The following is a 144,179-nucleotide window of genomic DNA, read 5'->3' on the forward strand; positions in this document are numbered from 1 at the left end:
ATCTAGTGTCCAAGAAATAAAGGGACAGTATTAAGCAATCCTGAAACAAAGGTCAAAGTTTGTCTTCAGCTGCCCCCTTAAGTTCTGGCAAGTGAAGTAATCTAGTGGGTGTTTTGGTTCAGCCAGTCCTCAGTGGTTTTGTTTCTTATCTTTAAACACACATTTCTTGCAGACGTCTACAACAAAGAGATCTGTGGTTAAAAATATAGCTCCACCCAACTCTGATACCTAGACTTTGTTGTTAGAAATTTCTATAAAGTGTAAAGTTTGTGGCTGCAAGAAGTGTGAGCTATTTTGTAACCAAATAATAAGCAATAACACTTCAATGACAATCACATAAGCAAATGTGTGACACTGACCATGTGGACCCCTTTGTATACTTACTTTTCATTGAAGTACACAGATTAGAACATTCTCAAATCATACTGGATGACATGAATCTTCAGGTTTTGCACAAACTCATTGGAGATTATGCCAAAGCATTTTCTCTACTGGTTCAAAACATTTAGACATCAGATATGATTGAATTATCAGTAAATTGTTTGTATTAATGTGTGCAATAGTGTTGTGTGCGTGAGGATGAGCTGTCTTGTCCCTCTGTATTTTTGTGAGTTGACTGAGCCGGGCAGGAAGGGTCAGGATTAGAGAAACAGGAAGCTGACATAAGGAAGTATTGTGCGTCACACAGATATTCACTGCTTAAAGACATTCCAGCCTCACCTCTGAAATGAAGTTTTTCCACAGTTCTCCAATGAAACTCTTGCTTTTCGCTGGTAAGTCACTTTGATCACCTCCTATGATCTATTCTTCTAATAATTATATGTATATATATATATATAATATTTGTCAGTAGTTATCTCACTTTTTAGTCAAGTTAATACTGTTTTTCAAGATATATTTATTTTTGACAGTAAGTTTCTGTAGCTACATACCTATATAGATACAGTATAGAACAGTATATTGATCATATGTTGACGGCTGTAGTGGCAGTGACAGCATGTCGTCACGCTGTATTGTGTAATTTGTCAAAATGGGGACCTGCTGTTTATTGACAGGTTTGAGATGCAAACTTAAATAAAGTAAAACCGATACATATTTATGTATTAAATGTATTATAGGTTATTTATTTGTTTTTCAGACAATGTCAGCATTAATGTGACAACATACCTAATGTCTTACATTTTTTTTTGACACTGAAATGAAAATTACCCTTGTACTGAGAACACAATCATTCAATCTTTCAGTAAAAATCTGCGTTCATTATACAGGTATTCCTTAAGCTAATATCAGTGTGATTTTATTGTGTTCATTTGTTGTTCAATTGATTACACAGCAGCTCTTGCAGAAACATGATGGTAAAGATATTTTTGTGATCTAGAAGACAGATTTTTTTGAAAAAAATATTCGGTAACACTTTAGAATACGGTTCCTTCGTTAATGAATAACTACACAGGAACAAATGAGTAACACAATATTAACAATCTAGTAACTACTATTAACTAACAAGAAATTCTGATTAACGAATTAGTAAGTAACAGCACACAGATGAAAGTGGTAGTTCAGTATTAACTAATCAATAGCTACTTTTTTTTAAAGGTGCCCTAGAATGTTTTTTTTTATTATTTTATAATGTTTCCTGGGTTACCCTTATAATGTTAGTATGTTTTTTAGATAAAAAATAATCATAATTTAGAAATAAATGGCATTTTTCCTAGCCTGCTTTTAGCCTCTGATTTGAACACTCTGTTTGAAGGGGCGTGTCTGCTGTGGGATTCAGTGTAACCGCGGCCACTGCTGTGATTGGCTGACATGCTTGCATATGAAATAGCAACGCATTACATGTGAAACTCTCTCCCGAATACTTTTACTACTGCTATTATACGTTTTTACTATAACAGCTATCGAGATTAACGAATCGTGAGATGTTTTTAAAGTATTTAGATCTATTCCCATCACATAAAATGTTGCCGTGATGAGCATTGAGCAGATGACAGTGTGTTGATCGCGAGAATGAAGATCTTATCATTGCAAAGCAGTTTCTGCACTCTCTCTGCCTTCACCAATGCAAACACGATGATGTAAATACAGTAAGAGCTTCGTTGTGCAGTAACGTGCGTCATTGATTTCATAACGAGTTTGGCAAGTGTCCAGATAAACTCGCGCTGTGTGGATGGATTGTTCTTTGATCGCTTTCTTGTATATAATGTTCACAATTTAAATATGATTATTTTCATCCTACTAAAAGAAACGATGTGAAGCTGATATTTTAGTCACTGGCTTGACTTACTGATGCATAAACAGTATTGAACGATTTTGAGAGAAAGATTACCTGTCTGAACTTGAACAATTACACATCAGAAAGTGTTGCTTGGTAGCTCGATCCGAGGCCAGCTCTGTATTGGCCCAAGTTGAGGAAACACTCGGTGAAATGTTTGGAAATTTCCAGAGAAAATAAAATTAACCCATTGTTTCTTCAGAGGCTCAGATGAAGGAACTAAAAAATACTTTTGTGTTCATGTGTACATCCACACTGAGCAACTGCCATGCTTCGGCTGCGCAGTTCCGCCTGGCATTGAGGGCTGGCATTATGCAAATATTTGGAGGCGTACATATTAATGATCCCGACTATTGCGTCACAGTCGGTATTGTGAGGAGAACCGACCGTTTTTCAGGGGTGTTTTTCATAAACGTGAATTAAATGAGAACGCGCAAACAGTCCAGTTTGAGATTCACTCTATGTCATGTCCATGCACTGAACTCTTGTTATTTGACTATACCAAGGTAAATTCAATTTTGAATTATAGGTCACCTTTAATGCTTCCCAGAGAACTACTGTAAGAATCATGGTAACTAACTAGTAATGACTCAAGTGTTACTACATACTTCTATAGGAATGACTAATTATTTGGATCCGTATTCTAAAGTGAAGATCACGGTAACTAACTAGTAATTACTCAAGTGTTACTACATACTTCTAAAGGAATTACTAATTCTTTTAAGCTTTTGAGGTTTTTGGTGAAGTTTTAGATAGTAATTCCCATAGAAGTGAGTAGTAACACTTGAGTCATTACTAGTTAGTTACCATGATCTTCACTTTAGAATACGGATCCAAATAATTAGTAATTCCTTTAGAAGTATGTAGTAACACTTGAGTCATTACTAGCTAGTTACCATAATTCTTACATGAAAAGCCAATCCTAAAAGTGTAGAATCTTCTAATCCTTCACAAGATATGTGCACACACGTATATGAGCTAGCTAGGAGACATAAATAAAAACATATTTTAATATGTTAGGTAGGTTAAATAATAAAATCACTGTATATGGTATTTGGATGGCTGATAACTCAATATGTTCCAGCCGTCACCGTGACTCTGGCCAATTTTCTGGCATTCCTCTGGACTGGCATTGAATCACTATGTATACAGGACAAGTAAGGTCCCGACAACTGCATTTAAAAAGCCATTTCTTTAAAATGATTCAGTTGATAAATAGTTCTCTAGGAGAGAGCATAGGCTAATTATTTCCCAAATCATAAGTCTGCTATGCTATTACATATTGATAAACCTTGTGTATTTGTTTACAGTAGCAGTTTTTAATGTTAATGTAGTGCTAGTCATTTGTCCTGCATTAGTTATTGATTAGTTTTGCATGAACTATTAAACTTCTTCAGTAGTTCTCTGAGAAGCATTAAAAAAATAGTAGTTATCAATTAGTTAATGCTGAACTACCACTTTCATCTGTGTGCTGTTACTTACTAATTCGTTAATCAGAATTTCTTGTTAGTTAATAGTAGTTACTAGATTGTTAATATTGTGTTACTCATTTGTTCCTGTGTAGTTATTAATTAACGAAGGAACCGTATTCTAAAGTGTTACCAAATATTCTATTTTAAGAAAGTATCAGACTTGGTGTTTGAAACCAAGGTAAAAAAAAAACACAGGTAGGGAAAACAAGCATTTGTGTAATAGGATGTGTTATGCTAAATTGTATTAACCATGTGACAAATAACATGTCTCAAACATACTCATGAAGGTCTGTAATTCATGTGCATCCATCTTTGAAAATAATTGTATTTCTATTATATATGTATCTATCTATCTATCTATCTATCTATCTATCTATCTATCTATCTATCTATCTATCTATCTATCTATCTATCTATCTATCTATCTATCTATATCTTTTTTCTATAGCTTGGTTTTCAAGTGTGCTGGATCCATGCAGATTTGCTGACATTTGCCAGTCCTGTCACCAGAATGCCACCTGCAAGCCTATTGATTCCAAAAATGCCTGCTACTGCAAACAAGGGTTCACTGGTGATGGAATCCACAATTGCCAAGGTTTGCAATTTATTTTATTAGATTAAAACAAAATGGTAAACTTATTAGTGTAAGAACAACAAAGCAACAAGTTCAAACAGAAAGGACTGTAGTCCGACTGTACTGTATGAGTAGTTTATAAATCTTGTTACAATATGTGGGTCCCGCTTTATATTAGGTGTCTTTAACGACGATGTACTTACATTTAAATTAAGATTTTTTATACGATGCACTTATTGTGTACATCCATGTTTACATTGTACAAAAATAGCCTGCATGTAATTACAGCTGTAATTCATTTCTGTAATAGCATTTATTATTACAGTGTTGACCATTCTCTTGCACTTTTCATTCCATTCTTTTTGCACATTCTCTTGGATAATATTCTGATTGTTCCAATCCAATCTGACTTCTGACCTATAATGCTGCCTGAATCATAATTATACACTATTGGTTTGTTGGCCAGAGGAGAACTGCCTCACCCTGAAACCTAACCAGACCTCCAAACCTGTCCCTAACCTTACTTGTATATTCCACCTCAATAGCATCAAAAGTGGGTAGGCTATCACTTTATTTAACAGTGTCATTGTTACACGTTACAAATAGTTACTATAGTACTAACTATAAATTATGCATAATTACATGCAACTAACTCTACAACAAACGTAATTCTAACCCTATAGTAAATACATGTAGTTAATTAATATTACTCAATACTTAAATGTATAATTACACTGTATCAAAGACACCTTAAAATAGTGGGTTACACTTTTAGTAATATTAACTACATGTACTTACTATAAGGATAGTGTAGGATTAGGATTTGGTTGAGGGTTAATTGCATGTAAGTATGCACAATTTACTGTTATTACTATGGTAAGTACATGTAAGATATGTAACAAGGACACTGTAAAATAAAGTGTTACCAAATAGTGTAACCCAAAAGTGTTGTAAAAAATATTAACAGTACATACCTGTTACAGGTACTATACCCTCCTCGGGGGGACTGTAAGCAGTTTCAAATCTTAGCAGTAATTGAGAGAGAGAGAGACATGAGTTAATGGTTGCTTAAAAGATCCAGTTGATGTCTTTTAATAAACGTTGTACTTCAGAGTCGTTAAGACACTTTGAATCACAGGATTCATAAATACGTTGATTTAAATAATAAATTGACTTTGTTATGACAGAAGCATCTTAAAATAAATGAGAAATTATTTGGACATTAAAATATGTAAGTTTCAGTTTGATGTGAAATTTAATGAATTTAACTAACCTTAGCAGTAAATGAGAGAGAGAGACAAGAGTAAGTGGTTGCTTAAAATATTCTTCTTTCTTTGTCTGAGGATGCGCCACAGTCATCACGGTAACTCTACTCTACTGCCACCCAGAATTCGGAAAATGCAGCTGAACTGTTCGGTGCAAACTCACCCAAACACACCAAAGTAATCCAAACAAAACCCATATATATGTAAACAGAAATAGACATATGTAGGTAAAAAAAAAGGAATATATACATATAATTTTATATTTTTGTGACCCAGCTATACTCTTCCCAACAAAGAAACTAATGCCTCCAAATATTATTTAAATAACCACATTAACTTTTTAGTTCCTTTTGTCTCTCAATAGGCATATATGGGATAATTTAGTGGTGTCAGTTTATGGTGTTTTATGAAGGAGCAGGTAAGTAGAATGAAGGTATGTATGTTGGTGTTGCAGAAGTGTAGTATTGAGAATAGATGCTTACTGGAATGGCTGGTGTCCTATAAAACCCAACAGTGTTAACTGCTGTTGTCTGTAATGATGGCTGGCCTAAATGTGAGTAGGTGAGTCTCTGTGCCGGTTTTCTATCTGTTGTAGGTCTTCTGAGATGTATTGAAGGGGGGTTTTGTGTAGTTGTGTGTGGGTTAGTTAGGACAACAGGAATGCCTCCATCTTCATGGATGCTCTTTGGTATGAATGTCTCCTCATCTACAGGTAAGTATTCTTCATCTGTTCTAGGGGTGTGCGATATTGACAAATTATATCTTGATATTTTCTGGGATTTTATCGTTAACGATGAGACAACAATATTTTGCTGAGTGTGTTACTGTGTTGGTGCTTTGGCAGGTTTAGGACTGTTGTGGACAGCTGGCTCCTAAAAGTGTTTGATATTATTCATATTCTGTTTTTGAAAATATTTTCAATTGAATCGGCGTTTCAATTGATTTTTTACCTTTTATGGGCATTTTTACCTTTATAAATCCATTTTTTAAACCTAATTATATGCATGCATCATCTTTTATGTCAATTTCATAAATTTAATCAAATTCAATAATAATATTAATACACAATAGGACTGTTTCCAATCAAATTAAGTATGAACAAAATTCATCTTTGCAATGGAGAGGAAACACAGTAGCTGCATTTGAAGTGCCATTTAGATGTATTAGATGCAGCTCAGTGGTGACAAATGAATTTAGCAGTTACAGATGCATAAATAATGTTTTGATGTTTTCAACATTAAAACGTTGAGTAATGAATTAAAACATGAAAACTATACTATAATACTTTAAATGTGAAAAACTGTCACTGTTAATGAGTGAGTCATTGAGATTCAACCGATTCATTCAAACGGCCGATTCATTCAGGAATGAAGCATTTGTCCTATAAATTGAATCATTGATTCAACTGATTCGTTCAAAAAGCTGAAACGCCTCTGTGTGTTGCACAGAGACCCAATTACAGTGCTGTGGCTTTGTTTTAAACTATTTCCGTTGGCGAAATAGAGCAAAAACAGGCAATATGGATTCTATCTCCAGGGTGCAGAGTGATTCCCCTTGACTGACGGTCATACTATTTTTTTTTCTTTTTCACTAGACAGTTTGCTGTTTTCACTTTCAATTCTTAACGCTTCTTTCATTCATGCAGCCCATTTATCAGCATATCTTGTCGGAGGCTCATCTGTTTCTTCAGTCCAAACAGTAGATCAACTGGCAAACGAGAAGATCGTCCAAACATTAAGTAGAAGGGTGAGAATCCAGTTGCCTCATGTATTGTGCAGTTATTAGCATGGACAGCACATGCTAGATGTGCTTTCCAGTGCTCCTTTTCCTTCTCTTGGGGTGTTCTCAGCATTTATAAGAGAGTCCTATTGAATCGCTCAGCTGGGTTGCCTTGGGGGTGGAAGGGTGTGGTCCTTGAATGTCCAACTCCAGACAGTCTACTTGAGGCCTTGAACAGTTCATTCTCAAACTCTCTTCCTTGGTCGTGATATAATTTATTTGGATATCCAAAGCATGGATCCACTTCTATTGGTCCAAACCTCTGCCATATCAACTCCACCACCTCTGGATGGAGTCTCCATATCCCGGGCCTCAGCCCCTGCCTCGACAGGATGTCTGCTCCCTGATTCTGAACCCCCGGGACATATATTGCTCTTATAGATAATATTTTCCCTTAGGACCCTAAAATAATCTTATGCGCAAATCTGGATAGAGGGCGCGATCTGAGTCCCCCTTGTCGGTTCAGATAAGCTACCACTGATGTATTGTCCGAACGTATCAAGACGTGGTAACCCTTGATGTCTGGGAGGAAGCTCCTCAGAGCCCTGAACACAGCCAACATCTCTAGGCAATTTATATGCCAAGAATGATGATGGTCCTGCCACAGACCCCTGGCAAAGCGGCCGTCCATGACCATGCCCAAGCCAGTAAGGTAAGCGTCTGTCGAAACGGTTTTCCGGCGACATGACGCCCCTAACACTGGCCCTTGGGACAAGAACCAAGGTTTCTTCCATATTAATAGGGAACAAAGGCATCTGCGCGTAACCTTTATTAAACGGAACGGATTCCCCTTGGGGGAAAACCCCTTGGCTTTGAGCCACCACTGAAGGGGCCTCATGTGAACAAGGCCCAAAGGAATTATGTTGGATGCCGCTGCCATGAGGCCTAGCAGTCTTTGAAATTGCTTTACAATGATGGCCTGGCCTAGCTTTATCCCTGACACCATGGCCAAGATGGATTCAATACGTGCGGGAGACATACGTGCCCGCATCGTAACCGAATTCCATACCACGCCCAGAAGAGTAGTCTTCTGAGCTGGGTCCAACACCTTTTTCTTAGTGTTAAGTCTCAACCCCCGGTTCTGAATGTGGCCAAGGACGACATCTCGATGCCGAACTGCCATTCCTTGAGACTTGGCCAATATGAGCCAGTCGTCGATGTAATTCAGTATACGGATGCCCTGAAGCCTCAGTGGAGCCAGAGCCGCATCCATACACATAGTGAACGTGCGGGGAGAGAGTGCTAGGCCGTACGGAAGAACCCGATATTGGTATGCTTCGCCCCCGAAAGCGAACCTCAGGAACCTCCTGTGACATGGAAGGATAGAGACATGAAAATAAGCATCTTTTAGATATATCGTGACAAACCAGTCCTCGTATCTGATTTGGTTCACGATAATGGGAATAGTAGGCATTTTGAACCTGAATCTCCTCAAAGAATGATTCAAAAGCCTTAGATCTAAAATCGGCCTCAGTCCGCCATCCTTCTTTGGAACTATAAAGTACTGGCTGTAAAACCCGGACTCCCTGTCTGGTAGGGGAACACTTTCTATGGCCCCTTAATTCCAGTAGGGTCTGTACCTCTTGTTCCATAACCCAAGCCTGTTCTGGAACCACTGCAGTTGGTACCACTCCATTTGTATTTGTTCCTACACTACAAATAGGACCTCTTTCCCGAAGCCCTCTTCGCCTGAAGGACGGCCCTCAGGTCACCCTTCTGGTTGGAAGACTTCGGTTGAGAGCGCTTCCTCTGTTGCCAGGCTCCCGCAGGAGGGGCTTTAGAGGCAACGCTCTCTTTTTGCTCTTGCCGATGGGAGGAGCTGGTTGACGGCTGAGGCTGGCCACTTGGACCAGCCCTCCTCGATCCAGATTTAGAGCGGTGAAGGAGATACTGTTGGAACGCCGCTGACTGTTTTTTCCCCTTCCTGAAACCTGTCGAAGGTGATAGCGGAGCGTCCAACGGAAAATATTTGTCTTTCTCTTTATACCGGACAAATTTAGCCACAGATGTCTCTCCGTAGCCACCATAGTTGACATAGAGCGGCCAATGGCACGTGCCGTCTCCTTAGTGGCCCGGAGAGACAAATCTGTGGCTCTTCTCAACTCCGCGAAGTCAGCAGGAGTTGGTCCCTCGCCCTCATTTAGATCTTTAAGAAGATCGGCCTGGTACGCCTGCAAAATTGTCATAGAGTGCAGGCATGCACCAGCCTGACCAGCCGCCATATAAGCCCGGCCAACCAGTGCAGAGGTGTCCCTGCACGGTTTGTTGGGCAGCGCCGGGGCTTTAAGCGAAGATGCCGCATCAAGAGAAAGATAGCTCGCTAAAGCTTCCTCCATCTGCGGCATCTTGCCATAACCCGCCTCTCTCGCACCCACCACATTCGAATAATCAATGTGAATGTGATGAGATACGTAAAGAGTGTGATTTTTCCCAGGATCTAGCTCTTTATGAAGATCTGGGAAAAAAACGGAAAGCCCCGGCGCTGAGGTTGTGAACGGTGCTGCAGGAATCTCTCGTCTAGCTTGCTTTGACGGGGATCATCCTGCTTATTTTGTGGCCAGCTGATATACATATATATATATATATATATAAATTTTTTTTTTTAAGTCTGGCCACATGAGCAGAAACATGAGCCGGCGAGTGTGACTCATGTTGCTCGTTCCCGATGCTGAGCACATCTACTTCATCAGAAACAGATAGCTGCTTGAGCACCGGGCACTCGTCACGGGCAGAAGAAGACGCATCGCGGGCTTCTGCGTCGTGAACGAGTGTCATAGAATCTGCGGATGATGAACGAAAAAGTGCCTCAGCAGTCTCGTTCTCATCCGCGAGATCCTTCTGCGATACCCACGATCTAAGCCGCCGCGCCGCCTCAACGGACGCGGGACCCGAATCGCGGGGAACGCGAGCCTGGCCATCATCAGAAAATAATATAGCCAAGCGGGAGCGCAGCACTCCAATAGGAAGTGCTTCACAGTGTTCACAGGCAGCCCTCCCGAGAGCTGCCTGTGCGTGCTGCGCCCCTAAACAATACACACACAACTGATGCATGTCCCCACCCGTGAGATATCAGGGCAGGGGTGCACACACGTAGTGTATTGTTCACTCGCCATAATATAGAGCTTTGCACAGACAAAACAACACCAAATAAGACAGACAATTTCACAGAGAGCGCTTGCTGAAGAGCGAAAGCTAATGTGTGTGTGTGCCAGCGTCACTTTTATGTGCCGTCACATGTTACGTCATGACGCAACACCAATCAGGATTGGATTAGTTTAATTCATACTTCAGAGGCGCACGCTAAGGGAGCGTCCCCAAAGAGTCGTTTTCAACGATGCAGTGCGAGTTCCCTCGAAAGGGAACTCTGCTACAATAATATGTGAGCAGCCTGTATGTAAAAGTTTGTAGTTTTTATGAAAATGACGTTTATGCGTGATTTGTGAAAAAAAAAACTATACTTCTTTTTTGTTCACAAGACTTCTGAAAACTGAATCATGTAGCCTATGATTTTTGCTTCAAACCTATGTGATAATCATCCTTCCCACTCATTCAGATAAAACAATATATTGCTTTGAAAAATTTGTAAGACATGATTTGTGCAAGAAAGCTGTATGCGAGAAGGGCGTGAATCATCATAAATATTGATGTGTTTCACACCTGGGAAGACAAAGACCCTCCTCTAATGGCGCTATCAGGTGGGACTGTGAGGTGACTTGCACAAAGAATGAAGAGATTAAAATAATGGATCGTATTTGTTTGCATTTATTTACAACACAACATAATCCAAAGATACATAACGAAGGACAAAAAGGCACATTATTGAGCATTACTGACACCTTTGTGCCATTCCTGAAACAGTTCCTTTTCAACATACCTGTCATTGCCAAGTTGTTAGCTGTTTCATGCTGTCAGCATGACTCATCAGTGGCATCTAGTCCCAGTAAAAAAAAAAAAAAAAAAAAAAAACTGTGAACATGCTGATATCAGGAGAAACTAGGCTCCACGACTAGGGGAAGAAAATCTAATTGTGATTTTCTGGTTAATATTTAGATTTAAAATTCACTATATATATATATATATATATATATATATATATATATATATATATATATATATATATATATATATATATATTAGGGGTGTAACGATACACGTATTCACATTGAACCGTTCGGTACGAGGCTTTCGGTTCGGTTTTCGGTATGCATTTTTAAACCGAACCATTGGACCATTTTTTCTGCCGACCAAAATTTCGTTATTTCAAATGTAGGTGCGTCGCGCATGGCAAGCGCGCTCATAATGTAAGAGATGCTGGCGTGACCACAACATTGCCCAACATCAAAAGGCAAATGTAATGTAAGCGGAACGAAACTGAGCTACTCGTTATTGTGTGGTTGATGGACCGTTTATCAGTTTGGACCAATGCAGTGCGAGCCGATCTTAATCAAGCAGCACTGTTACTACACAGCGAAATCCAGTAAAGAAAAAATTTGAATTTGCCACTGAAGTAATAACATCACTGCGAGATCTAGTGAGAAACATTCACATTTCTCCGTTATTAAGGGATCAAACAGGGCTGACGTGGAAACCAGGAAGAAACATTGTGCCATGAATGAACTATTCAGTGTCCACAGATCAGCAACATTCACCATGGATTTACTGTAGTAACACTACTAACTGTAACCATGGAAGTTTGGCAGGAATAGTAGGCTATAATGCTTTCAAGTAACATCACGTTGGTTTTATTTTTACATTATGAATACAATTGCTGCCCTCAAATGTTAATCTGAACTAAAATAAACCTTTGTTTATAACTACTACTTACATTTAATTTTGTCCAAGGCGCTGTTTTGTTTTATATGCTCCAAAGAAAAGTCAAGTATAGCTCCATCATTGCTCAAAGTAAAAAAATATCATACTTTATGGTGTCAGTTTTGATAAAAATATAATAAAAAAAATTAAATCAAGGAAATTTCTCTGCCATTTCTTTCTTTTTGCTGTATCGAAAACGTACCGAACCGTGACACAAGTGTGAATTTTGTGAACCGTTACACCCCAAATATATATATATATATATACGTATATATAAGAACACCAGGTTCCCTTTCGTCCTGGGAACTCCGACGGGTCGTCGGGGAGTTCCCTGACGAATTGGGATCACGCTAGGGAGACCAATTGCCTTCGAGTGAATTAAAACGAGCCAATGAAAATTGGCATGCAAGATTTGCATTCCGCGACCCGCCTACCAACGCGGGTATAAAAGGCGGAAGTAAACATTGCGCAATGCTTTTAGCTTCGGAGCCGTCCGGTTGTGTCCTCTCTGAGTGAGTGAGCTTTAAGAAATGTATTTTTCTTACGACTACGAGTCTGCTGTTTCGGGAGGGGATCTCTCTGTGTTGGTGAGATGGCGTTTCAGCGACCGCGCGGTTTCCTTTCTGCCGGCTTCGTCAATAGACGGTTTCAACGGCAACAACATAAACAAACGTTACTGCGCATGCGCGCTTTTGTGGCCCAAACTTAACTTCCGGTAGAGTCAATAACAACAGAGTTCATCATAGACTTTTTGTGAGAAAAAAGTCAGAATTGTGAGATAAAAAGTTAATTCTGTCTTTTTTTCCTCGCAATTGCGACTTTATTTCTCAGAATTGCAACTTTATTTCTCACAATTCTGACTTCTTATCTCGCAATTGTGAGATAAAAAGTCGCAATTATTATTATTATTTCTTCAGTGGCGGAAACAAGCTTCCATAATTATCTGTTGCTTATCATGAGTTTGTTACCTGTAACGAAGTGAGTGCTACAGATCCTTGAATTCTTGCCTGGCTGCCAAGCCTCTCATCGCACAGCGGTGATCCACGCTCGCCGTCTCCCTTCGTTTTTAGGAAACCGACATTTTTTTTTTTTTGATAAGGTATTTGTCCCAGAGCCTCAGGTTCAGAGGTGTAGTGGTAAAAAAAGAGGTGGGTAAACTATAAATTCTGGTGGACCACGACGTGGTCACCCGGTAAGGTGGGCCACTGCCTACCGGTGTATGTGTATCCTGATGACATTGCTATATAGGGAGGGCTCGACATTAAGCCTTTTCATACGCTTAATCTGTCATTCACTTGTCCGAGTAAAAAAGTTTCTTGTCCGGATTTTTTATTATTATTTTTTTTATTCTGAAACAATATATTCTCATCAGTGTTCAATCACCTTTGATATTTAAATCGGCATATTATAATATCTGCACCTTTAAAGGGCATCCCCTCCCCCAATCTTATTAAATTTATGCTTCATCTTTCATTTTAAATTCCTAAATTTGATCAATAAATTCAATTATTTCGATTAATAAGACACTATAGGGCTGATCAAATTAAATCATTTACACTGAAAAATTCCAATTGCATAAAATAATGTTATGAAATTGATTTAAATTTACAAATAAGAAACGTTGGACAGAATGATCTACTTTTAAACATAACACGAAACCGCCAGTAGGTGGCGGCAGGCGACCGTCTTAATGAGCGAGTCATTGATTCATTCATTCAAACGATTTGTTCAAACGGTTGATTCATTCAAGAATGAGACAGATGTTTACGAATGGGTCATTGAATCTTTGACTCAATCGATTCCTTCAAAATGCTGAATCATTCAGTAATGAAAACAGGTCGAGTGTTCCTGTGAGATGCGCCGTGGTTCTGCTGTGATTTTTGTTTGGAACTATTTTCGCTGCTGAAATAGAACAAAAACAGTCAATATTGCATCTAAAATGTAAGTGACTTAATTTTAACTGTTTATTGAACTGTTGTAGGAAATCAATGTCACATTTTCAATCGTGATGGTGTTCAGGAAAAATAATTGAGGTTGCTTAACATATGTAAAAAATATAAAAACTCAACATTTAGATTTTTTATAGGCAGTATATTGTTAACTGAGTGTGTGTGTGCGCGCTCATTTGTGTAGATTTCTCCTCGAGAGGCTGCGCGAGCGTCAACAGCGCAACCTTACCGTCAGTAAAAGTCAACAACACAGTAATGCAGCGCAATATGAAAGAGTTTGTCTTAGGTTTAACAACCTATGAAACTAGTAATGAACCATATAAAACTAAAACGACATAAGCTTAATTTATAGCTATTTAGAGGAGGATAAACGCAATTTAGAGGTGGATAAACGCACTTTGGAGGTGGGTAAACGCTATTTCCGAATATTGGGAGGTGCGTAAACGGCGTTTACGTGCGTTTAGCCTCCACTACATCCCTGCTCAGGTTGCATCCCACAACACAACAACCTGAGCCCAACTTCAGTCTACTCATCACCTTAATTTTCACTGCGTTTGTAGTCGGCGCCATATTACCAGAGAATGATATTATGATATTACCGGTTAACAAACACAGACCGGAAGTTAACTTCGGGCCAGCGCGTAACCCCGGCAACGCGCGTGCGTTCGATGAAACCGTCTATATGCTGTTAATTCAAAAGCTGTTTTCACAGCTGGTAAACGGTTGAGTGCGCACAGCGGGCTTGCAGTTTCCCCGCTGTGTTGCCGCGTTGGGTCCCTGTGTGCTTCAGCACGATAGAGAGAGTACTTTCTTCCTGAAAGAGCAACACGAGTGAAGATCGCGTCCTTTTCAGGATGACGTTTCACTTGTGTGTTTCTGGATGCGATCGTTTCCTGTCCTTATTTGACGGCCACGTTCATTGTTTCACATGCCTAATCAGTGTGTGAGACTACGTTCGTGGGTGGTTCATGTTCTCTCAGGAGTGCATGACCACGTCGGCACGTTGTTCGTCTCCCCTTTCTCGTAAAGGCTTGAGCCGCTCAGCGTGCCGTGTGCCGTCGAGCGCCGGCTGACAGCACGGGTTGTCACGGCAACCCAGCGCGCGTCATTCGGCGCTCAAGATGCGCGGTCAAGATCAAGACTCGCGTGCCTCTATGAGGTGAGTCCCTTTGCTTATTTCCCGATCTAGTTTCTCTTCTGGTGCACCAGAAGAGGGCTGCTTTGGCGAATAACATTGGTGATCTGAGGGTTTCAGTGAGCACGAACCACTCACTCCTCTAGCGCATCGCAAACATGCTGAGACTGTGTTCGTGGGTGGTTTATGCTTTCTTATGAGAGCATGACCACGTCGGCACGTTGTTCGCCTGCCTGAAGGCTTGAGCGCCCAGCGTGCCGTGTGTCATCGAAGCGATGGCCACGTTCACCATCTTGCATGCCTGGTTGACGGCCACGATCACGGTTTCACATGCCTAATCAGTGTGTTGAGACTGCGTTCGTAGGTGGTTCATGTTCTCTCAGGAGTGCATGACCACGTCGGCACGTTGTTCGTCTCCCCTTTCTCGTAAAGGCTGGAGCCGCTCAGCGTGCCGTGTGCCGTCGAGGCTTTCGGATGGGTTTCTGGTCCTTCTCATGAGGGACCAGACATTTCATTCGGGGCCCCAGGGAGGACAGATGTCGATCGCTACATCGAAGAGAGGGCTGTTATACTCTGAAAATGATGCTGAGTTTCTACTATAATGGTGTGTTCTCATGCTGAAGATTCAGACTTAACAGCCACACTTTCCTGGGCTGTTCTAAAGTGCCTGGATGTGTGTGAAGAATTTTGGCAGTATGGAAGCATTTTGGTGCCAATATGGCAAGCCAAACATGCCTAAATCTGCAGAAGTTTTTCCTCTCTCACTACCACTGCACGTGCGTAGTTTTAACTCGGGGTTGAGCTGTGCTTAGTGACTGACCGTGATTAGTCACAGCGCTGGCCCTCGGTTAGACGATGTCCACACTGGTGGTCCAGAAGCACCTCAAAACCAGCCCGCTCGGAGTTTGTTTTCCCCCAGCAAAGGGAAGGGAAACAACCCTGAGAGGAGCGACCCAGAGTATGTGACGATCTGCTCTTTGGGAGTGCGTGTCATCACCACTCCTTCTCCCGGGGGAGGGCCGGGTGGAGAATTTCGTTTCTGTTCCGCCGCTGGTTATCCTGTAATCAGCGGTACCCAAAGTTTGAGCAGTCCACTTCCTCTGAGTCGTTCACGGGCCCCAGCGCTCAGATGGCAGTGAGGGCTGCGGCCTTGTCACTCTCGTCTCTCGCTGGGTGAGGGGAAACCAGGACTCGATGCCCCCGGGCCTCGTTCCTCGTTTCCCCTCACGGTTGAGACTGGCAGTATAATAAGACCAGTTTCCTCCGTCCGAGAGGGTCAGAATGGCAGTGCGTGCCGCCCCCGAGCTGCACCACTCCCGTTCCCCTCTCCCCAGATTGCAGATAGTCGCTCCGGTCTGCAGCTGGGCCCGGAGGCGCAGAGACCAGGACACGAGGAGTCAGGGCCTCGTTCTTCGTCTCTCCCCTTCCGTTCGCCACCGGGCAGCCCGCAGCAGAAAGCCTACGAGCTCTCTCTGCCGTCTGCCCCACGGTGGACCGCCCAGACCCCGCTTCCAGTGGCTACATTGCCACTGGAGCCGGGTCCCGGCCTTCCACCTCACTGCCCCTCCGCGGGTACGCCGGTGGTTCGGGTGGGCTTATTGGGTCGGTACCTGGAAGCCTGGCTAGCGCTTCCGGGTCCGTCCCGATGGCTCATCCGCACCATTTGCCTCGGCTATGCAATTCAGTTTGCACGCCGGCCTCCTGCGGAAAGAGATCGATGTCCTGCTGGCGAAGGACGCGATCGAGCCGGTCCCTCCTGCCGAGATGAGGTCCGGGTTTTACAGCCCCTACTTCATTGTACCCAAGAAAGGCGGTGGGTTAACGACCAATCCTGGACCTGCGAGTTTTGAATCGGGCCCTGCACAAACTCCCGTTCAAAATGCTCACGCAGAAGCGCATTTTCGAATGCATCCGTCCTCGGGATTGGTTTGCAGCGATCGACCTGAAGGACGCGTACTTTCACGTCTCGATTCTTCCTCGACACAGACCATTTCTACGGTTTGCTTTCGAGGGTCGAGCGTATCAGTACAAAGTCCTACCCTTCGGGCTGGCCCTGTCGCCCCGCGTCTTCACGAAAGTCGCGGAGGCGGCCATTGTTCCCATGAGAGAACAAGGCGTTCGCATTCTCAATTATCTCGACGACTGGCTCATTCTGGCTCACTCGCGAGATGTGTTGTGCGATAACAGGGACATGGTGCTTCGGCACCTCAGCCGGTTGGGGCTTCAGGTCAACTGGGACAAGAGCAAACTCTGCCCCGTGCAGAGGATCTCTTATCTCGGTATAGAACTGGACTCGGTCGACTGGACTGCGCGCCTCACGGAGGAACACGTCCAGTCAGTGCTCACCTGCCTCAGGTCCTTTCGAGGCAGGACAGCGGTTCCACTGAAACGGTTTCAGAGGCTCCTGGGGCATATGGCAGCCGCAGCCGCAGTAACGCCGCTCGGCCTGTTACATATGAGACCGCTTCAGCACTGGCTTCACGATCGAGTCCCGAGGTGGGTGTGGCAGAGCGGCACATTCCGGGTCAAAGTGACCCCGCACTGTCGCCAAACCTTCTCCCCATGGTCGGATCCTGCATTCTTCGGGCTGGAGTGCCCTTAGTCCAGGTTTCCAGGCATGCTGTGGTTTTCACAGATGCCTCTGCCATGAGGTGGGGGGCCACGTACAAAGGGCATGCAGTCTCGGGTCTGTGGACGGGGCCCCAGCTGCATTGGCATATCAACTGGCTAGAGTTGCAAGCAGTACGCTTGGCTTTGTGCCGCCTCAAGGGGCTTCTCAAGGACAAGCACGTACTGGTCCGTACGGACAGCACTGCGACCGTTGCGTACATCAACCGACAAGGTGGTCTACGCTCCCGCCGCATGTCGCGACTCGCCTCCCACCTCCTCCTATGGAGTCAGAAGCATCTGAGACCTCTTCGTGCCACTCTTGTCCCAGGGGAGCTCAACCGTGTCGCAGACAAGCTCACGGCTGCCTCCCCTGCCAGGAGAATGGCGACTCCATCCCCAGGCGGTTCAGCTGATCTAGAGTGTTTTCGGAGTCGCACAGGTGGACCTGTTTGCTTCTCCGGACACGACCCATTGCCAGTGGTTTTACTCCCTGTCAGAGGGAACCCTCGGCACGGACGCCCTGGCTCACAGCTGGCCCCGGGCCTGCGCAAGTATGCGTTTCCCCCAGTGAGCCTTCTTGCACATACCCTGTGCAAGGTCAGGGAGGACGAGGAGCAGGTCCTTCTAGTGGCGCTGTATTGGCCCACCAGGACTTGGTTCACGGAACTCATGCTCCTCACGACAGCCCCTCCTTGGCCGATTCCTCTGAGGAAGGACTTCCTTTCTCAGAGACGGGGCACTCTATGGCACCCGCGTCCAGACCTCTGGAAACTCCATGTCTGGTCCCTGGACGGGACGCGGAGGTTCTAGGTGATCTACCACAGGCAGTGGTAAACACCATCACTTCTGCTAGAGCCCCCTCTACGAGGCGCCTCTATGCGTTGAAGTGGAACCTATTCGTCGAGCTTCCAGAGTCGTACTTTCCTTCCTACAAGATGGGTTGGAGCGAAGGCTGTCTCCCTCCACCCTCAAAGTGTATGTTGCCGCAATAGCCACACATCACGATGTAGTAGAAGGTAAGTCCGTGGGGAAGCACGACCTGATCATCAGATTCCTCAAGGGTGCTAGGAGGTTAAATCCACCTCGTGTTTTGCACTCTGTACCCTCTTGGGACCTAGCTCTGGTACTGAGAGCTCTTCAAAGTCCTCCCTTTGAGCCCTTGCTGACAGTGGAGCTGAATATCCTGTCCATTAAGACAGCGCTCCTGTTGGCATTGGCCTCTTTTAAGAGGGTCGGGGATCTGCAGGCTTTTTCGGTCGACGAATCGTGCCTAGAGTTCGGGTGAGACCCCGGCTCGGATATGTGCCCAAGGTTCCTACCACTCCCTTCGTGGATCAGGTAGTGAACCTGCAAGTGCTGCCCCAGGAGGAGGCAGACCCAGCCCTAGCTTTTCTCTGTCCAGTCCGCGCGCTGCGGGTTTACTTTGACAGAACACAAAGCTTCAGGACCTCAGATCAGCTCTTTGTCTGTTACGGAGGCCAGCAGAAGGGGAAGGCCGTCTCCAAGCAGAGGTTAGCTCACTGGTTAGTGGATGCTATCACCCTAGCGTATGAAGCTATGGGTGAGCCTTGTCCTCCCAGGTTGCGTGCTCACTCTACGAGAGGTGTTGCCGCCTCCTGGGCGTTGGCTCAAGGCGCCTTGCTGACAGACATTTGTAGAGCTGCGGGCTGGGCGACACCGAACACGTTCGCTAGATTCTATAGCCTACGTGTGGAACCTGTTTCCTCCCGAGTACTCGCTACGGCCAGTGGTGCGAGGGAATAGGTTGTGTTGGCTTGCTACGCCACTCAGTGCCTCAGCCGGATACGTGCGTCTTTCGCTCCGTTGGCGCCCTACGTTGGTTAGCCTCGTGAGTTCCTCCATCACCCCTCCGGTGCCAGGCGTGGCGGACCGCCGGCGCCAGGTCTACTACCTCTAGGGAGTTGTTGTGTAGACTGGGTGTTATGTCCAGTGGTCTCTTCGGTGACCCATTATGCCACGTGCAGTCCAGCCGTGTCTTCCCCTTGACAGACTCGTTCTGTTGTCCCTGTTGAGTATGCTCCCACTCCCCTTGGATGGGACTACCTCAGGGACTGCCATATGTTTCACTATCCTTCTGGGCTAGTACATATGTGTATTCCAGGCCTTCTTCAGGCATCTGGCTTCCGCAGCGTTCCCTTCCCCTTTTTTACGGGTTGGGCACGCTTTCCCAGTGTTATCCAATCCACTGTATGGGTCTTGCGGAACAGCAGTGTGACTCCCTTGCTAGCTCCCGTAAATTGTGAAACTGCTTTGGGTAGCTTAGCTGGGCGCTGGAAGGGGCCAGCACCATGGCGTTTTGTTAGGGATCCCAATTCGTCAGGGAACTCCCCGACAACACGTCGGAGTTCCCAGGACGAAAAGGAACGTCTCGGTTACGTATGTAACCCTCGTTCCCTGAGTACAGGGAACGGAGACGTGTCCTCCCTTCGCCATGTTGCTGTACCTTCGCGGAAGACTGGACACCGTTCGGCTCCTCAGCGAAAAGCATTGCGCAATGTTTACTTCCGCCTTTTATACCCGCGTTGGTAGGCGGGTCGCGGAATGCAAATCTTGCATGCCAATTTTCATTGGCTCGTTTTAATTCACTCGAAGGCAATTGGTCTCCCTAGCGTGTTCCCAATTCGTCAGGGAACTCCCGACGACACGTCTCCGTTCCCTGTACTCAGGGAACGAGGGTTGCATACGTAACCGAGACGTTTGTTGTATCTTGTAGGCATATTGTAGGGCTGCATAAAAAAATTATAAAAATAAAAATGATTTTTACTTTACAGAAAACAATTTTTTGGGTGGAAGAAATGCAGGCTACCTATAACTTTAAATCATTAGAAAGGGACACTTCAGTACACTACACTAGAGAAAAATATATAGTTTATCATATGTTACTTCAAATGTTTTCAGACTTTATGAAATGAGATTGGAGTAAAAATATGTAGCCTAATGTTTGGTGCATTTTGCTTTTCAAATGCACAGCGCGAGTACCCAAACTCACAGCATGTGAAGAGACCATTAACTAAAGCGATCAAGCTGCTCCTCACTATAAAACATTATTGTTACCGCATTATAAACATCTACGTTTTAACAGATGTCCACAAACACAGTATTTAACAGTAAATCCGGGTAAACATTAAAATATTCATCATGTTAGTGTAAACACTCATACTAGCCTACTTTTATACCATGCTGTGTTTTATAGAGCATAAAAACATCCTTATGTCGTACATGTATATTTATTTAGCATTTAAAGGTTGCTTACCTTTAAAAAGTAAAAAGCCTTGGATACAGATGCATATGTGGAGATCTGGCCGGAAACTGACCACATATGGACTTGTTATACAATGTATTTTTTTTATATGATGTCATGTATTTTCCTATTGGCTGAAGTTGTAATACTCCCCTCATATTCTTACTATATATTTTATACCCAGGATAAGGGGCTGAGAGCTTATGCCTCCCTAGCGCTGGTTCATTATTCATTCAACTGCTAATTATTAAAAGATCGGAATGAGGCACTTTTGGTTGGAGTCTTAATTTCTAACAAACCTGTTTCGTCGATTTCATACATTTTAGTCTAGCAACAGTTCAACTAGTACAATGTGAAGTTTGTGCAACAATATAACGCTAACTAATATAATGGAGGATACATGTCTTACCATAAAATCTTTCTTATCTTCAAAAATTCTGGGCATGTGAGGTAAATCCAAGGTATACTCAAAGCGTGTCTGCCAAACTCGATGAAAAGTAGAGGAATGATGGAGTTTGATTCTTTCTTTTGAGGTGATGGGGGGCGGGGGGGGGGGGGGGGGGTGTTTACAGGTTCGTGTTCCTTCACGTGGACGATTAGCATTTGAATTGTTATGTACGGGTGGGTGTGGTCACATTAGAGATAATGAGGACGCACTTGAGAAACTGGACCTCTTGTTGGTTTCATACAAATGACTTAAACAAGAAAAAAGATTTATAAAGATATATTGCTTGTGTCTGTGTGACAAGTTTTCGCCGAGTTTTGTTTCAGTTTAAAGACGAGCTCCAGAAAAAAAGTTCACAGAGACGGAAATGCAGAAAGCACACCCTGTTTATTTTCTTTATTTAACAAAAACACAATGTTTTGTTTCGATTGTAATTGCACATACAAAAGTAGACCTTTTACAGTTTTTTTTTTTTTTTCATATTTCTTTTGTCTGTATGACCATAAATGACAGAGTATTTTAAGTCTATTTTGCTACTATGGGAAGAAAATCCAGCAAAATGCGCCGGTGCCTTTGTCGACCCCTAAGGGTTAAATTCAGCAGGTAAGACCAGTTGTTTCTGATGAATGGTCTTTCTCAATGTGCATTTTATGCCACTCATGTAATGATTTCTTGGCTGGGCAATGTAACCCTGTTCTGACTTCACTGTGAGATTTTTTTTTCTTTAAGTTTGAATATGTCTCCAATAGCAGGATCGTCTTTCTGTGCTCTCTGTAACTCACTGTGATGGATTTTTGACAGAAAATAATGGGGAGGAAATTCTGGGCATGTGTTGGTAATGTCAGAGTTTTGAGCTGTAAGCAGAGTAGCTATCCAGGCTACATCTCTTTTCTTTGCTACCTGGCTCCCTTCCCAGGTTGCACAGACTGGGCCACCTCCAGCTCAGAGCAAGGGCACAGTTCTTCCCTGGAGTTGGTAGCAGGACAACTCCTTCCCCCGGTGGAGGGCCGGGGGAGAATCTTTTGTTCTCCTTCCCCCGCTGCTGGCCTCACGGTCGGCAGCACCCTACAACTGTTAAAAAAAGAACTGACTCCCCTTCCTCCGAGCCCCAAGAGGCCGCGGATATCAGTGTGCGACGCTATGTGTCCCCCTCTGTCGCCAGACCCTGACAGAGCAGGCCGCTGCGGAACGCTCGTCCTTCCCTGGCCTCCTCTGCAACACCGGCGAAGGAGGTAGCCTACGTGACAAACTCAAAAAAGGAGAATTAAAAACAAAGGAAATAGAAGGTCAGAAAAGTGTTGCCTGGAATAAGTTTTACAAAGTGGTAAATCAGGATGACACCAGTGCAGGCTATGTAATTTGCAAAACCTGCGAAGCAGTTTATGTTCATGACAGCCACAAGATGGGTACGTCTCATATGGCGCATCACAAGTGTGCTGCTAAACCTCAAACCTCCACGAACACCTTGACAAGTTTCGTCCGTCGAGATCCCAATAGAGTACCACAGGATGTAAAATCAAAGCTGATGGATGCATGTGTGAACCTGTGCTCTCTTTATATGCGCCTGTTCGATATTGTTTCTGGTAAAGGATTCCACCAAGTGGCCCAGACGTTGATTGACATTGGAGCTAAGTTCGGTGCTGTTGACGCTGGACGAGCCTGTTCTGAAGACTCCCGTTAATTTTGAATGCACGGGAAGAGAGCGGAGAGCGCGTCTTTTTCAGGCACAGTGCAGTTCATTTTATACCATCAACAGGCCTAACAATCATACAATAAACTATAGAGCCTCGATATTAAAGAAACGCTGAAGTGAGTCCTAGGCTTTTTCATTGGTGCGCCATCAGCTATGCCTACAAAAGACAGATGAAATCTAATTAATAATTGATCCATGTCGGTATACACAGCCTAATATTTTATAATGAAAAATAGCCTACACAATCAAGATAGACTATTTACTTGTTATTTATTAAATCCAGGAAAGTGATTAATGAAACATGGATTAAAATTAAGATACAATTAATACAAAACAAAATTCTCTTTAAAGAAAGGCTTTGTGCTTTCTGTTTGAGGTCTCTGTGAAAGTTTGAAAGTCTTTTAGTGCCACTTTCAGAGTGGTCGCGTCCGCAATGGAGAACTGTCACGTAACATTGTTGGCGCCCCATACAATAGCAGCATGTTGAAATTATGTGCCAAAATGCGTTTTCTATTAGGCTACAATGAAAATATTGTACAGAAGCCTATCAGATAAGGTCAGGTTTTCCGAAGTGTGTTTAATTTAGGCTATTTATTTATTTTTGTCTCTGCACGCCGATCGGAGACGGAGTTCACTGCTGATATTCTGAGAGCTTTCTAGTCTCGCGGCTGTCATCAGCAGCGCCTTGTATCGCCCAATCAGCGGATGATGGGCGGGTGCAGTTTTGAAAATTGGTCAAAAACATTGGTGCGGATGGATGGCGGACGGATGATGAGTTCCCTTTCGAGAGGTTCCTCCTATTGCGTAATAGCTTTACGCTATGGGAAAACTCCTTTTCTCGAGAAATATTGAAGTCTTTATGTAAAACGCATTGCAGCTGCACAGCATACAGCAATGAGCGAGGCAGCTCGGTCATTGGCTGTGCTGCGGCAACTTGCACGAACCAATGACGGGGCGACTCTGAACCCGCTTCCAATGAGCGTACTTCGCGCCCACGCGCGTCAGAGCCCGCCAAGATGGGCGTGGCCAAGGGCTATATATTTGGGCGCCCCGTCGTCTGAGTTCTTTAGATTTAATCTCCTTCAGCAAAGAACCTTCTCTTCGCTGGATCCTCCGGATTTGTTGGAGTCTTTTCGCCGCCGCCGTCGACAAGCCTACAGCAGGACTGCTTCGAGGACGCCGGCGCCTTCAGCCGCCTTCGATCGCCCTTCTGCTAAGCCATCCGGCGCGCACCATCTATATCCTTTTACAAAGCTATCAGTGTTCGCCCCCGCGACACTTTTTCTAAAAGAGTCAAATTTCCAAGGCGTTGTTTCAAATGCCTTCCTGCGCCTCGTGTCGAGGCCCTCTTCAGGACGGGGATCGTCACATCATCTGCGCCCGCTGCTTGGGACCGGACCACGCAGAGGCTGCCCTTACTCGAGGCGGATGTCCCGAGTGTGACGCCCTGGGCCTCACCGAGCTGCGCGCTCGCTTCGCCGTTTTCACCGCGAAAGAGCCCACCTCTTCCGTGCTGCCATCTCCTCTAGTCGAGCCGCGAAAGAAAAAACGCCGCTCACAGAGGCCGCCGGAGCACGCGGTTTGCAGTGATGTCACGCCGGGCCAATCCCCGCGTGCTTCACCACCACCCGAAGACTCCCCGCCGCCAGTCCAGTTCACACAGGCGGACCAGCACCCCTCCAGCGGAGCGATGGGGCTCGTCTCGTTTGGCGCGTCAGGGGATGACGATGATAAGGATGACAGTTTTTCCTGTGATGCTGCATCCGACGATTGGCCGGGCTCGTCCTTCGACCCCGCGCCATCGACATTAGCGGGCACGAGCGCGGGCTCCAGCATGGACTCTGAGATCGTCCGCATTCTCTCTAAGGCCGTGGAAGACCTCGGGCTCGATTGGTCTTCCCCGGAAGAACCCGCCCGCAGCCGACTGGACGAGTGGTTCCTGCAGGGGCGCCGACAGGCCCCTCGACAAAGACCCTCCCCCTTCTTCCCGGAAGTTCACGACGAACTCACGAAGTCGTGGAAAGCCCCGCACTCCGCTCGCCTGAAGCCTTCTTTTTCTTTGTCGCTCTCCTCTGTGGACGGCGCGAAAGAAAGAGGCTATGAGGGGACTCCGCCCCTCGAGGAAGCTGTGGCCAATCATCTGTGTCCACCCTCCAACGCTGGATGGAAAGCTAAAGGTTCTCATCCCTCGAAGCCTTGCCGATCTACTTCAGCTCTCGCCGGTCGCGCATACGCCGCCGCCGGCCAAGCTGCATCAGCGCTTCACTCTATGGCTGTCCTCCAGGTTTTTCAAGCCAAACTTCTCCGCAGTATGGACTAGTCTGGACCCGATCCTGAGGCATTTAAGGACCTACGCAGCGCCACTGACATAGCGCTGCGAGCTACAAAAGCCACCGCCCAATCCATCGGCCGTGCTATGGCTAACCTGACTGTCCTTGAGCGCCATCTGTGGCTGACGCTAACAGAAATGAAGGATGCAGATAAGGCGTCATTTCTCGACGCGCCTATCTCCCAAAGCGGCCTGTTTGGACCAGCGGTGAAGGAGTTCGCCGAGCGCTTCACCGAAGCCCGTAAGGACTCACAGGCTATGCGTCACTTCCTGCCCAAGCGATCTAGCTCGTCGCAGAGCCGCCAACGGCCGCCTCAGCAGCAGCGAGCTAAGACGGCGCCCCCCGTTTCTCAGCCCAAACCTGAAACGGATTTTCGACGCCGCTCGCGCTCCGCCAACAGGAAACAGCCGCCCGAGCGACGGGGACCTCGGCCCAGGATTGTGCTGAACCCAGAGCCTCGTAAGTCCTCCTAGCTACAGGGAGGAAAAGGGAGAGCGCGTGTCTCGCAAGAGCCGGACCGTTCTCTCCAAAACGTTTAAAGCATTACCCAGTCCCCTCACAGGCGGCTGGAAATGTCTATACAGCAGCCAATGTGCCAGCCACACAGCTCGCCCACCTGCAAACAAACGCCGTTTTTACGGCGACACACAGAAATCACATAAAGAGCTATTTTCTGCCTGTGTCATTAAAGGGTCACGTGTCCACACCAAAGTGCGCATTCCCACATATCAAAACTGTAAACTCAGTGCCAAATGTTTTCCCAGCTCAGGCTGGACGCCCCATAAATGTAGATTGTGTGCCAACTGTTACGTATGCACCACTACACACAAGCACTGTTCCCACAGTTATAAACACTTCCCCAGTAAAAGCGGGAAGTTGTATAAGAGTAGCGCGTGTGCCCGCTGTTATGCACGCACCCCATCTCACAAACACTGTTTATATGGCCAAAAACCTCCCGCCACGAGCGGGAAGTTTTATGAAAGTGGCGCGCGTGCCTACCACAGTCTATGCACCCCCACCCATAAGCACTATACACACAGTGTTAAACATTTCCCCATCTCACTCTGTGAGCATTACAGCGAGCGTGCCTGTAATCTCACACGCACCCCTGCACTCGTCATTCAACAAAGCTGCTCAGCGCGCGCCCGCGCCGCTGACAGCTGTGAACTTGGTATTTACACAGAACGATTCGCTGGCGGGGGCCATACGTCACTGCGACACGCCCCCGGCCAGCATTCAGCCCATATCTGTGCGAGCGAAAGCTTGGGAAAATATCCCCGACATGCCGAAATGGGTTTTGAACATAATAAAACACGGTTACTCGCTCCAATTCGCTCGCAGACCGCCCCGCTTCACAGCAGTGGTAGAGACGAAAGTGAGAAAAGATGTTTCACATGTTCTACGCACCGAGATGCTCAAACTGATAGAGAAAGGCGCTATAGAAACAGTGCCCCCCTCTATGAGCGAGGCAGGTTTTTACAGCCGCTATTTTCTCGTCCCGAAAAAGGATGGCGGTCTCCGCCCCATCCTAGATCTCAGACATCTGAACAAAGCTTTAATGATTCGCTCGTTCAGAATGTTAACAACCAAGCATATCCTCGCGCAAGTTCGCCCGGGGGATTGGTTTCTGTCAGTGGATCTGAAAGACGCTTACTTTCACATTCCAATAGCGCCTCATCACAGGCCATTTCTGAGATTCGCTTTCGAGGGACAGTCATACCAGTACACAGTACTACCATTCGGCCTGTCACTGGCACCCCGTACATTTACGAAATGTATGGATGCAGCACTTTCCCCCCTGAGACAGCGGGGAGTGCGAATACTAAATTATCTCGACGATTGGCTAATACTAGCACAATCAGAGAGCCAGTTAGTGACACACAGGTCTTGGATTATCAGTCATCTAGAGTGCCTAGGTCTAAAAATCAATTTTGCAAAGAGGATGCTATCCCCCAGCCAGAATATTTCTTTTCTGGGAATAGTGCTAGACTCGGTGCAGATGACAGCGCGCCTCTCATCAGAGCGCGCGCTCACTATTCGGCGCCTTGCAACATCGTTCAGAGCGGGTGCGCGCGCCCCCGTCAAGCGATTTCAGAGGATGCTCGGTCTCATGGCCTCAGCATCAGCTGTACTCCAGCTAGGATTGTTGCACATGCGTCCTCTCCAACGCTGGCTCAAGAGCCGTGTCCCCACTCACGCATGGCGCTCGGGCCACTTTTTAATCAGAGCAAATCACGGCTGCATAAAAGCCCTGACGCCCTGGAAAGCTGTCGACTGGTATCAGTCCGGCGTGAGTTTGGGCGTGAACACAAGGAGAAAAATGATCACGACAGATGCCTCCAAAATAGGTTGGGGGGCCCTTTACGAGGGCAGGCCTGTCTCCGGCTTGTGGTCAAACCCGGAGAAGCGCCTACATATAAACTGTCTGGAATTGAAAGCGGTCGCTTTGGCTCTCAGAGCCCTGCTCCCGTACCTGAAGGACGAGCACGTCTTAGTCCGAACGGACAACATGACGGTAGTCTCGCATATAAATCGTCAGGGTGGACTCAGATCGAGCTCCCTACACTCGATGGCCAGGGAGCTCCTACTATGGTCCCAGCGCAACCTGCGCTCGCTGAGAGCGGCGCATGTGCCAGGTGTTCTGAACCAGGGAGTGGACATGCTGTCCAGAGACAAAGTTCTCCCAGGAGAATGGTCTCTCCACCCCCTGACGATTCAGTGGTTATGGCAAACCTTTGGCAGAGCAGAGGTCGACCTCTTTGCCTCCAAGGAAAATGCGCACTGCCCTCTCTTCTTTTCAAAGAGCACAGACGCGCTCGCCCAAGTCTGGCCGAGCCGACCGCTGTATGCCTTCCCTCCGGTCGCGATGCTACCTCAGGTCATCAGTCGGATCAGGGAGGAAAAATGTGCAGTGCTCCTGGTAGCCCCACTCTGGAAGAACCAGACGTGGTTTCCAGAACTGATGCAGATGACGCAATCTGCCCCATGGCCGATTCCACTGAGGCTAGATCTCCTCAGGCAGGCCAACGGGATGATCCTCCATCCCCGCCCCGATCTGTGGGCCCTCCATGCGTGGCCCCTCAACGGATTCCCGGGAACCTCCCCAGTGGAGTGTTGAGAACCATCACTGAGGCGCGAGCGCCCTCTACGAGGCGCTTATATGCCCAGAAATGGAAGGTGTTCAGTGACTGGTGTAAATCCAGGAACCTGAATCCTGAGACATGCGAAGTGCCGAGTGTGCTCGTTTTCTTACAAGAGCTGTTGGAGGCAGGCCGCACCCCCTCCACGCTCAAAGTATATGTGGCTGCCATAGCGGCATCACATGAACCGGTCGAAGGACGCACACTAGGGAAAAACTGCCTAGTTGTTCGTTTCCTGAGGGGCGCCAGGAGGATGAATCCCCCACGCCCCCCCTCGGTGCCGATTTGGGACCTGGCCACGGTCCTGGACGCACTTAAGCGTGCCCCGTTCGAACCCCTCCGAACTGTGCACCTTAAACAGCTCTCGCTCAAAACTGCTCTCTTGCTGGCTCTCGCCTCGGTCAAGAGAGTGGGCGACCTGCACGCGCTGTCATCAAGCGCTAACTGCCTGGAGTTTGGACCTAACGACAGCAGGGTTGTCCTCAGGCCAAAACACGGGTATATTCCTAAGGTGCTCTCTACTCCTTTCAGAGCACAGGTGATATCTTTGGCCGCGCTATCGTCCCCAGCAGACGAAAGTGACGCTAATTTACTCTGCCCGGTCAGGGCACTCAGAGTATATTTGGAACGCTCTGCCCTGTTCAGACAGACAGAGCAGTTGTTCGTATGCTTTGGCGGCCGCACTAAAGGTCTGGCTGTGTCAAAGCAAAGAATATCGCGCTGGATAGTTGATGCTATAGCGCTGGCTTATGAAGCCAAGGGCCTTCAGTGCCCCTTGGGCATCAGAGCTCACTCTACGAGAGGCATGGCCTCCTCGTGGGCGTGGTCGAGTGGGATACCCATTCAAGATATTTGTGCGGCTGCAGGCTGGGCCTCACCGTCCACATTTATCAGGTTTTATAACCTACAGGTCCCCTCATTGCATTCTAACATACTGTCGGTCTAGCTATCATAGGCTGGGGTGTGTACATGCTAAGCATTGTCTCCTCCCTCATAGAATCACATCTTTGAAACTGGTGTGGAGGATTTTTCATACATGACAGTACATGAAAATGTGCTTGTGTGTGTCTCTGGACGCCCATCGGGCCGTTCCACGTTGTCCTTTATAAAACCCGCCTTCGGCTGGCTCGTTGGATAATTACTTCGCTCAAAGGCTCAGGCTCCGGCCTCCGGCTTAATAGAAGCGAAGTCAGCACGCACGGCGTTTTACATGGCGTTCCCATAGCGTAAAGCTATTACGCAATAGGAGGAACCTCTCGAAAGGGAACGACTCGGTTACTAACGTAACCTCGGTTCCCTGAGAGGAGGGAACGAGTATTGCGTAATCTGCCGTGCTTGTGCTTGGTCAGTTTGCTTCAGTCGATTGAACCTAAAGAACTCAGACGACGGGGCGCCCAATATATAGCCCTTGGCCACGCCCATCTTGGCGGGCTCTGACGCGCGTGGGCGCGAAGCACGCTCATTGGAAGCGGGTTCAGAGTCGCCCCGTCATTGGTTCGTGCAAGTTGCCGCAGCACAGCCAATGACCGAGCTGCCTCGCTCATTGCTGTATGCTGTGCAGCTGCAATGCGGTTTACATAAAGACTTCAATATTTCTCGAGAAAAGGAGTTTTCCCATAGCGTAAAGCTATTACGCAATACTCGTTCCCTCCTCTCAGGGAACCGAGGTTACGTTAGTAACCGAGTCGTTTTGTGATGTGGTTGCGGATTAAATAATAGCCCATCCACGCATCTCTATTCTACAGCCCCTACTTCATTGTACCCAAGAAGAGCGGTTGGTTACGACCAATCCTGGACCTGTGCGTCTTGAACCGAACCCTTCACAGGCTTCCATTCAAGATGTTAACAGCCAAACGCATTTTCGAATGCGTTCGTCCGTTGGATTGGTTTGCAGCGATCGACCTGAAGGACGCGTACTTACATGTTTCCATTCTTCCTCGACACAGACCGTTTCTATGGTTTGCTTTTGAGGGGCAGGCATATCAGTATGGTACTCCCATTCGGGTTAGCCCTGTCTCCTTGCGTCTTCAGGAAGGTCGTCGAGGCAGCCCTTGTTCCACTCAGGCAACACAGAGTTTGCATCCTAAACTTTCTCGACGACTGGCTGATTCTAGCACACTCTCGAGAGCAGGTTTGCGAACACAGGGACCTGGTGCTCCGGCACCTCGCCCGTCTGGGCCTTCGGGTCAACTGGGAAAAGAGCAAACTCTCCCCTGTGCAGAGGATCTCTTCTCTCGGTATGGAAATCGACTCGGTCGCCATGTACGCGCAGCTTATGAGGGAGCGTGCGCTTTCACTGCTGAATTGCCTGAGTCAATTTGAGGGCAAGAGTGCGGTCCCCCTGAAGTTATTTCAGAGGCTCCTGGGGCATATGGCATCCGCAGCGGCAGTCACGCCGCTCGGACTGCTTCATATGAGACCGCTTCAGCACTGGTTTCGCGATCGAGTCCCGAGATGGGTATGGCAACAGGGCACGTTCCGGGTGCTAGTCACTCGGGCCTGCCGTCAAACCTTCACCCTGTGGTCTTTCTACGGGCCGGAGTGCCCTTAGACCGGGTTTCCAGGCATGTTGTTGTGTCAACAGATGCCTCCACCACGGGCTGGGGTGCCATGTGCAATGGGCATGCTGCCGCGGGCTTCTGGACAGGACCCCAGTGCCTATGGCATGTCAATTTCTTCCAGTTGCTGGCGATACGTTTAGCTCTGCACCATTTTCGGACGTTGCTGGACGGCAAGCACGTACTGGTCCGTTCAGACAACATGGCGACAGTAGCGTACATCAATCATCAGGGTGGTCTGCGCTCCCGCCATATGTCGCAACTCGCACACCATCTCCTCTTATGGAGTCAGAAGCATCTGAGGTTGCTTCGCGCCATTCACATTCCCGGAAAGCTGAATCGTGCCGCTGGCGAGCTCTCACGACTTTGGCCATATCCCGGGGAATGGAGACTCCATCCCCAGACGGTTCAGCTGATCTGGGAACAGTTCGGCAACGCACTGTTTGCCTCCACAGACACTTCCCATTGCTGCTGGTTTTACTTTACCGAGGGGACCCTCGTCTCGGATGCACTAGCGCACAGCTGGCCACGGGGCCTCCGCAACTATGCATTTCCCCCAGTGAGCCTTCTTGCACAGGTCCTGTGCAATTGTTTGGAATTGCACAGGAATTTTGTTTGGAATTTTTTCCAAACAAAATGATTGCATTTATCTTGCCTAAATGTTTGCGCTCATTGCATCATTGCACAGGTCCTGTGCAAGATCAGGGAGGACGAGGAGCAGGTCCTTTTGATTGCACCTCATTGGCCCCCCCGGACTTGGTTCTCCGAACTGGTGATTCTCTTGGGACCTCGCAGTTGTTTTATCTGCGCTGCATAGAGCTCCCTTCGAGCCATTGCACTCAGTCGAGCTAAAGTACCTCTCCATGAAGACGGCACTCCTGGTTGCTTTGGCCTCTATCAAGAGGGTAGGGGACCTGCAGGCATTTTCGGTTGACGAAGCGTGCCTGGATTTCGGGCCAGCTAACTCTCACGTCATCTTGAGACCCCGGCCTGGATATGTGTCCAAGGTTCCCACCACTCCTTTCAGGGATCAGGTGGTGAACCTGCAAGCGCTGCCCTTGGAGGAGGCAGACCCAGCCTTGGCACTGCTCAGTCCAGTATGCGCCCTTCGTGCTTACGTAGACAGAATGCGGTTTTTCAGGACCTCAGACCAGGTCTTTCTCTGTTATGGTGGGAAGCTGAAGGGAAAGGCTCTCTCCAAGCAAAGGTTGTCTCACTGGATAGTGGACGCCATTGTCTTGTCTTACCAGGCGCAGGGCCTGCCATGCCCCCTAGGGGTGAAGGCACACTCCACTCGGAGCGTGGCTTCCTCCTGGGCGCTAGCGCATGGCGCCTCGCTAACAGACATCTGTAGAGCTGCAAAGCTGCAGGCTGGGTGACACCCAACACATTCGCGAGATTCTACAATCTCCATGTAGAGCCAGTGTCCTCTTGTGTACTCCCTCCCAGTGGCCAGTAAGTAGGACCTGCTCGGTGTCATCGCCTGCTGCGCCATTCCACTCCACGGACTGGATACGTGCGCTATTTACTCAGATGAGTTCTGCATAGACCCTGAGTTCCTCCTGCACTGTTGATGCCGTCACCAGAGTGTATGCCTGGTTGGTCAGCCCTCGTGATTGGCTAGGTGCCTTCATGTTCATGGTTCCCCGCTTGGGCAACCCCAATGTGTGTATTTCCATGGTAAGTCTCCTCCGATCACGTATATTTCCCTCGGCAAGACCTCTCTTGCCATGTCGAGGTTGAAACATTCCACCCTGGGGGCTGGATACCTCTGAGCTCTCCATATGCATCCCATACACGGGTCATATATGTCCCTGCGGGTAGGCGCTGTGTCACATATTCCACCTGGGGGGGATTTTTTTCCAAACAAAATGATTGCATTTATCTTGCCTAAATGTTTGCGCTCATTGCATTTTTACAATGGGGTAATATTGTTGTTAAGAATTTACACAACACAAGGAAGCTTGATTTAAATTGTTTAATTAAATTGAAAAAAGTAGCACAAATAAATACAATAGAATAAAGATACAAATAAAGACAAATAAAGAGAATTTTTTTGAATAGGTCTAACACTAGTATTCATATACAGAAACTGAATAAAGTTATCAAATGGAAAATAAAACTGGGTAGTATTTTAGTCCTGAATAAATTAAATACATAGGCTATTAATCCTGATTCCAAATAACAATTTGGCAGACACATATGGCTGCCGTCACTTTAAGTGCTAGTGCTAGTGTTTTTGAGCTGGATTTTCGATGAATGTGCACATAGAAAATCATCTCAGAGAGCGTGCAAGCACTGATTAGTTTAAAATCGCTTGAATGTTTAAACTGGTAAGACTTAAAAAGACCTGCAAATGGTAAACTTCAGTCACGATGCACTGCTGGCCCGATTGTGCAAGTGAATATTCTGTCATGTCCCGACTCCTAAATGCGAGTGTGTATTATCGCCGCAGCGCTTGATGCTTGCCTTGCACAACACATTTTGAGAGAAGAGATAGAAGACGCAGCATCGCTGAACACTCACGCTGTTTGTTAAATTGCGTCTGGCAGATAGTTGTTAAAAGAATAATTTGATTTTATAATATGTGTGGATTATGATTGCGGGAATTTCCCGCATTATAAATGGGAGACCTGCGGGAATGATTAGAATTATGCGCAATACCCGCAATCCCGCGCCGAAATTCGAGCCCTGTAATATGAGTGACACAACCTGAGGGGATAACATCCTGCGGTCCAACATTTAGTGAGACCTGGAAGTCCAAATCTAGCTCATTTGAAGTTTTCTGGTATTGAATGAGATTGACAAGAGCATTGGGCTAACACCTTCAATATCCATTGCTGTGCTGGCTAGTGAGTCTAGAGTGAACAAGGCTTGAGTTCGACTTTACCCACCTCTTATAATCTCTTGGACAACATTAAACCCAAAGGGCCTTTCTAAGCCATTCGTGCTTAATAGAAAAGGAAAATGATAGTCTAGTGTTCTTATTAAGAGTGATCTCCACCCAACCATGGAAGGGTATTAGGTCATCTCTGACCTCCAGTTCCTGTGGGTCAATACTCTATGTGAGTGGACGAAGCTTTGCGTAAGGTAAGTTAATTTTTTTCCAATTAAAATCTATAATGCTCACCTGGGCTCCTGTGTCTAATAAAACACTGACAGGATAACCATTCATGGTACATTTCTGCAGACACGTTTCCCCTACAAGCTGAGCAACTCTCATTTAGTTGGTTTGGTAAGTAAGGAGAAGTGATGTTGTGGATTTGTTTTGACAAAGTGAAAGTTTCTGCAGGAGCTTGTAAAAATTCATACTGGGACGGTTGCTTTACTTCAATCACTGGCTGTCCCTCTGCAGTGGTCGATCCCCATCGATCAATCTCTTGGCTTCCCAAGGCCGCCAACAGCTGTGTCCCTCTTCACCGCTTATACAACAATGGCTGCAAGTGGTCACATTTTTATCTGTGCATTCGTGGCATTGTGACTGTCGTTGTCTTTGAAGAGGACATCTACTTGAAGAGAATTGTGGTTGGGGTCTTGACCTGTATTGATGTTGTGGTTGATATTGGGTCTGAGACTGCACCTGTGTGTCCGGCTTGTACAGTGGGATGGCAGATGATGGGAACGGTGTCGGATGTTGAAAGTCGAATGTGGGCTGTTGGGCTGGTTGCTGTAATTGCTGATGTCTTTGAAGTTGTGGCTCACTGTACTCGTGTCATGAATTAGGAGGTTTTGGCATTCCAGACTGTTTCAAGGAATTCACTGCAGTAGTTAAAGCTTTGATTTTTACTGCTGAATGGTCTTATCTTTTGTCATCTGCAACTGAACTGTTCAGTGCAAAATCACCTAAACAAAACAAAACCCACATGTAAACAGAAATAGACATATGTAGGTAAAAAAATAGAAATATATACATATAATTTAATATTTTTGTGACCCAACTATATGTAGGGTGGTCACAGTACCTAACATGTATGTATGCATGCATGTATGTATGTATGTATGTATGTTTTATTTGTTTGTTTATCTTTGTTTTTTCATTTATTTATTTGTTTGTTTGTCTGTCTGGTCACACTTTATATAATGCGTCTTTAACTACTATGTACTTACATCAATAATAAATATGATGTAGTTATTGCACTCATATTGCATAGCAAAATACTTTTGCTGCTATTGTGGTTGGATACAGGTAAATTTAATGACATGTTTGGTGGTATGGGTAGGTTTAAGGGTGGGTTAAGGTGTAATGGAAGAGTCAACAGTGATATCATAGATGTAATTATATAAATTAATTACAGCTGTAATTACATGCAGCTAAATGTTTTAAATATAATTATAATGTAAAAACACGTATGTACACAATAAGTGCATTGTATCAAGTAGTAAAGAGTAGTTAAGGATGCCTAATATAAAGTGATTTATTTATTAATGTATGAATGAATGAATGAATGAATGAATGAATGAATGAATGATGTGTGTGTGTGTGTGTGTGTGTGTGTGTGTGTGTGTGTGTGTGTGTGTGTGTGTGTGTGTGTGTGTGTGTGTGTGTGTGTGTGTGTATACTGTATGTATGTATGTATGTTAGCTAAATGGTAGTTAAAAACACCCAATATCTATTGTGACCTTATAAATAGCCTATATCTATGAATTATTTCCATGAATTATCAGAATAAATATTGAAATAAGTCAGATAAACTTTCAACTCTCTGATGTAATAAACAAAACAAAATCCATAATACTGAATCATTACAGATGGTTACGATTTTATTACTGGGTAAGTAGATTTGTATGTGTTTTCTCCATTGAGAAACCGTCAGATGTTGTGGAAACACAACTCTTCAAATGTAATTTTGACAGGAGTGCTGATATTTAGCTGATAAGTAGGTAACACTTTATTTCAATATGACACAGTTATACACATTACTACATGTACTCACTATAGTAATAACAGTAAATTATGCCTAATTGCAAGTAACAAACACTAAACCAAATCTTAACCGTAACCATAACTCTATAGTAAGTACATGTAGTTGATTAATATTACTCAGGAGGACTTAGTTGAATAAGAACAATGTACATAAGTCACCTTAAAAAATAATGTAACCGATAATTATTTTTCAATTAACTTTTCTGTATGTTACATTTCGCTATTGGGTGGCAACAAGTCTTGGATTATGTTATAAATCAGTCATTGAATTATTCAAAAACATGATGCATTCAGGTACGAAACAGCACTACTGTGTATTGTTAAGACACGTTGACCATTTGGACTATTTTTGTTGGCTGAGAAAAAAAATGTCTTCAAAATTGCTAACCTGTCTTCCAAGACAAAATCTAGCAGCTGCCTTTCAAACTTCAAATTCCCAAGTATTCAAACTACATAAGACACTTTCAGAAAAGGCTTTGTGAAGTCAACATTTAAAATGTCCTATCATTATTCCTAATATATTGGAATTTTGAATTCTTTCATTTACTCTCTTTTGAATATTCTCATGTCTTGCTGAAACACTCAGGTAAAACACTTGGTTTATCAGATGCATATAACTGCTGCTTCTTGGTTTAATGAATATGTTTATCTGACCCCTTACAGATGACAATGAGTGTGAGAATGTAACTGGAATATGTGGCCCACATGCCAACTGCACCAACACTATTGGAAATTACTACTGTACCTGCTTGTCTGGATTTAAATCAAACGGAAAGCAGGAATTTCAAACTAATGATGGGACCAACTGCACAGGTATGAAATCTATGAATGGCTCCAAAAGATATTTGGACACTACGTAAAAATGTGTGAATGGTGAGAAGAGTACACAATTGACTTTATAATGAATATGAGCAAGGCTCTTCTTTGAATTGTAGATATTGATGAGTGTGAGGATGATGCTGATAGATGTGGACCCTCTTCTAAATGCCACAACATAAACGGCTCATTCATCTGCTCATGTCTGAGAGGTTATACGTCCCCAGCCGGGCCCTGGTTCAAGCCTAAAACCGGGATGGATTGCACAGGTGAGAAAAGTTACACTCAGCTCTCAGTATAAAGTGAAAAAATCATTTTATTTTCTCCCACATGCTTATTTGTACATTTTGAAATATTTAAAAAACATTTAACTCTGAATAAAATGTAAAAGGTAAACATTTGAATAATATGCATTTTTCATATATATGCATTTGTGTTTCTGTGTTTGTGTCAGACAACCCAGAGAAGCACTGCCATCAAGACCACAAATGTATTAAAGAGGCTGTTAACAACACACTGCAAAAAGTGAGTGACATTATTTACATATTGGTTTCACAAAATAATCCCATATTATAAACCTTATTATTATTATTATTATTATTATTATTATATCGCAATTCGCTAGGGAAATACATTGCAGCTACTTGACTAGCTTTTTGCAATTATACAGCAAATTATAGAGATAAATAATATAAAAAATTGGTTCCCATTTTGTATTAAGTGTCTTTTTCTACTAAATATTAACATTTAAAATAATTATTTGATTTAGTGCACGTATTGTGTATATACTCTACTAATAAAAAGTTTAAGATCAGTAAGAATTTTTAAAATGTTTTTAAAGAAGTCCCTTCTTCTCACTAAGGCTGCATTTATTTGATCCAAAATACAACAAAAACAAGTGTTATTTTGAAATATTACGTCTATGTCATTTTTACCAACTGGCAAGGTATTTTTGTGGATTTTTAAATGTGACATCAGTGTCCAAATATTTTCAAGGTAGTGTAACTGGTTACAAAAATGTATTGAAGATAAAATGGGAACATTAAGAAAACATTTGATTCATTACGTACATGGGCTTCAAAGAAAGTTTTCAAATATAACAATGTAAAGAGAATGTGACGACACTTCTTTCTATCTTCATTTTTAAAGGTGTATGTGTGTAATAGGTCAGTGCTTGTACTCTCAGTGATAACTGGAAATCTTGTGACTGGAATTCAGTCACGTCTCTCTCAGATGGTTATCCTCACACCTTGATGAGAACGTCTCAGGTTACGACTGTAACCATAGTTCCCTGAGAAAGGGAACGAGACGATGCGTCAACGACGCTTTGGGAACGCTCCCAGTGTGAATGCGTCTGAAGCATCTATGTCAACTAGTCCAATGGAAGGAATGAACGTCACGGGCGGGTGACGTCATGACCAGGAAGTGATAAAAGAGCATCCGGTGCAAACCGGCATTAGCTTCAAAAATTGCCGAAGCAAGCCGATCACAGGGATGCAGGAAGTATGGCAGGGTGATGCATCGTCTCGTTCCCTTTCTCAGGGAACTATGGTTACAGTCGTAACCTGAGACGTTCCCTTTCGAGGGAACTTGCGATGCGTCAACGACGCTTTGGGAACGAGAATACCCAAAACGCCAGACTTTCAAATGCCTGAGTGTCAGCCTGTTGTCACACTGCACCAAGCACCTGGGATCCTGGGGCAGCATCCAGGTCCAAGCTGTAAAACCTCACGAATGTGAGCGGTGAGGACCAGCCCGCCGCATCACAAACGTCTTGGAGAGAACTCCAGATAATACGCTTAGAAGCCATACTCCTAGTGGAATGAGCCCTGACCACCAAATGGTTGGCCAGAAGACTCACAAGCAAGAAGAATAGTCTCAACTATCTATTTGCTCAATAGGTCGGATTTTCTCGACAGAGAAGTCCGATGAACATAAGTGTCCAGTGCTCGCGCTGGGCACAAGAGGTTCAGCTTTTCCTGTTCCTAAAAATGGGGGAGGACAGAAACCTGCAGCACAATAGGCCTCGGAATAATGGCAGGCACCTTTGGAACATATCCATGTTTCGGGTAAGATTGCCTTGGCCATCCCCGGTGCACTCAAGGCAGGTGGGGACCAAAAGGGCCTGAAGGTCTGACTCTTATAGGGACGAAATAGCTAGCAGAAAATAGTCTTAAAAGAAAGGAACTTCTCTGAGACCAAATCTAAGGGCTTGAAGGGAGCCCTAGATAGGCCTTCTAGAACTATTGCAAGGTCCCAAGCCAGCACCCTAGTGCAAGTTGCAGGCCTCAGCCTCAAAGTGCCACGAAGGAAACGAGTGATCAGGGGGTCTCGACCCAAAAATGTACTACCCACCAGGGCGTGGAAAGCCGCAATGGCCGCCACGTATACCTTAAGCGTGGAAGGACATAGACCTGATACAAAGCGTTCTTGCAGAAACTCGAATACTGTGTTTACTGAACAGTTAACCGGATCCCACTGACGCTGGTAACACCAAGAAGTGAAAAACTTTCGAAATAGTCAATATAGTTTCCTCGTAGCGGGAGCTCTGGAGCTTAGAATGGTCTCAACATCCTCGGTTGAGAGACCACTCTCTATGAGTTGGGCCCCCTCAGAGGCCAAACCCACAGTTTCCAAATCCCCTGCCGGGGGTGCAATATTGCATCCCCTGCCTGAGACAGAAGGTCTCTCCTGATCGGGACCTCCAAGGGAGGTCCGTCGAGGAGAAAAATTAGGTCCGCAAACCAAATTCAGCTCGGCCAGTGTGGTGCTACTAAATAGGCTTATTCCATCCTGGCGGATTCACTCCAGAACAGGGGGAAATGCGTACAGACGTAGCCTCGGCCACGTCTGCACCACAGCATCCAGCCCCGAGGGGACTGGTTGAGTGAGGGATAACCAGAGTGGACAGTGCGTCATATGCTGAGACGAGAACAAATCCACTTCTGCCTGGTCGTAAAACTCCCATATTTGCTCCACCGCCTCGGGGTGGAGTCCCCTGGCCTCAGCCCCTGCCTCGACAGGGTGTCTGCTCCAATATTCTGGCCCCCCTGGAATATACACTGCCCTCAGACAGCGTAATTTCCTGAGGGACCAAAATAAGAGGCCACCAACGTGTTGTCTGTGGGTCAAGAACCAGAGTTTCCTCCATATAACCAAGGCACGGGGATACTGCCGCGTGATCTTGATCGTACGGAGTGGGTTTCCCCTCAGGGAGAACCCTCTGGTCCTGAGCCACCACTGTAAAGGTCTCACGTACAGCAGGTCAAAGGGTATCACATTGGACGCTGCTGCCCTGAGGCCTAACAGTCACTGTTCCAGAACAACACATGATGGCCCCTCAGGTCTGGGAGGAGATGTCTCAACGCATTGAAGACGACCATCATCTCTAGGCAATTCATGTGCCAAGAGAGATGATGACTCCTCCACAAGCCCTGAGCTGAGCGGCCTTCCAATACCGCTCCCCAGCCGGTGAGGGAAGCATCTGTCGAGATCACAACTCGATGGCAAAGAGCTCCCAACACCGGACCCTGGGTTAAGAACCAGTGTTTCCTCCATATAACCAAGGCGCGGAGACACCGCCGCGTGATCTTGATCATACGAAGTGGGTTTCCCCTCGGGGAGGACCCTCTGGTCCTGAGCCACCACTGTAAAGGTCTCATGTACAGCAGGCCAAAAGGTATCCTGTTGGACGCTGCTGCCACAAGACCCAACAGTCTCTCGAACTGTTTTACAGTGCGTGACTGGCCTAGCCTCAGCTCTTTTGTGGCTGTTAGGATAGCAGCTACACGAACGGGCGACAGAGTGGCCCGCATCGTCATTGAATCCCATACCACACCAAGGAAAGTGGTTCTCTGTACTGGAGAAAGCACACTCTTCTTGGCATTGAGCCTCAACCCCAACATCTGCATGCGAGAACGACACCTCGGTGCCGAACCGCTAACTGTTCTGATTCCGCTAGAATCAGCCAGTCATCTATGCAATTCAGAATGCGTATGCACTGCAGCCTGGCGGGGCCAGAGTTGCGTCTACACACTTCGTGAATGTACGGGGTGATAGAGCTAGACCGAAAGGAAGTGCCTGATACTGGTGTTCTTTGCTCCAAAGAAAACCTCAGGAACCTCCTGTGCTGAGGGAGGATGGAGATATGGAAGTATGCGTCTTTTAGATCTATCGTGACAAACCAGTCCTCGGATCTGATTTGAGTCACGATCTGTTTGAGTGTCAGCATCTTGGACTTGAGTTCCAGCACCAAACACTCCAACAGACGAATCTAGTATGTGACGCAGCTCTCCATCCTTTTTTGGAACAATGAGATAACGACTGTGAAGACCCGACACAATGTCGGGTGAGTACACCTGCTCTATAGCTTTCTTTGCTAACAGGGCCTTTACCTCTTGCTCCATTACCAGAGCCTGCTCGGAATGCACTAACGTGAGCAACACCCCGTTGTAGCCTGGAGGACGAGAACCGAATCTGCCTCTTACTACTAACTGCAGGACCCATAAAGATATATTTGGCAGTAGCTTCTGCGCTGCCAGAAAATCTACCAAGGGAACCAGCCCCTCGAGGCTGGCCTCTGGTGTAATAAAGACAGCCAGTCTTCTGGGACCTGATCCATGGAAAGGGCACCGTATAATGAGGTGTACACCATTCCACCCTGGTTGGGGCTGCTCTCACCAGTCTGACGCCGGTGGCGCCAGACCTTTTCTTTTGAGCCGCAGCCTTCTCAGCGTGAAGAACGGTCCTCGGATCCGGCTTCTGCTTTGAAGGCTTTGGCTGCTGTGTTGTGTATGAGAAACTAGACGGCTGGAGCTGCTCACGCCCAGCAGCCCCAGGGGGTTGGACATAGCGAGGGAGAGATTATCTTGTATCTTTCTCCATGATTCCCATCAAATTGAGCCAGAGGTGTCTCTTAGTGACCACAAGGGCTGCCATCCCTGAGAGATAAATCTGTGGCCCGACGGAGTTCTCAAACCCCATCGGGCCAAACTCCCTCACTTCTGTCCAAATACCGCAGCAGGTCAGCCTGATATGCTTGTAGCACTGCTATAGTGTACAAGCAGGCTCATGCTAGACCCACTGCCATATATGCTTTTCCCACTAGATTGAAAAATAGTTTTCTTTAATGGTTTAGTGAGAGAAGCCGACGCCTTCAGGGACGATACTGAACCGGGAGACAGATAGCTTGCAAGCGTCTGTTCTACCCGGGGTATTGCCCCATAGCCATACTCTCTTAACCCCCAAATATCTGAATATACATGAATGTGGGGGCTAAAAGACAAGATGAGTAAGGCTTTTTCCATGATCTAGACAGCTCGCTGTGCAGATCGGGAAAAATGGAAGGCCCCGTGATGGAGGTGGAAAAATAGAGGGAAGGAAACTCGTTTAACCCTCTGGGGACCAGAGTGTTTTTGGGGCCCTTTGGATGTTTTGACATGCACTGACATTTGTGCTTTTTTCAGTTATTTATAAACATGTTAATGGCAAAGGTGTAAATTCACTCTATATATCACAAACGGGGCTACCATAATATGTGAGCAACATGTATGTACATATTTGTTTTTTTTAAGAGAATAATGTTTATGCGTGGTTATTGAAAAAAATAAAAATGAAAGTTGCTGAAATAAAACCACAAAACACATACTAAATATGTGTCCACAAGACTTTTGACTAATGGATGTTGTCGCTTCGAGTTCTGGCTTCAAAATGATGTGAAAATCATCCTGCCTGATCGTTCACATAACACAATAACATTCATTTATACTTTGTATGACAGTTTTTTGGTCAGAAGAGGTTTATGCGTGGGAGTGGTAATGGCCTATCAATATTAATGAGCTTCAGACCAGGGGTGTGACAGACACTCTCCCAATGGCTAATGGCCCATCAAGTGAGGCAGCCTGAACAAAGAATGAGAGGAGATTCAAAGGTTTTCAATCTGTTTTATTGTAATTCCTCTATGTGGAGAAACTAAATGTTCTAAATTTGCTCTAAGCAAATCAAATGTGAGTAAAATAAATAATCAGTCGGCTATAAACAAAGCAATTGTGAGCGATAAATAAACAAAACTAAAGGCAGGTATCTCACAGTAAATGCATATACCCCATTGATGCGGGCTCTAAGCAAATCAAATGTGAGTAAAATAAACAAAACTAAAGACAGGTATATCACAGTAAATGCTTATGCCCCATTGATGCGGGCTCTAAGCAAATCAAATGTGAGTAAAATAAACAAAACTAAAGACAGGTATCTCACAGTAAATGCTTATGCCCCATTGATGCGGGCTCTAAGCAAATCAAATGTGAGTAAAATAACAAAAGTAAAGGCAGATCGCTATCCTCGCAGACCACGCCTGTCATTACTTACTTACTTGTCATTTTCAATTGTTCTCAAAACTGAACGACACTGGTTGCGTGCCCTCCTCCCAGTGTGAGTTGCAGGTGAAGGTGAGAGTGATGCTACCACATTCCTATAAAAATAATAATATTAATAAAGGTTTAACAAAGTACTATGCCAGCACATGCATAACTGATGGACAATCAGCATGTTCATAAAATAACAAAAAATAAGCTTTTATATTAACATTACCAATCACTAATTGTAATATTAGCATGCATAACAACAACACAATTTTTGCACAGCCACACAGGCACATATGCATATTGTATCGTCACTAAGTAGGCCTATATAAACAAAATTGAACTAACATCTGTAAAATAGTGGGTATATGTACTTACTCTTTCTGATTTCCGTCTGTGTTGCTGCGTGCCCTCCTAGTGCGAGTTCCAGTTGATGGTGAGAGTGAGCAAGCTACATTCCTTTCAAAAAAAGTTGAAAACTTATTATCATAATTTACAGAGTAGGCCTACTATTCCAGCACATGCATAACTGATAGGCATTAGCATGCTGATAAATAAAACATATGTAACATTATCAACCAACCTCCAAATATAAATAAATATATTATCACTAAGTAGCCTATATAAACAAAATTGAACTAACATCTGTAAAATAGTGGGTAAATATCTACTTACTCTTTCTGATTTTCGACTGTGTTGCGCGCCCTCCGAGTGGCAGGTGAAGGTAGTGATGCTGCAACTACATTCCTTTAAAAAAAGTTGAAAACTATTATTACATAAATATTTCAAAGTATAGTACCATTGGCCTATAGTATGAATAACTGATGTGAAAAATGGTAGACGCATGCTGTATATGCGTGTCAATGTGCCATTACCGGAGATAGCACTAACATTAAACATTAACACATTTGCGCACTTCATCAACCGGGCATATTTACACATTTCAGCACATTTACAACAGATATTTGCGAGGCAATGCAAGCACACGCTTAGTTGATGATAATGAGGCAGCATAAACACTATAGCCTAGTCAAAATATAATCTAAACATAGATAATATTTTTTAAATATCATTTTACATATCATACAGCATTTAGCCTATAGGCTAGACAATTTAAATGTAAGTAAAACCTGCCTATTAAGATATATTTTAAATTTCAATACTCTGAATAGGCTACTGGATGGCAAGTCTGGAAATAGTCCAACCAGTAAAATATGTACATGTTTATATAAAATAGCTTGTCAACTAATGTAAGTTCAACTAAAAGACTTACTCATCCGAAATTGTATCCATGGCTGGATCAAGTCGCTCTTCAAAATACAAACGCTCATCGTCGGAGTCCCGCTCTTCTTCTGAGGAAAATGTGAACTCTTCGTCACTGTCCAGGACGAGCTGAAGAGCTTCCGCGCCGGTGTATCGTGTCATCTTCCAAATGCGCAGGAAAGTGAGTGAATCTTATTATGAAACTTGCTGCCTTTAAGGCATTTGCCTGGGGGCGTTTATCTATTTTGCATATGGCCTCAACACATTATCTTATGAATAGCGCGCTCTGCGAGTGGGTGTGAACAAATTAACGATAATGAGCTGAGACCGGAGAAACTGTACTTCTCTTTAGTTTTATACAGTTTACATTGCAGGAGAATATTTGTTTTAAATGTGAATTGTTTTATTTAAAAGTAGAAATTTAAAGCGTTCTTTAGAGGTATGTTTCATGTTTGTGTGATAAGTATTGGCTGAGTTTCCATTAATTTTCCAGACATGTTTCAGAAAGATTTTTGCAGAGACAGAGTGAGCTGAAAGCGCACCCTGTTTATTTTATTTATTTAAAATAAAACACACGGTTTTGATGTTAATGTGAGTGTACACAAAAAAAGAAGACCCTCTATAGTTTATAATCATGTATTGATTTTATTTATATGACCATAAATGACGGAGTATTTTAAGTCTATGTTGCTGCTATGTGAAAAAAAAACAGCAAAACGCGCGGGCGCGTTTCTGGTCCCCAGAGGGTTAATTTATTTTATTTTTAGGACGAGTGCCCCCTTATTTCTGCTGGCCATTAAATATTTAATTTATCTACAGCCTTAGTAAACACCTCCACCAGCTTATTATTTTTTATATATATATTTTTATATATATTCACTTTATTTTATATATAATATACACTCACCGGCCACTTTATTAGGTACAACTGTCCAACTGCTCGTTAACACTTAATTTCTAAGCAGCCAATCACATGGCGGCAACTCAGTGCATTTAGGCATGTAGACATGGTCAAGACAATCTCCTGCAGTTCAAACCGAGCATCAGTATGGGGAAGAAAGGTGATTTGAGTGACTTTGAACGTGGCATGATTGTTGGTGCCAGAAGGGCTGGTCTGAGTATTTCAGAAACTGCTAATCTACTGGGATTTTCACGCACAACCATCTCTAGGGTTTACAGAGAATGGTCCGAAAAAGAAAAAACATCCAGTGAGCGGCAGTTCTGTGGGCGGAAATGCCTTGTTGATGCCAGAGGTCAGAGGAGAATGGCCAGACTGGTTCGAGCTGATAGAAGGGCAACAGTGACTGAAATAACCACTCGTTACAACCGAGGTATGCAGCAAAGCATTTGTGAAGCCACAACACGCACAACCTTGAGGCGGATGGGCTACAACAGCAGAAGACTCCACCGGGTACCACTCATCTCCTCTACAAATAGGAAAAAGAGGCTACAATTTGCAAGAGCTCACCAAAATTGAACAGTTGAAGACTGGAAAAATGTTGCCTGGTCTGATGAGTCTCGATTTCTGTTGAGACATTCAGATGTTAGAGTCAGAATTTGGCGTAAACAGAATGAGAACATGGAACCATCATGCCTTGTTACCACTGTGCAGGCTGGTGGTGGTGGTGTAATGGTGTGGGGGATGTTTTCCTGGCACACTTTAGGCCCCTTAGTGCCAATTGGGCATCGTTTAAATGCCACGGCCTACCTGAGCATTGTTTCTGACCATGTCCATCCCTTTATGGCCACCATGTACCCATCCTCTGATGGCTACTTCCACCATGTCACAAAGCTCTAATCATTTCAAATTGGTTTCTTGAACATGACAATGAGTTCACTGTACTAAAATGGCCTCCACAGTCACCAGATCTCAACCCAATAGAGCATCTTTGGGATGTGGTGGAACGGGAGATTCGCATCATGGATGTGCAGCCGACAAATCTGCGGCAACTTTGTGATGCCATCATGTCAATATGGACCAAACTCCCTGAGGAATGCTTCCAGCACCTTGTTGAATCTATGCCACGAAGAATTGAGGCAGTTCTGAAGGCAAAAGGGGGTCCAACCCGTTACTAGCATGGGGTACCTAATAAAGTGGCCGGTGAGTGTATAAACTATAATATATATATAGGCTATATATATTTCTTATACGCTGGGGAAAGAGATGGCAAATCCACTTCCCCCATGATTGTGTCACTTTCAATGCCCAGCACATCTACCTCCTCGGAGGTAGAGCACTGAAGCATTGATTTCTCTCCCCGGGCTTCCAAAACCGCAGCGCGGGCTTCCGTGACCGCAGCGCGGGCTTCCGAGACCGGCGAGAGAGCACTGGATCCCTCGTGGAAAGGGAGGAGATAAGATCCGCGGACCCGTCTCCAACCCCGTAAAGAGATCCTATTCGCGATCCACAGGAATGCATTCTCCGCGCTGCCTCGGCAAACGCGGGTCCTGTCACCCTGAGAATCGCGAGCTCGGCCACTTTCCTCGAAAAGTGACAGATGGGAGCGGAGCATGCGAATCGAAAGCTTCTCACAATGTTGGCAATCAGCCCTCGGAGGCTGATATCGCATGCTCTACTCCCAAACACATCACACAAAGCTTGTGTGTGTCCCTACTCGTTAAATAGCGCGAGCAGGGAGAACACAGAGTTTGTGCAATTGTTTAGTTTCCATAGTTTAAATATACATATATCAGACAGACAACAGTAAATATAACAGACAGTTTGACACAGATCGCTTGCTGAGGCAACAGAAGCTAATGCCGGTTTGCACCGGATGCTCTTTTATCACTTCCTGGTCATGACGTCACCCGCCCGTGACGTTCATTCCTTCCATTGGACTAGTTGACATAGATGCTTCAGACGCATTCACGCTGGGAGCGTTCCCAAAGCGTCGTTGACGCATCGCGAGTTCCCTCGAAAGGGAACAGCTCTTGCTCAGGAAACAGCTGTTCTGGAGGTTTTGTCATGACATTTTTGTCATATAGCAATCAGGATGGACAGATATTTTAGGAAATGTCATCAATATTTCAGGAATGGGGTGAGACAGGAACATTTTATTTTATTTTATTGTTAGTAAAAAGGGCAAATACATTTTTACATTGTGCTTCACATTCAAGAAATGTATGAAAATATTCAAACTAACAACTATAATACTCTAAGACATTGTAATACTAACAATATTATAAATTATAGTATAATACTATAATGCTAAGCTATTTTTTGTATATTTTTTTACAGTTTTTTTCAATTGCTTACACACTAAAATTAAAACTTTCCCACTATTAGCAAAACCTTACACTCAAGGAGCAAAACACCAGCCTAGATTTGCACAATTGTAAGCACGTTGTCAGCTTCACCCTTTTTGCAAAACATTACACACAGTAATTTGTAAAACTCTACACACATTTTCACACCTTAGACACAGATAAGGATTGTGGGGTTACTTCCTTGTCATTACAAAGCCCCGGTTTGCCATTGACCACACTAATGAATGAATTGGATATGCACATCCACCAGGTGTGGAAGCACACATGTGCTAATTTGAAAACGCAGCACTCAGGTGTGCTATAAAAGGCAGCAGGTTCACCTGTCTTCAACAAAAATGGAAGGAGCTAGAAGAAGATGAAGAAGAAGAAGAAGAAGAAGAAGAGTGAGAATAAGAGGGGGAGCTCAAAGAGGAGGTGAAGGAGGTAGAGGAAGAGGAGAAGGAGGTAGAGGAAGAGGTGAAGGAGGTAGAGGAGGAGGAGAAGGAGGTAGAGGAAGAGGTGAAGGAGGTAGAGGAGGAGGCCCAGGTAGAGGAAGAGGAGAAGAAGGAGATAGAGGAAGAGGAGAAGGAGATAGAGGAAGAGCCCTAGGTAGAGGAAGAGGTAGAGAAGGACTTGAAGAGTTGATAGAACCGGAACAAAGAAGACGAGGACCAAATTTGACTCAAGAAATACGTGCAACACTTATTGACCATGTTATCAACAATGGACTGACACTGATGGAAGCTGGACAAAGAGATCAACCAAATCTCTGGTTGATACTGTAACTGAATAGTTACAGTATTCTTGTTGCTTTTACAGTAGTTTTTATCAAACTGTATGTAGTCAAACTGTTGTACTTCATGCAGTAATTTTTATTTGTCTACAGATTTTATTTTTTTCATTGATTTCTTTGTTGGTTGATTACTGTAACTGATTATGGTAAGAAATACTGTAAATAAATACTTGAAATATGAGTCTGCAGAAATCAGTGTTGTGCAGTGCTTGGCAAGTTTATAGTAGGCCTGTTTGTGTACATTCTCCCTATATCTCAAACTAATCATGAAGAATGTTGTGGGTTTGTCACTATTTTTTTTTTTTTTCATCTAAATAATCTCTTACATAACAATGTCTGGCCAAAAATCTAGCACATGCTATTTCCTAAAAATAGTTTTTTTACAAATGTGTTTTTTATTTATCACAGCCGTGTGAAACTGGCTGCAATATTGTCTGATCATTGAGGACTGTGTTGGTTAAATGAAAACTAATAGCATTTTCACAAATATGTGTATATCTTTTGACTAAAGTGTGTATGTTTTGACAGAAGTGTGTCATTTTGCAAACAATCTAGGAATTATGCAAATTGAGTGTGGTGTTTGGATAATTGTGATTATATTTTGAAAAAAAGAACCCGGTTTTCAAAATTGCGTGTAAACAATTGAAAAAAACTGTAATATATTAGCTTAGTTCCCTTTCAATATGGTTCACTCGCATTGTGTCAGTAACTGACGCTTATGTGGAAAACAAATTTTTTCTCCGAATCCTGAAGCCTAATTGGTTCACGTACAACTGCAATTGGCATATCAGCCTGGCAAAAATAGACGGGGCTGACTGTCTATTTAAGCTGTGCTGATTGCCATTTGTGTCAGAATTTTTCTCCTTCAAGCACGAAGATCATATCAAGAAGAAGATAGAAGATCAAGAAGATGATAGCCTTTCTGCTCTCCATTGAAACAAGCCTAATCCAGCGGATTAACAGCAATTTAGTGACTGCAGCTGACTCAGCGCTTCTCCCCTGCAGCTGTCCGGTGACTCATTAAGAGCAAATTCCACTTAAAAGAGCTAATTTTAAGCAACGTTTGTTGCAAAATGTCACGCCATTAGTGTGGCTCATGCAGGGCTACAGAATCCAGTTGGGATGTTGTCCACCCAGGTGTTATCTACGGAAGTGGGCCCCGAGTAGGCTCGGGTGATGGAACAGGATGTTCAGTCTCTTTTGGCGAAGGGGGCCATATAATGTATTCCTCCTTCAGAGAGAAATGCCAGGTTCTACAGCCGGTATTTCATTCTTAAAAAAAAAAAAAGATGGAGGGTTGCATCCCATTATAAATCTACATCACTTGACCCATTCTCTGAGGAGATTCCAGTTCAAGATGCTGACGATTCCTCTTATCGTGACTCAAATCAAGTCAGAGGACTGGTATGTCATGATCGATCTAAAAGACGATCTAAAGACGATCTACTTCCATATTTCCATCCTTCCACAACACAGGAAGTTCCTGACGTTCACTTTTGGGGACGGAGCGCACCAATATCGGGTTTTTCAATTTGGCCTACTGTTATCCCCTCACACTTTCACAAAATGTATGAATGCAACTCTGCCTCCTCTAAGACTCAAAGGCATCCTTATTCTTAATTACATGGATTACTTGTTAATATTAGTCCAGTCACAGGAGATGGTGGCTCGGCATTGAGATGTCGTGCTTGACCACATAAAGTGCTTGGGGTTAAGACTCATCTCCAAGAAGAATATGCTTTCTCCATTTCAGAGAATTACTTTTCTAGGAGTTGTATGGGACTCGGTCACGATGCATGCACGATTGTCTCCTGCACACTTAGTGTCAATTCTGGCAGCAGTAACTACAATCAAGCTAGGCCAGCTCATCACTGTGAAAAAGTTTCAGAGACTGTTGGGGCTTATGGCAGCTGCATCCAACATCATACATTTTGGCCTGCTGTGTACATGATACCCTTGCAGTAGTGGCTCGGGACAAGGGGTTTTTCCCAGAGGGGCAACCTGTTTCGCACGATCAAGGTTACATGTAGATGCCTTTGTTCCTTGGTCATGTGGAAGAAATCTTGGTTCCTTTTCCAAATCCCAGTGTTGGGAGCATCCTGTCATCGCAAGACTGTGTCGAAAGATGCATCCCTCACAGGGTGGGGAGCGGTCATGGAAGGCTGCTTGACCCAGGGTCTCCTGGGATATAAACTGCCTAGAGATGTTAGCTGTATTGCTAGCCCTAAGGCATTTCCTCCCAGACCTCAGAGGCCACCATTTCCTAGTTCGAACAGAAAATATGTTGGTGGTCTTGTATATAAATCATCAGGGTGATCTGAGGTTGCTGTGGTTCCAGGGCAAACTGCCTTCCACATGCCGTTAAGTGGGGGACCACTGGGAAAGCACCACTTGGTAACTTGTTTCCTTCATGGCACCTTGAGGATGAGGCCCGCAGCTCAGGTTAGAGTCCCGGCTTGAGACCTAGCAGTAACATTAGAAGGGTTGTCTCTGGCATCCTTCGAGCCCTTGGACTCTGCATCACATAAATGCATCGCTTTAAAGATGGCAATTCTGCTGGCGATCACATCACTCAAGAGAGTAGGAGATTGCCTCTTCTAGTGAAAGCACATTCCACACAAAGTATAGCATCCTCCAAAGCGTTACTGTCGGGGGTATCCTTTCAGGAAGTTTGTGATGCAGCGGGGTGGTCCTCCCCACACACATTTATTACAGTCTTTGTAATGTGTTTGTCACGAACAACCAGTCATCAGCGCCAGATCTAGTCTCTCCACCCACTCGTTCCTCATCCCCGGAGTTTTGATTCTGTACACCTGTCTGCATCAGCTGTCGGCGATCTGCAATCAAGTTCACTCACCTTTATAATCGCCGTCAGTTTTCTCTGTCCTTTGTCTGGTCTCGTCTGCAAAACCCTAGACGTCCTGACTCTCGTCATATTGAGATTCTTCAGTATACGAATCTGATCCTGCAAATTCACCCGCTCTGCTGAGAGTTCTGTTCTTCATCTGAGCCGTCCATCTGTATCCGGGTTCTCCGCCTTCTGATCTCGTCCAGTTTCCCACGCCTGCTTCTGAAAGAGACTTGTATCATTCTGACTCTTCCGTGCACCGTTTATGACGGATTTAAAGAAGGATTACTCACCTGCTGTTTCTGTTTCTGTGTGAAATAAATTCCTTTGTTTCACTTACCTGTTGGCATTCTTCTCATCTGTGACAGTGTTTTAGCATTTATAATGTGTTTAGAATTTGGTTTTAGAATTGCCTTTACAGGAACTTTAAATACTGATGCAATGCTCGTTCCCGTTATCTCAGGCAACCAAGGCTACGTTAATAACTGAAACATTTTATATCTTAGTATTTTCTTGTTAGTTTTAATATTTCCATACATTTCCTGAATGTGAAATATGAAGCATGATGTAAAAATTTGTTTGCCCTTTTTACTAAAACAAAATAAAAATAATAATCTCTTAATGTTCCTGTGTGTCCTCTCACACCATTCCTGAAATATTGATGACATTTCCTAAATTACTCTGTCCATCCTGAATGCTATATGACAAACATCTCTGTTAAACAGAGCTGCTGTTTAGGTCCTTGCAGCATTCAGTCTATAATCACAATGTAAGTGTGAGAAAATGGCGTCCTCTTCTGGCAAAGTTGCAGATCTGTCCCAAGAAAATTATAATCCCATTTCAACACCCTTTAAACTGATTCCATTTGCTTATTATCTGGTTGGTACTAGCCTTGTTAGAAGTGTTTTAACTTTATAAAATACAAAGGACTAATCATGCTATAAACACATATGTCTGAGGAAGTTTATACATGTGCGGAAATGTTTGAATGTGCTTGCTGATTAAGGCCTCTGATATAAGCATGTTAGAACACCTGTGTGTTGTCTGATTTATGATCTATGTATGATCATGTATGATAATGTATGATCTTTAATAATATTGTATATTTGAGTGAATATTAAATCTCTTTTCCTCTCTCTCTGGGTTGTAGATGATTAATCTGTCAACTCCAGAGCGTATGAAAGAGATAAGACATCAAACATCAGCTGAACTCTTTCCTGTTCTCCTCATATCATACATCGAGGCCATGGCCAGCCATAAACTAGGCGCTGGAGATGAGTCTGAACATCCTGAGGAACACATCAATGAAACAATCACGGTAATTTATGTACCATTCCACATACAGGACATGATGTAAGACAGAAACACACCAGTCAGTTTAAATAAGCCTGAATGGTTTACACCTTAGAATCGAAAGCTTAACCCCCAAAAACCTAAAAGAAACTATAAATGAGGCCTATAGAGAGAAATGTAACTTTCATACGGGTTACATAAGCAGAGAGTATTTCTTTATGCTTTGAATTGGTTAGACATTTCAAGCTTTATATAGATACATTTCTCATGTCTGTGAGGCAAGTAGCCTATAAGATTAGTTTCGATTCATTTTTTAGATTTGCTCCAACTCTTTGTTTTCTTTATTTTACAAAAAGCACAACATTTTCTTGCAGTTGTGAGTTTAAAGGTTGTATCAGCGATTTCAGGCCCAAACATAAATGATCACATTCATCTAATCTTTCCAAACAATCCGCTAGCTGCCCGCCCCATAAGCAGGCTGTCAAAAAAACACGTCTCTGTAGGCAGCCTAGGCTCTGAGATCTGCACACAAAAACAAATGGGTACAACCACCACTCAGAACCAAAATAAACAGTGTTCCAACCAATCACCGACAGGGGCGGGTTTTGTTTGTTTTTGCGCTCGTGCACTGCGCCTGCACGCGAAGTCAGAGCTGAAGAAGAAGCCAGCGCGTCTATCAACGGACCAGATACAGTAAACATGGAAGAGGCAATCCCCAAGAAGAGAAGGAGGATTAGGGCGAGGGAAAACCGTCGTTATTCGTTAAAGAAACGAATAATAATTGGGAAGGCTTTTGAACGGTGGAGAGAGCTTAAAGATTTGAACAATTTTAAATCGGACGCTGAGGTTTCTTCTGGACAGGTGAGTAGCTTCTAGTGCTGACTTTTTCAGATGTGAACTGTGTGTGAAAATATCCTTCTTTAAAAAATATGAGTGAAGCTCGACTAAACTTGGATAGCTCTAGCGAATATCAGATTGTAGGGATTTAGTGTGTGAGTTACGTTTGTTATATGTGTCTACTTTGATATGTCTAGCCAACACATTGTACTATTAGCAATAACACTAGCCATACGTTCAGGACTGATGTCACGGGTGACAAAGACGCTTAGCGAGCGGAACCCTCTTGATGAGTCACGAGTTTCCCGAGGGAACGATTTGTGTGTGACACATCCCACTCCGGTTCCGGGGCCGTTTCTCAATATGCGTTCTTGTCTGTTTTTTGTTTTGTTTTGTTTTTTATTTATTTTTATTTATTTTTTATTATGCTTACAAACAAACAAAGATGACAATCATAGCATACAATTATGTTACAAAATTGCAAACATATCTGTACAAAATATGACAACAATATGTACAGAGTCATCTTAACACAAGTGTGTAACTATCTAAAACAAAAAAACAACAACAAAAAATAAATAAAAAAATAAAAATAAATAAAATGAGGGTCAAGAGGGCAAGATATTCTATACAAAATTTAGAGTAGGTCTAACCAAATTAAAGTCATTACAAAATAAAAGTGTTTTTATTGCTTTCTTATTTACTGAGGATGAGATGGTGTTAAGGTACATTTCAAATTCTTTCAAAAAAACTATAAAAATTGGTTTGTTGTCGGAGAATTTACATTTATGGATATAGAATTTCCCAATAAAATAAATTAAATTGGTTACAAAGCAGGCTTTTTTTTTAACGGGATCAGAGTCAAAGTATCCAAAAATAATGTCTTTAAAGGTTACTGATATATCTTGCTGGATATTATCTTTAATAAACTTGCCAATACTTTCCCATAGTTGTTTAGTATAGAAACATGACCAAAATAAATGATAAACAGTTTCTGTATGAACTTGGCAAAATGAGCATCTTGTATCAATATTACTTTTATATTTAATCATGAAATATTTAGCAGGGTAAAATGTATTTAATATTTTGAAGGATACTTCTTTTACTTTATTTGTTAAAAAATATTTTTGTGGTAAGGACCAAATCTTTTCCCAATTTAAATTTTTAAATAATCTACTCCAGTATGAAATTACAGGAGAAACAGAAACTATATCTACAAGAAAGAGGGATCTAACTTTATTATTTCTATCTTTTTTTCCTGAAAAACATATTTTACCAATTGGAGTTTTATCTGGCTCAGGAAGAGTACTAATTATTGTAGGAGAGTAAGGACAATTTTTAAAGAGGATACAGATCCCTGTTGGTATAGCTCCCATAACTATAGCAAATTCTTTGGGAGTAACTGGTATATTGTATTCTGAAAGAAACTCTGTGTATGTCATTAAGAAACCTTGTTTGTTAAAAAGCTGACGGACTAAAAATAAACCATTAATAAACCAATTATTATAAAATAAAGATCTATTTTTATATAAAATATATTGATTATTCCAAATAAGAAAATTATGTGGGGAAAAATTGTGTTTATATATTAAAGCCCATGCTAAAAGTACCTGTTGATGGAAATTTGAAAGTTTGATAGGAATTTTTGATATGTTGTAATTGCACATCAATAAAAATCTCAACCCCCCAATATATGAAAACACTTGTTGTGGGAAGATATTCCAGATGGAGTCTTGATTTTTCAAATACCGATTAAGCCAATTTATTTTGAAAGTATAATTTAAAGAGTTAAAATCAATCAAATTTAATCCACCTTTGTTATAATAGTTTAGAATCACCGATTTCTTCATATAGTGGATTTTATTTTTCCAGACGAAATCAGTCAGAACTCTATCAATCACTTTAGCTGTGGTCTTATCAACATACAGAGATTGGGCAGCATAAGAGAGACGTGAAAGCCCCTCAGCCTTGGTGAGCAAAATTCTTCCTTTAATAGACAGATCTCTTTGAAGCCAGCAGTTCAGTTTTTTCTTTGTTTTATCAATAATCGGAGTAAAATTTGTTGCACATCTATTTTTATCTTTAGTTATTTCTATACCAAGATATTTAACAGAGCTTTTAACAGCTATGCCGTTTATTGCGGAAACACTACAATTTTTTATGGGAAATAATTCACATTTATCTGTATTCAGACTTAGACCGGAGGCTTTAGAAAATGACTCAAGGATATTTAGGGCTATAGGGATTTGAGAAGAATCTTCTAAAAACAGCGCTGTTTCATCAGCTAACTGACTAATGATTAAATTTGTAGTTCCAACAGTTATGCCTTTTAGATATCTCCTTCTGATATGCAAATTAAGAAATTGTACTGCAATTAAAAATAAATAAGGAGACACTGGACATCCCTGTCGAACACCACGATCAAGGAAAAATCTGGGAGAAGTACCGCTTTTTAGTTTAATAGAACTATTTCCATTTATATACAACATTTTCACCATCTTACAAAATGAGTCACCAAATCCTATTTTTTTAAGTGCTTGAAATAGAAAATTGTGTTCTAAAGTATCAAACGCTTTGTAATAGTCTAAGAAAAGAATGAACCTATCGTTATTAATTATATCAGAGTAATCTAAAATATAATATTACAATATTAATATAACAATATTAACCTTATGTTGTTAGATATGTGTCTATTTTGCATAAAGCCAGATTGTGTTTCATCAATAATTGAATGTAATACTCCTTTTAATCTTTTGGCTAATACTAAAGCAATTATTTTATAATCATTGTTTAATAATGTAATTGGACGCCAATTATCTATGAAAGTAATATTTTTATTTGATTTGGGAATTAAAGTGATCAACCCTTGGCACAAAGTAGGAGGGAGAGACGAATTGTTTATGCTTTCCTTAAAGACATTTAATAAAAAAGGAGCTATATTTTCACTGAATACATGATAGAATTCTGACGTTAGACCGTCTGTACCAGGGGATTTATTTGTTTTTAGAGATTTAATTGCTTCCTCTATTTCTTTTAAGGTAATGGGGGAGTCACAAAAGGTTTGATCAGCGTTACCTAATTGATTAACAGAAGATAAGGACTCAAAAAAGATATGAGCATGTTGTTTGCTAAATTTAGATGTGTATAACTCACGATAAAATTTGGCACAAAAATTTGCAATAGCTTTTTGGTCTTCACAAAGATTTCCATCAATCATAAGCTTTCCAATCTGATTTTTTTCCATTTGTTGTCTTTCCAATCTAAAGAAATAAGAAGAATTCTGCTCACCTTCCTCTATCCATTTTTTCCGTGATCTAACAAATGCCCCTTCGGCTTTTTGTTTATAAACCTCATCCAACGCTTTTTGAAGATGAGTAAGCTCAACCTTTTCAGCATCAGATAGAACCATTTTAGATAGAAAATTTGAAATTTTACATATTATATTACTCTCATCATTGTTTTTCTTTTTAGCTAAGTTACTACCAAAATTACGTATGAATTTACCAATTTCATATTTCACTAGTTCCCAGTTATTGCAAAAATTATTTTCCTTATTTGCTTTTTCCTAATAGCTAGTGATTATGTAATTAATTTGATCTTTTACTTCTTTGAATTTAAGCAGTGAATTGTTCAACTTCCAAAAGGAGGTAAATCTTTGTAAATTAGCAGTATCTGAAAGAGGAATGAGTATGGATATGCATTGGTGATCAGAGAGAGGCGATGGAGTAATATTAGAGGATACATGATTTAAACCTCTAGAGGTAAGCCACATATCAATACGAGACTGGTTCGATAGAGAATTATTGCTCCAAGTAAATGTTTTTTGAGAAGGATGTGTTTCTCTCCAACTGTCGAGTAAAGAAAATCGTTGCATAAACCTCTTTAAGTATAAATTTGAGTTATCAGGTGACTTTGGAGGCCATCTGTCTAAGATGTTATCCAAAACCACATTAAAATCCCCTCCAAAAACTAAAAAAGAATTTGAGTATTTAGTAAGCAATTTTAACACATGTTCTTCCACTTGATCAAAAAGTTTTTCGTTGCTTTTATGTTGATTAAAACCGTAAACATTGACAATAATACCTATTACATTTGAAATATCCAAAACAAGGCAAATATAGCGACCACCTGGATCACATACAGAACATAATATCTTCCCATTAAATCGTTTTTTAAGAATACAAACACCAGCTGAGTTACTTGTTCCATGAGCCATCCATAAATCAGATCCCCACTGAGATTTCCAGAAAACAAAATCCTCTTTAGTTGAATGGCATTCTTGCAAAAAACAAAAGTCAGATTTAAACTGTTTAAGAAATAGAAAAATCGCTTTCCTTTTTGTAATGTTTCTTAACCCTCTAGTATTAAAAGAAACTATAGAAAGAGACATAAATAAGAAAAAAAAGATATAAGCTATAGCCTATTAAATGCTATAGATGTAGATTGAACTGGTCTCTGAAAGTGTGAAATATACAAACAAAGCAGTGATGAGAACAGCAAACTCTATACTAGTACAAATATATAGTGCAAATCAGAATTTAGAATTCAATCTTCATAGAACATGAATAATCTTAACTCGTATAGTACAAATCTTATTTCTTCAGCGCAGATGCTATAATACTAGAACTAGATTAGCTTCCTTATTTGTTTTCATCCATGAGTATCAAGATTAAGAAAACAAATTCCTGAGATTATGCCTTCAATCCAAAAGAAAACATCAAAAAAGTTGAATTAGCATTAAATGAACATAACTAGGCCTCATATGGCCTCATTAGGTCAACATATGATGTTCTCCCATCACCGCAGAACCTAAACCTCTGGGTAGGAGAGGATCCCTCTTGTCCTTTGTGTTCATCACCTGCCACATTAAGGCACATTTTGACAGGATGTAAGGTGGCTCTTAGCCAAGGTCGGTTTACTTGGCGCCATGACCAAGTACTGCGATGTTTGGCTTTAGCATTAGAAGGCAAGCGTAACATGACCAATAAGTTGCCACCTGTTCTAGCAAAACATTACACGCAGAAGACAATATTCCTCCGCCCAGGCGAGCAACCACCAAGAAAAGGTGTTAACACCAATTCTCGCCCAGGACAACTGGAAGCTGCTAGGGACTGGAAGATGCTGGCTGATCTTGACCAACGGCTTATTTTTCCACCTGAGATTGCCACCACTAACCTACGACCAGATATTGTTTTGTGGTCTGGATCAGCACGCATTGTTCAACTGATAGAGTTAACAGTGCCATGGGAGGATGCGGTAGATGAGGCATATGAGAGGAAGAAACTGCGGTATGCTCATCTGGCCACTGAAGCAGAACAGCGAGGATGGAGAGTCCAGGTTTATCCAGTGGAAGTGGGTTGTCGAGGTTTTGTGGCACACTCTACAACCCGGTTCCTCAGAGACGTCGGATTCAGTGGCCAAGAGTTGCGTCGCACAGTAAAGAACTTATCTGAAGCAGCAGAAAGGAGCAGCAACTGGCTGTGGTTGAGACGGAAAGATTCTAGCTGGCTGTGTACAGGCCGCCACGCTACGGTTTCGTAGAGTTCTTGAAAACTTGAAGAGTCTGTTGGTTTGTTTGTATACGTTCCTGTGGATATTGCGTGAATGACGGGTGGTTGGGTAGATATTGTGTTTTGCGGTAGGTGGTATGCCATACGGAACCGTTGTCCACTGAAACTGCATATTAACGCACCAGTGGGGCTCGACAGCCTTAGTCAACGGGTTGGCGCGTATGGTTGGGTCGCGGAGATAGTGATATTGTGGTTAGGTCTCAGCAGCAGGAGGGATGTAGAGGTCAGTAAGCTGGGCTGAGTTGAGTGGGGGACGGAGGGGGGTGACTCTGGGACGCCAGAGTCACTGTCGAGCCCTCTTGAGGTGTCGTGGGCTAGTCGACGAAACACTGAGGACGGAAGGTGCCCACTTGAAGACCCTAGAGATGTCCCCTACTCTGTTCAATCCAGACGGTTGTCGTGCTGGTCCTGTAGTTGCAGCCGTCGCGTGCGCTAACGCGCCAAGTACACTGCTGCCGTTAACGCCGGACAGAAGGGGAGTCACACTACCTTATGGAAAGAAGCGTAAATGGATGGAGAAGCATAGTTTACTGTAAAGCTACGTCTTAGTTTTGCTTATCTTGGCGAAAGCCGAGTACAAATCAGCATGAAGTTTTAACATCTACTCTCGTGTAATGGAAATCATGAAGATCTGGATACATCCAGTGACTGCGGTGAATAGTGCTGCTGGCAACCAGGGAAAGACCTTGTGACAGCCTGGAGAGACAGCTGACAGGAGGAAAGAGACCCCAATGGGGCTGGTAAGGGTTAGCTACCCTTGTCGGCAGTATCCAGCTCCGTGTTTACAGGATGCTGGAGACACCCGCCCAAGGCTTCTGAGAAATTAAAGAGAAAAATACCCCTAGAGTCTGCGAGAGCGGGGGCGGAAGATGACTCAATGTTGGACAACATGGTTAACGACTTAGGAATGGAAACGGATATGAGTATGGAGAGTAAGACTAGTTCAAGATCTGCAGTAAGTAAAGTCATTGAACTCCAAGTTTGTGTCTGTGGCTGGAGCAAGGTGACAACGGTCAGGGGTTTGAAGGTTCATCAAGGGAAAATGAAATGCTTGAGGGAGAAGGGACAAGGGCCTCGCATTGATCAGTACTTCTTACGAAGTCAGTCAAGTCAGTCGAATGAAATCCAGCGACAGGAAGCAAACCACAGCTCGCAGGATATCAGCACCCCTGTCATTGACGAAAGGAGGGCTTGCACAGTTAGTGATGAACATATTCATACTTGTGAACCCGGTCAGGCTAACCAGCATAAGAGAGAAAAGAACCTCAACGGGCATAGGCCTGGAGTTAGATGGCCAAGAGCTTGTGAGAAAACTGCATGGGACACGGTAAACACAGATCTATGCTTTGCATTGGAAAGATTAACTGGTACAGTTGAAAAGAAGCTGGATAAATTTGGGGACATCATTTACGCATATGGAAGTGAGAGGTTTGGTGTGGAAAAAAGGAAGGAAAAAGTACAAACTACTCCTGGAATGTCTAGACGGCAGCAGAAAATTGAAGGGTTAGTTAGAGAAAGGAGACAGCTGAGGAAGCAATGGAAAAGAGCCGAACAAAGTCAGAAGGAGGGACTCAATCTCTTACAAAGGGCCATAAAAGATAAGCTGGCAACATTACGCAGAGCTGAGCGCCTACGGAAACGCTACAAAAAGAAGGAACGTGCGAGGGCTAATTTCTATAAAGACCCATTCAAATTCGTAAAGAAGTTATTCACCAGTGAGAAGAATGGCACTTTAAAAACATCTAGGATTGAGCTAGAGAGATATTTGGAGGACACGCATACAGATGCAAAAAGGCATGAGCCTATGTCAATTCCATCAGACATACCACCTATCAACCCACCAGAATACCAAATGGAGGTCTGTGCACCTAAGTGGAAAGAGGTAGAGCAGGCTGTGAGAAAGGCAAGGGCTTCATCATCTCCAGGGCCTAATGGAGTTCCGTACAGAGTGTACAAGAGTGCTTCAGGAGTTCTGCGAATTCTGTGGAAATTGATAAAAGTGGCATGGGAAAAACAGGTTGTACCTAGAGCATGGCGCAGAGCAGGTGGAGTCTTTATACCTAAAGAAAAAGATGCTACAAGCATCAGTCAGTTTCGTCCTATTTCACTATTAAACGTTGAGGGTAAGATTTTCTTCAGCATTATTGCCCAGAGATTGTCCACCTACCTGTTAAAGAATGGCTTCATTGACACCTCAGTTCAAAAAGCGGGTATTCCAGGGTTCTCAGGATGCTTAGAACACATCAATGTTATCTGGCAACGAATTCAGTCAGCTAAAAAGGAGAGGAAGGAGCTCCATGTGACATTCCTGGATTTGGCTAATGCATATGGTTCAGTGCCACATGAGCTTCTTTGGGCAGCATTTGATTTTTTCAGAGTACCAATGTCAATAACAAATTTAGTGAAAGCCTATTTTGGAGATTTGCAATTCAGTTTCTCAACTCCAAAATTCAGCACTGCATGGCAATGCCTAGAGGTTGGAATAATGGCAGGATGCACCATTTCTCCACTGGCTTTTACCATGGCGATGGAAGTAATCATGAGGGCATCAAGATGGGTAGTAGGAGGAGAGCGCTTGGCTTCTGGGATGCGACTACCACCAATCAGAGCATACATGGATGACATGACAACCATGACTACAACAGTAGCCTGCACTAATCGGTTATTGGGGAAGTTAACAGATAATATTGAATGGGCACGAATGAAATTTAAGCCCTCTAAATCAAGGAGCATCTCGATAGTTAAAGGAAAGGTAGTAGATAAAACATTCTTCATTAATGGTGAGGCAATACCAACAGTTTCTGAGAAGCCAGTAAAGAGTCTTGGGAGATGGTACGATGGGGATCTAAAGGACACAGTTCGGGTGGGAGAAGTTAGACGACAAGCAGTGGAAGGGTTGAAGAGCATAAACAGCTGTGCTCTACCTGGTAAACTAAAACTCTGGTGCTTTCAGTTTGGTCTACTGCCGAGGTTGCTGTGGCCACTGACCGTGTACGAGGTTTCTTTGACAACAGTGGAGAAGCTGGAAGCGTTGGTAAGTTCATACATCAGGAAATGGTTGGGAGTTCCACGCTGCCTCAGCAGAGTAGGACTTTATAGTAAAGGAATATTGCAGCTGCCAGTCTCTGCTTTAACCGAGGAGTTCAAGTGTGCCAAGGTCAGGCTGGAAATGACCTTAGTAGAGTCACGCGACAAATGTGTAAGGGAGGCAGCCCCTGTGTTAAAAACTGGTAGAAAGTGGTCAGCAAAGAAATCTGTAGTAGAGGCAAAGGCTGCCCTTCAAATTAGGGATATTGTGGGACAGGTACAGCATGGAAGAGGGGGTTTTGGGCTCAGTTTAGCTCCTCCTAAATGGCACAAGGCAGGCCCAGCTCAAAGGAGGAAGCTGGTAGTCAACGAGGTGCGACAGCAGGAGGAGAGGATGAGGTGTATAAAGGCCATTTCACAGGCCAAGCAGGGAGAGTGGACGAGATGGGAGAGTGTGGAACAACGTAAGATGGGCTGGCAAGACCTTTGGTTAATGGAAGAGAGTAGGATCAGTTTCCTTATTAGGTCAACATATGATGTTCTCCCATCACCGCAGAACCTAAACCTCTGGGTAGGAGAGGATCCCTCTTGTCCTTTGTGTTCATCACCTGCCACATTAAGGCACATTTTGACAGGATGTAAGGTGGCTCTTAGCCAAGGTCGGTTTACTTGGCGCCATGACCAAGTACTGCGATGTTTGGCTTTAGCATTAGAAGGCAAGCGTAACATGACCAATAAGTTGCCACCTGTTCTAGCAAAACATTACACGCAGAAGACAATATTCCTCCGCCCAGGCGAGCAACCACCAAGAAAAGGTGTTAACACCAATTCTCGCCCAGGACAACTGGAAGCTGCTAGGGACTGGAAGATGCTGGCTGATCTTGACCAACGGCTTATTTTTCCACCTGAGATTGCCACCACTAACCTACGACCAGATATTGTTTTGTGGTCTGGATCAGCACGCATTGTTCAACTGATAGAGTTAACAGTGCCATGGGAGGATGCGGTAGATGAGGCATATGAGAGGAAGAAACTGCGGTATGCTCATCTGGCCACTGAAGCAGAACAGCGAGGATGGAGAGTCCAGGTTTATCCAGTGGAAGTGGGTTGTCGAGGTTTTGTGGCACACTCTACAACCCGGTTCCTCAGAGACGTCGGATTCAGTGGCCAAGAGTTGCGTCGCACAGTAAAGAACTTATCTGAAGCAGCAGAAAGGAGCAGCAACTGGCTGTGGTTGAGACGGAAAGATTCTAGCTGGCTGTGTACAGGCCGCCACGCTACGGTTTCGTAGAGTTCTTGAAAACTTGAAGAGTCTGTTGGTTTGTTTGTATACGTTCCTGTGGATATTGCGTGAATGACGGGTGGTTGGGTGGATATTGTGTTTTGCGGTAGGTGGTATGCCATACGGAACCGTTGTCCACTGAAACTGCATATTAACGCACCAGTGGGGCTCGACAGCCTTAGTCAACGGGTTGGCGCGTATGGTTGGGTCGCGGAGATTGTGATATTGTGGTTAGGTCTCAGCAGCAGGAGGGATGTAGAGGTCAGTAAGCTGGGCTGAGTTGAGTGGGGGACGGAGGGGGGTGACTCTGGGACGCCAGAGTCACTGTCGAGCCCTCTTGAGGTGTCGTGGGCTAGTCGACGAAACACTGAGGACGGAAGGTGCCCACTTGAAGACCCTAGAGATGTCCCCTACTCTGTTCAATCCAGACGGTTGTCGTGCTGGTCCTGTAGTTGCAGCCGTCGCGTGCGCTAACGCGCCAAGTACACTGCTGCCGTTAACGCCGGACAGAAGGGGAGTCACACTACCTTATGGAAAGAAGCGTAAATGGATGGAGAAGCATAGTTTACTGTAAAGCTACGTCTTAGTTTTGCTTATCTTGGCGAAAGCCGAGTACAAATCAGCATGAAGTTTTAACATCTACTCTCGTGTAATGGAAATCAAAAAAAAAAAAAAAAAAAAAAAAAAAAATTTTTTTATAAATTAACTTAAAGTGCAAGTGATTTTATATTCGTTAAAAGTACAAATTGGTCTAAACTATTATTTTTTCTTCTTCTTTCTTTTTTGTATAAATAAAGTAATACAACTTAAGGCAGGCAACAATCTCGAGATTCAACAGACTTTCGTTAGCCCTCAGCAGACATGGGGACTTGTGACTTGGTGACTTGGACTCGAGTCGACTCGAGTCGCTATTTTTATGACTTGTGACTTGACTTGACATAAAATGAAATACTTGAGACTTGACTCGGACTTGGAAGTTAAAGACTCGGGACTTGACTTGACTTGAGACACGATGACTTGAATGACTTGAGTGTTAATCACATCATGTTTTCAGTTTGAATATAAAATATATAATTTTTTTTTTTTTTTTAAGTTGATCACGACACTATCATCAGTCATACCCTCTCGTACCTTACGCACACCATGCACGCCCACTTAGATCAGATATCACATCAAAATGTCGGCCGGAGGGCTACCGAGGGTCATTGCTTTCGGCTTCAAGAATTATTCACACGATGGCAAAAGACGAACAGCGCTTTGCAAGACATACAACGTTAACATTGCGGACAGCCAGACGACAACCTCCAATTTCGTCCGTCATTTGAAGAGCCATTCTGCCCAGTAAGTGCTTGTCAATTTGTTAATGTTAGTTGGTAGTTAGCTAATGTAATAGCTAAAGTAGCCATTAACCCTTTCACAAGTAAGTTTAAACTATTCTAACTGATCCCCCAGCGTGAGTTTTTCTAGGCGACCGTTATTTAGAACCTGTCACTCACTTTAATGTTTCATGGTGACGCGTCATTGCTTGTCATGTGACACAGCGCAACCACAACACAGCGCTGAATGAATGATCTGCTTTTATGTCATTTTTCCTGTTTTATTCAAAATGTTCACAAATGTATTAGTTATAACATGCAACACTGATATTCCAATTGTCAAATATGTGCAAGTGGATGTGTTTTGTTGTTTAAACACCTTTATAATGATCGCGTTAGTTGAGCTGTATGTGCGAATGGGCGGTGCCATGTTAACGTTAGTTTAACACGTCAATTTCTCAACTTCTCACGAAATACATGAAAGTAAGTGACCGGTGAACTGGGAGAAGAATAGGGTAAAATGTAAAGCTACTTACACAATGTGTATCTGATATGAATAAAACGTGCGTCTTATTATAATGGAAAGGATTATTATTGACGCTTCCATAGACATCAGTGTATATTTTACAAACTACAAATATATTTTTTTGCTAGTAGTTATGTGTATTTAAATGTCTGAAACCTAAAATAAAAATGATGTGGTTGAAAACACTGAACAGTTGTGATATATGACAGCACTGAGAGCGTATGTCTCTGGCTCAGGGCCAGCCAACGCGTTTGAATTCATTGATAAATAACTTTCACGAAGCAGAATAGTGGGTCATATGTCTAATGCTTTTTGAAAACTTAAAGGGGTCATATAATGCCATTTTTGTACAAGCTAATATGATTCTTTAGGGTCTAAATTAAAAGTTTGTAATATACTTTAATTAAAAATTCTCATTAGTATTGTAAGAAAACACTTATTTTACTTGGTCAAAAACAGCTCTGTTTTCAGCACGCCGTTTCAGTGTATATGACTTTAAATGATCATGAGCTTCGCTCACCCCGCCTCTCTGTTCTGTGCGTACACCGTTTGTAACACAATAACACAATAACCATAACGCGTTGTTCAGTATAAACGTGGGATTATGAATTATATTGAGAACGTCATACATAGAAAACATGCCATAATGTACCCTGAGTGTAAACCTTAGACGCATTCATTGTGAAGCGTGCAGCTAGCGATTTGCAAAGATTAATATATTAATATAAAGTTTAATAAAACGTTACACTCACTTCCGTTCTTCTGGAGATTCAGCAGGAACACGAATATCTGGTACCGATCTTTTTTCATGAGCAGCTTCTTAGCAAATCCAGCTTTATACTCACCCTCGTTTATAAAGCAGTCTGGTGTGTGAAATGATTCGGCAAACATGAGAGCATTGACGTTGCTCGTGGGGAATATTCCCTTCGAAAACAAACACAGCCATTGCGTCTTCAGCGGTTCGGATTTAGGAACATTAAAATGACTGCTGTGTTCGTTATTACACCCAAGAACAGAACACCACAATCGCTTAGACGCCATTCTGCTCATAGACAGTGCTCCAGCATATCAACAATGACCGCGCCGCGCAGACTATGATTGACAGCTCTCACGAGCGAGGGCGGGTCTGTGTTGAAACGCGGCTGTCATTCAACAATCGTGGGAGGGGCGTGCGAGCTTGTGACGTCACAGGCTCGAACGGCTCGATTTGAGGCAGGGGAAAACATATAAGGAGGTTAAAGCAAAACCACTGGATGGATTTTTATCATTATATGATGGTTGTGTACAGGCACTGCCAACACACATTTCAGTACAATCAACTTGTAAAAGTGCATGTACCATTATATGACTCCTTTAAGGCTTTCTTCTTCATAAAAGAAGTCGGACATCACATTTTTGTATACATTTTTATTTCTTTAAATTAGTAAGCTACAGGACACCATCTTTCAAAACATGACCTGCGCGAAAGAGAAAAGTGAATGAATGCGTCATTGTTCCCAAATGCACTTACGAATGCGCCTCTGTTCATTTCAAACCAAACTGATGCCCATAGATCAAATTCTGCAGGTAAAATTACAATAATAAGGTGACTTGACTTGGACTTGACTTGACCTACTACAAGACTTGACTTGACTTGACTTGACATAGCCTGTGACTTGACTTGACTTGACTTGCCCAGGAAAAAAATACTTGGGACTTACTTGAGACTTGAAGGTTAAGACTTGAGACTTACTTGAGACTTGCACATGTGTGACTTGGTCCCATCTCTGGCCCTCAGGATCAATGCAAATTAGAAAAAGGCTTCAACCATGTCAGCAACTTAAAGATTCAGGCTGGAGGGAGTATTTCGACTCCTTCTACAAATGCCCTACCTCCAATAAAGTAAGCACGTTTGTTATTTTGTCTTGCTTTTTCCACTACCGGCCAAAGTTTGTTCCTCCTCTCTTTATCTGCAGGAGATAGGTCCTCAGATATTTTCAGGCCATTTTCCCTGAGAAAGGCAGACTCCTTCGCTGCACGCCACACAGCGTCGCGAAAGAAACGCGAGGCAAATTGACAAATGATTCCTCTGGTCTTATTCGGTTCTTTGCGACCAAGCCGGTGCACAGTATCAATAGCGTTCGGAAGTTTATCTTTGTCTTCTGGCATGAGTTGCTGACACAGCTGGATGATCCGTTGCCTAACATCTTCTCTCTCCTTCTCAGGGACTCCGTGGATTCTTAAATTCCAGCGTCACGAATAACTTTACAGGTGTGCTAGTGTCACAGGTCGGGGGGGCCAAACCAGACTGCACCCACCCCTCAAACCCAGGACCACTCTGAGGAGCGTACCAGAGACCAGACAGACAAGTAGAATTAAAAATGAACAATCTTTATTGTATAATAAAAAGGAAATTAAAAGTCTTGACGTGAGTTTGTGTCTCTGTCCAGGAAGGGGGAAACCGCTTTGGACCCTGGGAGGTGAGGGATTCGTCTGCCGTTCCAGCAGCAGGTAAGTGTCGGGGTAAGTAGAACTTCTTAACCACGATGCAGACGGACAGATACCCGGGCAGGGCAGGACCGGGACTGCGGACTAGGAGACTCTTCCACCGGACAGGTGAGTAGCAGGTAAGTATACCTCTCAAGAAGGCGAGCAGGCGGAGGGGCCTCACTGGGAGACAGGTGGGTAGATAGGTCGGTGTGTTCCTAGACCGTCGGTCGTTCCGAATATGCTCAGCACAGAAGAATCATCCAGTTGAACAGACAGAGCAAATTATACAGGTGCAGGCCCACTCCACTGCAGAATCGAGCTTACGGCTGGACTGTGTGGCTCCAAGCGGACAGCGCTGGGACAAGGGTGAATCCTTCCTTCAGACGGGCAGCGCCCAAGAAGACAGCGGCAGACGAATCATCTAGTTAAACGGACAGAGCAATTTATACAGGTGCAGGCACGCTCCTCTGCAGAATGGAGAATCGGGCTTACGGCTGGACTGTGTGGCTCCAAGCGGACAGCGCTGGGACAGGGGTGGATCCTTCCTTCAGACGGGCAGCGCCCAAGAAGACAGCAGCAGACGAATCATCTAGTTAAACGGACAGAGCAATTTATACAGGTGCAGGCACGCTCCTCTGCAGAATGGAGAATCGGGCTTACGGCTGGACTGTGTGGCTCCAAGCGGACAGCGCTGGGACAAGGGTGGATCCCTCCTTCAGACGGGCAGCGCCCAAGAAGACAGCAGCCGACAATTCGTCTAGTTAAACAGGCAGAGCAATTTATACAAGGCAAACACACTCCTCTTCGGTATCAGAACGAGAACTTATAGCCTGAGCGGGACATGCACGTCTAGCACTGAGGCTTTGTTCAGCAAACACTGGGCGGAATCATGCACTGGGGAATACTGGCAGTTAAATATACATATCCACCCACACACTGCAACCTCACGTCAAGTCCAATACTGTGTGACACTTCAATTCAGGCACTGCATATCCACTCTCACTCTCAGTGCAATAAGGCCAGCACTCACCCAATAGTCAATCCTTCCACTGTTATGTTGAATCAGCACTCAGACGATAAAGAGATGCAGATGACTTCTCACAGCATGGAGAACAGCGTCTTCAATACTCTCTCACTCTCAGACGGAGATACCAGGATTTCAATGATGACTCAGTCCACACTCTTAAGTGGCAGTTACACTCAATTCAATTCAATTCAATTCAAATTTATTTGTATAGCGCTTTTCACAATACATATTGTTTCAAAGCAGCTTTACAGAAAGTGCATTTCAGAAATGTACATAGAATAATATAGTTAGTTAATCATCATGTATTAATTTAGGGCATAACATATCGCCGGCGTTGAGTCGTCTCTTCACAGGCGTCGAGTCGTCTCTTCATAGGCGTCGAGTCGTCTCATCGCAGGTGTTGGAGCGTCTGAAGTCTCCGTGAGAGGCTGGATACAGACTGGAGCTGACGAACGCTATTTACCTCGGGACTAGCGTCCCGAGATAACAGCAGAAAAGCAGATGGGAAATAATTAGCGTAGCTGCTGTTCATAATATTAATGCAGTCGATCTGATTCAACAGTGGTATAAAAGGTAAGCATTATGTGAATGCTTGGCTGAAGAGATGCGTCTTTAATCTAGTTTTGAACTGGGAGAGCGAGTCTGAGCCACGAACAGTATCAGGAAGGCTATTCCAGAGTTTAGGAGCTAAATGTGAGAACGCCCTCCCTCCTTTAGTTGACTTAGATATCCTAGGAATGACCAGAAGCCTCGAATTTCGGGATCTTAAAGAACGCGATGGATTGTAGGGCGATAGAAGGTCCATTAAATACACAGGAGCTAAACCATTTAGGGCTTTATAGGTCAGTAGTAGTACTTTGTAATTGATACGGAACTTGATAGGTAACCAGTGCAGAGATGATAGAATCGGTGTTATATGATCATATTTTCTTGACCTAGTAAGAACTCTAGCGGCTGCATTTTGGACTAACTGTAGCTTGTTTATTGAAGATGCAGGACAACCAGCTAATAAAGCATTACAATAATCTAGTCTCGAGGTCATGAATGCATGAACTAACTTTTCTGCATCAGAAACAGATAGCATGTTACGTAATTTAGCAATGTTTCTAAGGTGGAAAAAGGCTGTTCTTGTAACATACGAAATATGATTTTCGAAAGACAAGTTGCGGTCTAGTATAACACCCAGGTCTTTTACTGTAGTCGATAAGGTAACAGGACATCCTTCTATATTAAAGTTGTATTGTAAGAGATTTTGTGGGTAGTTTTTTGGACCAATAAGTAATACCTCAGTTTTATCTGGATTTAGTAGCAGGAAATTACACGTCATCCAGCATTTTATATCTTTAAGACATTCTGTCAATTTAGATAAGTTAGTGTATTCATCTGGTCGTGATGAAATATATAATTGAGTGTCATCAGCATAGCAGTGGAAATTAATTCCATGTTTTCTTATAATATTACCAAGTGGCAGCATATATATTGAGAATAGCAGAGGGCCTAACACCGATCCTTGCGGCACTCCATAGTCTACTGACGTTATCTTCGATTTTTCCCCATTTAAACAGACAAAATGGTAACGGTCCGATAAGTACGATCTGAACCAGCTTAATGCCTGTCCCTGAACACCAGTGTAGTTTTGTAGTCGATCCAGGAGTATTTTATGATCTATAGTGTCGAACGCAGCGCTAAGATCGAGTAGAACTAGTATTGAGATACAGCCTTGGTCAGAAGCTAAAAGTAAATCATTTGTAATTTTAACTAGCGCAGTTTCTGTGCTATGATGCGGTCTGAATCCTGACTGAAATTTTTCATATATCTCATTTTCTTGCAAGAAAGAACACAATTGAGCGGACACAATTTTTTCTAGTATTTTAGACATAAATGGAAGATTTGAAATGGGTCTGTAATTTGCTAAGTTATTTTGATCTAATTGCGGTTTCTTAATAAGAGGTTTTATTACTGCCAGCTTGAATATTTTTGGAACATGACCTAAAAATAAAGACGAGTTAATAATATTAAGAAGAGGCTCTTCCACTACAGGTAACACTTCTTTCAGAAGTTTAGTGGGTATTGGATCTAATAAACATGTTGTTGGTTTAGATGCAATGATAAGTTTATTTAGCTCTTCCTGTCCTACAGTTGTAAAGCGGTGTAGTTGTTCTTGAGGGACGATAATTGAGGCTGAATCACAAGACACCATAGAGGATTGTACATTTACAATTGTATTTCGGATGCTTTCTATTTTCTCATTGAAGTAATTCATAAAATCATTACAACTATACTGTAACGGAATATTTTGCTCTGGCGATGTCTGTTTGTTTGTTAGTCTAGCCACGGTGTTAAATAAAAACCTTGGATTATTTTGGTTATTTTCTATTAGTTTGCGGAGATGCTCTGCCCTGGCTGCTTTTAGAGCCTTTTTATAACGTGACACACTGTCTTTCCACGCGATTCTGTCGTGATCAACGCACTTCACAATTCTTTGTTCAACTCAGAAGATAAAGATATCAGAATTTCAATGGTGACTCAGTTCACACTCCTATGTGACAGTTACACTCGTGATCAATACACTTCACAATTCTTTGTTCAACTCAGTGCAGGACATGCATTCACACAGATTCGATGTTTTATTACTTAACTTCCTCTCAGGAATGATGGCGTTCTCCAGTCTTGACTGTATCTCCCCACTTCTCCAACTTTCCATCCAGTTCACGTTTCCAGCGTGTATTCACACAAATCACCGTTGCACCCTTCAGCCAGCCAAATCCTCACAGCCCTCTCCAAAGATCCCAGCGAATTCAGCCACAGTCAAAGAAACTAATTCTCCCGGGGGAGTACCACACCCAATTCCCTCTTCCCTTTCCTTTTAAATGTTTCCTCCAGCCCCGAAGCCCTATCGCTGATCCTCAGTTCAATCGTCAGCACCTGTTACCACTTGCCTCATCAGCTGCCGCTGTCATGGCAACTGACAACAAGTGAACCAGCCCGGTGTGCCGGCAAAATCGTCCCGGGGGGAAACACACTCCTAGCGGAAATTGGTTCCGCTAGACTTGTCACCTTGTGACATACCCCCCCACCAACCCGTTCTAGTCCCTAGAACGGGGCTCGGCAACCCAGTCTCCATACCGCACTGGGGGCTGGCCTCGATTCCCCCGCTGGGACCGTCTCGGCGGTGAGGCAGGGTCCACCTGGTGCGGCTCTGCGCCCAGTCCCCTTGGGACCACCGCCCAACCTAGCAGCAAGGGCATCGGTGGCGTTTCAACCGGGGGATTGCTGTCTGTTGGTTTCGGATAATTTGGACATGGACGGATCAAGTTTCGATGTAGCACTCACTCTGGGCCAGCTCTCCCTTCTGGGCGGATAGCGTATACCGGTTGATCTGGGTGCGGCTGTCGTTGAACCACGTATGGTTGGGACTCCCATCGATCGCTCAGTTTTCCCTTCCCTTGACGACGATTGTCCCGTACCAGCACTCTTTCTCCCGGTAGTAACGGTGCCTCCCGAGCTGTTCGATCATACAGCCTCTTATTCTTCACTGCTGCTTGATTTATCCGGTCCGAGACCTGTTCGTAAGCATTGTGAAGGCGCTGGTGATGCCTTGCCACCCACTCTGTCAGGCTGCCCCCCCCCTCCGCTGGAGCAGCTCCTAACAGCAGATCGGTAGGCAGTCTCACGTGTCTCCCGAACATCAGGTAGGTCGGGGCATACCCGGTGGTGCTATGCACGCTGTTATTGTACGCCTGGACCAGCATCGGAAGTTTGTCCGCCCAGTGGCCTTGCTGCTCTCCTTCCAGGGTCCCCAAGAGACTTAGCAGTGTCTGATTCATCCTTTCGCACCCCCCATTCCCTTGAGGGTGATATGGGGTGGTGTGGGTCTTCTTACACCCGTACAAGCGACACAGTTCGTGGATCACCCGATACTCGAAGTTGGGCCCTTGATCAGCGTGGAGTATTTCGGGACACCCGAACGGCTGAATAACATACCTCCACAAGGCATTGGCGGTGGTAGTGGCAGTCTGATCCAGGGTTGGAATGGCCCAGGCGTATTTCGTGAACAAGTCAGTTACTACAAGGATGTTCTGTATCCGATCCATCGGTCGTCCCAGCGTCAAGTAGTCCATGGCTACGATGTGCAGTGGGGCCTTAGCCCGAATCGGCACCAATGGGGCTCGTACCTCCTTCCTTGGCTTGAATAGCATGCAGCGTGGGCACCCCTGAAGGTAAGTCCTCGTGGTCCCCTCCATCCCAGGCCAGTAGAAGTACCGCCGTAGCAGAGACAATGTCCTTTCTTGCCCTTGATGTCCCAGTTTGGAATGATATGCTTGTAACAGGGAATGACAATGCCATTCGGGGACTACTACCTGGCAGACCTCCTCGCCCCGAGCCGGATCCTGGAGGGACCTACAAATCACCTCTTCCTTCAGGAAGAGCCTCTCTTTCTGTCCCAGCAGCCCCCTCACCACCCGTGTCTGGTTCCGGCGTTCCTCTCCTTCGGGCCAAGCTCCTTCACTCAGCCAAGTTCGTACCAGCCTCAAGTCTTCGTCCTCCTCCTGCCACATCCTCCAACGCTGTGGGTCCCATCCCCAATTTGCAGGGGGTTCGACCTGTGGTTGGCCTGGTGCCTCCACAATGCCCACCATCAGTCCTTCCTCACGTCCCATGTTCAGCGCTGATGTTTGACCCACAGATCGCGCTTCAGGAAGTCTGGACAGTACATCAGCGTTGGTGTGCTCTTTTCCTGGCCGATACTGCAGCTGGTAGTCGTAATTGGCCAACTGTGCCACCCACCTCTGCTCAACCGCCCCCAGCTTGGCGGTCTGTAGATGTACCAGGGGGTTATTGTCAGTCACAACGAGCACCTTCGCTCCCCACAGATAGTCCTTGAACTTCTCGCTCAGCGCCCACTTCATCGCCAGCAACTCAAGCTTAAAGGAACTGTAGTTTGCATCGTTTTTCTCAGCCGGATGTAAGCTTAGACTGGCATACGCGATGACTCTCTCGTTGCCCTGCTGCTTCTGGGCCAGTACAGCTCCCAGACCCAGGTTGCTGGCATCGGTGTATAGGATGAAGGGTTGAGTGAAGTCGGCATAGGCTAGAATTGGGGCTTGCAGTAGTTCTTGCTTGAGCCGCTGGAAGGCAGCTTCGCAGGCTGGATCCCACTGGATTGAAGGAGATCCCCGGCCCCGGGACCGTCCAGTGCCCCCTAACAGCTGGTTTATGGGCTTGGCGATGTGGGAGAAGCCTTTTATGAACCGCCTGTAGTATCCTACAAAGCCCAGGAAGGATCTGACCTGGCGTACGGTCTTGGGCGCGGCCCACTCCTGGACAGCCGATACCTTCTCTGGGTCCACCGAAATCCCTGCAGCGCTCACTATGTGGCCCAGGAATTTCACCTCCTTCCTGAAGAGCTGGCACTTATCTGGCTGAAGCTTCAGCCCGTACTTCTCCAGAGAGCGAAAGACCTGTTCCAAGTGCCGAAGGTGGGACTCGAAATCTGGGGAGTAGACAATCACGTCATCCAGGTATACTAAAGTGGACTCCATCAGCTGGCCGCCCAAGCAACGCTGCATCAACCGTTGGAAGGTGGCTGGGGCGTTGCACAGGCCGAACGGCATCCGGTCCCACTCATAGAGCCCAAAGGGGGTAGTGAACGCTGTCTTCTCCCTGTCCCGCTCATCTACCTCCACCTGCCAATACCCACTGGCCAGATCAAGAGTGGAATACCAGGCCACTTGTGTCAAGCTCGTGAGGGAGTCCTCCACTCGGGGCAACGGGAAAGCATCTCTTTTAGTCACCAGATTTAACTTCCGGTAGTCCACACAGAACCGCCAGGAGCCGGTCTTCTTCCATACTAAGACAATGGGTGCGGCCCAGGGACTATTGCTCTCCCGGATGATTCCCTTATCCAGCATCCCCCGCAGGAGGGTGCGGACCTCGGAGTACAAGGTAGGGGGTACAGGCCGGTAGCGCTCTCTACTGGGTGCGGCATCTCCAGTGGGGATCTGATGTTTAACTGCATCCGTGCGACCATAGTCCTCGTCGTGGGTGGAAAACAAGTGCTGCCATCTCAACAGAAAGCCTTGAGAAAGTCCCCACAGTGACTCTCCCTCAAGATGGGCCGGGACTCCCTCCCCGGTCTCCTCCACGTACTGGTCTGTCTGTGCCAGAGCCACCTCCACTACTGTCGGACTCACCCGGCTGAATTTGACTTCTCCTGGTTCTCGAACTTGCTGTAACTTCACCGAGGTATATCGGGCTAAACGTTGGTTACGGTATAAGTGGACAGGGAAGGAGTTCGTGTTCCTGACTTTTACGAAGACCCGGCTTCTCCGTGCGGACGCCAATCCTCGGGCGACCTCCACCTTGGAACAATCTGAATGGGGTTCCACCAAGACCCACTCCTCTGAGCGATAGAGTCGGGAAGGCAGCCTGGCCCAGACCACGGCCTCACTCCGAGCTGGAATTTCCAGAGCATAGCGACAAGCCACCCTCCCGGTGCTCTCTCGATTCCCCTGTGACTCAGCCAGGCAGACCCGACGACAATCGGCCTCCACACGACTCCATTCTCGGCCCTCCGAGGTTGATACTGCTCGACTTGGTCCATTCCGGAATATCTCCTCCCAGCACTCCGAAACGACATTCATGCCCAACAGTGCGCGGTGCGACCCCAGGCATGTATCCCGCACAATCACCACTCCCTTCTGAGGCACAACGATCCCATGTATCTCCAAGTCGGTTACTAGGTATCCCACGTACGGGATGTCGAGGCCGTTGGCTCCCCGCAAGGTGAGCCATGGGGCTTCTGTCATGGGCCGGCCTTGGGCACCAAACAATTCCCGAGACAAACTTTCTGAGAAGAGTGTGACTTGTGACCCGGTGTCCAGGAGGCATTGTACTTTCTGGCCATTTACCTGGACCATCACCACGGGGCAACGCCCCACCAGACTCTCTTGGGAAGTCCCAGACGAACATGGGTCTAACGAGGAGGTCCCGACCACTTGACCCACAGTGGCCGGTGACACTAAAAACCCCCTTGTGAGGCACGGCGAGAGTGGCACTGGCGAAGGTAGTGTCCTGGCTCTCCGCAACCATTGCAGATGGGGCGACCCTGCTCATCCCACTGGAATCGGGACCCGGCAGGTCGGGGTGGACGGTGTGCTGGAGGTCGATTCCCCTCCGAATAGGCTCGCTCCCTCGGCAAAGACAAGGAATGGAGGTGTTCTCGGCGAAGCTCTTCCATAAAGGATTTGGTCAGTGAGGACATTTGATCACGAACATCCTCTCTTCAGTTCTTCACGGAAGGCCTGCTTCCAATCAGACATGGCGGGGGACGGAGGTCTACCAGCAGCATTCGTGGCCATGCAGTGGGGAGGAACTACACTCTCGGCATGATCTTGCTCAAGTGCTAAGGCTTCCCTCCGTAGGTCTTCGAAAGTGAGGTCTGGCTCTCGTCGGAACTGTATCCGTAAACTTTGGCGCACGGGACCCTCCAGCAATCCCAGTAAGAACTGATCTCGCAGCAGGACCTCCTCACCTCCCAGGCCATGATCCTGTCTCTTCTTCAACCGGGAGAACTGCTCCCTCAGCTGTAGTGCAAATGCCCGGATATTTTGTCGCGGTCCCTGCTTACAATTAAAAAACTGTGTTCGCAGTACAGCAACCGGGGTGGTGTCTCCATATTGCTCCGTAAGGAAATCAAAGATGGCCCGAACCGTGGTTCTCGTTGCTTCCGGCGCTGCTTGGACTTCTCTTCTCGCTTCTCCCTCCAGTGAATTTAAAACAAACTGCACTCCTTGGGGGGCACTTAAACCTTGGAGTCCCACCAGGTATTCAACCTGGGTCTTCCATGCTGACAAACCCACTTCCGATCCTGGGCCTCCATACTTCTGGGCCCATGGGGCTCCCGTTTAAAATTGGCATAACTGGCTGCCGCACCACAGGTGCTTCTTCGTCCGCCATCTAGATCTCTGGCCGCTCAACTCAAAGTGGTATCCTGCCGACTTACGCCAAATCTGTCACAGGTCGGGGGGGCCAAACCAGACTGCACCCACCCCTCAAACCCAGGACCACTCTGAGGAGCGTACCAGAGACCAGACAGACAAGTAGAATTAAAAATGAACAATCTTTATTGTATAATAAAAAGGAAATTAAAAGTCTTGACGTGAGTTTGTGTCTCTGTCCAGGAAGGGGGAAACCGCTTTGGACCCTGGGAGGCGAGGGATTCGTCTGCCGTTCCAGCAGCAGGTAAGTGTCAGGGTAAGTAGAACTTCTTAACCACGATGCAGACGGACAGATACCCGGGCAGGGCAGGACCGGGACTGAGGACTAGGAGACTCTTCCACCGGACAGGTGAGTAGCAGGTAAGTATACCTCTCAAGAAGGCGAGCAGGCAGAGGGGCCTCACTGGGAGACAGGTGGGTAGATAGGTCGGTGTGTTCCTAGACCGTCGGTCGTTCCTAATATGCTCAGCACAGAAGAATCATCCAGTTGAACAGACAGAGCAAATTATACAGGTGCAGGCCCACTCCACTGCAGAATCGAGCTTACGGCTGGACTGTGTGGCTCCAAGCGGACAGCGCTGGGACAAGGGTGAATCCTTCCTTCAGACTGGCAGCGCCCAAGAAGACAGCGGCAGACGAATCATCTAGTTAAACAGACAGAGCAATTTATACAGGTGCAGGCACACTCTGCAGAATCGGGCTTACGGCTGGACTGTGTGGCTCCAAGCGGACAGCGCTGGGACAAGGGTGGATCCTTCCTTCAGACGGGCAGCGCCCAAGAAGACAGCAGCAGACGAATCATCTAGTTAAACGGACAGAGCAATTTATACAGGTGCAGGCACGCTCCTCTGCAGAATGGAGAATCGGGCTTACGGCTGGACTGTGTGGCTCCAAGCGGACAGCGCTGGGACAGGGGTGGATCCTTCCTTCAGACGGGCAGCGCCCAAGAAGACAGCAGCAGACGAATCATCTAGTTAAACGGACAGAGCGATTTATACAGGTGCAGGCACGCTCCTCTGCAGAATGGAGAATCGGGCTTACGGCTGGACTGTGTGGCTCCAAGCGGACAGCGCTGGGACAAGGGTGGATCCTTCCTTCAGACGGGCAGCGCCCAAGAAGACAGCAGCCGACAATTCGTCTAGTTAAACAGGCAGAGCAATTTATACAAGGCAAACACACTCCTCTTCGGTATCAGAATGAGAACTTATAGCCCGAGCGGGACATGCACGTCTAGCACTGAGGCTTTGTTCAGCAAACACTGGGCGGAATCATGCACTGGGGAATACTGGCAGTTAAATATACATATCCACCCACACACTGCAACCTCATGTCAAGTCCAATACTGTGTGACACTTCAATTCAGGCACTGCATATCCACTCTCACTCTCAGTGCAATAAGGCCAGCACTCACCCAATAGTCAATCCTTCCACTGTTATGTTGAATCAGCACTCAGACGATAAAGAGATGCAGATGACTTCTCACAGCATGGAGAACAGCGTCTTCAATACTCTCTCACTCTCAGACGGAGATACCAGGATTTCAATGATGACTCAGTCCACACTCTTAAGTGGCAGTTACACTCGTGATCAACGCACTTCACAATTCTTTGTTCAACTCAGAAGATGAAGATATCAGAATTTCAATGGTGACTCAGTTCACACTCCTATGTGACAGTTACACTCGTGATCAATACACTTCACAATTCTTTGTTCAACTCAGTGCAGGACATGCATTCACACAGATTCGATGTTTTATTACTTAACTTCCTCTCAGGAATGATGGCGTTCTCCAGTCTTGACTGTATCTCCCCACTTCTCCAACTTTCCATCCAGTTCACGTTTCCAGCGTGTATTCACACAAATCACCGTTGCACCCTTCAGCCAGCCAAATCCTCACAGCCCTCTCCAAAGATCCCAGCGAATTCAGCCACAGTCAAAGAAACTAATTCTCCCGGGGGAGTACCACACCCAATTCCCTCTTCCCTTTCCTTTTAAATGTTTCCTCCAGCCCCGAAGCCCTATCGCTGATCCTCAGTTCAATCGTCAGCACCTGTTACCACTTGCCTCATCAGCTGCCGCTGTCATGGCAACTGACAACAAGTGAACCAGCCCGGTGTGCCGGCAAAATCGTCCCGGGGGGAAACACACTCCTAGCGGAAATTGGTTCCGCTAGACTTGTCACCTTGTGACACTAGTCTTCTTTCTTGCTCATTAGTAGCCTGATCCACTTTGCCCACCTTGGCCTCCACCACTCCATATTTGAGTTTCAGACTGTTCACTTCTTCGCTCATAAATTCGATGGCTTCCTTGACACTAGTGATTTGCTTGGTGTTTTCGTTTATCACCTCTTTCATATTAGTAATGGCACGTGTATTTTCTCCTATCAATTTTTCCAGGGAGTCAGACCGGCTGTTTATCAATTGCGAGAGTGCTCCGAGTTGAGAGAGGACATCAGCAATGTCAGAACGCTCCGTCTTCCGTTGTTTGGCTGCAGGGGATTTGCAAGGCGTATCTAAAAGTGCAGGAAATTCCTCCTCGCACAACATGAAATCGTCAGAAACTGCATCCAGGTCTGTCTTGACATAGTCATGCATATTCACTGCACCAGGAACACTGGAAACGTGCTGCGTTTCACTATTGTTAGCAGTAGCAGGATTAGCATTCTTCTGCGAAACATTCGACTTGTTTTTTCTTTTTTCGGACTTGCCCATACTTTCTAGTGGTAACAAATACCAACTAATAGGTGTATAGTGAAGGGAAAATAATAACCTCTTTTTCTGACTGCACTAAAAGTCACTAAAACTATTTGAGTTTGCAGAGCACATCAACTTACGTCTTCCTAGAGCGCCATCTTGAACCGCCCCCCGTTCTTGTCTGTACTTGTGTTCTTGTGGACTTGTGAAACGTCATCAGTCACTGCCCAAGTACTGTTCCAATTCAAAGTTCACATCTAGCCAAGTCCAGTTCAAATCCCCGGATGTGTTCTTGATCCGCCCCGTTTACCGAGGATGCATCGAGAGGTGACTTGTGCGGACTTGAGACAGCCAGGTTTCCCAGAATGCATCTCGCACCAACCAGCAAGCGTCAATAGCAGAGGAGAAAACCCGCGCAATATCAAAATACTACTGTTATTGTGTCATGAAATGTAATTTTAAGAGTGTTTCAGGCGAGAATGTGGTTGTTTAAAGCTCAAATCTGTGGTTTATTTATAAAGATAGCGCCTATTTTAAAAATGTATCTGACGTTTTCGGAGTTGTGACATCCAGGCGTTCACCGCGGGTGTTCAACGCTCATCAACCCCGACTGGAACAGCTTTTCCTCGGCTAGTGCTTGACGTTTGCCGCTGGCTCTGATGTCTCTAGTCTAGTGGATAAACTTGACGTATAATTCGTCTTGTGTATAAGTCGATCTTTGGTCTCATTAAACTATTGTTTGTTCCATGGCAAAAAATCGCAGAAATGACAAAGTGAAGTTTCACCATGGCAAAGTGAAGTTTCATAACTTTATATATTTAGGCTATTTAACTTTAACTTTGTAGCCTATTAGAGAGCTTACTTATGTTTGAATTGTTTGCCTTATTTATCATTGTAGATATTATTGATCATTAAAACTGACATTTAACAAAAAGAGACAGGATTGTGTAATTTTATTTTATATACTTTAAAATATATATATATATTTTTATATTTATTTTAACATTCTCTTCACTATACAATAAAATAAAATGACACAACCCTGTCTCAGTTTGTTAAATGTCAATAAAAATCAATAATGTTTCATATTTTTAAAATGAAAACAAAAAGATCATGTTCATGTTGTTATAAATATATGCAGTGAAGATAATGTACGCATTTGAACCACATGGCCATTAGGCTACTATGTTTAAGATTTTTAAATGAAAAGAGGCAGAGTGGTGTTTTATAACATATTTTGTTTTATTGTTGACGAAAAGAGGCAGAGTTGTAGCATATTTCATTTTATTGTTGCCTAAAATATACATAAAGAGATAACCGGAGTAGCCAGAGCGTGCTGAGTGACGCGATCAAGAACGCATGTTCCATTTGCAGAATAACCGGACTCGCGTCCTCTCGTCCTCGGGAGTTCGTTCTCCTGAGTCGAACTTGGCAAGTCCGAACTACCAAGGACGCAAGTCCGAAGTTTCCGTACTTGGTATTGAGAAACGGCCTGGGTGTGGCAGAAACATTGTCCGCTAATGCACTGCAGGTGCGAGAGAGAGAGGAGCGGCGTTCACACAGGCTTCCTGCTTCACAAGCCAAAGATAAAAGGGCTATTCAGAGAGGTTTCGGGGTTCTGGTTTTCTCGGAGCAGTTTTGGGCACAAGCTTGCTCGGGGAAGTTGTCTGGGTGTGGAAGCCGCCCAATGAAGTCTGTTGGATCAGAGTTCGTCTGTGGGAATCTGCTGGACTGATTTATCGATTGAATCTGCGCTGTGAAGGGAGAAAGAAAGATAAGTGAATTGATTTCATCTTACGAACATTTGAAAAGCTCGAAGAGGATGCAGTGAATGTAAATCTGACTGTTGGGGAAGCTATGTGTTTCGGAGTGTGCTGAGGAGGATTAAATATCCCCCACGGGAGTGTAACGAATGCCTTCCTACTTACCATCTGAGTCTGGAAGTATGCAGCATCGCTGGTGAAGTAAGCTTTTGAATCATTGTCCCACTACTGTGCACTGACGAAAGTATCCTGTACTGAGAAGAATCCTTACCTTCCTACTTACCGTCTGAGTCTGGAAGTATGCAGCATCGCTGGTGAAGTAAGCTTTTAAACCACTGTCCCACTACTGTGCACTGACGAAAATATCCTGTACTGAGAAGAATCCTTACCTTCCTACTTACCGTCTGAGTCTGGAAGTATGCAGCATCGCTGGTGAAGTAAGCTTTTAAACCACTGTCTCACTACTGTGCACTAACGAATGTATCCTATACTGAGAAGAATCCTTACCTTCCTACTTACCGTCTGAGTCCGGAAGTATGCAGCATCGCTGGTGAAGTAAGCTATTGAATCATTGTCCCACTACTGTGCACTGACGAAAGTATTCTATACTGGGAAGAATCCTTACCTTCCTACCTACCGTCTGAGTCTGGAAATACGCAGCATCGCTGGTGAAGTAAGCTTTTAAACCACTGTCTCACTACTGTGCACCGACCAAAGTATTCTGTACTGCGAAGCATCCTTACCTTCTACTTACCGTCTGGGTCTGGAAATACGCAACATTGCTGGTGAAGTAAGCCCTTGAATCATTGTCCCACTACTGTGTACTGACGAAAGTATCCTGTACTGAGAAGAATCCTTACCTTCCTACTTACCGTCCGAGTCCAAAGTGAGCCGTATCATTGGTGAAGTCGCCGTCTGGGCAAACTGGACGTTCGATCAGGACCTACCCGTAGCTGAAGAAGACCCAGAGGACACTGAAGTCTATCACGTTTGTGCTCATTGATATATTGTGTTCAATAAAGATTGTTATTCCTTTGAACTTATCTCTGGTCTGCTTTGTCCATCTGTTGCGGACCCGTGGTGTCGGCTCCTCACGGTGGTGTCTAAGTCAGGGGTGGCTGGTCATTCGAGTCCGCCCCGGCCCGCACCAGTGACACTAACGTTAGCCGAATAATAATATTAAGCTGTTATAATATTATTCCAGATAGCTGTTTGTTACCATGAGTTTTCCCCATGACGTTAGATCTGTAGCTATATGACTGATTCTGGTACGTTTTATCATACTGCTGCTTCCAGTGAAGCACCAGCAAAACTAGCTGTGTGATATGACTTAGCTGGGAGAAAAGCTGGAAGCTAGATATGTAATTTATAACATAATGTTCATGCATACAAAGTAAAAATACAATACTGCATTAGCCTATTTTAGAATACACAATGTTGAAAGTGCAAGTAACAGATATTATATTTACTTGGTTATAAAATTATGTTAGAAAAACAACTATAATGACTTACCCAGCAGAATAAGCCATCATTGAGGTAGAACGTCAATCTGAATATCGTTTGTTTGTCGCTTTAAGAAATGCGCGTGCATGATCTTTTTTTTTTTCATGATGCATGAAACGGGAGGGAGGGGCGAGCTAACTTGGTTTGTTTGGGATCTCGCTTCAAACACAAACAGAAGTGACGTCACCCACAATCGCAGATACAACCTTTAAGTAGACCCTTTACAGTTTCTTATGATGTCTATTAATGATACTCTTATCTAAATGACCAAAAATGGCAGAGTATTTTAAGTTGTTTCTGCTGTTGTCAGGAAAAAATGCAAGGGATCGCGCCGGCGCCTCCATGTCTTGCAGTAAGCGCGCTATACTTTAGCATCCACACTCCGCACAAACACTTGAATATCGCCTCATAATAGGTTAATGTTAAAGCGAGCAGCAATGTAAAGTTCCTACTTACATGTTTTAAATGGATGATCTGCAAATTTTTGGATTTCCTCTGATAAACTGTAATTACCAAAAAGAACCGCAGTTAATGATTTGTCCCTCATGGACTGCCTGACTTCACCACAAGTTTTTTTTTTCCTGCGACTAACTGATATTTTGGTTGACTAAGCCTCTTCTAGTCGACTATTAGGGGGAAGCTATAAGAAACAGTGAGTTTGGCCCCTGAGGGGGGTCAAACCTTAAACTATGGTCTCTCAGCTGAGGTTGCTGAGACCATCCTAAACTCCCTCCACGAGGAAACTTTACACCTTAAATTGGGGGGTCATATAACCTTTATTCAACCAAGAAAAAACTCTTGAGATGCATATAAAATTACAAGAGGGTCCTGCAGGACAAGACAGGCAGCACACTTGGTTAAACATGAAAAAAGATTAAACATGAAAACAAATACATTAATTACATATGGAAAAAAAGTGTATACAATATCAGTTAAAACAATAACAATTAGGTAAATCCGTAACCAAATCATTTAAAATACTCTTAAATTAATTTGGAGACCAACTCTTTAAAACATAATTTATCTTGTAACTGATTCCAATCAGACAGAGCAGCATAACCAAACACCCTTTTACCCATATTTGTATGGACTATTGGGATGTTTAAAAAATAATATTCTTGTGAACGATGACCATACATGTTTACACCTTTTTGAATGGTATACTGCTGTAAACAAGAGGAAAGCAAACCCAGGAAAGTTGTATATAAAGATTTACCAGTGCTTGAGTCTATAGATTGACAGTGCGGGCAATCAAACCCAAGAGTACAGTAAACAATGATGGGTAAGGGCTTTTGAATTGGTAATAAATCTTAAAGCTCCATGAACTGAATCCAATGCCTTTAAACAATGCTTGGGTGCCTGCAGATAGATAATATCAAAATAATCCAACACAGACAAGAAAGTAGCAGCTACCAGTCTCCTCCACTTGTCTTCACTTTGGTGCAGATAATATTAGTTGGACTTTGCCATGTAAGACTTCCAGCCTGGGATTTGGTAGTGGTTCTGGAAGGTTTGTCTCTGGCACCCTTCAAGCCCCTGGACTCAATTTCAGAGAAGTTACTAACATTAAAGATGGCTTTTATGTTGGTTATTGCGTCCCTAAAGAGGATAGGAGACTTGCAAGCCCTGTCATTTGCTCCTTCTGCCTGTTACAGTCGTAACCTGAGACGTTCTGTGTTTTCTGTATTTTTCCCATAGAATTTGGTTTTTAGTGTGAATAACTTAGTCGAGAAGGATGAGAAGGTGGAATGGGACAAGATAAATGAGGATTTGAGGAAGTATTACATCACCACACTACTTCACACAGCAGAGATGGAAACACTGGCCCTGTCTGCTGGATACAAACACACTATGCAGATGCAGGTGGATGCCGGTGAAGTAGGTGAGATTTTTGTGGGCTAAAATATAACCAAACACTCGCTAAGAAGAATCTGTAAAAACTGGGCCCAATGTTCATATTAGGGAATTTTCCATTTAGATTTTTCGCAGGTATTTAACCGTTTAAATCATGCTGTCAATGTCGACATCTATCAAACATTATTAACAAGAACTGCTCCAGACCAAAGACACTTTTTAATATTATAAATGCTACTTTAAATCCATCGGCCGTACTCTCTCCGGGGGTTGCATCCCCGTCATGTGATGAGTTTTTATCTTTCTTTGAAAACAAAATAAGAGATCTTAGACAGAGTATAATTTGTACATCCTCTACAATTTCTCTTAATCCTAATAACCATCTTTTAAATGAAACTGACGCTGTGTCATTTAATGAGTTTAACTCAGTTACTGAGGCGGAATTGTTAGAAATAGCTAAGCAGCTCAAGCCTTCTGGCTCACCACTGGATAGTCTTCCTCCTTTTTTATTCAGACAACTTATTGCTGATATGGCTCCATATCTTCTGATTATAATAAATCGCAGTCTAGAATCTGGCATTATGCCTGACTGCTTAAAGCATGCAGTGATCCGTCCAATGATTAAAAAATCGAACCTGGATTCATCTGTTTTGACAAATTTTAGGCCAATTTCTAATTTGCCATTTGTTTCTAAATTTTTTGAAAAAATTATTCTATTACAGTTACAGAGTTATTTAGCTGAGAACTCATTATTTGAAATATTTCAGTCTGGCTTTCGAAAATGTCACTCCACAGAGACCGCATTGGTCAGAGTTTTTAATGATATTTTAATTACTTGCGACTCTGGTGATTTCACAGTACTTGTTCTTCTCGATTTAACAGCAGCGTTTGATACAATTGATCATACTATCCTAACTGACCGTCTAAGGCACTATGTTGGTATAGGAGGTACAGCTTTGAAATGGTTAATATCATTTCTAACAAATAGGAGTTTCTCAGTTAAGATAGGAGAACGTTACTCGAGTACAGCACACCTACACTATGGAGTTCCGCAGGGCTCTATTTTAGCTCCATTATTATTTTCTTTATATATGCTTCCTCTTGGGTCCATTTTTAAAAAACACGGTCTGTCATTTCACTGCTACGCAGACGACACACAGGTCTATTTGCCCGTGAAACGAGATTTTTTAACCCTAACGTCTCTTACAGCATGCCTAGAGGAGGTAAAGGCATGGCTTTCTTTAAATTTTTTAATTTTTAATGAAAAGAAAACTGAAATCATTATGTTTAGCCCATCTGAGCAATCAAAATCTGTAAACCTAAATCTGGGTGAGATGTCCGTGTACTTGAGACCGTGGGTGAAAGATTTGGGTTTTGTTTTAGACGATAATCTAAAATTTGATCGTCAAATAAACTCCGTGGTAAAATCATGTTTTTATCAGCTACGTCTGCTCGTTAAAGCAAAACCGTTTCTCTCATTTAAAGATCTTGAGAAATTAATTCATGTATTTATTTCGTCGAGATTGGACTATTGTAACTCGTTATATCTGGGAATTAGTCAGCAAACACTATCTCGTTTACAATATGTCCAAAATGCTACGGCCCGTTTTCTGTGCGGAAAAAAAAAGAGAGAGCATATTACACCGATTCTAAGATCATTGCATTGGTTACCGGTGTGTTACAGAGTAGAATTTAAAGTATTACTTTTAGTTTATAAATCTTTAAATGGATTAGCACCAACGTACCTAGTAGAATTATTAATAGAACAAAAGCCTGCAAGGTCTCTACGCTCTTCAAATCTGGCCTTACTGTCTACCCCAAAATCGCGCCTAAAGCGCAGAGGAGATCGAGCGTTTTCCATCGCTGCACCTAGACTTTGGAATACTCTCCCAATTAGCTTAAGACAGGCTCCATCTCTTACTATTTTTAAATCCAAACTTAAAACCTATTTATTTTCAAAAGCTTTTGATTAAAGACTGTGTTTTGTATGTGTTTGCATGTTGCTTGAATATGGGGTTCCTTATTGATTTGTGAGTCTATGTGGAAAGCACATTGGTCAACAGCTGTTGTTTTTAATAGTGCTATACAAATAAATTGTCATTGTCATTGTCATTGTCATGCTTTCATTGTGTTGTATTTAACACACTTAAAAATAAAGGTCCCAACAGTTTTGTGTTAGTTAGTTAGTTAGTTAGTTAGTTAGTTTGTTTGTTTGTTTGTTTTTTGCAGCACTGCAATATAAGAACTATGTTGGGTCTCCCAAAGACACTTTACACTAAAATAACATTTTGTTAAATAGAAAGGATCCGTAGATGGTTAAAGGCTCTCATTGAACCATAGACAGCAATAACCTTTATTTGTACGAGTGTATGGTTTAAAAGAAATGTCTAAAAACTTAATGGATAATGTACTGGCATAAAATTACCAGTACATTCTCCATTTTCCACATTTTTTTATTTCTTACAGTGCATTATTCATATACTGTAAATCTTAAACTTTCTGACAGAACAATTATAGGATACACTATTAAAAAATGAACTGAAAATGTAAAAAAAACATCCTAATTAGTTAACCTAAATAGTTTGCGTCTAGAAATAAAAAGTATGAAAATCTTTAGAAAATACAGATTGAATACTTCATTCAACAATAAAATCAAAGTACATTATTGTAAACATTTGTATAGTTTTATTGTTATTTTCTTGTGATTTTTTAATATTAATGTTTAACCTTTTGATGAAGGTTCTAATCGTTGTGTTGAATGATTTCTAGAAATGAAACTATACACATTTGAACCCCACCAAGCACATAAGCATCCAGTTTCAACCAACATCAAAGGAAACTCCATTTCACTGACCCCTAAGAATGCCAAAAACAAAAGCAATAATGGTTTGTAATAATGTTATTTCTTAACTTCATAGCAAATTGAATACAAAATGCACCAAATGATTCAAATGTCTTCCATCTGTCTCTGCTGTAGGAAGCACCTCCATTGTATTTCTAATCTATAACAGTATTGGGGATCTTTTAAAGCCAACTGATGACCCTGGTGTGGCCGATTACTCTCGCTATGCAGCAGCGGGTGAAATTACAGTTAATTCGCCAGTAATAGCAGCAGCCATCAGCAATCCAAAGACATTTACACTGAACAACGTGACCTTCACTCTCAAACACACACAGGTGCAGTGTAACTGATTGATTAATTAACTTGAAATAGTTGTTGCTTTGACTGTCATTTTAATATGCATTGAACAACTTTTGCTTCTTTTATAAAGGAGATAGATCCTGCCCATGATGAGACTAAGTGTGCCTTCTGGGAGTATTCCCAGAGCATGATGGGACACTGGAGTTTGGTTGGCTGTACACGCACTAGTGTGAATTCCACTCATACATCGTGTTCCTGTGATCACCTGACACACTTTGCTATTCTCATGTCCTCTGCTCATGCCAATGTAAGTGAACTACTGCTGTCCCCTACTGGTCTCCTCACAAAATACGGTGGCCCAACAAACATTTATTGTTATTTCTACCTGAACGTTTTAAACAATTTTACATTACCATTCAAAGGTTTGGGGTCAGTACGATATATATATATATATATATATATATATATATATATGGTTGTTGTTGAGAAATTACTACTTTTATTCAGTGAAGATGCAATAAATTGATTAAAAGTAACAGTAAAACTGCCACAAAACTGTTTTCGACATTGAACATATTAAGAAATGTTTCTTGAGCACTAAGTCAGACTTTTGAATGGTAGTACTGTATATATATATACACACATTATGTTTATGATTGATTAAGTCATATTAAATTGTAATTAACCTGACAAAAAAATGTTTTACTGTGTAATACGTTATATTTCTTCTAAATTCATAGAAAAAAAAAATGTCTTAGACTGATGTTATCTTTAAAGTACACTTTTAAAGTTACAGTGAAGTTACCTTAATCATTAGAAATACGGAATATAGTTGATATGTTTGTTCAGTGCATTATATCTTATTAGTGGTGATTGCTGTCATAAACCTCACTATTATGCTCCCTCATACATGTTAGGAATTTGAACACACTCCTAACCCTAAATATTTAACATCAGCATGTAATGCATCACATATTGTTTGTGCTACAATGATTTATGATACATTTAATTATGTGGTTTGTTGAGAATAGCTGGCAGATATTACAACTTGTATGCAGGAACCTAAACTATATCAAGGAATTTAAAATATCATAGTCATTTAGGGCATCAAAACAGCAACGCAACAATGTGCGGTAACACTTTATTTTACAGTGTCCTTGTTACATATGTACTTACCATAGTAATAACAGTAAATTATGCATAATTACATGCAACTAACCCTCAAACAAATCCTAATCCAACCCTAACCCTATAATAAGTACATGTAGTTGCTTAATATTACTCAGTACTTAAATATATAATTACACTGTAACAATGACACCTTAAAATAAAGTGTAACCCGATGTGCTATAAAACCCCAGAATACATTAGCAACATGGCACAGGTGAGTGTCACTCACCTTTTCTTCAATGTATACTATTATTACATTGTGAAAAAACTGACTCAATTTGTCAACATGGTACAATTAGAGCAGAATTCACAATTTGGTTGTAAACAATTCTAAATGCCTTTTCCTGCTGTGTTTTATGTAGTTGCTTGCGCATTATAATGTTCTGACGAGGATAACGCAGCTGGGAATGGTGATCTCCATAATATGCCTGTCCCTGTGTATCTTCACATTCTGGTACTTCCGAGACATTCAGAACACCAGAACCACGATCCACAAGAACCTGTGCTGCAGCCTTTTCATGGCCCAGTTCATCTTCCTCATCGGGATTAACAAGATTGCACACAAGGTTCTCTCCTCAGACTTTTTGAATGTGTCAGATGGCAACATAAACCCTTTACAAAAGTAGTCTATTAAGTAATGTAGTGCAATGTAATGTTGATTCATGTTTGTTCACTTTGTGTTTCAGTGGTTCTGTTCTCTTATCGCTGGCCTGCTGCACTATTTCTTCTTGTCTGCATTTGCCTGGATGTGTATAGAGGGGATCCATTTGTATCTCATTGTTGTTGGTGTCATCTACAACAAAGGTTTCCTCCACCGGAACTTCTACATATTTGGCTATGGGAGCCCCGCAGTGGTCGTCACAATTTCTGCAACACTTGGCTATAAATATTATGGCACCAGTACTGTGTAAGTTATTAGAATTTAAATTTAGTGGAATTTGCAAAAGAAAGTATGACTATTACTATGAGCAATCCACCTTATTTTTAACGTAAGAGTGATCCACCTTATTTTGATCCACCAATAATATTTTGAATGTGCAAGGCTTCCGTTGTCTTCGGTTATTTTAGCTGTACAAATATTGTATATTATGCTGCTTGATATTAGAAAGTGGTATTTGCTTTCATATTATATTATTTACTATAATAAAAAAAACAGGTTTGTAGCTCAAATAGTTACCATTTATTGAACTTTATTCTTCTAGTTATTTAATGTATAGCAGCTAACAAATCGTAATTCTCATACATTCACAAATTTAAAAAATAGCTTAAATCTACGTTGCTAAATAAGGTGGATTGCACCACTCACATTTACTTCAAACAATGTAAATCGAGTTTTACAATAATTGTAATTATTATTTCATGTTATTAATCTTATTAAGGTGTTGGCTGAGCACTGAAAATAACTTCATCTGGAGTTTCATAGGACCAGCTTGTCTGATAATTCTGGTGAGCATCTCTTCTTGTGTTAGTGTAACATCCAGTAACAACACTGTAATATAGACTGTCTATAACCCATGAACACTAATCTGGACTCATGTACACTCAGCAACAAATCTCAGTTACGCTAATACAACCCTTTTCATTAAAACTATGCTGTTTTTCTAATAAATCTAAATAAATTGTAAATCTAAATAAAATAATAGCCAAAATGTGATTTCATTAGTGCTATCAATAAATGTATAAAAAAAAAAAAAAAAAAAAAAACTTATTTAAATGATAACATGATATGCTGTTTAATTAATCAAATGAATTACTGCATGTAGTTCATACTGTACTTTCTTGTTGAATAAATATTACATCGAAGCCATTTATTCCCTCCCAGGTTAATCTGCTGGCATTTGCTGTGATCATCTTTAAGGTTTATCGTCACACTGCAGTAAAGATACCTGAAATCAGTCACTATGAAAATATCAGGTAAAGAAATTGTTCATAATTTTTACATAGGGGCTGATCACATCTCCTCTTCTGTATGACTCTTTGTGTTTCCAAGTAACTTTTTTAAAAGTTAAATTTTATTTTATTCATGTCAGGGTAGCTAAATACTAAAGTTACTAATCAAACAGCAGCAGAGGTGTAGTGGTAAAAAAAGAGGTGGGTAAACTATAAATTCTGGTGGACCACGACGTGGTCACCCGGTAAGGTGGGCCACTGCCTACCTGATGACATTGCTAACATTGCTCGACATTAAAGGAGAACTCCGGCGCAAAATGAACCTTTGGTCTACACATTGTTACCTAGTCAACCGTTATCTGAGATTTGTTTTCATGATTATCGAATGTAAATAGTTTTATCTCTACAAACAGTTTAGCCTATAAAGCTAGTATAACGCTAGTATATTGGGCATAGTGTAATGACAAATAAAAATCGCTTGTTAATACCAGTAACAAGGCTCAAAATAGCCCCACACTAGCACGGTAGCATAATGAGGGTCCCTACCTTCAAACCGAAGCATTGAGAACTTTGTCAGTGTCCAGACAGTTTAATAAGAAGATATTTTAAACATACAGTCAACTTCGCGTATACAGGCAGAAGCCATCTTTGAAATACAGTCTTTACCAGTCGATCTACGAACGCCGATCCAAGCCTGCTGTTCGCGCTCACCTTATCACAACTCATAGCTCGTTCACATTCTCACCAGCGCACTTGGATCGGCGTTCGTAGATCGACTGGTAAAGACTGTATTTCAAAGATGGCTTCTGCCTGTATACGCGAAGTTGACTGTATGTTTAAAATATCTTCTTATTAAACTGTCTGGACACTGACAAAGTTCTCAATGCCTCGGTTTGAAGGTAGGGACCCTCATTATGCTACCGTGCTAGTGTGGGGCTATTTTGAGCCTTGTTAGTGGTATTAACAAGCGATTTTTATTTGTCATTACACTATGCCCAATATACTAGCGTTATACTAGCTTTATAGGCTAAACTGTTTGTAGAGATAAAACTATTTACATTCGATAATCATGAAAACAAATCTCAGATAACGGTTGACTAGGTAACAATGTGTAATTAGACCAAAGGTTCATTTTGCGCCGGAGTTCTCCTTTAAGCCTTTTCACTTGTCGTTCGGACAAGTAAATCTGTCATTCACTTGTCTGAGTAAAAAAATTGCTCGTCCGGATTTTGTTTTTTTGGTGTGTGTGTTAATTTATTCTGAAACAATATTCTCATTTATTCTGATTATTCTCATCAGTGTTCAATCAGCTTTGATATTTAAATCGGCATATTGTAATATCTGCACCTTTAAAGGGCATCCCCTCCCCCAATATTATTAAATGTATGCTTCATCTTTCATTTTAAATTCATAAATTTGGTCAATAAATTCAATTATTTAGAATAATAAGACACTATAGGGCTGTTACCCTAGGGGCTGATCAAATAAAAATAATTTACACTGAAAAATTAAAATTGTGTAAAATAATGTTATGAAATTTATTTCAAATTTACATTTAAGAAACATTGGAAAGAATGATACTACTTTTAAACATATCACTAAACCGCCAGTAGGTGGCGGCAGGCGACCGTCTTAATGAGTGAGTCATTGATTAATTCATTCAAACAAACAAACGAATCGTTCAAACGGCTGATTCATTCAAGAATGAGACAGATGTTTATGAATGAATGGGTCATTGAATCTTTGACTCAATCGATTCGTTCAAAATGCTGAATCATTCAGTAATGAAAACAGGTTGAGTGTTCCTGTGAGATGCGCCGTGGTTCTGCTGTAATTTTTGTTTGGAACTATTTTCGCTGCTGAAACAGAACAAAAACAGCCAATATTGCATCTAAAATGTAAGTGACTTAATTTTAACTGTTTATTGAACTGTTGTAGGAAATGTCACATTTTCAATCGTGATGGTGTTCAGGAAAAATAATTGAGGTTGCTTAACATAATAATGTTAAAAATATAAAAACTCCACATTTAGATTTTTTTATAGGCAGTATGTTGTTAACTGGTTAACAGTGTGTGTGTGTGCGCTCATTTGTGTAGATTTCTCCTCGAGAGGCTGCGCGAGCGTCAACAGCGCAACCTTACCGTCCGTCAGTAAAAGTCAACAACACTGACAGTAATGCAGCGCAATATGAAAGAGTTCGTCTTAGTTTTAACAATATGAAACTAATAATGAACAATATGAAACTAAAACGACATAAGCTTAATTTAAAATGTCTTAGGAACTACGGGCTATTTAGAGGTGGATAAACGCACTTTGGAGGTGGGTAAACGCTATTTCCGAATATTGGGAGGTGCGTAAGCGGCGTTTACGTGCGTTTAGCCTCCACTACATCCCTGAACAGCAGCCTGAAAGCTATTACAAACATATTTTTTAACTTTTGCTATTCAATAATTTTTCCACAGGTCTTGTGCAAGAGGAGCTATTGCTCTTCTTTTTGTTCTGGGAGTTACCTGGACATTTGGTGTCATGCACATCTTATATGAGACCACCCTCACAGCGTATCTCTTTACCTTCGCCAATGTGTTCCAAGGGATGTTCATTTTCATTTTCCTTTGCGTTCTATCCAGAAGGGTAAGGTGCAGACTATTCTACAATTCCCTTTAGATGGAACTCAGCACTGCGTCATGAATTTGATGCTATGAGAATGCCCCTGAATGAACAAGTGCGTAAAGCACGTGTGGAATTGTCAGTTTCATTGACCAGTTGAGGTTAGCTGACATAGTGTAAGCATGTCATAAAGACCATAAATAGGCACCTGAAATAAAGATCATCAGCTTCTTTGCTTTATGAAACCAGGGTTATGTTTGAGAGACCCTCTGCGAGTCATAAGGGTTATGCGCAAATGCTTTGTACCCTTTCTCTTTGGAAGACCCAGGCATTGCCTAAGGTCCAAGTCTTATGGCATGTTGCCGTCGCAAGATTATTGCCAATCAGATGCCTCTCTCAAAGGCTGGAGTGCAGTCTTGGGTGGCCGTCCAGCTCGCAGTCTCTGGGAAGGCCATCATCTCATATGGCACATACATTGTCTGGAGATGAGAGCTGTATTTCAAGCATGGAAATACCGAGGGGCTACCATGTGTTAGTCCAGGTGGACAACACATCAGCAGTCTCCTATATAATCACAAGGGCGGGCTGCGTTTGGGCCCTTGTTCATGTTGATGCAGCAGATCTTGCTCTGGGCTGAGAACAAACTGCTCTCACTGGGGGTAGTTTATATTCCAGGGCATCTCCTATGTAATCACAAGGGTGGGCTGTGTTTGGGCCCCTGTTCATGATTATGAAAAAACTGCTCTCAACGGGGTCAGTTTATATTCCAGGGCATTCAACTTGGGAGAAGACATCCTGTCCATGCAGGTGTTGAGGCCCTGGGAATGGAGACTTCACCCGGAGGTGGTGAAGTTAATTTGGCAGAGGTACATCAGAGCGGAAGTGGACCTGTTTAGCTCAGCAGAGTCAACCCACTGTCCCCCTCTGGTTTGCCATCATACCTCCAGCTCCGTTACAGCTGGATGCCATGGTGCAGACATGGCCAAGGCTGTGTCTGTATGCATTTCCCCCAGATCACTCTGCTCCCGGGACTTCTAGGCGAGGGTTCGGCAGAACGGAGTTCGCCTGTTGCTAGTGGCTCTGTTCTGGCCACCCCAAGTCTAGTGTTTGGACATAATATCTCTTTGGAAGGCTCTCCACTGGAGATTCCGAACAGGAGGGACCTTTAGTCTTAGGCTCAGGATTCTCCACCCCTGACCCAAGATTTGGAAGCTGTGGTTTGGCCCCAAAGGGTGCCAACTCGTAGATTCCAGTCTCTCAACTGAGGTTGTCATGCAATTTATTTTGCCTATGTCGTGCATGGAATGGCTTTACCTCTAGGCATCAAGGCCCACTCAACCAGGAGTCTGGTCTCTTCTAAAGCATTATCTTAAGGGCCGTACACACCGGGACGAATTATTTGCCAGCGTTTTTCAACGCGTTTTTTGTGTTCACACCCAAGCGATTTTCGCTGACGATGAGCCGAGTGAACATGCAAATTCATTCCCTGACATTAGATGGCGCTTAATGTAAAACATAAATAGTCCTATTTTGTAGTCGCTGACGCGTTTGTCATAAAGTTCTTTATGTTCCGACACCAACGAGACCAGCAGCTCTACATTCATCTTGCCTTGCATCTTCCTCGTCTTATTTCTTCCCGGCAGTAGACGCTATCTGGCGTATATCTTCTTCGCCGTTACGTATGTGTGCTCGACAAGACCGTTTTGTGTTTGAGCGCTCCCAAGTTGTGTTTTACTGTAACTTCAGAAGCTCCAGACACGTGAGCAAAAGCGCCAATCTCATTGGTGGGATAGTTTTTGACGTGGCGCGTCAAAGCAAAAAAACGAACCTGAGTTTTTTTTATTTTTTTTATTAGGCTTTTACGCATGGCGTTTTTCGCGTCGGTGTGCACACTCATATTCGTCCCGCGAAATTCGTCCCGGTGTGAACAGGCCTTAAGGGTGCGACTTTACAAGATGTTTGTGCTGTGGTAGGCTGGTCCTCTCAGCACACATTCATTAGGTTTTACTGTTTGGATTCATGGCTCTCAAGTCCTTTTGGGTTAATCCTCTTAGTGGACCACAGGGTGTGTGTCTAGCTTTACTTCACAACCTTGCTGGTCAGGTATTTTTCAGTATGGCAATGTGGGTATTAACATTCCCATACCGTCAACATCAGCATTGAATTCCCTTTGAAAGTGAACGTCTCTGGTTATGAGACGTTCCATGAGAAAGGAATGAGACACTGCGTCACTTTGCCATGCTTAATGCATGCCTGAGCGTCTTCCTTCAGATAATTAGAATTTGATGAATTTTATTTTAAGTGCCTATTTATAGTCTTGATGATGCGATTACACTGTCACCTGACCTTCCCTTTGGTCAATGAAATTGCTGTGTTTCCACACATGCTTTAGACACCAGCTCACACAGGACGTTTCCATAGCGTCAACATCATAATGCAGTGTCTTATCTCCCTTATCAGGGAACTGGGTTACCTATGTAACCAGAGATCTACTTTTTTTTTTCTTATTCAGTATTAATGTTTACCATTTTACACCTTTAAATGCAAATGTTTTCTCTTTTATCGTCAGATTCAAGAGGAGTACTACAGATTATTCAAGAATATTCCATGTTGTTTTGAGTGTCTGCGATAAACTTTATCAAGAGAGATTAACTTCAGTGCCAGTTTGCAAATGCTTTTAAATCTAAGCACTATAAAGATGTACTTATGAAAATGTGTGCGAATGTTCCAATATATTTATTTTTTGAGAGAAAAGTATTAAAATGTTATAAAAACTAAAATGTTACTGAATGCTATGATGTAGAAGTTTTATAACCAATTACATTCAGCAGCTATAAGTTTTACAGTCAATAGCAAAATATTTCTTTCTTTCTGACAACTAATTGTCTAAGATGATTTTCTATGTACCGCATTATGGACTAATAAAAACATTTATCTCCTTTGATGTGTTCATGTCGAACCAAGTGCAGAGTTAATAAATCTGAAACTATATTTAATATACAGTAATGTCAAACAAAGCTGGAACAAGTAGGCAGGCCCTTCTGGGTATAGAACTGGGGCAAAACACAGAAGAGGACTAGAAGCAACACAGGAACTAGAGCAAAGGGCACAATCCACTCCTGGCATAATAATGCACAAAACAATCTAATGGATAGGATAAAACACAATAAATGGAGGGGGAAAACTATGAGAAACAGGTGCTGGCAATTAACAGAGCGTGAACTAGACAAGGGTTGAATGAGGGTGCATGGAAAAAGGAAACATGGGGGCGGGAATTAGGGGAGCACATGTCAGACACAAAAAAAGTCTGCATTCGAAAGCTTAGGCAGCTGGCTTTTTGCCTCACTGCCCTATCGGGCAATGACTGCAGGCAGTGTTTGTCCATGAAACTGATTTTGGACAGACTTCTGAAGAAGCATAATGGCTTAAACATCTACAAGAAAATAGAGGGAGGATTGGTGATAACTAAGTGGATATTTAATTACTATAGTACAATTGTTTTTGCTATACATTAAAAGTGGAAAAAGTTGGTCAAAATGTACAAACAAACAGATGTAATTTTTACACAGAATCGACACAGTCACAGAATCGAAGGCACAGGATAGTGGGAGATAGGCAGCGGAGCGAAGGATATATCTATACTGCCTTCAAAAATCGATCACATGAAGGTATCTCAGTAGACAGGATGTGACACAATCATTGGATTGGGAAATGCCTTTTTACCTTTCTACTTCCATACTTAAATATTTCAGCTTTCAGACACAGCCAAAGACAGAGCCATGTGCACAAAATTTACAGAAACAAGAAAAATACAATAAGTAGAGAGCAGCCAGAACAGAATCCTTAAATGATCCCAGAAATTGCATTATTCTATTAATTAAGAATGCTACATATTTAAATTGACCTCAGATATTTAGAAAATTATGGCAGAATTTACTATCATGGACATAAATATATATATTAAAATGTGTTTATTAGTTGTGTCTGAAGGTGAACAAAAGTCTTAGAGATTTGGAATGGCATGATAAATGGTTAAACTAATGACTTAAGAATTTCTGTCACAGGCAATCAAGGAATATTTTTACAAAAAGATTTTAGAATGGGAAATGACCCCTAATCACGATAATTGTATTTATGTGTGTTTATTTATATTTAAATAAAAATATTTGTGGCAGCTCATCAAGGGAGGCACAGCGAAAATCTGAGAAGGACAATTTAATGTTAATAAAATTGCCAGTTATTAATTGCATGTCTCAGAATAGATATTTCTTGTTTGTAATTTTTAACCACCGAGCTCTTCCCCGAATGTCCCGAATCTGCCGATGTAATTACAAATGTTTTTGGAAAACTCTGCTAAGGTGAGTCGGAGGGGATAGAGAAGGGGAGGGGGAGGCAAATCCATAGCCGGAGACTTGTGCCTCTGTTCGTAAAAAAAAAACAAAGGTAACACTTTACTTGAAGGGGTGTGCATAAGACTGACATGACACTTTCATAATCATGACATGACACATGTCATGAATATGAAGGAGGTTTTATGCATGTTTATGACAACTATGATTAAGTGTCATTCACTCATATGACATTTTTAATGCAAATATGACATTGTTTGAGATGTATTTGTTATGACAACTTGACATATACTTGACCAATGAACTTGTTATGAACTTGACCAATACATCATAACTTGTCAGTGTCTTGGTAATGACAATTTGACATTACCAAGACAACATAAATTGTCATAAATATGCCTATAACATGACATAGCAGATTAATTATCAAACTTAAGAAACCACTTAGCTTTATGGGTAAGCATTACATTAAACTGTCATGTGGTTGGTTTTGACATTGGCTGTCATGAGCCCATTACTGTGTCGTGAATATTTTTCTTGACCTCAACTACAGTGGTACAAATTGAATTTGTCATTAAAATGTTATAATGGCCTCATGGCAGCCAATGTCAAAACAACCACCTGACAGTTGAATGTAATGTAACAAGGGCACTAAAGACCGCTAACTTTAGTTAACGCTAACGTCAGTTGCTTACCTCTTGAAGTCAGGTTGAAGTCAGTGAGGTTTACACGCACAGCGTTACTAGCCTACGTCCGTTACACCAGCCTCCCTTGGAATATCAACCAATCAACGAAGAGATGTAAATTACATTATATTAGTTTGAACTTCTACCGCTGATATTACCAAACTTCTGTAATGTCTTAAGAAAGACAAACAAAGGAGCTCTTCATTGAAAGCTTTAATGCAGAACGCAGAACAACCATAACAATAGGCATAGCAGCCTACGCAGAAATTATATTTTCTCACAGCACTTCCTAATCTCCCTGCATTAACCCCGTAAATGCTGGTGCTATAGAAAACATCAAGTCACAACTATTACAAACAGACTGCTGTGCATTCGAACAACCGCTACAAAATAAAAATGAAGGCCCCACACCTAAGATATAGACTATAGGCTATACAGAAATCAGCTTTACTAAATGGCCAAACATGCTCTTTTAACACAGACATTTAAAGGACAGAATGATGGATTTTTGCTTCAAGTGATAGGCTAGGTGAGGGAAATTATATTTAAATTATATTTATATTTAAATTTAAATAAATTTAATTTTTATGAGTAATTTTATTTGAATACTGTCAAAAAAGTCAGGCCAAAAAAAAAAAAACCTTGGGAGGGGATCCACCTACTAAAATTTTGTAGTGTGATCTTGTTATTTGTTTAACCAGGTCACATGCTCTCCTAATGGGTTATGATGACACTGTCTGTGATCACACTGACCTGTCTCACACCTTTGTCCCCTAGTTCTGTTTACTCAAACTATTTCTACAACACAAACCAGTGTGTTTCATTCTCATAGACTATATACATTTACAGAATAATTTTCCATTACATAACATTTTTCATTAAATTACATAAGGTTATATATAGCAATGGACTTAACATACATATGTGCATACTGCCAATGTGATGAAAAATTTCTACTTTTTATGTTGCAAAATATTCTTGCAATACTCATACAATTACACAACATACTCATGCAATTACACAAAATCCTTGGTGACCAAGCATAAGACGTAACATATATATTTTAAATGTTGTATTCTTTAAACTTTTAGCAAAAAAAAAGTATAAATATATATATATATATATATATATATATATACCTGTTGCACCAGAACAAATGTGGTGCCACAAGTCAAGTCAAGTCACCTTTATTTATATAGCTCTTTTTACAATTAGGATTGTTTCAAAGCAGCTTTACATTGATAATAGGAAGTTAATACAACAAAGATTGTTTCGGCTGTACAGCAGCTCTAGAAGAAAGTCATTGTCTAACTTAAGTAAGTTTTTGATTGATTCATTTCCGTTGTAAATCATTAGTTATTAATTAGGGGCCGCTTACACTACACCGTTTTTAAGTACGTTCTTAGCCGTTCATTTACACGACAACAGCTTTTGGTGGCCTGAGAACGCGAACTTTGGAGTAGATAGTCTAAGTGCAAGTATTTGAAAATAAGTTTTGAAAGCGATACCGTTATCATCTCCATGTAAACTTCAAAAACGTTAATCTGTGTAAACGGTGACAGCATTCATTATGCGTATTACGTGTTTAGTCTATAGGCATGCACGTTTGAATGCTTATGTGCACGGGCATGAGGTTTTTCTTTACAAAGTGAGATTGCCAATTACTTGTCTGGCATGCATAATACAGCGTTTTTAGTCGTTTAGTTATTTTGATAATGTTTTCATCTGTACAGAGGTTGACACGGTCTCTGTTGACACTTCAGGGCTGCGTTGTGGTCGTGTCTAGGCGCAGGTCCTTCATCAGATCTGGATACGGCCCGGATACAGCTGACAATGGTAAACCTCTGGATAAACAGAGAGACTAATATGTGGCATAGATGCCATGATTCTTATGATGTAACGAGTACATCGGGTGTTATGGGAAGTGTTCCCGGTTCCAGCTGACCTAATTTATGCAGCCTAATAATCATTTTACATGATTTGAATAGAAATTGATAATGTGCTATGAGTATGCCAGGTTAAAGGGATGTGTTTTAGTCTAGATTTAAACTGACAGAGTGTGCCTGCTTTACGAACAGTTCTAGGAAGACTGTTTCAGAGTTTAGGTGCTAAATAGGAAATCTATTTACCGCCAGCAGATGATTACAATATTCTAAGACTGTATTATCAATACCACAGGGTCACTTTACCTCACTAACTGCATCAGATAAGAGAGTAGGAGGGAGACAGAGCTCCCTATAAAAGATGGTGTCCAAGAGACTGATACCACATCTGGACTAAATCATGTGGCGGTTGTGTCTCTGTCTCCTGGTAGCCCTGGCTGGTGAGTACAAATAAAAAAAAAAAAAAAAACTGTTAAGCCAGATGCAACTGCATGCAGAGTGTGGTAATGATAATTTATGTTTAAATATTATTTAGAAATGAATATTTTCCCATTAAACTTGTACTTTAATGCTTAAAGGAGAATAATAAAGTTTTTCTTTCCCCTCCATTAGCCAGCGAGACTGACAATTATGGTATGTAAACAAAATAATGTACAAAAACCTATGCTTGCCTCTTTATTCTAAGATATACTATAATATGATTTTTATTATTATACATGATGTATATGTCTATAAATAATTTATAAATAATAAATATTTTAAAAACTAGTTATTTAGGACTCTGATACATACTGTTTCATTATTTCTCAATGGCCGACATTTTAGAGCCTTTCTTGAACTCTAAAAAAACGTACGAGTATAAATATGAGGGATTGGTACGAGTGGGACAGGAAATGCCAGACCTGATTGAGTCAGCGCTGAAGCTGAGGTGCACTTTTAAAATCATTGGTGAATCGCCACAAACCTTTGTCCTTCAGGTACTAACACTTTTGCTCCAATTCCATCACATTTTAATATTTTTCAATTATTCTAAACTAAAATGTATGATATACTATTTATTCTTGAGTCAGTGGATATTAAGAATAATTAAATAATGTCTAATCATTCTATAAAATGTGCTTTTCCTTTAAAGATTTCAAATGTAGACTTTGAAGACTTTAATGGCATCCCTGGGAAAAGTGTATTTAGCCCTTCCGAAAAGCTCACTAAGCGTCTATCTGCCGAGTTCAGCCAGCCAATCGTTTTTGAATTCTCCAAGGGACAAATTACTGACATTCGGACAGCACCTGGGGTCTCAAACGCAGTTGTAAATATTGTGAGGGGGATCCTTGGATTTTTACAAGTCACAGTCAAAACAACACAAAGTTTTTACGAACTGGTGGAGGTACAGTATGAAATCTACATGTTAATAGAACAAAACAGCCATTAATAAGAGAATGACCTCATGGAAAATACAAAATGTATTTTTGTATGTCTTTAGTTGGGAATTCATGGTGTATGTCAGAGCAGTTACATTGTTGAAGAAGACTCCAATGCCAAAGAGTTGATAGTGACCCAAATGGTTGATATCAAAAACTGTCAACAGCCAGCTGCTTTGTACAGCGGTATGGCTCACGCCCCTGAAGACAAACTTAGCAAACAGGTGTGTGTTTCATTTAATTTCAGTTAAAATCTTGAAAATTAAAAATCTGAAAGTTCAACCTTGAACTGATCTGAATGCTGTTTGAACTTACAGAGGGGTGAGAGTGCTGTTTCCACAGTGAAACACACCTACACAGTGAAGTCCACAGCAGATGGCGGTCTGATCACTAAAGCATCCTCTCAGGAGCGCCAATATTTCTCTCCGTTCAATGTAAAGGGAGGAAACTCTCGAATGTTGGCATTGTAAGTGCTTTATATAGTCATCAGCTAACAAATTGTTGCAAGACTGCTGATTGTGCATGACATTTGTTGCGTTCCCTTCTGCAGACGGAACATTGAGCTTCTCAAAGTTTCAGACACAGCTGACAAAATAGTGACTGGACAGGTGCAAAGCAGAGGCAACCTAATGTACAAGACAGATAAGGACCTTAAACCAATTCCTGTTGTGATGATCAACCTGAACGACCCAGTGCCAAAGGCAAACCTCCAAGATTATACACATAAATATTCAACCATACACGTGTAGATTAACTCGTGAACATTTTTAATTGTTCTGTACTCCACAGATTTTAGATTTAATTAAGCGCTTAGCTCAGGCTAACATATATCACGTGGACAGCGCTAGCAGCACGGATATTCTGGATCTAATCCAATTGCTACGAGTGGCAACACATGAAAATCTAGAGCAGTTATGGAAGCAGGTCTCAGGAAATGATGAGCACAGGTATTTTCTGTACACTTCTCTAAATACTATATGATCCAAGAACTTCTTCCACTGACTCTTATTTTTTGGTCTTCAGGAGGTGGTTCCTGGACTTGGTTGTGGAGGTAACAGATGAGAGGATCCTCAAATTCCTTGAGACCAGATTCAAAGTAGGAGACATTACAGCGAATGAGGCAGGACAGGCACTTGTAGTGGCATTTAACCACTTGTCTGCTGAGCCTGTGCCAGTGGCATTAGCTCAGGTGAGTCAGTGACCTAGTGAAATATTTGTTATAATCATTAATGGCATTTTACTGTCCTTCTGATACTGTGTTCTGCTTTCCAGGAGTTCTTGACAATTCCTTTCAGTAAATCCCCAACTCTCCTGTGGAACACTGTGGTTTTGGCATATGGATCACTTTTATACAGATACTGTGTGTATACTGATCCCTGCCCTGTCACTGTGGTGCAGGTATATTTGGTCTCCCACTTCTATATGCTGGTTGATTCGTACCAATATCATATTTTATAATCTGCTAGTATTATGTATTTCTTATTTCTTATAAAACTTATTTCTCTGATATTTACCTTTTTCTTGTCCTTTGTTGTCCAGCCATTACTGGATATGGCTGCAAGTAGTCTTAGTAAAAACTCTGAGGAGGACATGGTCCTTGCACTAAAGGCCTTAGCAAATGCAGCTCATCCCTCCAGCATCAAGACTCTACTAAAGTTCCTTCCAGGCTACTCACCTGCAGCTGAAAAGCTTCCAACCAGAGTACAGGGTGCTGCAGTCCAGGCATTCAGACTGCTTGCATACAGAGACCCCCACAGTGTAAGTACTCAAATCAAGTCACTTTTATTTATATAGCGATTTTAGATTGTTTCACAGCAGCTTTACATGTATAAACATGGAAATAATGATTCAATGATGCGAACAAAGTTTGATTCTGCCTAAAGCAGCTCTAAAAAGAAAATAGTGTCATTGTTCAGTTGCGGTCAGCATAGTGTTGATTCAGTTTCGTTCAATAACTGTGTAAAGATCATTAAATATTATATTAGTTCAATTCAGTTATAAAGCAACTCTGTAGAAAACAGTAATGACTGTAGAACACAGTTCAGTTCTTATTCCAATAGTCTCAGTACAATCAAATAAATAATATTAAGTGTCCCCAACTAAGCAAGCCAAAAGGAGACAGTGGCAAGGAAAGTGGCAAAGATAAATGTATTTAAAATGGTAAAATGGTAAATGGACTGCATTTATATAGCGCTTTCACAGACCCAATGGCCACCAAAGCGCTTTACATATTGCCTCGCATTCACCCATTCACTCACTCATTCATACACCGACGGCGGTGTCAGCCATGCCGTCGGTGTATGACGTCGGTCATATTTAACAGGAAAAAAACCTGAAATATCACATTGATAACAGTATTCAGACACTTGAAATTTAGCTCAGGTGCATCACATGTATCTGGACCATTTCTACACTTTGATTGGAGTCCACCTGTGACATTTTGTTAGACATGATTTGGAAAGGCACACACCTATATGTATACGGTCTAACAGCTGATGCATATCAGAGCAAAAACCAAGCCATGAAGCTCAGAGACAGGATTGTGTCAAGGCACTGATCTGAAATTTCTGAAAATGTTGGGCATCAAAGGTTCCCAAGAGCACAGTGGCCTCCATAATTCTTAAATCCAGGCTAAGACAACCGGAACTCTTCCTAAAGATGGCCGTCTGGCCAAACTGACAATCGGGGTAGAAGGGTTAGGTAAGAGAGGTGACTAAGAACCCAGTAGTCACTCAAGTTGAGCTCCAGAGATCATGTTTCACGTTTCAGCCCGAAGCCGTTATCATTTTCACATTCATTTTCATGCATTTGCGCCCATTTGTGCACCCATAGGTGTGCTGGTCTGAAAATGAGGTGTGTTAAGCCGCATTGTTGGCACGTTGCTATTTTGAGGCAACTGAAATAGACTGCGCCACTAACCAACAAAAACCTGGTCTAAAGGGCTTTTAAAGGAAACGGGAGATGAGACTCTGGTTGGTTTATTTCACGTTATGCCCATTACACATTAAGAGAATTGGGACAACCCTTTTAGACCATGCGCCGTGCGCTGACCATTTTTCCCGTCGTTAAACAAGCAAAAGTGGATTCGGACATGCCTAGAGTGCACTTGCGCCGTACGCTTTAGACCATGCCCTTAGATCGTAAAAATAGGGCCCTCAGACTGAGAAACACCTTTCTACGGTTTAATGAATATCAGTTCCAAGCAAAATGTCTGGATGAAACCAGGCACCACTCATCAGCTATGCAATACCATTCCACAGGTGATGCATAGTGGTGGTAGCATCATGCTGTGGGTGTGTTTCTCAGCGGCAGGGACTGCTCACTGGTCAAGGTAAAAGAAAAGCTGAATGCAGAGAAATACTGACATGAGCTATTAATTGTCTCCACCTTCATTAAAGCCCCAGTTCCAGCTGAAGAAAAGCAGCCCCAAAGCATGATGCTGCCACCACCATGCTTCACCTTGGGCATGGTGTTCTTTTCAACATAGGCTCATTGGAAAAACGAACCTGTGGCAACATTTCTGCAAATTGCAAAATATGTACCAATACATCCATATCACTGAAGTTTCCAATATAAATGAACACTAGAGGCAGTAAAACAGCAAATACTTACGTACACCAAACGGAATCACGTTCATCTGTTTCAGATAAAACTGAACATGCTTTTAGCGCCACTCACACTGGGCATTTCACTTTGAAACTGTCACGAAAATTGCACAGTGCATATCATTTTGCAAAATGTTGCCACAGGTACATTTTTTCAATGAGCCTGGGGTGGTTCTTTTGCTGATGTTTTGTTTTCACGGCAAAAATACCTTTTACAATTTTGGCAATATAGTTCAATCTTGGTCTCAGCTGACCATAACACATTTTTCCAGATGGTTTCGGGAGATTGGATATATATATATTTGCAAAGTTTAGCTGGGTTTTTGGCTTGAGTCTTGCCACCCTTCTCTATAGCCCAGACAGATGGAGAATGTGGGAGACAGTTGTCACATGTAGTTGATCATAATTGCCAGAAAGAGCTGCTTCTCGTTTCAGTAATTATTTATATCATCTCTTTTAGCTCATTGAAATGTCTAGCCACTGATTTATGTGTTATGAGGGTGGAAGGTGAACCCAAGCGCAGACAGGATGCAGTGACACAAAGTTTATTATAAACAGAAAACAAAACCCACGAGGGGGCAAAACATGAACAGTAAACGTAATGACAAAACTAGGACTGATGAACAACTAGACTAGAACAAACGGTAAACAAAGAATAGGACTTTCTCTCAGGACAAAACAGTAGGCAAATACTCACAGGGTGTAACTATGCTCAACAGATATACTCACAGAGAATCACACCACATCAAACAATGAACCGGCACAGGACAGCAAATACACAGGGATTAAAAAGGGAACACTAATGACGAGGACAGGTGAAACTGACTAGACAATAATCACAAGACGAGGATAACAAGGGGGCGGGGTAACGTAACGAGACACCACAAGCACATGGCCAATGGCCAAACAATTGGCCATGCGCTTGTACACAAAACATGGTTCTGTCATGATCCTGCCACAAGACTAGGAATAATCAATAACATGATGGCAGAATCATGACATTATGTTCATTAATCTGTGATTTAAATTGTTGTGATTATTTTCCAATATATATCTTTTGGCAAGGACACTTTAGCAAATTGATAACATTGCGAGTAGTACATGTGATATAAGCATTCATTTTAAAGCATTTTTTGTCATTGGACATATAGATTTATTAAATTGTATTAAATTCTGGCATGCGGCACAACTTCTGCACAGGAAACAGCCTTGTATAAAAGCAAAAAAAAATTCTAACAACATCTGAATTTGTCAACATATCTGATAGATTAGATGATCTCTTAAAGGTAGATAATAGGCGATATTGAAATGTATCATTTAATTATTCATAAGATGATAACAATTTAAAGACTTTTTATATTCACTTTAACTAGTAGTTGCTCAGCCACTGCGCAGAGGGGGGCGCTGTTACATATCTTCTGAAATAGTACAGCATCTCTGGATCCAAAAACAAAATAAGAACTAAGTCTGAGTAAATCAGAAGGATCAGATAGAAGTTGTTTATGCACAAGTAAGCTAACGTGATAACCAAACATTCAACAGCATATAAATCAAAACTGCCAAACGTTACCAAGAAAAAATTTTGATCCCACAAAGAGGCATACGACTGTGCAAGCTTTGAGGGTGTTGATGGACTCAATCTATTTGCATTACGTGCAATGTACACGGACCCTCGTGTATGCGTAAAATCACGAGCACATAGGTCTCCACTAGCAAGGACCCCTTTCAGCAGATGCAGACCATCTCTCTACTTTTTGTATGTTTTCAGGTACAGGATATTGTCTTGAACCTATTTGTACAAAAGACTCTTCCTTCTGAAATCCGCATGCTGGCCTGCATGGTGCTTCTAGAGACCAAGCCCTCCATAGCTCTGATCTCAGTAATAACTGAGGTCCTCTTGGAGGAGATTGACCTGCAGGTTGCCAGCTTCTCTTACTCTCTGCTCAAAGGAATTGCCAAGTCCCGCACCCCTGATAATCAAAATCTGTAAGTATGATAAATTGTCTAATGTGTTATCCTCATCTCCTTTCAGAGCATCTGAATTGTCCTCATTCCTTTGCTTCTTCTAAACAGATCTACTGCCTGTAACATTGCCATGAAGATTCTTACCCGCAAACTTGGCCACCTGAGTTATCGCTACAGCAAGAGCATGCATTTTGACTGGTTCCATGGTGGGTTTACACCTCTTCCCCCAAAGTTTCACAGACAAGGCTTAACCCTAGCAATATGTTAGTGCCATTGTTTTGTCTCAAGATGCACACTAGTAATGTTTTTTTTCTAAGGCACGTTTATAAAAGTTACTTAAATGTCCTAATTTAATTAAGGCCTAAACCTGGCTTAATCTAAGTCCTGTCTGTGAAACCAGGCCTTTAATTGATAGCTTTGTAGTACAGCCTTTTGTGGTGCTGGGGATGGTCTGATGCTGTTTCTTGTCCCCTCAGATGACTTTTTATTTGGGACATCCACTGATGTTTATATGCTGAAAAACGAAAGTCTCATACCCTCAAAACTTATGCTAAAGGGGAAAATTCATTTCATTGGGAGAATCATGCAACTTCTTGAGGTAATCAAACCAAATCTATAATATTTAGTGTAATTTGATGTATACCATGTCTTTATACATGTATGTAATATTTCATATGTTTTCAGCTTGGTGTCCACACAGATGGAATCAAAGAGCTGTTTGCAGGAAAAATCCCTCAACTCACAGATTTTGCCTCTATGATGAAAATTGTGAGCATCTTCGGTCTCAGGATTTATTAAATGTACAACTTATGTCAAGCATTATGTTAATGGTTATGCTCTGATCATTTAAAGCTCACTGACTGGCAGAACCTACCGAAAGACAGACCTCTACTGACGGCATATGTACGCTTGTTTGGACAGGAGGCCTTTTTAATGGATGTAAGCAGAGAATCCATTCAGAGCATCATAAAGGTATTTCACCATCTGCATTTTGTAACAGAAGATAGGACCTATTTTTCTTGGTGATTCTTAATTTGTGTAAATATAATCAAAACATGAAGCATTCTTTTCTGCTCCTCAGTCACTTAGTCCTTCTGCAGGGAAGGAGAGTAAAGTTTGGGAAAAGATTCAGGATGTTCAAAGAGGGACTTCCTGGCACTGGACCAAGCCTCACCTTGTGTATGAAGCTCGATTCATACAGCCAACTTGTCTGGGTCTCCCAGTTGAAATCAGCAAATATTATTCCATAGTAAATGCTTTTACAATGAAAGGTGATTCTTTTCTTTCTTTTTTATCTTTCTTTACTTATTTGCCATTTATTGTAAATTTTCCATTAGACTTCTGTTAATACTGGAAAATATGGAGCTAAATACAAAATATTAACATATTCTATGTCTACAGCTAAAGCTGAAATTAATCCTCCTCCCAAGGAACATCTGGGTGAGCTGCTAAGCTCAGACATTTCCCTGCAGACAGATGGCTTTGCTGGGTAATGATAAAATGTTTTCAGCTGTGATTCTTTAAAGGTGCACTCAGTAGTTCTGGGTTTATGTTAGGTAGGCTGATGTGACAGTCATCTTAAACTTGGACACTGACACCCAGTGGTGTGGATGTAGCAACATCAAGCAATAGCTCCCTTTTGATGGAACTCAACGCTGTGTAAGTTGTTGATGCTATGGAGACGAGTCCTCACGGAACCTGGTGTAACTTCACACCAATACCTTTGGTCGACGCAGTGTGATGACGTCGCACGGAGCGCCCGAGTGTATAAATAGGGTCCCTGTAAACACGTAATTAACTTAATTGTCTTCAGGAAACCACTTGTATGAGTGCTGTGGAAAACAAAGAGCAATTTGTGTCTGGAAAAAAAGAAAAGAAAGAGAAAGAAATGGCAAGACCAAAGCAGACAATTCAAAATGTATGTTTTATAACGCCTGGTGATGGACACAATATGTGTGTTGTTTGTCTGGGAGCGGAGCACACGCACGTTCAGTACTCGAGGGTGCAGGATGTGTTCAATGTGACCAGTTTCCTGTAAGAAAGCTTCGCTTCCATTTTTGCTGTCTTTGCGAGCGATGGTAGTCAAGTCTCTGTAGGCAAGGCAAGGCAAGTTTATTTATATGGCACATTTCATACACAATGGTAATTCAAAGTGCTTTACATAGAAGAAATTAAAATAATCAAAACAAATAAGAATAATTAAAACAGTTTAGAATAAAAAATAAAATAAAGTACAGTAAAAACAGTCGGACGAACAGTGGCACAGTGCTCATTCAGTAAATGCATAGCTAAACAGATGTGTTTTGAGTCTGGATTTGAATGTCACTACTGTAGGAGCACATCTGATCTCCTCTGGAAGCTGGTTCCAGCTGCGGCTGGCATAATAGCTAAAAGCAGACTCACCATGCTTAGAGTGAACCCTTGGTATTTCTAACTGATATGATCCTAATGATCTGAGTGATCTGTTAGGTTTATATTCAGTGAGCATCTGCAATGTATTGAGGTCCTAGCCCATTGAATGATTTATATAACAGTAATAATACTTTAAAATCAATCCTAAATGTAACTGGGAGCCAGTGTAGAGACCTGAGGACTGGTGTGATATGTTCATATTTTCTGGTCCTGCTCAGAATCCTGGCAGCAGCGTTCTGTATGAGCTGCAACTGTCTTATGGTCTTTTTAGGAAGGCCAGTGAGGAGTCCATTACAATAATCCACCCTGCTGGTGATAAAAGCATGCACAAGTTTCTCTAAGTCTTGATTGGAAACAAAGCATCTAATTCTTGCAATATTTTTCAGATGATAGTATGCTGATTTAGTTATTGCTTTGACATGACTACTGAAACTAAGGTCTGACTCTAGAGACACACCAAGATTCCTGACTTGAGTTTTAGTTGTTAGACCCCTAGCGTCAAGGTATGCATTCACCTTGAGAACTTCATCTTTGTTTCCAAATGCAATGACTTCAGTTTTGTCTTTGTTTAACTGAAGAAAGTTTTGGCACATCCAACTGTTTACTTCATCAATGCATTGGCACAGGGAGTCAATGGGGCTGTAGTCGTTAGGCGATAGGGCTAAGTAGAGCTGTGTGTCGTCTGCATAGCTGTGGTAAGCAATATGGTTCTTTCTCATTATTTGGCTCATTAGGAGCATATACAGGTTGAAAAGGAGTGGTGCAAGAATTGAGCCTTGAGGGACTCCGCATGTCATGGATGTCCACTCAGACTTATGGTCTCCTATACTCACATAATAACCTCTCCCTTTTAAGTATGACTTGAACCATTTTAGGACTATCTCAGAAAGCCCCACCCAGTTTACCAGCCTGTCAAGAAGTATGTCGTGATCGACAGTGTCAAATGCAGCACTGAGGTCGAGTAGTACCAGTACTGATAATTTGCCTGAATCAGTATTTAAGCGAATATCATTTATTATCTTTATGAGCGCTGTCTCTGTGCTGTGATGCGATCGGAAACCAGATTGAAAATTGTCAAAGTATCCATTCAAGCTTAAGATTTTGTTCAGCTGATTGAAGACAACTTTTTCAATGATCTTGCCTATGAAAGGAAGATTTGAGATCGGTTTATAGTTGCTTAAGATGGTCTTATCCAGATTGCTCTTCTTCAGGAGGGGCTTGACAACTGCAGTTTTCAGGGAGTTTGGAAAACTCCCAGAGAGAAGTGAGGCATTTACCACTACTAGGAGATCTGCTTCTAAGCTGTTTAACACACTTTTGAAAAAAGATGTGGGAAGTGCGTCAAGGGCGCAGGTGGATGTTTTAAGGTGCTGTATGGTTTCTTCCAAAATTTTGCCTTCAATTTCTTAGAAAACAGACATAGTAACTACTTTCTCCGGTTGTGGTCTGATCTGTCTGACCTCAGCGCAACTCAAGGATGTGCTGATCACCTTTCTGATATTATTTATTTTCTCAGAGAAGAAAGAAGCAAACTCACTGCACTTGCTCTCTGAGAGCATTTCACTGGGAATCTGGCTCGGGGGGTTTGTCAGTCTCTCTACAGTGGCAAAAAGAGTGTGTGTGTTGTTTAAGTTGCTGTTTATAATATTCGAGAAGAAAGTCTGTCTAGCTTTGCCTAGTTCCATATTAAAAGCATGGATGCTGTCTTTGTAGATGTTATAATGGACTACAAGTTTTGTCTTCCGCCACATGTGCTCTGCTAATCTGCATGGTCTTTTCATATTTTGCACAGCTGTTGAGTTTCTCCAAGGTGCTTTTTGTCTACCACTATTCTTCCTGACTTTCACAGGAGCAATATCATCAATTGCAATTTTAACTTTTGAGTTAAAAGAATCAAGGAGAAAATCAACAGAGTCAGCAGATATGCTTGGTTTTAAAGATATAGCCTTCATAAATAGCACACTAGTGTTCTCATTTAAGCATCTCTTCTTGACAGACACATATCTAGCTTCAATGGCAGGAGAGATCAATATATCAAAGAAAATACAGAAATGATCAGACAGTGCTACATCCTTAATAACAATCAATGAGATATTTAGACCCTTACTGATAAGTAAATCTAGAGTGTGTCCACGATTGTGTGTGGGACCATGTACATGCTCAGTCAGATCAAAAGTTTTTAAAACAGTTTTGATTTCTTTAGCCATATTGTTTTCTGCATTATCTATGTGAATGTTAAAATCTCCAGCAATGGCAAAACAGTCAAACTCTGAGGAAATTGTTGATAGCAGTTCTGTAAAGTCCTCATCGAAGGCTGGAGAGTATTTTGAAAGCCTGCAAATAATGATAAGTAAAATATGTGGAGCACCTTTTAACACAATACCCAGATATTCAAAAGACGGGTAATTCCCAAATGATGTTTGCCTACATTCATAGACATCTTTTACCCGCTCTGCAGACACTCATCTCTTACCCGCTCTGCAGACACTCATAAAAGTAAAGTTAGGAGGAGCTGTTTCATTGAGGACTGTTGCACTGCAGCTGTCTTCTAGCCCAGTTTAATTTAGAAACATAAAGTCCAGGTTGTATGTGGTTATTAAGTCGTTGACTAGAAGTGATTTATTTTTAAGTGAACGGATGTTTAAAAGTGCTAACTTAACAGTCTTACTTTTTGTCCCCACAGCAATCTTAGTTTGGCGTGTAATAGGCACCAGATTGCTGTACGGCTTTTGAAGGCCTTAGATTTTCTGTCATGTAATTGAACAGCAATAGAGAAAGATTCAGGCACACTGGGGTCCCGCTTGTTTTTTAAACATTTAAGAAAGTTACTGTTATCATAGCGGGGACCCGATACATATCATTGAGAGCTGGTATCAGTTGTTTTTGGTTCACCTTGAGCCGATGGAGGAGGGTGTGAGCCCTGGCGCTGTGGCAGAGGCCGAAGAGCTCTCACAGGAGGAGGGGGAGGGGAGCTGGGCCCGCAGGCTTTAGTGGTTGTGGGGCCTGTCGTTTTTTTGGTTGACATCTGGGGGCTTGCAGCAAAAGAGTGGGATAGTTTGGTTCCAGCATACAGCAGTTTTTCCATTTTCTCTAGGAAGCACAGAAGTGGGGATGCTGCAGAGAGGGATAACGTGTCTTGGGAGAGGGGCTGTTGCTCTGGTGTTATCGGAGGCTGTAATATGCTGTCCTGGTTTCCCTCGCTGTTTTCCAGAAATTCGTCCTTGGGAGCTGAATCTTGTAGGAGTTCTAATATGTCCCGGTCTGTCTTTGGTGAGCTCTGTGGGCAGGGCTCTGCTGAGATTGTGTCCGTGAGCAGAAGTTGTTGTGGCTGCATGGTGTTATCATTGTCCTTGTGTGATATGTCAACCGCATGTCCATTCAGGTGCTGAAGTGAAGTCCTGTGGTCATTCATACTGTGTCCAGGTGTGTGTGTGCCATTCAGGTTAAGTGGATTGGCACACACTGCAGAAGGATGATTGAGGGAGAAGTAGATATTGTCCTTTAGCACTCTTGAACCAAGTTTGTTTGGGTGGAGCCCATCCTGTTGAAACAGTTCTCTCTGACTCCAGAAAAGATTGAAGTTGTCAATGAAGTTCACTCCTTTTATATTGCAGGTTTTTTGCAGCCATGTGTTAAGCCCAAGCAACTGTGAAAACCTGTTTGTTCCTCTTGCTGGGAGTGGTCCACTGATGAATGTCTGAACTTTCAGTCTTTTAAGTGTTTCAAAAAGTTCATTGAAATCCTTCTTAAGGAGTTCTGACTGTTCTTTATGAATATCATTCTTCCCCACATGAATGATGAGTCGATTTGCAGTCTTATGTTTTATCAGAATGTTCTGAAGTTCCATATTCACATCAGAAGTCATTGCTTGTGGAAGGCAGCATGTAGTTGTATCCCTGCTAATAATGTTTCTGAGTATGGAGTCACCCACTATCAGAGTCCTGTGCTCGGCTGCGCTCTGAACTGAGTGCCGCTGTCTGTTCGACCTTGAGCGCCAGTTAGCAGTGTTAGCTACTGGCTGATTCAGTCTGTGTTCAATCACATTCATCACATTCAGGGATTCCTCATTCATTAATACTTCAAATCTGTTCTCTCCCTGTTTGTGCCATCGATTTGTAAGTCGATCGGCTTGTTTCTCTACACTCAGTATGGCCTGTATTGGAGCACTGGATTCATGGGACTCACCGGCTGTATGCTGAGGGTGTCCATGACGAAGCTCTGTTCTGTGTTCCGTCTGGTTAGGTGGTCCCACAAGTAACTTTGTTTCAAGAACTGCAATCCTTTGTAAAAGTCTCTGGCAGTTAGTGCAGCAAGTAGATTCCAGAAGAGGCATTTTCTCTTATCCTTTTGAATGTAGGCAGTTGTGTTTTCCCTTCCCCGGAATGTAAGCTTAGGCTGGTCAGAGAAAATAATTCTGCTTTTCTGTAGTAATCAAGCGTTTGAGCACTGTGCTGATTTGCTGAAGTTAAAATTAGGTGATAAAAGGAGATAAAATATAAAATATAAAAGCGAAAGAGCGAAAGAGTGATAAAAAATATAAAAGCAATACAGCAAAGCGCGGAGCAGTAAGCAAGAGCGTCCGAACAGTAGCTGAGCAGGAAGGAACTGTACATCATGGTTCCGGCCCCACGTCTGCTGAGGCAGCTTGGTAGCCGTGATCATGGGAATCACAGATTGAGCTAGTGAAGGAGCTTGAAGGGGTTTCCCTCTTGCTCCGTGGCTCTAATGGCTGATCTGGAATCCCGCTCTGTGGCTTCTTCCGGATTGGTTGAGAGCATGCTCGCCTCTAGTTAAGAGAAACTAGATATGGAGGCAGATATCTTATCTACATCTCCTCATATCCTAGCTCCGCATATGATGAGCTTATGGAGTTTATGACTTTAGCTACCACCAGATTAAGGCTAGACTGGTCAGGTTTAAACAGAAAATCACTATTGGTCGTCTAGATGAGCGATTCCTGTCAGGTCAGCTCTGGTGAGCCTTCCCTTTCTCCCGGATCTTCACACTGAGGTGTCAGGTGTTAAAATTTTGTAATTTGCAGTTGGCCTTGCATGTGGCATCCGCAGCCGCAGCCGCAGCAACGCCGCTGGGATTGCTTCATATGAGACCGCTTCAGATCTGGCTTCGCGATCGAGTCCCGAGGTGGGCATGGCAACAAGGCACGTTCCGAGTACCAGTAACTCCGTCAGACCTTCACCCCGTGTACGAACCTCAGCTTTCTACGGGCCGGGGTGCCCTTAGAACGAGTTTCCAGGCATGTTGTTGTCTCAACAAATGACTCCACCACTCCGCAAGTATGCGTTTCCCCCAGTGAGCCTTCTTGCACAGACCCTGTGCAAGATCAGGGAGGAAGAGGAGGAGGTCATATTGGTTGCACCTCATTGGCCCAGCCGGACCTGGTTCTCCGAACTTGTACTCCTCGTGACAGCACCTCCCTGGCCAATTTCTCTGAGGAAGGACCCTTTCTCAGTGACGGGGCGCCCTATGGCACCCTCGTCCGAATCTTTGGAACTTCCACGTGTGGCTCCTGGACGTGACGAGGCAGGTTTGAGTACCATACCACCAGCGGTGGCTACCATCGCTTCTGCTAGAGCATCGTCCACGAGACATGCCTACGCGTTGGAGTGGAACTTCTTCGTCAACTGGTGCTCTTCTCACTGAGAAGACCCCAAAAAATGCCTGATCAGTGTCGTGCCTGATCAGTGTCGACGCAGTCGAGGGAAAGTCCGTGGGAAAGCACGGCCTGATCATCAGGTTCCTGAGAGGAGCGAGGAGTCCTCATCGCCCTCCTCTCGTTCCCTCTTGGGACCTCTCAGTGGTTTTAACTACCCTGCAGAGAGCTCCCCCTGAGCCTCTGCAATCAGTAGAGCTTAAGTTCCTGTCAGTTAAGACAGCGCTCCTGGTTGCATTGGCCTCCATTAAGAGGGTAGGGGACCTGCACGCATTTTCCATTGACGAAGCATGCCTGGAATTCGGGCCAGCCTATTCTCACGTGTTCCTGAGACCCCGGCCTGGATATGTGCCCAAGGTTCCCACCACTCCCTTTCGAGATCAGGTGGTGAACCGGCAAGTGCTGCCCCTGGAGGAGGCAGACCCAGCCTTGGCACTGCTCTGTCCAGTACGCGCCCTCCGTGCTTACGTAGACAGAACGAAGTGTTTCAGGACCTCTGACCAGCTCTTTGTCTGCTATGCAGGGAAGCTGAAGGGAAACGCTCTCTCCAAGCAGAGGTTGTCTCACTGGTTAGAGGACACCATTGCTTGGCATACCAGCAGCAAGGTCGACTCCTTGTGTGAAGGCCCACTTCTCTCGGAGTGTGGCTTTCTCTTGGGCTCTAGCGCATGGCGTCTTGCTAACATACTTCTGCAGCGCTGCCGGCTGGGCGACACCCAACACATTCGCCAGATTCTACTATCTCCGAGTGGAGCCAGTGTCCTCTCATGCACTCGCTTCAACCAGCCGGTACTAGGATCTGCTCAGGTGTCTTCGCTTGCTTGCCATTCCACTCCACGGACTGGATACGTGCGATATTCTCCTCAGATGAGCTTTCCCGACAAGCCCTGAGTTCCTCCAGCACTGTTGATGTCAAACGCCAGAGTTATGCCACCGGCAGCTTTCGTGTTGGCCATTTGCCGCCATGTGCATGGTTCCCAATCTGGGCGACCCCCACATGTGTATTTCCACTGTAAGCCTCTCTGAGCATGTGTCTTTCCCTTGACAAGCCATGTTGCCACCCCTGGGATTGAAACATTCCACCCTGCGGACTGGATACACCAGTGTTTTCCATATGCAGCCCCCCCCCCCCCCGGGTCATATGTATATTCTGTAAGTCCCCCCCAACCCCCCCCCCCACCCCCTTTCGGGCAGGCAACAATTGAATATTTCCACTGAGATATGATTCCCAGTGTACCTTGGTATTCCTGTGTTAAGTTGGAGTCCTTCGTCCGTGCTAGTCTCACGACAGTCTCGTAGTGACTACGAAAGGGAACGTCTCGGTTATGGATGTAACCCTCATTCCCTGAGTAGGGAACGGACACGTTACGTCTCCCTGCCACTTTCGCTGTACCGTTGGAACAGCCTGATTTCAGTCTCTGCTCCTCAGCAAGTAACATAACTGCATGTTGCCAGCGTTCTTCCTTATATACCTACGAGGTGGGGCAGTGTCACGCTATGCAAAATCCGCAGACCCATGGCATTTCTTTGCCATTGGTTCATTTTTTAATACTCGAAGTTGATGGGCTTTCTAAGCGAAACCCCATTTCGTCGTCACGACGTAACGTCTCCGTTCCCTACTCGGGGAACGAGTGTTACATCCGTAACCGAGACGTTTCTGTGTCAGTGTGCATGAAACGTTCCCAAAGTGCTCTTCATTTCTTTGAGTAAAAATGTTTTAAAGAGGGAAAGGTTACTGACTGCACCTTTATGTCTGTGCTCACCTGGATCACATAACATGTTAAAGAAACAGTTCATCTAATTTTTCTTTCTTTTGTAAAATAATATCCTAGCCACTATGTAAAGAATATTCTAGCCCCTCTTTTCTGTTGTTAAATTCACATGAGGGTGACTAAATAATGACATAATTTTTTTTTTTGGGTGAATTATTTCTTTATTTTTCATTGTTTCTCTGCTTAAAGTTGACTTTCCTCCTGTCTACAGAGTGACAAAGGATAATTTTGTCTTCCATGGAATCAACACAGATCTTTTCCAGTGTGGTGTTGAGTTGAAGAGTAAGATAATAACTAACCTGCCATGGGCATTTGACTTGAAAATAAACGTGAAAGAGCAAAAGTATGAAATGAACTTGACTCCGAAGAAAACAGTCACTGAGTTATTTTCAGTCAAGTATGTTTTCCAACATTTCTACCGCACCATTGTTATATGCAATAAAGTGCCACCAAATATCCTAATGATTTCTTACTCTTCATCAAACAGTTCTAATGTGTTTGCTGTTTTGAGAAACATTGAAGATCCATCCTTGTCCAAAATTACTCCCATGATGCCTGAGACAGAGAACTCCCGGCAGGGTTTGCCACTGGCCAGAAGAATTTTACCCACTTCAAGGGATGAACAGGTATAGCAGCCCTCTAGAACTAGATTAACACTAAACACTAAAAAAAAACGATGTTTAGCAAATCCTGCGGTCTAAACAAATGTCTTTTTCTATGGTCGACTGAGGACTCTGCGATGAAATTCAGGCAATGTGCTGAGGCCAAGATTTATGGAACTGCGATCTGTATGGAGGCAGAAGCCAAACGATCACATTACCTTCATGAATATCCTTTATATTACTTCCTGGGACATACCCGCTTTTCATATCAACTAGAACCAGGTACCAGAACCTTGCATTAATTATTGATATAATGCAAAAATAATATTTAAGGACTCCATTAAATAGCTTGTTGTTTTTTCCAAAGCAAAGGGTGCAAAACCCATTGAAAAAATTCAGATTCAGGTCACTGCGGGCAGAAAACACCCTCCAGGAGTCAGTGAAATGATGGATCTCAGCCGCAGAGTATTCGAGGTACTCTTTATCAGTTATAGTGGCTGAATCATTCCCAGTAGTGAACTGAGAATAAATGTGCGGCCATTTTGTTTTACATGTTCCCTCTATGTAGAACACAAAAGATGAGAACACCTCCTGTGGAGAACACAATCTATCCAGTTCCTTCCCTGCATATCAGGTGCAATAGAAACATCTGAAATCATTGAATCAAACTAAGATATTTATAAAGGGAGGACTTAATCTTCCTTAATCCTTTAAAATTTCAATTATGTATTATGTTGTGTATACTTGGACAGATGAAGACTAGCTTACAACTGTACACACTGTAAATGTGCTGCATGATATACAGTGTGTGGTATATAAAGTTTTCATTCAGTCCACCCAGAGATTTATATAGCAAAATTGCTGGTAAATGTATTTAAATTTGAGTGATTCCAAAGAATCCAGATGTACTCCTTATTTGTAGTAAAAAAATAAATAAATAAATAAAAAGAGCAGCGGTGATATATTTGTGCAAAAGTAATCTAACATGACTGTAAGAACATGATTAATGTTAACACTTTAATATTCTAACTATATCTAGAGAGTACCTATCTAGGGATTGCTTAGTCAACTAATTTAAGCTCTGCCATTTTCTTCATGCTGTAGGCTCTTGATTCCACTCCAGAGCCTGTAGTCACAGTAAAAGCACTTGGTCTAAGTCCGCCAGCAAAACCGCTGGGCTATGAAGGTGTAGCCTTTTATGTGCCAACAGCCCAAAGAGACGATCTTGAAGTGATAGTCTCTGAAGTTGGTGAACAAGCAAACTGGAAAATATGTGCCAATGCAAACGTAGATAAGAGTCATTCATCAGTAAAGGTAAAGTACTTTTTTATTGTGCAACTTATTCTTATTGGTTTCCATATTGCCTCACTGATTTTTGTCCTGTGTTTTTAGGCCCATCTCAAATGGGGTGCAGAGTGTCAGACATATGATGTATCTATGAGGGTGTCCTCAGCGTGCCAGCCAGAGTCTAAACCTTCCATATACACCAAGATTAACTGGGGAGCTCTGCCCTCAGTGTTCACAATAATTGGTCAAAGGTAAATGTCCTGAAATACCAATGCACAGCTTGAGATTACTATATATAATAAGATTTCAAATCTCATGCCTTTAATATGTTATTTTTCTATTTTCAAATGAATTTCCCTCAGAATTCAAGAGTATGTGCCTGGCATATCTTATATTATGGGTTTCTACCAGAAATATGAGACAAATCCAGAACGCCAGGCAGCTGTCACTGTTGTAGCACTCTCGCCAGAGACCTTTGATTTGAGAGTGAAAATTCCAGAGGTTGTTGTCATATGAAAACATTCCATATGTTCTCATATGTCTTTTCAATTTAAAATACGTCTTATTGCCTTTCTGCTTCTGTAGGCTGAAACAAATATTATTGCTTTGTCCTCTCTAGCGAACTTACAAAAAGGCACTTCCCTCACCAATCGAACTTATGGGGTTTGAAGCTGTGAACCTCACCATGTCAACCTAACAGGTTAATTTATACACTACAGATCAGAAAATCTGTTCTTGTGTATTTGTGTAAATTCAGCATCTTAATCTTTTTCACTTAACAGGCTGATGTCGAAGAGCACTTCTGGGATACCACAATCACAACATGGAAAATGGACATTTGATTTCTGGCTGATTTGGATATTCAAATATATATGCTAAAATCAATACTTTCGAATTATGCAACAATAAATACAGCATGCATTAAGAGTTCATCTGTGACATTAATTCGTTATCTTCTGAATGATCATTATATTCTAGCCTAGAGTGGGTTATATTTACCTGTAGAGCATCAGCGACCTCTCCTCCCAGGTTCCAGGGACATCTTGGCTAAAGGATGAAGAGTATGCTTGTGATTAGGTCAAGGATGGGATTAAAAACCTATAAAACTTTATGTGCTGTATGTTTTACATGCGTGTACATGCAAATGTATAGTGGCAGTCTCTTTGCTAGTTACATTTACACATGGAAGTGTGCTATTGCTGTTTAGCAGGCAACTGTTGATATTGATGATAATGATATTAATGCAAAAAAACTGTATTAGTTAGCTAGTCACTATTTCAATTAAAGTGCAATTAACATGCTTGTGCAAATTCTACATTTTACATTTTACTTAATCTTTTGTTAAGATTTAAGTTGGTGTCAGCTTAAGTTCTACCTAACTCTTCTCTGATATGCACCAATTAGCCACAACATTAAAACCACTGACGGGTGAAGTGAATAATATTGATTATATCATTACAATGGTCCCTGTCAATGGGTGGGATATATTAGGGCAGTGGTTCGCAACTTTTGTCCTGGGGATCACCGCTCTGCATATTTTTGTCTCCCTTAGGGCAAGCTCAAACTATGGGACTGTAAGACTGAATTGCTGTGGTGCTCACACTACACAACAAGGTTTCTTGCCATCTGTCGTTGTCTTGTCATAGCATACTACACAACACAACGCTGACGAGGTGCACAAACAAGACATTTGGTCAAGAGCCAGTCCCAACCAACAGCGAAAAAACATTTTCTCATATAAATTCACAAGAGAAATTCACGCAAGTGATTACAAGATTTTTTCTATTTATTCCATATGCACTGTGATTGGCTGGATTAGTTCCACCTTGTCGTTACACTACAAGATCATGTGGAAATACAGGTTTGAAAATATCACAGAATCTCTGACTGCTCCTGACAGTCTCAGATCACCTTGCTGACCTGCTCATACTTAACGAGCACCGATTTGGCTGCGAAACGGGGGTTTTGTCACAGACCTTGGAAATTTGTCTGCGACATCAAAACCAAGCCAAATGTTGTGTGGTGTGAGCTTGCCTTTATCTGAAACCCTCTGTTCAGTTAATGGAGTTATTTTGTGATGAACTGATGATCTGAATCAGGTGTGTTAAATAAAGAAGACATACAAAATGTGTAGAGCCGGGTGTCCCCAGGGCCATTGTTGGGAACCACTGTATGGGGGTAGCAAGTGAACAGTTTTGGAACCAGAAAAAATTGGCAAGCAAAAAGATCTGAGTTACTTTGACAAGAGCCAAATAGTGATGGCTAGACCAATCCTTCTCTACCTGTCTTGGGGAACCACTGCACATTTTCGATGTCTCCCTCAACTAGCACACCAAATTCAACTCACCAGGTAATTAGTCGAGACTACAAGATTTGAACTGGATACGATGTACGATGAGTGAGACATACGGAATGTGCAGTGGTGGGGGTGGGTTTTAGAAGCACTGGGCTAGACGAGTGGGTCAAGGCTTCTACAAAAGGCCAAGTCTTGTGGGGCGTTCACGGTGGGCAGTCTTTAATTCCTACCAAAAGTGGTGCAAGTAAGAACAACGGGTAAACCAGTGTCAGGGTCATGGGCGCCCAAGGCTCATTGATGCATGTGGGGAGCGAAGGTTAGCCCGTCTAGCTCACATTTCTGAGAAACTTAAAAGGGTCATCAAATGCAAAATTCACTTTTATATGGCGTTTGCATGTAAATGTGTCTTTGCAGTGTGTGGACACAACCACCATACAATGAAAAACGTCTCGGTTACGGATGTAACCCTCGTTCCCTGAGTAGGGAACGGAGACGTTCCGTCGGATGACGACGAATGGGGGTTTCGCTTAGAAGCCTATCAACTTCAAGTAATACAAAACGAGCCAATGACAAAGAAATGCCATGGGTCTGCGGAATTTGCATAGCGTAACTCCGCCTCACCTCGTGGGTATTTAAGGAGAACGCTGGCAGCAATTCAGACATGTTTCTTCGCTGAGTTTCGGGGCTGGAGAGGGCTGGGGTGCCTTCCTGCGGCTTCCTCCACGGCCGGGCTCGGGTGAAGGCTGTTGCTTGGGCCGGGCGGGAGGGGCGGGAGCCGCAGGAGGGTGCCCTCGGCGGCGAACAGACTAGGGCGCCTGCCCGGTCGACTGGGTGGAGGCAGCAGCGGGTCGCCGGGGCAGGATATGCTTAATGGCCTCAGTCTGTTTCTGAGCAGTCGAGAACTGTTGGGCGAATCCTCAACTGCGCCACCGAAGAGGCCGTCCTGGGACATGGGGGTGTCGAGCAGCCGGGACTGCTCGGCATCCTTCATATCAGCCAGGTTCAGCCACAGATGTCTCTCCTGGACCACAGCTGTGGACATCACCAAACCCAGGGAGCGTGCGGTCACCTTCGTCGCCCGGAGAGCGAGGTCGGTGGCGGCGCGCAGCTCATCAAAGAGCCCTGGGTCTGTCCTACCCTCGTGCATGTCCCTGAGCATCTGGGCCTGGTAGACCTGCAGAGTGGCCATGGCATGCAGAGAAGCAGCCGCCTGTTCCGCCGCTCTGTAGGACTTCGCCACAAGTGTAGACGAAAACCTACAGGCTTTGGATGGGTGCTTAGGCTCGCCACGAGAAGAAGCACTCTGAGGACACAGTTGCATCGCAACAGAGCGTTCAATCGAGGGTACCCACGGGCAGCTGCTCTATCAAGGGGAGGAAAGGCGGATGAAATCAGCGAGCGGTCAAGAGAAGACATGGGAGTCTTCCAGAACTTCGAGATTTCATCATGCACGTCCGGGAAGAAAGGTATTGGGGCAGGCTGCGGACGGGAACCAGCAGCTGCACCCAAAAACCAATCGTCCAGCCGCGAGCGCTCGGGACAGGGTGGAGGAGTCCACTCTAACCCGATGCACGCGGGCGCCCCGGGAAAGCATGGCCGCCATCTCCGGATCAGACTGAGTCACAGCCGTATTCACACCCGAAGGCGGCAGCTGTGACGAGTCGTCACTTCCAGAAGACTCAGACCCACCTTGTGATGCCGCGATCGACATAGCATCTTCCTCTGGAGCGCCAAAGGAAACCCGCGGGGCACCCGAAGATGGTCCCGCGGCAATCCTCTGAGCACTCGCGGGTTGCAACACTGGAGAAGGTGCTGTGGGGCACGGACAGATAGTCGGCGCTTTGTTCCACACAGTCACCCTCAGATCGGCCTGGCCACCAGCCGAAGTAGAGCCCCTCGTGGAGGCGCTAGATCGGGGTGTGGATGAGGGGGCTCTCTCTCTTGCGAGGTCACTGAGTCTTGATCTAAGTGTTGCGATGGTCATGTTCCCACAGAGAGAACATGAGTCATCCACGAGCGCTGCTCTAGCGTGATCAATGCCCAAACACACTAGACAGCGCTCGTGCCCATCAGAGTCAGATACAAACCGACCGCAACCAGAAGTGCACGGGCGAGGCATCTTTATAAAGACGTGCCGCGTGCAAGCTCTTTTTAGAAAAAAAGGAAAACTCAATTGTTGAAGCGCCCGCGGAGAAACACACCAACTGGCAAACCACGCACAGATTAGCAGGAAGTGTGTCCTCACCGGGAGATCGCTGTCACACCAACACTGGAGAGTTCGCTCTTTTCGTAAAAGCTGACGAAATCAGAGAAGGCTACAGGAACGAAGGGTAAACTTGGTTCCTCAGCGAAAAAATGTCTGAATTGCTGCCAGCGTTCTCCTTAAATACCCACAAGGTGATGCGGAGTTAACCTATGCAAATTCCGCAGACCCATGGTATTTCTTTGCCATTGGCTCGTTTTGTATTACTTGAAGTTGATAGGCTTCTAAGCGAAACTCCCATTCGTCGTCATCCGACGGAACTCGGAGTGACAACGAAAGGGAACATCCATTCACTCCTTTTTTTTAATCCTCAAAAGCCTAAACACTCTCAATAATCAAGCCGTTTGGATTTTCTGAGCAATATGATGTCATATTGCTCATGCTCCGCTCACGACCACTGACGGACTATCCAGCATTTGCATATTTCCGCCCTTAGCCATTTGTATACTGTCTGCCAAGGCAGGTTGTCAAGGCAGCCCTTTACGTGTCTTGTGTCAACACGCCCCACGAAGGAGAGGGGTGGGTGAGCAGTTGCTCATTATCATTTAAAGTGACATGCACTGAAACGGGTCGGTGTGAATAGAGCTGTTTTTGAGGAGGTAAATAGGGTGTTGCTTTACACAACCATTTAGGAATTTTACCCAAAGTATGTTACAAACTTTACATGAAGACCCTAAAGTCTCATACCAAAAAAGCATGCCAACTTGTGGAAAATGGGCATCCGATGACCCCTTTAAGGCTGCCCATGATAAAAAGATGCCAGAACATACAGTGCATCACAGTTTGCTGTGAATGAGGCTGCTTAGCTTAGATCGGTCAGAGTGCCCATGATGACCCCAGTCCACCGCCGAAAGCACCTACAATGATCAAAAGATGTTCAGGAATGGTTTGAGGAACATGATCCAAAATTTATGTTGAGGATCATGTTCCCCAAATTCCCCAGATCTCAATCTGATTGAGCATCTATGGGATGTACTGGACCAATAAATCCGTTCCATAAATGATAAAAATAACAATTCATTACATTTATATAGTGCTTGATCTGCACTCAGGACCCGTTCAGAGATCTTGTGGAGTCCATCCCTCGAGGCATCAGAGCTGTTTTGGCAGCAAAAGGAGGACCAACATGATATTAGGCAAGTGTCTTTAATGTTGTAGCTTTTCGGTGTAGACCACAATAATGCATAGTACAGATACATTTTACATGTCCAACAGAGTAGCCCTTCCTGTGTGTCTTTGCGTATGTGCACAATAATCTTTAGTTTAGTCATATATGAGATGTAAAATTCCTATTCAAAGGAATAATCCTGCCTTCACGTGCTATCGGAATAAGCGTAAATATGAGTTTCCTTGTTAAAAATTGGACATGAACGCCCCCCTCAAGTCGTATTTACCACTGGGAAGCTCTGGGATAATTTTAATACCCAGGTTCCTAAGATGGGTGGGCCACAAACTTTAAACATGGTGGAACTTTAAACATATTTTGGCTTTAATAAGATCTTCCAAATAAGCAAGAATATACCTGGTGTCCTCCACTGTTCCTGTTCTTTCCAACAACAAAGCACTTGAATGCGATGAGTATGTAATCACTTTAGAGGTAGGAAGTAGGACATTTTCGATAGCATGTGAAGGCAGCATTATTCATTTTGTCACACTTTACTCACTCTCATAATATTTCAACCTCTAGGACTTCTATAAACATTAAGAGAAATGTTTGGAGAATGTTCACACCAGTCAGATCGGTGGTGTATTGGACGAAGAGCTGTTGGCTTGTAGGGTTTCACGTTTGAGTCTGAATCATGAGTCCAGTTGAGTCCAGTCAGAAAACACTTGACCAAAGTGACTTTCGGAGAAATATTGATATATGTTTACTTCAAATTTCTATAGAGATGAGTAATATTTATTCCATTTTATCTAATATTTGATCTCATATAATTCATTCATACTGGAAGGTAGAGGGACCCCTCGCACAGAAATTCCACAAGTGATTATTATTATCATTATTAATGCTCAAAACAGAACACAAACAATAACAAATAACAATGAGGAACAGAAAATAATAGAAAAGAAAAAATGGAAAAGGGGATTAAAAGAAATATTGACAAGTTATGAAATTTTCATATCACTGAAAAAAGGAAAAGAATTACAAACAGAATTACAATACAATTTAATCGAAGTGAAGTATTTTTCAAATTCTTTCATATTTTTTTTTTTTTTTTAAGTATTTAGTATTTAACATTTAAAGGTCCCATGACATGAAATTTTCACTTTCTGAGTTTTTTTTTTAACATTAATATGAGTTCCCCTAGCCTGTATATGGTCCCCCAGTGGCTAGAAATTTCAATCAGTGTAAACCGAACTTTGGCTATCTTTCTCTGCCTTTGAGAAAATGAAAGCTCAGACGGGCTGATCTTGAATCTCCTCCGTATGATGTCATACGGAGGAAAGGTAACCTCCCCTTTCTCTGCTTTGCCCGCCCAGAGAATTTGGCTCGCCCATGAGAAAATGAGCTAGGAAGTACGAACGCACGAGCGCGATTTGAGTTTTTCCTCGAGAGATATCATGGCTTGCAAACGAGCAAAGCATGGCAGTTGATCAGTGTTCGGATATGTACAAATGAACACAAAAGTATTTTTTAGTTCCTTCATCCGAGCCTCTGAAGAAACAATGGGTTCATTTTATTTTCTCTGGAAATGCGCCGACACAACTTCCCAAAGTTTTGTATGGTCCAAACATTTTACCGACGACTGTTTCCTCAACTTGGACCAATACAGAGCTGGCCTCGATGAACGTCTGAAAATAAATCGATCGAGCTACCAAGCAACAATTTCTGATGTGTAGCCTAATTGTTCAAGTTCAGACAGGTAATCTTTCTCTCAAAATCGTTCAATACTGTTTATGCATCAAGTCAAGCCAGTGACTAAAATATCAACTTCACATCGTTTCTTTTAGTAGGATGAAAATAATCTTATTTAAAGAACAAATTATATACAGAAAGCGATCAAAGAACAATCTTTCCACACAGCGCGAGTTTATCTGGACAACTCGTTATGAAATCAATGATGCACGTTACACTGCACAATGAAGCTCTTACTGTAAGTACATCATCGTGTTTGCATTGGTGAAAGCATTAGAGAGAGTGCAGAAACTGCGTTGCAATGATAAGATCTTCATTCTCGCGATCAACAGACTGTCATCTGCTTGCTCAATGCTCATCACTGCAACATTTTATGTGATGGGAATAGATCTAAATACTTTAAAAACTTATTACGATTCGTTAATCTCGATAGCTGTAATAGTAAAAACGTATAATAGCTGTAGTAAAAGTATTCGAGAGAGTGAGACATGTAATACGTAGCTATTTCATAAAGGGTCACGTGTCCACACCAAAGTGCGCATTCCCACATATCAAAACTGTCAAAGCAGTGCCAAATGCTTTCCCAGCTCAGGCTGGACGCCCCATAAATGTAGATTGTGTGCCAACTGTCACGTATGCACCACTACACATAAGCACTGTTCCCACAGTTATAAACACTTCCCCAGTAAAAGCGGGAAGTTCTATAAGAGTAGCGCGTGTGCCCGCTGTTATGCACGCACCCCAACTCACAAACACTGTTTATATGGCCAAAAACCTCCCGCCACAAGCGGGAAGTTTTATGAAAGTGGCGCGCATGCCTACCACAGTCTATGCACCCCCACCCATAAGCACTGTCCATACAGTGTTAAACATTTCCCCATCTCACACTGTGAGCATTACGGCAAGCGTGCTTGTAATCTCACACGCACCCCTGCACTCGGCATTCAACAAAGCTGCTCAGCGCGCGCCCGCGCCTCTGAGGGCTGTAAGCTCGGTATTAGCACAGGGCGATTTGCTGGCGGGAGCCATACGTCACCACGACACGCCCCCAGCCAGCATTCAGCCCATATCTGTGAGAGCGAAAGCTTGGGAAAATATCCCCGGCATGCCGAAATGGGTTTTGAACATAATAAAACACGGTTACTCGCTTCAATTCGCTCGCAGACCGCCCCGCTTCACAGCAGTGGTCGAGACGAAAGTGAGAAAAGATGTTTCACATGTTCTACGCACCGAGATGCTCAAACTGATAGAGAAACAGTCCCTCCCTCTATGAGCGAGGCAGGTTTTTACAGTCGCTATTTTCTCGTCCCAAAAAGGGATGGTGGTCTCCGCCCCATTCTAGATCTCAGACATCTGAACAAAGCTTTACTGATTCGCTCGTTCAGAATGTTAACAACCAAGCATATCCTTGCGCAAGTTCGCCCGGGGGATTGGTTTCTATCAGTGGATCTGAAAGACGCTTACTTTCACATTCCGATAGCGCCTCATCACAGGCCTTTTCTGAGATTCGCTTTCGAGGGACAGTCATACCAGTACACAGTACTACCATTCGGCCTGTCACTGGCACCCCGTACATTTACGAAATGTATGGATGCAGCACTTTCCCCCCTGAGGCAGCGGGGAGTGCGAATACTAAAATATCTCGACGATTGGCTAGTCCTAGCACAATCAGAGAGCCAGTTAGTGACACACAGGTCTTGGATTATCAGTCATCTAGATTGCCTGGGTCTAAGAATCAATTTTGCAAAGAGCATGCTATCCCCCAGCCAGAATATTTCTTTTCTGGGAATAGTGCTAGACTCAGTGCAGATGACGGCGCGCCTCTCATCAGAGCGCGCACTCACTATCCGGCGCCTTGCAACATCGTTTAGAGCGGGTGCGCGTGCCCCCGTCAAGCGATTTCAAAGGATGCTCGGTCTCATGGCCTCGGCATCAGCTGTACTCCAGCTAGGATTGTTGCACATGCGTCCCCTCCAACGCTGGCTCAAAAGCCGTGTCCCCACTCACGCGTGGCGCTCGGGCCACTTTTTAAGCAGAGCAAATCACGGCTGCATAAAAGCCCTGACGCCCTGGAAAGCTGTCGACTGGTATCAGTCCGGCGTGAGTTTGGGCGTGAACACAAGGAGGAAAATGATCACGACAGATGCCTCCAAAATAGGTTGGGGGGCCCTTTACGAGGTGGCTTGTGGTCAAACCCGGAGAAGCGCCTACATATAAACTGTCTGGAATTGAAAGCGGTCGCTTTGGCTCTCAGAGCCCTGCTCCCGTACCTGAAGGACGAGCACGTCCTAGTCCGAACGGACAACATGACGGCAGTCTCGCATATAAATCGTCAGGGTGGACTCAGATCGAGCTCCCTGCACTCGATGGCCAGGGAGCTCCTCCTATGGTCCCAGCTGAGAGCAGCGCATGTGCCAGGTGTTCTGAACCGGGGAGCGGACATGCTGTCCAGAGACAAAGTTCTCCCAGGAGAATGGTCTCTCCACCCCCTGACGATTCAGTGGTTATGGCAAACCTTTGGCAGAGCAGAGGTCGACCTCTTTGCCTCCAAGGAAAATGCGCACTGCCCTCTCTTCTTTTCAAAGAGCACAGACGCGCTCGCCCAAATCTGGCCGAGCCGCCCGCTGTATGCCTTCCCTCCGGTCGCGATGCTACCTCAGGTCATCAGTCGGATCAGGGAGGAGAAATGTGCAGTGCTCCTGGTAGCCCCACTCTGGAAGAACCAGACGTGGTTTCCAGAACTGATGCAGATGATGCAATCTGCCCCATGGCCGATTCCGCTGAGGCTGGACCTCCTCAGGCAGGCCAACGGGATGATCCTCCATCCCCGCCCCGATCTGTGGGCCCTCCATGCGTGGCCCCTCAACGGGTTCCCGGGAACCTCCCCAGTGGAGTGTTGAGAACCATCACTGAGGCGCGAGGCGCTTATATGCCCAGAAATGGAAGGTGTTCAGTGACTGGTGTAAATCCAGGAACCTGAACCCTGAGACATGCGAAGTACCGAGTGTGCTGGTTTTCTTACAAGAGCTGTTGGAGGCAGGCCGCACCCCCTCCACGCTCAAAGTATATGTGGCTGCCATAGCGGCATCGCACGACCCTGTAGAGGGACGCACACTAGGGGAAAACTACCTAGTTGTTCGTTTCCTGAGGGGCGCCAGGAGGATAAATCCCCCAATTCTGAGGATTCTGATTGGCTTGCATGGCTTCATCCTTCTCCTTACACTGCCGCCCATAGATTTGGCATAGTTATGATGGCGCTCGACGGCGTATTTATACGGGTGTTTTGGCGCTCGACGGCGTGTTTATGCGGGTGTGTGCACGATGTTATTATTGAAAATGGAGGGGGGGGGGGGGGGGGTATTCGTTTCTATAAATACCCGGCTTTGTGTAAACGTGGCCTCATTATAAATTCTCGGCAGCAGAGCAGCGTGTTCACAATAGCAGCTTGTGATACCGTCCAAGAGGGCTTCAGTGGAATTGGCGTTCGTGCCACTTTATAAAGGCAGAGTGCCAACCACCGTTCATGCACTTAAATGCAATTGCAATGGATGTTTGCAACTGCTGTTTTTTTCGGTGTGGCCTGATTTTGTTCTAAATGATTTCAGACCAGTTAGTTTTCGCTTGAAGTATATCTGGGCCTTTCCACTGCTACATCATGTGCATAGACTTTCTTCGGGGCTCTTAGGGGGAAATCACTACTTATCCCGCCACCCTTTGTGTTTCGGGAGGTGGAGGCGTCCAACAGGCCATTCACAAAAACGGGTTCCTGCCAATTTAAACGGTTCCTGCCAGTTCTTCCTTCAGGCCATCGAACAGACTGAAACTATAGAAAACATGATCCCTCTGTCAGGCTTTTGGCAGTGTGGCATCTTCACCCCAACATCTCTCAGTAGGTCCTAAACACTAAAAGAAAAAGTTACAGAATTCAGTTCCCGTCCACTTGGTTTCTGAGGTGTTGTTACAACAAAAGTGCACCAGTTAGGAGACAAGAAATTTCTCAGGCAAAAGCCCTCCTGGCAAAAGGGGCCATAGGGAATGTACCTGTAACGGGGTTCAGATGTTATGGGAAGAAGGAGGCGGGAACCGGCGAACATTCAACACTTTAATGATAAAATAAACAAATACAAAATGAAAGTAAAACCAGCAGCCCCTCACGGACGACTGCTGGCCAGAGAAACAAAACACAACATAAAATCAGGCCTGTTCCTCTCTCGATCTGCACTGTCGTCGCTCCTCCTTTATGCTTCCGCTCCTCCGTGAGAGATGCGAGACCGGTGCGTCTCACAGGTGTCGCTCATTACTACTCACGCCACCGGCCTCGTGCCGCTCTCACGTCACTCGGCCTCGTCCTGCTCGCCACAGTACCCCTCCCAGGGAGAGAGGCAGGCTTCTACAATCACTACATAGGAGCCAAAAAGGACGGGAGCTGCGTTTGATTTTAGATCTGAGAGGCTTGAACCGTACTCTTTGCATGTACATGTTTAAGATGCTTACTTAGAAACTCATAGTGTCACAAATCCAATCTGAGGATTGATTTTTAATGATAGATCTAAAGGAAGGCTACATTCACATCGAGATTCAGGAAGGCACAGCAGATCCTGTTCTGGGCCGAAGCAAAGTTCCTTTCCTTAAAAGCAGTTACATTCGCAAGTAGTGAAGTCCATTTGGCAGAGGTACGACAGAGCGGAATCGGATCTGTTTGCCTCCGAGGAGACAACCCACTTTCCCCTCTGGTTTGCCCTCACACCTCCAGCTCTATTGGGGCTGGATGCCATGGTGCAGTCGTATCCAAGGCTTACCTGTGCCAGTTCGCTTTTCCTCCGATAACTCTGCTCCCAGCAGTTCTAGCAAGGGTCTCATGTCTAGTTTATTTATAGAGCCCTTTACAACTAATCTGTAGACCAAAGGAATGTACAGTCAGTAAAAATACAGATAGATAAAACAACATGAAACATCAAAGAAAAATGTAAAGGATAACAATAAGATATTATATAATATAATAAGATAATAAAATACAGCTTCCAAATATATACAATTAAAAGCCATAGAAAACAAATAATAATATAAATCAGAATAAATAATAATTTTTCAGCGAGATTTAAACATTTTAACGGAAGATACAGATCTAATGTCAGATGGAAGGGCATTCCACAACCTTGGGCCAACAGCAGAAAAAGCCTGATCCCCTTTAGTTTTCAGGCAGGTTTTGGGGATCAACAAAAAAAATACAGTTTACTGCTCTGAGTTCTCCTTGAATTAATGTGAATTATTTCATAATATAACCTGGGGGCATTCCATGGTCAGCTTTATAAACATATAGCAACACCTTATACTGAATCCAACATTTAACCGGGAGCCAAAACTGTTCCATTTTCTTTGTACCAGTAAGGAGTCTTGCGGCCGCATTCTGGACCAATTGCAATCTTGATAAGAGTCTGGCTTACTCCCGAATAAAGTGTATTACAGTAACCCAGGCAGGAGAAAATAAATGCATAAAGAACTGTCTTAAGATCAGCATCTGACATAAAAAATCATTTTTGCAATAATCCTTAACTGGTAAAGGCAGCTTTTCACCACATACTTGATCTGAGCATCAAATGTAAGTGCTGAATCAAAAATTACACCCAGATTTCTTATCTGAGACTACACATTTGGCAACCATGGACCTAGGTCATCTTTTAAATAACTATCAGACCCAATTGGCCCAACAATTATAACTTCAGATTTATTCCCCAACCCCACCTTTACAGGATGTTTGTGCTGCAACAGGCTGATCCTCTCCGCTGCGTCACATTTCCACGCCCCGGCTATGCCTGTGTATCTTCTTCAGACAAATTGAATTTGTCGATGTGCACTTCTGGCGTCTATTTATGAAAAATAATGACATTGAGTTGAGTAGTAATTGAAATTTAACACAAATAATAAGTAAAAATATAATTTGTTAGTCAAATACTTTTTTAGACAAAATGAACTGTTGGAGTTTTAGGTATTTATTTTGGAATAATTTAAGTGATATTCAGAGATTTTATTTAGATAGTATAGGTATTTTTTTATTGCAATATTTACAAAGATACATCACTGATTTCAGTTCTGAGCCCTCTTTGATCACTGCAGCTTCTTGTTGCTGATCTGAGGTCAGTGAGCATTGTGTATATTCAGCTGCAGCTGCTCACAGATAATTGGAGCTCTGAGGTTATTTTGATGGGAGGAGTGTGCAAACAAGCTCTCATACCACTCAAAGAAAGCTCAGTGACTCTCTAAATACCCCCAAAATGAACACTCGGATGCTTTGTGTATTTCATGTCATAATCCTCAGTGTTTATGAAATCCAGAGTAAATCTCACCCAAAGCCTTCATGTGGATACCCTCCATCCCAATGGTGCAGGTCTCTGGAGATCGCCATAGAATGTGGGGTAAGTCTGTTGAAAAGATTGATTTAAGTCTTGAAACTTAATTTTTTTTCTTCAACTTTAAATGATACAGACATTTCTGCAGCCCAATATCAGTTTTGGAACATGCAACATCTACAGAACATAATGTTGATGCATCTCAAGGCATGGTAATCTTTTTACTTAAAGATGTTTAAGGTGACTTACAATACAAAATTATTCATCTGTTTTAACTTGCAATATAATTGCTGGTATTTATATGCAGTTTGATGACTGTTTAGAATATTGACTTTTTTTATGCAATATGGCACAGAATAAACTGGTCTTATAAAGAACATGTGTTCAGCATCACTTTCAAAGACTTCTTTGTGCCTGTAAATTACTGTCATGCTTTTGAACAAACAGCTTCCAGTTAAATGGGCCACAAGGTTTCCCGGTTTGCATCATTTAATGAACCTCCTTATGTCTTAACTGTATATTCCCACTCAGTGTACAGTGTCAGAAGTTCATCCTGTAAATAATTAGTCTAAAAGGTGGGCTTTACAGAATACATACAGGTATGTGACAGGCTATGATCATAATTAATGACTTTCAAGCAGTGACATCGGTCATGTGACATTTTAAATGTGACCCATATGCATAAAACACTCTACTCTTTTCCACCATTGCATGTAATACTAAATTTAGTATAATTCCTTAATCAATGTATCATTCAGGCAAAGAGTGAATCAAGTATGCATTTATGACAAGTGTGTTTTATCTGACAGCATGTTGTGAAAACAAATTCTGAATGTTGTCCAACAGGGAACACTTTAGTGACATATTCCAAATTAAAATACACACATTTGCATGTTTACGGTTCTGTGATTGTGGTTAATGGCTACATGACATGCAGATAAACAAATAATTTATTTTATCACTTGTTTTTGGAAAATGTTTATTTTATTATTATTTTTTAAATCATTTAATTATTAATTAGGTTTTTATCAACTCAAGTAGCCCTGGGGGAAATCCCAGTTTGGGAAACCGTGAAATTGACTGATGTGAATCTGGGTAACAAGTGTGTGCTTTCAGGGGTTTAACTAACAAAATGCATGTAGTTTTATGACTTGATTCACACTAAAGTCACATTGCATGAGTGTAGCCTTGCCATACTGTGACAATGTGAAGATTTTTTTTCTTTAATGTTGCTACACCATGTTTCTTTTCCATTATTTTCCATGATTTGCAATGTATTGTTTGTGGTAGGTGCAGAAACAATGTATGGAACTGAACGCGACCCGGCCAGACCCAGTGGTTCCTCCCGTAGAGATCTCTCTCTACTACGAGAGCCTGTGTCCAGGATGCAGAGCGTTCCTAACAGAACATCTCTTCCCAACTTGGATTTTACTGAAAGATATAATGAATGTCAACCTGGTGCCTTTCGGCAATGCTAAGGTAAACATTTTGATGTTTCATAAGAGTGTGTGTGTGTTGTAATAAAGAAGATGTTGATGTTACTTGAATTTGATTATGATTGTTAACTTGACATTTTAGGAGCTTCCTGAAGAGAATTCCTTCTCATGTCAACATGGAGAACCAGAGTGCTATGCTAATATGGTTGAGGTGAGTTTGTGAGATAATACAGATGCCCCAAAACCTAGTGAGCTGCGACAAGCTTAGTAAAATGTTTGTTCAAGCTGGCAGAAATGCAAAAGAATTTTGAGTATTCAGTATAAACAGGGTTCCAGTTAAAAAGTCTTAAATTCAGTTTAATCAATGCTAAAGTCCTAAAAAGTTTTAAATATAAATTGTAGGACACAAGTTTTAATTATAATTTTTATCTGGTGTTAAATTTGGGGATGGAAAGCAGGAATTGCAATAAGGTCTAAAACTTAAATGCACTGTAAAGAAGTTGAGCTAACTTAAAAAAAAAAAAAAGCAACCTATCACATTCAACTTTTAAGTTAACTGAACTAATTTGCTCCAATTAAAGTCAACTTAAATAAGCTTGTTCATCTAATGAGCAACCGGTAGTCTTTTTAACTTAAAAAGTCTTGTCAAGGCAACTATAGAATGTTTAGCATTTAGCATTGCAAGCAGTTACAGTCCTTGTTTTTCATCTCCATGTTTGATTTTCAAAGATAACTTCATGACACGACATAAATCAAGCCATTAAATGCAAAGCAATGATCATTTTTTACCACAATGATCATTATGTTACCACATAATTTTGTCAAGCTGCAATGCGTGCTGGGAACTGGCACAGCATTGTTCAATGTAACATTGTTTGTTCAGATAACTCAATTTGGAAAGTTGGGACAATGTTGGGACAATTTTTGGACAAAAACTTGGTCAACAAAACAACTTTTGTTAGCAACATGTTTAGAGTATTCTTAGTTCACAAAAGATAATAAACTGACTCCTACTAAATCTTTGGTCAAGTTATTTTTTACTTAATAGAAAATTAATTTTTTACCCCAAATAGAAAAATATTTTGCTGATAGCTAATGTATCCAACTGGCAAAACTTATACATTGAAAAATGTTGTGGCAGATCCTAGCATGCATTGAAGCTTGAAAAAAATATGTGGTATTAAAAAAGATCATTGCTTTGCATTTACTGGCTTATGCTAGTGCTGTTATTATCACTGTTATTTAGCTGTCATATGGTTCAAAGTTCAAAAACTTACTGAATTACAATTGTTGATCATCACCATGTTTGAGATTTGTGTGTTGGGGTATTATATGTGCATCTCATTGCAACTTTTGTATGAAATATATTTGCCCAGGTAGAAATGTTTGCCTCTAGTTTTAAGAGGCAAACAATGTTCATGTCATGAAGTTGTCTTTGAAAAAATAAACATGGAGATGAAAAATAAGGATTGTAGCTGCTTGCATTGCTAAATGCTAAATGTTCTATAGCTTTTAAGTTAAAAATACTACTTGTTACTCACTAGATGAACAAAAGGTTTCAAGTTGGCTCAACTGGAGCAAATTAGTTTAGTATATTTTATCTTAACTTTTTGATTGAGCAGCTAGATGTAGTAAAGACATTTAATAATAAGAGTCCTGATGTATTTCAGCTTTTCAATAATTAAAAGTCCTGCATTATGCATAATTTATTTTATTAATTGGTATTTTGTTACATAATAAACTGTATCAGGCATATAATTCAACATAAAATCGTGTAGCTTCTCTCTGGCGCCAGACGTGTGTGTGTGTGTGTGTGTGTGTGTGTGTGTGTGTGTGTGTGTGTGTGCGCGCGCAGGTCTTAAGTCTTAAATTAAGCAGATACCTCGTATTTCACTATTAATACCATGTATTTAACTGATTAAAATAGTTTGGTCTAATAAAAAATAATTTTTTAATAAAAATGAATACAACTATTTTACCCAAATTTGTGTGTTTTGTGTATTATCATGTTTGGAGTATTGTGTTCTTATCTTAGCAACATGCTAACATCAATGATACTCCCTGTGAAGGCAGCAGACACAGCAAGGCTTGTTTGTGAATAAATAAAGATTTCAAAGTTACACAATACCCCATGCTTATTTCTTCTCTTTTTCATAGGCATGTGTTTTATATTCAGCCAGTCATGCAGCATTTCCTGTCATTTACTGCATGGAGTCGTCAGCAGATGTACTCAAATCTGCCAAGCCTGTAAGCATCTCTGAGCCAACATTACTGTCCCTCATTACAGCAATCTCTTTGAACAACGGAGAGGCATTTTAAATTGGTCTCTCTCTCTCTATATATATACACTCACCTAAAGGATTATTAGGAACACCATACTAATACTGTGTTTGACCCCCTTTCGCCTTCAGAACTGCCTTAATTCTACGTGGCATTGATTCAACAAGGTGCTGAAAGCATTCTTTAGAAATGTTGGCCCATATTGATAGGATAGCATCTTGCAGTTGATGGAGATTTGTGGGATGCACATCCAGGGCACGAAGCTCCCGTTCCACCACATCCCAAAGATGCTCTATTGGGTTGAGATCTGGTGACTGTGGGGGCCATTTCAGTACAGTGAACTCATTGTCATGTTCAAGAAACCAATTTGAAATGATTCGAGGTTTGTGACATGGTGCGTTATCCTGCTGGAAGTAGCCATCAGAGGATGGGTACATGGTGGCCATAAAGGGATGGACATGGTCAGAAACAATGCTCAGGTAGGCGTGGCATTTCAACGATGCCCAATTGGCACTAAGGGGCCTAAAGTGTGCCAAGAAAACATCCCCCACACCATTACACCACCACCACCAGCCTGCACAGTGGTAACAAGGCATGATGGATCCATGTTCTCATTCTGTTTACGCCAAATTCCGACTCTACCATCTGAATGTCTCAACAGAAATCGAGACTCATCAGACCAGGCAACATTTTTACAGTCTTCAACTGTCCAATTTTGGTGAGCTCTTGCAAATTGTAGCCTCTTTTTCCTATTTGTAGTGGAGATGAGTGGTACCCGGTGAGGTCTTCTGCTGTTGTATCCCATCCGCCTCAAGGTTGTGCGTGTTGTGGCTTCACAAATGCTTTGCTGCATACCTCGGTTGTAACGAGTGGTTATTTCAGTCAAAGTTGCTCTTCTATCAGCTTGAATCAGTCGGCCCATTCTCCTCTGACCTCTAGCATCAACAAGACATTTTCGCCCACAGGACTGCCGCATACTGGATGTTTTTCCCTTTTCACTCCCTTTTCTTTGTAAACCCTAGAAATGGTTGTGCGTGGAAATCCCAGTAACTGAGCAGATTGTGAAATACTCAGACCGGCCCGTCTGGCACCAACAACCATGCCATGCTCAAAATTGCTTAAATCACCTTTCTTTCCCATTCTGACATTCAGTTTGGAGTTCAGGAGATTGTCTTGACCAGGACCACACCCCTAAATGCAATGAAGCAACTGCCATGTGATTGGTTGATTAGATAATTGCATTAATGAGAAATTGAACAGGTGTTCCTAATAATCCTTTAGGTGAGTGTGTATATATATATATATATATATATATTATTGTGGCCAGCCTAAGGCACACCTGTGCAATAATCATGCTGTCTAATCAGGATCTTGATATGCCACACCTGTGAGGTGGATGGATTATCTCGGCAAAGGAGAAGTGCTTACTAACAGAGATCTAGACGGATTTGTGAACAATATTTGAGAGAAATAGGCCTTTTGTGTACATAGAAAAACTCTTAGATCTTTGAGTTCAGCTCATGAAAAATGGGGGCAAAAACAAAAGTGTTGCGTTTATAATTTTGTTCAGTGTGTAGGCCATATATATATATATATATATATATATATATTCTTTTTCCTGCCAGTGTTTGCAGCTCTATGCACCATTTGTTAAATGGGGGACAATAGAGTCCTGTACCAGAGGAGAGCTTGGACGCAGTTTGATGCATCAGAATGGAGTGAAGACGCAAGCGCTTAAACCTGCACATACCCATGTGCCCTGGATCACCTTCAATGGGGTGAGGCCTTCTAGAGCAGAGCATTTGCACTAATCTTTGTAATAAAAGACACTAATGTGTCGAGTTGAGTTTTTTATTTCTAAATGTGTTTTCTTCCTCAGGAATATACTAGTGAATGGGAAGATAAGGCTATGTCCACTCTCTTCAACCTTGTATGCAGCTTGTACAAAGTATGCTAATGTGTCTTTTCACATTTACTATTTATGATTGCTGAAGTACTTCACATGCTCACCAACAAGACTTAATTAAAAACCTTGTGTACTTCTCTTACAGGGAATCATGCCACCAGTCTGCACTGGAGCTCTGAAAAAACTGGACCGAAGCTTTTGCTAGTGGAAGGGAGGCGTGTTACACAATACAGATTTATACAGTATATGATGCTCTTTGCTGTTTGTGGTAAAATAAAATAAAATATTATAATATTGACAGTCTTAACCATATCTGAAGTCACACCTTTTTTCATTTTTTTGGTAGAATATGATCTATCTCTAAAGGCATGTAGACATTTATTTAACTCTGAGGCTCAGCTCAGCTCAGCACATTCCTAGTGGGCCATTCATTTCCAATATTTTCAATTACTGCAACATGCCTCTTTTCACCAGCAGAGGACAGCGTCAGATAATTTTATTCCTGAACAAATAAAAGGCCTTCAAAAGCCTGTGTCCAAAGAAAAACGAAATGGAAGGCTTAACCTTGTATTTCTGTGACAAAAATAATACAATTAATCTTGGTTAACAGATATTAGTTAGTGCTTTTAGGCTGCAGAAACTTATTGATTAAAAACAAATTATATAATACTTTTTTTTTTTTTTTTTAAACTGTCTAAAAAAATATGTTAGGCTACTTTTATTGGACATGGTACTTGAGGTAGCTACTTAAAGTTGGTACTGATAACAATAAACTTTTACATTTATGATATTTGTTAATAGTGTTTACTGTATTTGCAGATTATTTCGAGCTTCTGCTAGAAAAAAAAAGTGCAGTATATTATAATTATTTTTTAAATATTATAAAATATATTATTACCAATCAAATGTTCCATAGAATTTAAACAATGTAATAATTTAAGGCAGAAACAATGTGCTCATTGAAGTATTGAATATGTGTTTGTAGCATTGGTGGTTGATTCAGAGTTGATTCAGAGTTTGCGCCATCTGAAGTCCTCACAGGAGTTGGCGGCGTCTCTTCACAGGTGTTGGGTCATCCAAAGTTTTTACGGAATAGGCTGGATCCAAACTGGAGCTGACATATACTCTCTAGTTACCTCAGGATGGGCATCCCGAGATAAAACAGAAAAGCAAAAAATTAAGAAAATAATTAGTGTAGCTGCTATTCATAACATTAAGCAAGGATAATCATGTGCATTTTATCTGATATAACTGGAGTATAAGGTTATGAGATGCATTATATGAATGCTTGGCTAAAGAGATGCGTCATTAATCTAGATTTAAACTGGGAGAGTGAGTCTCAGCCCTGAACATTATCAGGAAGGCTATTCCAGAGTTTAGGAGCCAAATGTGAAAACGCTCTCCCTCCTTTAGTGGACTTAGATATTCTAGGTACTACCAAAAGAGTTGTGTGACCTTAAAGAGCATGATGGATAGTAGGGCGAAAGAAGATTGGTAAAATACACAGGAGCAAAACCATTTAGGGCCTTATAGGTCAGTACAGTGGCGTAACGAGCCAACACTGGCCCCTTATGCAGGATTATCAAGGCGGGCCCCCCTACTACAACACGTGATGACGCAATGTCCACGAGCAGGCTAACATGAATAGGACAGGATAGGATCATAGAGACACAGGTAGCATATAAGAGATGAGATGACTGACAAAATCAGGAGTAGCCTACGCGCAAAAAAACACACAAAAAAAACACTGCTGGTGACGGCGCACCTTGACACATTGTTACTCACTGCTATGACTACACACACATAGGCCTAGGTCCGAATACATAAAAAAGATGTTCACTTACATTATAGCGGCATTTTACGGGTTTCCTCTGTGCAAAGTTGTCGAATTAAATCCTTAAGATCTAGATGGCGCGCACAGGCATTCTCAATTGACAGTATGGCAATTCGCTCCACTCTCTTGCTCAATCTCGATCTCCCCCTCCTGTGTCATCTTTTTAAACAAGCTTCCTATTTTTGGTCATTTATTCATTAATTTGTCAAATTCCTCTTTTCGTTTGCGCTTTTGAAAGCCACTTTTGTGTTTGTAATTTGCCGACTCCATATCTGTCTCGAGTTTTTTTTTTACTGTTTTGCACGCAATACTCATGTTCACCCGGGGATTCCCCAGTCCCAATTCAAAACAAATTACACCAAAATCCATCATTGTTCGTTTCAAACATGTATTTAATGAACAGTAAAATATGTTGTTGTCATTATTTATTCAAATAAATTCGCGAAAAATTAAAATGCGATCAGACTAAAAGTAGTAAAATGCGATAGGGGGCCCCGCCCCCGGCTGTCAATCAATATCTTCCAGTCACGCGGGCCCCTGATTGGTCCGGGCCCGTAAGCAACCGCGTACCCTGCTTACCGATAGTTACGCCTGTGGGTCAGTAGAAATACTTTGTAATTGATATGGAACTTAATAGGTAATCCGTTTAGAGATGATAAATTAGCGCTTCAGACAATATCTGACTCGGGTGCAAAACCAATAAAAACTTCCAGTTCAGTTGGGGGGTGGGGCATTCAAACCACGCTCGTGTTTTGAGCAGCATCGCTAACGTTTCAATATTTTAGTGAATATAAGTGAGCTAGGCTCATATTCTGATTTTTTATTAACAAAGTTCGGGAGGAGCACGTTCAGATAATTAACACGGGTGGAGAGCACTCAGCAATCAATGATAAGAGGTGTATATAGATTCAGCAGTCTCACCTCAATCCATTGACAGTTTTGCAGCAGTTTAGCAGCATCTTGGTTCGCCGTTCTGCTACCATGTCGCATCGTCAAAATTCTTCATCTGACGAAGAAACAAACATCCCCAGCGATCCGCCTTCGCATTCCACCGCCCCCAGGACCATTCCTCCTACGCCGGACATCGCACCTGAGCCCCAGGTTTCTTTTTCGAGCGGCCGCATGCCTGCCCGAACAGCCCTGCGCTCGCCAAGATGTCGAGGCCAGTCTTCGCCGCCCCCAGCAAGACTTCCATCTTCCTCTCCGGCCTCCTCCTACCACTCGGCCATCCCGACGAATCCCACCTATCGGGAAGTGGACAGTAGCAGGATTGAGGCAAGCGCTGGGTAATTCGGTTGTACAGGCTTTGCGAAAAATGAACAAAGCGGAGCTGTATGATCTGTACGTTACCTTATAGTCAGCCAACCTCTCTCAAAAAGTCTGCACCAACTCCCAAGTCGGCTCAGAGGCAGAGCAAAGCCCGCAGGGCCCAAAAATCGCCTCCCCAGACACCACCGTCGTCCTCCTGCACAAGATCCGGCTCGCTTCGCCCATCGAGCCGCAGCAACAGGCCTTCAGCGAGCCTGGGCCGCGCCCCAGATTCTGCCATGGCAGGTCTACGCCCACCTCTTGACGAGGCCCAGCCCTTCACCACTGCTTCTGCAGCAGCCGGGCCCAGCGGCCTCCCCACAGCCTCTCAGTTCTATACTCCCACTGTTTATAACCCTTTTTCTTTTCAGTGGCCTCCAGCTCCAGTCGCAGACCCTAGCGCGAGGCAATCGCCGCTAGCAACACAGGCCCATCCATTTCATCAGTCTAACCCAACAGGTTACAACCCCACCCACATCCAGTGGCCTGCAGCTCCAGTAGCTCAAACAAGCGCGAGCCCGCCTCCACTTGCAGCACAAGCCCACACTTCATACTACCATCCTTAATTTCCTTCCTATCCTCCAACTAACTTTCCCTTCCAAGCCACAGCATGTAATCCAAGCGTGAGGCCGTCGCCGACATTCGCAGCCCCGGCTTATACCCTTCCCGGCTCTCTCATTCAAACTAAACCACCACAACATGCTCTCTTCACAGCAACACCAATGCCCGTTCCGTCCAATGCCGTCGCCATGAAACCACCACCAGTGTCTCAAAGCATCCGCACTAAGATCCTTTCAGGTGCGGATGTAGACCTTTCCTCTCTTCTCTCTCTGCTCCCCGCAGCCGATCCAGACCGCCAAATAGATTGTGGTGATTTCTCCGTTACCCTGAAAAACACAAACACACACTCATCCCGTGTTCTTTCATTTTCCGAATTTTCAATTGCCTTTTCCCGTTTCACTGAAATGATCTGTTCAGCTTTCCCTCACAGGCGGCGCGAACTGAATGATTATCTAGCAATCATAGCCGAGCTCGCGCTGTCCTATGGGGAGGGTACTTCTACACGTACCATAAACTTTTTTCATCCAAAAGTGCCGTGCGAGTCGCACAGTGGAACCAGTGCACATACTGGGGCGCACTCGACCCAGATCTCCACAGCAGGGTGTTTTTAGGCTGCAAAAACATTTCTTGCGCGGTCTGCAGGTCAGTGACGCACTCAACTGCATCGTGCCCGCAGGTTAACCCTTCCTCTCTTCCCTGCCCGGGAACAAGCACTGCTAAATCCACCAGCTACGTGCCTCGTGCATCAACCACCAGCGCAAATCAGGACTTTGAAAGGAAAGTCTCTTCTTTCGACGAAAGCAGACAGCCCTGTAATCATATTAACTCGGGTAAAAATATAACAGATCGCGCTGCCGGTTCATGCACCTCTGTAGATTCTGTGGCGGAGCTCATGCCCGCATTGTATGTCCTGCATAAATTCCATTTATAAATCTGTGAATAAAAAATCTAAAAATTATTTGGCGACTCCAGTAAATAATCACCCGGACGCTGAATTTACTCATTATCTGCTTTCAGGCCTAAAAAGCGGCTTTAAACCCAGCCTAGAATGCCCGCTCTCCCAAAACATCATATGTAATAATCTTCAATCCGCCCTCATAGAACCTGAAGTTGTAGCCAATTTGATCAAAAAAGAAGTCGAGTCAGGCTTCATGATCGGCCCGTTTGACAATCCTCCATTTAATCTGTTTCGTATCAGTCCCATTGGAGTGGCTACAAGAAAATTCTCGGGTAAAAAATGCCTAATAATCGACCTGTCAGCCCCGCACAATTCCCCGTTCCCAAACATAAACAGCTTGATCCCTCTCAACGAATTTTCTCTTAAATACTACGACATAGATCAGGCAATCGATATGATCAAAATCGCAGGTCGGGGTGCTTGGCTTGCCAAAATTGACATTACATCTGCTTTCAAAGTAATGCCTATCCATCCAGATTCATGGAACCTATTCGGAGTTCGCTGGCTGGGGAAATATTATTTTGCAGTGCGTTTAACTTTCGGATGCAAAAGCAGCCCTAAAATATTCAACATGCTATCAGAAGCCGTTTGCAGGATTTTGTCGAACAACTACGCCATTCCCAGTGTTGGGAAAGTTCATTTTCTACATGAAATGGAAGCTTTAGCGTTAAGTTCTGCCAGGAAGACTCAATTGCTACGTCACTTATTACCTTCTCATCTATCCAATCGTGTCTAATACTTGCGGTATAAAAGACCAGTACTTACACATGTTTGAGTTCGCAGATGCTGACGCTTTCATTCACCTCCATCCTCCCCACCACCACCAGGATGGTCCCTTCCCCTCCATCCTCCCCACCACCACCAGGATGGTCCCTTCCTATACCTCACAGGGGGTCGGCTGCGCCCCTGCCTTCGTCTTCAGGCAGGAAATGCAGAGTCCGGACCCTCGGATTGCGAGCTATGGA

The 144,179-nt window shown here is 43.0% G+C and overlaps 3 protein-coding genes across 3 annotated transcripts; all 3 read left to right on the top strand.

Annotated features, from left to right (window-relative positions):
* The first annotated feature begins 626 nt into the window (after positions 1-626).
* Positions 627-96,459, top strand: adgrl4 (adhesion G protein-coupled receptor L4). The gene is made up of 16 exons (XM_056266470.1): positions 627-773; positions 4,196-4,342; positions 36,887-37,036; positions 37,159-37,308; positions 37,494-37,564; positions 52,699-52,866; positions 84,553-84,736; positions 87,478-87,594; positions 87,686-87,885; positions 87,981-88,157; positions 89,383-89,586; positions 89,707-89,927; positions 90,400-90,466; positions 90,843-90,934; positions 93,374-93,542; positions 96,088-96,459. The coding sequence occupies exons 1-16, from the start codon at positions 728-730 to the stop codon at positions 96,148-96,150; spliced, it is 2,226 nt and encodes a 741-aa protein (XP_056122445.1). The 5' UTR covers positions 627-727; the 3' UTR covers positions 96,151-96,459.
* Positions 96,460-101,055: 4,596 nt separating this feature from the next.
* vtg3 (vitellogenin 3, phosvitinless) lies at positions 101,056-120,468 on the top strand. The gene is made up of 26 exons (XM_056266540.1): positions 101,056-101,069; positions 101,262-101,413; positions 101,569-101,820; positions 101,917-102,078; positions 102,172-102,320; positions 102,405-102,555; positions 102,644-102,801; positions 102,878-103,043; positions 103,127-103,252; positions 103,394-103,612; positions 107,228-107,445; positions 107,533-107,630; positions 107,901-108,022; positions 108,109-108,192; positions 108,277-108,396; positions 108,506-108,695; positions 108,826-108,913; positions 117,491-117,676; positions 117,767-117,905; positions 118,010-118,163; positions 118,249-118,355; positions 118,986-119,195; positions 119,274-119,419; positions 119,531-119,669; positions 119,788-119,868; positions 119,951-120,468. Exons 2-25 carry the CDS (start codon positions 101,330-101,332, stop codon positions 119,863-119,865), a joined length of 3,546 nt encoding a protein of 1,181 aa, XP_056122515.1. The 5' UTR covers positions 101,056-101,069; positions 101,262-101,329; the 3' UTR covers positions 119,866-119,868; positions 119,951-120,468.
* Positions 120,469-132,754: 12,286 nt separating this feature from the next.
* Positions 132,755-138,831, top strand: ifi30b (IFI30 lysosomal thiol reductase b). The gene is made up of 7 exons (XM_056266487.1): positions 132,755-132,997; positions 134,222-134,410; positions 134,510-134,578; positions 136,525-136,614; positions 138,273-138,425; positions 138,527-138,595; positions 138,699-138,831. The coding sequence occupies exons 1-7, from the start codon at positions 132,857-132,859 to the stop codon at positions 138,756-138,758; spliced, it is 771 nt and encodes a 256-aa protein (XP_056122462.1). The 5' UTR covers positions 132,755-132,856; the 3' UTR covers positions 138,759-138,831.
* Positions 138,832-144,179: the final 5,348 nt, after the last annotated feature.

Source organism: Rhinichthys klamathensis, unplaced genomic scaffold (genome assembly GCF_029890125.1).
Source record: "Rhinichthys klamathensis goyatoka isolate OS25496 unplaced genomic scaffold, OSU_Roscu_1.1 h1tg000249l_1, whole genome shotgun sequence".
Taxonomy (NCBI): Eukaryota; Metazoa; Chordata; class Actinopteri; order Cypriniformes; family Leuciscidae; genus Rhinichthys; species Rhinichthys klamathensis.

Coding starts and splice junctions, on each gene's coding strand:
- vtg3 (XM_056266540.1), top strand. CDS start 101,330: ATGCCAGACCTGATTGAGTCAGCGCTGAAGCTGAGGTGCACTTTTAAA. Junction 103,253..103,393: donor GCCCTGTCACTGTGGTGCAG/GTATATTTGGTC, acceptor TTTGTTGTCCAG/CCATTACTGGATATGGCTGC. Junction 119,196..119,273: donor AGAGTCATTCATCAGTAAAG/GTAAAGTACTTT, acceptor CTGTGTTTTTAG/GCCCATCTCAAATGGGGTGC.
- ifi30b (XM_056266487.1), top strand. CDS start 132,857: ATGAACACTCGGATGCTTTGTGTATTTCATGTCATAATCCTCAGTGTT. Junction 132,998..134,221: donor AGATCGCCATAGAATGTGGG/GTAAGTCTGTTG, acceptor TGTTTGTGGTAG/GTGCAGAAACAATGTATGGA. Junction 134,579..136,524: donor GCTATGCTAATATGGTTGAG/GTGAGTTTGTGA, acceptor TCTTTTTCATAG/GCATGTGTTTTATATTCAGC.
- adgrl4 (XM_056266470.1), top strand. CDS start 728: ATGAAGTTTTTCCACAGTTCTCCAATGAAACTCTTGCTTTTCGCTG. Junction 88,158..89,382: donor TGTCCTCTGCTCATGCCAAT/GTAAGTGAACTA, acceptor TGTTTTATGTAG/TTGCTTGCGCATTATAATGT. Junction 89,928..90,399: donor TATTATGGCACCAGTACTGT/GTAAGTTATTAG, acceptor AATCTTATTAAG/GTGTTGGCTGAGCACTGAAA.